The sequence below is a fragment of the Misgurnus anguillicaudatus genome, chromosome 10 (genome assembly GCF_027580225.2).
Source record: "Misgurnus anguillicaudatus chromosome 10, ASM2758022v2, whole genome shotgun sequence".
Classification (NCBI taxonomy): domain Eukaryota; kingdom Metazoa; phylum Chordata; class Actinopteri; order Cypriniformes; family Cobitidae; genus Misgurnus; species Misgurnus anguillicaudatus.
The window spans coordinates 20,172,862-20,317,040 of record NC_073346.2 but is presented as its reverse complement, the minus strand read 5'-3'; the positions used below and the strand labels follow the sequence as shown (position 1 = coordinate 20,317,040).

At 37.2% G+C, this 144,179-nt stretch overlaps 9 protein-coding genes across 17 annotated transcripts in view; 7 read left to right on the top strand and 2 right to left on the bottom strand.

The window, feature by feature from the left end:
* The window catches only part of cgna (cingulin a), a 26,277-nt gene extending 13,790 nt beyond the window's left edge, over positions 1-12,487 (top strand). The window contains exons 7-21 of the mRNA XM_073872085.1: positions 1-19; positions 1,472-1,684; positions 1,870-2,018; positions 3,673-3,793; positions 3,970-4,182; positions 4,278-4,499; positions 5,835-6,083; positions 6,174-6,344; positions 6,431-6,592; positions 6,762-6,851; positions 6,941-7,024; positions 7,165-7,283; positions 9,575-9,689; positions 9,772-9,929; positions 10,860-12,487. The exon at positions 1-19 is cut by the window's left edge and continues 114 nt beyond it. Coding sequence (XP_073728186.1) covers positions 1-19; positions 1,472-1,684; positions 1,870-2,018; positions 3,673-3,793; positions 3,970-4,182; positions 4,278-4,499; positions 5,835-6,083; positions 6,174-6,344; positions 6,431-6,592; positions 6,762-6,851; positions 6,941-7,024; positions 7,165-7,283; positions 9,575-9,689; positions 9,772-9,929; positions 10,860-11,001 — 2,227 coding nt within the window. The 3' untranslated portion in view covers positions 11,002-12,487. The remainder of the gene's footprint in view (positions 20-1,471; positions 1,685-1,869; positions 2,019-3,672; positions 3,794-3,969; positions 4,183-4,277; positions 4,500-5,834; positions 6,084-6,173; positions 6,345-6,430; positions 6,593-6,761; positions 6,852-6,940; positions 7,025-7,164; positions 7,284-9,574; positions 9,690-9,771; positions 9,930-10,859) is intronic.
* Positions 12,488-14,692: 2,205 nt separating this feature from the next.
* LOC129447639 (uncharacterized) lies at positions 14,693-36,168 on the top strand. Of its 4 annotated transcripts, none has more exons than XR_012371522.1 (9): positions 14,694-14,890; positions 25,117-25,437; positions 25,526-25,819; positions 26,057-26,119; positions 26,214-26,378; positions 27,542-27,604; positions 29,429-29,779; positions 32,383-33,089; positions 33,726-33,767. XR_012371522.1 is itself a non-coding variant. In XM_073872083.1 (8 exons), the coding sequence occupies exons 1-8, from the start codon at positions 14,818-14,820 to the stop codon at positions 19,088-19,090; spliced, it is 1,092 nt and encodes a 363-aa protein (XP_073728184.1). In that variant the 5' UTR covers positions 14,698-14,817; the 3' UTR covers positions 19,091-19,197. The 4 variants fall into 4 exon arrangements, 2 of the variants coding, with proteins under 2 accessions (XP_073728185.1, XP_073728184.1); XR_012371523.1 differs by lacking the exon at positions 14,694-14,890 and adding an exon at positions 23,329-23,454; XM_073872083.1 differs by lacking the exons at positions 25,117-25,437; positions 25,526-25,819; positions 26,057-26,119; ... (3 more) ...; positions 32,383-33,089; positions 33,726-33,767 and adding exons at positions 15,509-15,829; positions 15,927-16,220; positions 16,584-16,640; ... (2 more) ...; positions 17,199-17,255; positions 19,020-19,197 and having other exon boundaries at positions 14,698-14,890.
* A 3,151-nt stretch (positions 36,169-39,319) lies between these two features.
* tuft1a (tuftelin 1a) lies at positions 39,320-52,477 on the top strand. 2 transcript variants are annotated; one of them, XM_055210161.2, is made up of 12 exons: positions 39,320-39,531; positions 44,829-44,894; positions 46,286-46,387; positions 46,576-46,662; positions 46,770-46,835; positions 46,938-47,012; positions 47,832-47,942; positions 48,493-48,716; positions 48,824-48,929; positions 50,078-50,161; positions 50,786-50,880; positions 51,023-52,477. In XM_055210161.2, the coding sequence occupies exons 1-12, from the start codon at positions 39,475-39,477 to the stop codon at positions 51,093-51,095; spliced, it is 1,146 nt and encodes a 381-aa protein (XP_055066136.2). In that variant the 5' UTR covers positions 39,320-39,474; the 3' UTR covers positions 51,096-52,477. The 2 variants fall into 2 exon arrangements, with proteins under 2 accessions (XP_055066136.2, XP_055066137.1); XM_055210162.2 differs by lacking the exon at positions 39,320-39,531 and adding an exon at positions 42,755-42,778.
* A 338-nt stretch (positions 52,478-52,815) lies between these two features.
* Positions 52,816-57,725, bottom strand: c10h1orf43 (chromosome 10 C1orf43 homolog). Its single transcript, XM_055210163.2, has 7 exons — positions 57,511-57,725; positions 57,129-57,230; positions 56,172-56,280; positions 56,026-56,079; positions 55,669-55,835; positions 53,783-53,841; positions 52,816-53,693 (listed from the first exon to the last, which is right to left on the bottom strand). Exons 1-7 carry the CDS (start codon positions 57,571-57,573, stop codon positions 53,486-53,488), a joined length of 762 nt encoding a protein of 253 aa, XP_055066138.1. The 5' UTR covers positions 57,574-57,725; the 3' UTR covers positions 52,816-53,485.
* A 7,745-nt stretch (positions 57,726-65,470) lies between these two features.
* Positions 65,471-78,352, top strand: LOC129448389 (uncharacterized). Its single transcript, XM_073872082.1, has 7 exons — positions 65,471-65,730; positions 71,782-74,670; positions 74,783-74,969; positions 77,036-77,134; positions 77,243-77,453; positions 77,568-77,686; positions 77,792-78,352. Exons 2-7 carry the CDS (start codon positions 72,032-72,034, stop codon positions 77,945-77,947), a joined length of 3,411 nt encoding a protein of 1,136 aa, XP_073728183.1. The 5' UTR covers positions 65,471-65,730; positions 71,782-72,031; the 3' UTR covers positions 77,948-78,352.
* Positions 78,353-79,100: 748 nt separating this feature from the next.
* aqp10a (aquaporin 10a) lies at positions 79,101-83,179 on the top strand. Its single transcript, XM_055210534.2, has 6 exons — positions 79,101-79,369; positions 81,132-81,258; positions 81,348-81,485; positions 81,574-81,692; positions 81,822-82,039; positions 82,279-83,179. Exons 1-6 carry the CDS (start codon positions 79,274-79,276, stop codon positions 82,502-82,504), a joined length of 924 nt encoding a protein of 307 aa, XP_055066509.2. The 5' UTR covers positions 79,101-79,273; the 3' UTR covers positions 82,505-83,179.
* A 1,879-nt stretch (positions 83,180-85,058) lies between these two features.
* Positions 85,059-124,575, top strand: atp8b2 (ATPase phospholipid transporting 8B2). 5 transcript variants are annotated; one of them, XM_055210753.2, is made up of 30 exons: positions 85,059-85,241; positions 87,352-87,458; positions 87,540-87,607; positions 95,564-95,622; positions 95,756-95,869; positions 96,453-96,551; positions 96,711-96,772; positions 96,976-97,048; positions 97,301-97,371; positions 97,542-97,621; positions 98,470-98,628; positions 100,396-100,484; positions 102,116-102,312; positions 103,778-103,986; positions 104,712-104,743; positions 104,856-105,027; positions 105,234-105,422; positions 106,177-106,292; positions 107,823-107,987; positions 108,104-108,215; positions 109,725-109,830; positions 109,920-110,145; positions 110,358-110,541; positions 111,905-112,128; positions 116,391-116,474; positions 116,558-116,803; positions 118,197-118,335; positions 118,691-118,821; positions 120,368-120,877; positions 121,325-124,575. In XM_055210753.2, exons 3-30 carry the CDS (start codon positions 87,583-87,585, stop codon positions 121,391-121,393), a joined length of 3,942 nt encoding a protein of 1,313 aa, XP_055066728.2. In that variant the 5' UTR covers positions 85,059-85,241; positions 87,352-87,458; positions 87,540-87,582; the 3' UTR covers positions 121,394-124,575. The 5 variants fall into 5 exon arrangements, with proteins under 5 accessions (XP_055066728.2, XP_055066726.2, XP_055066725.2 ...); XM_055210751.2 differs by lacking the exon at positions 87,352-87,458; XM_055210750.2 differs by lacking the exon at positions 87,352-87,458 and having other exon boundaries at positions 95,543-95,622.
* A 1,613-nt stretch (positions 124,576-126,188) lies between these two features.
* Positions 126,189-131,816, top strand: il6r (interleukin 6 receptor). Its single transcript, XM_055211388.2, has 10 exons — positions 126,189-126,561; positions 127,338-127,988; positions 128,075-128,198; positions 129,944-130,113; positions 130,249-130,400; positions 130,517-130,703; positions 130,806-130,843; positions 130,945-130,990; positions 131,225-131,339; positions 131,494-131,816. Exons 1-10 carry the CDS (start codon positions 126,471-126,473, stop codon positions 131,765-131,767), a joined length of 1,848 nt encoding a protein of 615 aa, XP_055067363.2. The 5' UTR covers positions 126,189-126,470; the 3' UTR covers positions 131,768-131,816.
* An 8,343-nt stretch (positions 131,817-140,159) lies between these two features.
* LOC141367246 (uncharacterized) lies at positions 140,160-143,066 on the bottom strand. Its single transcript, XM_073872081.1, has one exon. The coding sequence runs from the start codon at positions 141,858-141,860 to the stop codon at positions 140,169-140,171; it is 1,692 nt and encodes a 563-aa protein (XP_073728182.1). The 5' UTR covers positions 141,861-143,066; the 3' UTR covers positions 140,160-140,168.
* Positions 143,067-144,179: the final 1,113 nt, after the last annotated feature.

Genomic DNA, 144,179 nt, shown 5'->3' with positions numbered 1-144,179 from the left:
GGCCGACACCATGCACATGGTGATTACACAAACACACGTTACAAACAGTAGTTTACACACTGTAAATGATACTCTGTCAGATGCAGTCATAGACTTATGGACAATTATGTCAGAAAGCAAGCTATGGAAACATGTCTGGGTGCTGTCAAAATACTTCAGAATAGATCATAATTTTAAAGTACTGTATGAACTGAAGAGTGAAATGATGTCACTACCCTGGTACCCGTGTCCTAACCAGGCTTTCTGCACAACATCTGAATGTCTAATAAAAGTCTGCATTTTCTCACTAATGCCAAGTTCAGACTGCACACTGCATCACTTTACCATAGGAAGAATTGCCGACAACTTTGTCCCGGTCCCCAAGCTACATCTCACAACCAAATGCACACAATAAGTGACAAGGAAACAACGCGAAGTCACGCGTGCAAGACCGGAGTTCTCACGTGAGACTGGGATTATTATTCAAAATGGTAGCCCGCAAAAAGCTTGCAATACAAAATGCATGTGCGCTTATTGGCAGCAACAAGAAGAAAAACCAGAAAAGAAGATTATGGAGAAGGAAATAGTTGGAGACTCCTCCCCGAACTTTCATCTGCCCTGTATGTTGCTCTCTCATTGGCTGTAGGTCATTGCCAATGCTATTTTCAGTCAGAAGACATTTCACACTGCATCATTTTGAAATTTTGAGAGGCGATTCTCTCAAATCGCGTCTATAATAGTTCACACTGTTTGATTGTCACTTGTGTGAACGAGCACCAATTTGTTTGTAATTTTGGGCATTTGTCTGCGGTTTCTCAAAACCTGTCGCCAAGCCCAAATCAGGGCTAAAATTGTGCAGTCTGAACTCGGCATAATAAAACTAAGAAAGCATTCGTTGTGTTTTCAGTTTTAGTGATGATTTCCCAGCAGTTCCTTTAAAGGGGACATACCATGAAAATTTTACTTTTTCCATGTTTAAGTGCTAATATTGGGTCCGCAGTGCATTTTACAACCTAAAAAATGTGAATAAGAACAACCCAGTAACTTAGTTTTGGTAAACCATTCTCCACAAGCATGTGAAAAAGTAGGTCATTGAAATTTGGCTTCCCTGGTGATGTCAGAGGGGGATAATACCGACTCTTAATCTGCACTATCCAACCACACCACTGCCATTTAGTGCAGAGATCAGCTCATTTTCATGTTAAAGGACACACACAAAACTATAATAAATTATCTATATGATATTTTGAGCTAAAACTTCACATATGTACTCTAAGGACATCAAAGATTTATTTAACATCTTAAAAAAGGCTTGTGAAATGTCCCCTTTAATGTTTTTCTATTTGGAACTTTTTATTCTGTACCATTCAGATTTTGTCAGCTACCACTATCATGTGATTCTTGTCCATATCCAAGCAAGTGTACCAGATGGACAAAACATTTGTGTTGCTTCTCGTCATTTCAGCTGTTTAGGATTTGTTTTTGTATGCAGGAATTGATGGCAACAAGAGCTGATTTGGCCGAAGCGGCAGCACTACGTCAGAGACATGAGGACCTTCTGAGACAGAAAGAGAGAGAGCTGACCGCTCTTAAGGGGGCTCTTAAAGATGAGGTCTCCACACATGACAAGGAAATAGAGACTCTCAGAGAACAATATAGACAAGATATGGAGCGACTACGAACCAGCATGGAGCAGGTTTCACAGGTAAACTGCTTGGTGTAGTTACCATGTTGCACACATGTGAGACTGTCTTATAATCTAATTATGGGAAAGTTTGATTTCAGTAATTTATTTCACTTTACTTTTCATTTTTGACACGACCTTACTCATTCAATATTAAATATTATCAAGGATATATATCAAGGAATTTTTCTGTTTCTGTGCCTCAGTCTCAAGCATCCATTGAAGCGGAGCGTCACCGGGTGAACTCCACAGTGAGGACTCTTCAGCAGCAGTTGGAGGAGTGTAGAGATGAAGGGAACCACTGGAGAGAGCAGTTTCAATCCGGTCGAGAAGAGCTGCGAAAAACCAAACAAGAGTAAGAAGCACTAGGTGTTCATTTAAAACCCATTGGATTTGATATCTTTTGTAATTTACAGATTATTCATTTACATCTTCTGTTAATGCAGTGCATTCATGTCTCTTCTTTTCCTTTGTGCATTTTCGTGCAGTGGACAACTTGTTCAACCAAAAGCAAAGTGAGAGACTCGGAGTAACTGAGAGAAAATTGTAGTGATGTGATTACACCATTAGTTTTTATAGTTCTGAATCTTAGTCTCTAAAAGATCACAAGATGATAATTTTAACTCTTTACCCGCCATTGATGAGTTATTTCGTCAATTAAAAGAAAACATTTGCATAAAAAACGTGTTTCTGATGAATTTTTATGTTAATCTTTAATACCGTGATTATCCACTAACCCAATTTATAAACAACTGAAGCCAAAACATTTACTAATTTTAAACTTTTGTGTATGTTTGATAATCATTCCGAATCTGATCTCTTACAAAATTCCTTCACAAAAATTCAATTGTTTCAGCTTTTTGCTAAAAAAATTCTATTTTAAAGAAAAATACCCGTATTTAAAGGTGTAGCGGAGGATTTTCTAGAATTTTAGAAAAGAACCGCCTTCTCCACTTTTTTAAAAAAATGCAATTGCACAACACTCCTGATTGACAACTAGGAGGACCAATAGTCTTGATGATCGACCCGGAAAAAAGAAAATAATCCACAATACCTTTAAGAGTTTATAAGCAGAGAAGAAAAATATAGATAGGATGAAAGTTTTTTCGTTTGTTTGTTTGTTGTTTGTTTGAAAGCCGAGGGTCTGTTCTTTCATTTGATATATTTGTATGATTATAAATTTTTAGAAGAAAATTTTCCTGGAAGGCATTTTTTTAACTTTTGTGAAAATCACAAACAAAATGCTGGCGGGCTACTTTTCAAAAATGGCGACAAACGAGTTTAAGAATTGATTTGAATTTTTATTTATTTATTTAAAATGATATCTTTTATTTTGTTCAATTTCCAAACAGTAAATACTAAATAGTGTTAGAAGATTTTTTTTCGCATTTATATATAACTAAATAAACAGTATCCTGAAAAATATTTTGAGCATCAATCTGACATTGTATATAAGATCACCAACACTAAATCATACTACATCAATAACAAATGAAATTCTGATTTCTGATTGAAATTAAATTTGTATACAAATGTTTAACATTTGAAGATGACACACATTTTTTAACAAAACATTTTTCTACTACTAACCTGTATCGGAAATGCTGCCATCAGTTGAGACTATTTTTGGTCTGATAATATATTCACACCAAATCAGTTGTTCACCAACACAGATTTAAATTATTAGTAAATGCAATGACAATTTCATGGCTGCTATACACAACCAAAGCTGCCCAACAAAGTCAAAGCACAGTAACTACGCATTTGTTCAAAATCGAGTCTTGGACTTTGTGACATCTGTCTTGTAACACATGTCTCCAAGTCTCCTGGTTCAATTTTGTCCCATTTTAGAAAAACAAGTGTGTTAAATTTGCAGTGTTTGACTGGCTTGTGTTTAAGTGGCTCAAGTTTCAATGTTCACGTACAGTAGTTACTATACTTATCCTTTGGAGGGCAGTATGAGTGCATACTGGTTAACAAGCACTTTTTGTGTCATGTGTTGTTGTTAGATTACTTCAGGCTCGTCTGGAGAAAGAGGAGTTTGAGGAGGAGCTCAAAGAGGTGCAGGAGAAAGTGACCACTATGAAACAGCAAATACCAGATCCCAAACACACCCAGACACTCAGCCAGGTTCACACCTTACTGTATTACTTAAGACATCTCAAAGACTTTGTTTTCATTCCAGTCTTCTGATATTGTTATATACAACATTTGATCCCCACCCGGGTGTGCGCACGCAAATACTCGTGCAAATAATACCAGTATACACTGATACCAATGAATGACTAATGCCAATGGTTTTTCAGGAAGTTGAGCGTTGCCGTGCCGACCTGCAGAAGGCCCAAGCAGAGATGGATAAACTTAAAGAAAACCTTGATAAGAAGACAATGGAAATTGTTTTACTAAAGAAGAGCAAACAGGAGCTGGAGGCAGAGCAGAAATATGAGATTGACAGGTTGAAGGACCAATCGCGCAGAAGCAAGGAGGAACTTACAAAAGCACATGAGAGAGCCAAACAGGTACAGTACATGAAATGATCATGCTATAAACATGAGGTTTATATTATAAACTACACCACCTATTTATCTTGGTGTATTTTTTTAACACCCATCAGCTAGCTGAACCTTCATTGATGGAGGCTCTGCGCAAAGAGTTGAGTGAAGCGCAAGAGGAGGTGGAGCGACTGCGCAGTCGGCTGCTCTCAGCTGAAGAAGAGCTGCAGTCAGAGAGCAAGAAACTTGGCTCTCTTCAATCCCAATCAATAAGTTTATCGCAGGAACGCAGAGATCTTGAGGAAGAAAACTCACGCATGAAGGAAAGGATTACACGCCTGGAGGTTAGAAAGCAGACATAACTGTGTAACTGTACCCCTTGTTGACTCTCTTAAATACAACAAACATCTTTTTCTCACGGTAACAGTGAGGATACGCATCATCAGTCTTTAAATACTCAAGGCTATTGTGTTATGTTTTGCTAGTTTTTTTATTGAAATGGTGTCCTACGTATTTGACTCTACTATATGACAGTACTAACCAAAATCCCATTTTATTACAGATGTTTTAAACCCATGCCACACAATTATTGAGTCATTGATTCATAAAAATAAGGTGTTGCTCACTGTTAGAGCATTGCATTACCTGCGCAAAAGGTTGTGGGTTCAATCCTAGAAACACACATACAGATAGTGTATACATTGTAATGCACAAATGTAGATCACTTTGGATAAAAGTGTCAGATATGTAAATGGGTGATTCTAAAACTGATTCTCACAAAATCCAGACTTAAATGTGTCCAGCATCAGATTTTTTTTAAAAGCCATTGAAGGCAATTTTTTGTACATATAAGATTAAGGTCTGAACTATTTTTAGAGGATTTAAAAAATATTTCCTATAGAATTATTTACATTTTTTAGATTATCATTATAAAAAATTATCATTACCGCAACATAATATTACATTACATATATGCATTTACAAACTTCATGTTTCGGTAATGAGAACTAAAAAGTTGTCTAGGTACTATATGACAAACAAAATGTACATTTTTATCTGAAGTGAAAAAAGAAGAACTGCTTACCTGGTAGCCATCTTGAGTGTCACAGTCAATTATGTCCCTTCCAACAAGTTTTTTTTATAAAGTTAGTTTCTTGAGGGCTTAAAAAATGATTGAAAATTGTTGCGGAGGATGAGAAAATATTTCTTGGACACATTTATATTCCTTATTATTGTCTCTACATTTACCAATGATCACCAAATACAACATGTTTCTTTACAGTAAATGTTTATAGTATAACATGCACTGAAGCTTTTTATTTTTTAGAATTTTTAATTATAAATATTTCCATATCAAAGAACCCAAATCCAGTCATGGACACATTGCGGTAATGAACATTTTCATTAAAAAGTTTGAAAAGTTTGTATGATGTCATTTGAAATCATGTGCAAAATAGTACATGAAGAGATGTTTGTAACTGTATGTTCTTATTTTGATACTCTTACTTTGCATTTACTTTTTTTATCAAAATGTTTCATGACACCTCATAAGTCTAATTTGAGAATCACCCAAATGTGTGTAAATCATTCATTAAAAACCATTTGTATTCAGAATTAATGCAACAATTTTCTGAAGAATAGATTTCTAAATTATTTTTTCTGTATATTTGTCCTTTTAGTCTCAGCTCCAGGAGCGCTTGTCTCAGAGTATGGAGGTTGAACAGGAGCAGCAGGAGGAGACCAGAAAACTGAGACAGCAACTTGAGGAGTTCAGACGTGAGAACGGCAGGCTGGGCCTGGAGAGGGATGAGCTGGCTCGCAACCTGGAGGAGAGAGAGAGGGACAGAGAGGGCATGCGCAAGGAGAACACACAGCTAGATGATCAGAGAAGACAGCAGGAAAGAGCGCTAGACAAACTCAACAAAGAGGTGTGTGAGTGTGTTTACGACAAATTGCTACAAACGTGACGGTAAGAAACATTTAAAGAAACGCTTTCTCTCTCTCTGTGTGTCTTTTAGATAGAGCGCTTGTCTGCGTCCTCCCGTGAGGAGGTGCGGCTCCTTCAGGCTCAGCTGGACGAGCAGAAAGAGAAGTGGAAGAAGGAGCAGCAGGACTCTCAGAAAAACACCAAAGAGAAACTCAGTGAGCTGGAGAAAGCTCAGAGCACTATTCACTCCCTACATGAGGAGGTGTGGCGCAGACCTCCTGCATACATCTTATTATAGGTTTTATACATCATTTACATGTATTTATATGCATATTTTTGTATATGTAGTTGGCTCGTCAAAAGAAGGAGTTGTTTGCGTGTTATGAGGAGAAAGACAATATAGTTTTGGATAAAGAGCTCCTCACCAACCGTGTCAAACATCTGGAAAGTGAGTTGGAGACGCAGCGCAGCACGCATACCGACCGCTCCCGAGAGATCCGCAGCATGGAGGTGCGCCTTTCATCCTCACATCTATTTTTTATTATTTTGTAACTGCAGCCACATATTGCACAAATGTAAATGTATTGATAAATTGCTTATTTTACATTTTGGTGAGAGTTGTTGGAAAGGAATGACACTTTCTCGGATTTCATTGTGTTGCATGCGTCTCTATGTGCAGGACAAAATCAAGCATCTGGAGCTGGAGCTGGACGAGGAGAGGAGCAATGGTGAGATGCTGACAGAAAGAATCACCAGGAGCCGTGACCAGGTACTGTATAAACACATTGTAGTCGTGAATCATGAGCGATAACAGCATCTGCTAAACGCTTTGGAGAGTAACACTTGTGCTCTGTGTAGATTGAACAGCTGCGTGCAGAGCTCATGCAAGAGCGAACCTCCAAACAAGACCTGGAACTGGACAAAAATGCTCTGGAGAGACAGGTACACCACATGACCACTGAACAATACAGCATTATAATTGAGGTTTTTTTATGGAGTGATGTTTGTTTTTTGTTCTTGGCTTTGTTTAACCGCACAATGCATTCAGATGTTTCACAAAGTTTGTTTCACATCACTTTCAGATCAAAGAGTACAAGTCTCGTGTAGCAGAGATGGAGGGCCAATCGCGCTCCTCTACTGGTGTGTCTCAGCTGGAGAGCAAAATCCAGGAACTTGAGGAACGATTGCGCACAGAAGAAAGGTAAAAAGGGCCCTAATGAAATGCAGTGTAATGAGTTAAAACCATGTGAAGTTGCACAATACCAACAATGCACTAAATGATCATTTTGAAAAGCACTTTTCTTGAAATGGAAGTTTCAGCATTGCTGCATACATACATATTTATAAAAAAGTTATTTAAGTTAAAAGTTATTCTACTGAACTTCATTAAAAAAGTTTTAACCAAGCAGTTGAGTACACACATATTTCAATAGGAAGGTGAAGTAATGCACCAATATCTAAAACAAAAACACATTTAACAAATTCAAGGGCAGTTTTACAGGCAGGGCTCAAGTCTAGTCCAAGTCTAAAATGCTTGTTTAAGCTGTCTTAACTGAGAACAGCTAGCACTGATCTTCAAATTTATCAGTGCCATTGTTTTATCTCAAGATGCACAGCAATAATGTTTTTTGTAAGGGATGTTTGTAAAACCAATAAAAATATAATATAACTAAGGCCAAGTCCTGACTTAACTGAACCACCACTAAACCCTGGTTTCACAGACAAGGCTTAAGGCTCGACTTCAACTAAAACACATGTTTAAGCTGTCTCAACTGAAAATAACTTGCATGTGCAGATCTTGAAATATGCCAGTACCATTGATGTTTCTTAAAATACACACCACACTGCAAAAAAATGACATTCTTACTATTTTTGTCTTGTTTTCAGTTAAAATATCTAAAAATTCTTAAATTAAGATGCTTTTTCTTTATGACCAAAATGACCCAAGAAAATAAGTGTAGTTTTTAGACAAAATGTATCAAATTCAAGCGATTTTGTGCAGAAAACAAGCAAAAAAATCTGCCAATGGGGTAAGCAAAAAATCTTGAAAATTTTTCTTAAACGCTAAATTCAAGAAAAATTTGCTTACCCCATTGGCAGATTTTGTTTTAGTTTTACGCACAAAATCACTTAAATTTGATATTTTTGGTCTAAAAACTAGACTTATTTTCTTGGGTCGTTTCGCTTATCAAGAAAAAGCATCTTAATTTAAGAAGTGTTAGATATTTTAACTGAAAACAAGACAAAATTCTAAGATTTTTTTTCTTGAAAATCATTTTTTGCAGTGTATTTTCTTTGGTAATTTTGTTCACCAGGAAAATGCATCTTGATTTAAGAATTTTTAGATATTTGTACTAAAAACAAAACAAAAATACTAAGTAAGAAAGTCAATTTTTGCAGTGCAGTAACATATTTTCAGGCATGTTTACACTGCAAAAAATGATCTTCAAGAAAAAAATATCTTAGTATTTTTGTCTTTTTTTAGTAAAAATATCTAAAAATTCTTAAATTAAGATGCTTTTTCTTGATGAGCAAAACGATTCAAGAAAACAAGACTAGTTTTTAGACCAAAAATATTACATTTAAGTGATTTTGTGCATAAAACAAGCAAAAAAAAAAAGCCTGCCAATGGGGTAAGCAAAAAATCTTGAACATGTTTCTTAAACACGAATTTTACTTGAATTTAAAGAAAAATTTGCTTACTCCATGAATTTTTTTTCTTAAAAATATTTTTTTGCAGTGTATTAGCTACACTGCAAAAAATTACTTTCTAACTTAGTATTTTTGTCTTGTTTTCAGTAGAAATATCAAAAAATTCTTAAATCAAGATGATTTTCTTGATGAGCAAAATGACCTAAGAAAATAAGTTTAGTTTTCAGACAAAAAAATATACAATTTAGGTGAATTTGCGCTTAAAACAAGCAAAAATATCTGCCAATGGGGTGACAAAATTTAGCTTGAATTAAGTGTTTAAGAAAAAAGAAATATTATTTCAAGATTATTTTTGCTTGTTTTAAGCACAAATTCACTTAAATTTGATATTTTTTTGTCTAAAAACTAGATTATTTTTTCTTAGGTCATTTTGCTCATCAAGAAAAAGTATCTTTAATTTAAAAAATTTTAGATATGTCTACTGAAAAAAAAATTGAGACATTCATTTTTTGCAGTGTAAGCCTTGTATCTGAAACCGGGCCCAAGAGTCTCATACCCCTGGTTTGACAGACGAGGCTTAAGCCTAGTCCTAGACTGACACGTGTTTGAGCTGACTCAGCTGAAAATAACTTGGACTGACAGATCTAAAAAATAAGCTAATTTCACTGGTTTGTCTCTAGATGCACACCAGTAACGTCTTTGTCTAAGGCATGTTTATTAAAGATGCTTAAACATCTTAATTTAACTAAGGCCTAGTTTTAGCTAAACCAGACCATAATGTACTGTACCTTAGGCAAAAGACATCCTTACGTCCATTCACATACGTATGCGTTTTTACAGGGAGAAAACCACAGTGCTGTCATCACAGCGACGTCTGGAGAGGAAATTAAAGGATCTGAACATCACCTTGGATGACGAGAGACAGCAGCACATAGAGCAGAGAGACCAGCTGACTGACATTCAAAGCTCATCTCTCTGTTAATCTGTGTAGTTGTAGTGAATCTGTGTTAAACGCATGCGTCCTTCTGCAGCTGACTCTACGGGTGAAGGCTCTGAAGAGGCAGGTGGATGAAGGAGAGGCAGAGGCGGAGCGGCTTGAAGGCTTGAGGAGGAAAGCCATCAGAGATATGGAGGAGCAGCTGGAACAGAGGGAGGCGTTGCAGTCTCGAGTGACGGCGCTGGAGAATGAGCTCAAGTATGTTTGTGCTACTTTGTGTTTGTCATGCTGTTGTTTTTCAGTTAGCCCTGCAGAGGGCAGTGTGTGGCTCTAGTTTAGACTCAAATGCAAATACTTAACTACCCATTACCATTCCTGCTCTAAAAATGCCATGTGACCATGAGCTACACTGATACAGGAAACTTAAGTCATGACTATTGAATCAATGGGCTATTGTGTGGGTTTTTTGTGTAGTGCCACTCTTTCCAGATAACCTTTGATACTTTACTCAGGGCAACAGTGTCCTGCTCATGCCTTTAATCTCTTAAGGTCTTTATCTTTTAAACCTCACACATGATGACTTTCCTCAGATCAGCTAAACACACACTGCCCACTAGTGGACATGTACTGCAGAATTTCGATATGTTGATCAAATAATGCCAAACCTTCTCTTGAATATCTGCAAATTTTAGCTGCCTATTAATGCAGGTGAGTGATACAACCTGACTTACAGTTGGCATTCCAGTTCATCCCAATTTCATTCAATGGAATTCAGGCTTTGTGTGTCTTAGTCAGGTTCTTCCACTCTGTAAATAATTTCTCTGTTGACCTTGTTTTGTGGCCAAGGGCATCGTCATTCTTTAACACAACAGGCCCCTCCCTGAACTGTTGTCACAGAGTTGGCGGCAAACAATTCTCCAGAATGTCATTACCACCTAATGGCATAAAAGAATTGTTTTCACTGAAAGCCAAACCCATTCATTAGAGCTTGTTCACATACCTTTGGCCATGTAGTGTATGTTAGTGTAGAAAAAAAATATTTTTTTTAGTAGGTTACAAGGTATTTAAATTTTAAAGGAAAGAAAGTGTATATAAACTGTATTTACTCCCCAAATTAATATGTGGTTTTGTATACAAATGTATTTGAAAGTGCAGTTCCTCTACCCAAATTTCAATCTTTCACCACAGGAGGAAGGTCCAGCAGGCCCGGCAGTCCGCTCTGAACTCTTCGGTGCTGAGCTCCGAGGATGAAGATGATGATGGATTATATGATCATTCCAGCATAACCTCCATCCTTACCGAGAGCAATCTAAAAACCAGTTCTTGCTGAAGAAACAAGAGAGAAGAATTTATGGAATGGGGCGTGAATGAGTTTGATGTTGATGTGTCCATAAAAGGAAATTGGATTAACATGCAACTCTTGGACACTGTGTAACTTCAGTCCTGCTTTCAAATCAATATTTAGCAGTGAGACTTTAAGTCTTAAACCACTATGCCACGGTACTGTACCCTGACACCAGACATTTACACTGTCAGCGAGATGATGTCAGACATTTAAAGCAATAGATGCACTTTTTGAGGCAACCTCTGTGATCGGCATTATAGTAAATGTGAGAATAAGGCACCCCTTTATTTTAGAAAAGCAGACTTCTGATGTTTATATGTGCAGCATAGATTTTATTCACAAAAAATAGTTAATAGTAGAAATAGTTAATAAGGTAATGGACAACAGTGCCATGAGACTATTAGAGGTTAAAAGTCATTAGGGATAGTAAGTGAAGTAAGAAGCTTCATTTTACATTATGTGAAAGAGTAATATAGTAGAAGCGAAGGACAAAAGATTGAATTTGATCAAAAGAGATGACTGCAGCAGTCTACTGTATGTGTTTTGCAGTCTGTACTCGTATAAAAGAACAAATCTGCCTCAATTGTGTTTTACACTGTGGTAAACGCAAAGCAGGGGGGGGTTAATATATGGTTAATATTCAACAACATGCGTCTTAAAGATCAAAACTTGTATTCTAGTTTTTCCAGTTTTGAGAGTTGTACAGTATCAATAAAGGTGTTGTAATCCTTTTTAATTCTTGCTTCTCAGAATAGACGTATATTTTATTATGTTTACATAGATTTAGGGCAGGTGTGGATCCAGGTATGAGTAAATCAGCACTACATTAATGCAACACTGAAATTCATTTAACAACAATTGTGTTTTTATTTTAAAAATTGTAATGTTAATTATGATTACCGATTATGAGCTTTTTATGTAGTGTTATAAACATTGCAGAGCCATTTAAAATCAACAGCACTATAACATTCTGTCTTTATTAAATAATGAAAGCATCCATTTAAGTATGTTTAGTGGATTTTTATCTTTAAAATAACAATGAAATTAAAAATTATTTCATTTTGTGTTCTCTGTGTACCATGATCAATTTGATCTGTTGTTTTCAATGCACAATATCAAAGTAGCAGTTTATATAAAATACAGTAGCTAGAATTCGATTATTCATGTTCTGAATCAAAGTCTGTCATTTCTTGATACCAAGCTGCCTTTTTCCTCATCTGTATTTATTACTTCAATACTTTTTCTATCCACACTACAGTTCTGATTAATGTGAATTGTACAATGACACTACAGTGCCTTGTAAAATGTTTTTATTTTTCCTTTAAAGTAATACAGAATGATTTATGTACATGTATTTTGTATTTATGTATTTTTCATAGTATTTGTCGCAAACCGTGATCAACTCAATGAAAGCCTTGTATTTGTCCAGAAGCACAAGCTTTTCTATCCACAATAAATTCAGTATTTAGTAGTTTTTCAGTGTGCTTATTTATTTACAGATCATATTCAGTGTGCTTCGATTTATAATGGAATTACTTGGAAGGTCGCCATGAAATGGAAGTAGCGATTGCCTCATTTTCCACGTGGTGATGTACACTCAGCTAAAGGATTATTAGGAACACTTGTTCAATTTCGCATTAATGCAATTATCTAATCAACCAATCACATGGCAGTTGCTTCAATGCATTTAGAGGTGTGGTCCTGGTCAAGACAATCTTCTGAACTCCAAACTGAATGTCAGAATGGGAAATTTGGTGATTTGAGCAATTTTAAGAGTGGCATGGTTGTTGGTGCCAGAAGGGCCGGTCTGAGTATTTCACAATCTGCTCAGTTACTGGGATTTTCACGCACAACCATTTCTAGGGTCTACAAAGAACGGTGTAAAAAAGTAAAAAACATCCAGTATGCGGCAGTCCTGTGGGCGAAAATGCCTTGTTGATGCTAGAGGTCAGAGGAGAATGGGCCGACTGAAATAACCACTCGTTACAACTGAGGTATGCAGCAAAGCATCTGTGAAGCCACAACACGCACAACCTTGAGGCGGATGGGCTACAACAGCAGAGGACCCCACCGGGTACCACTCATCTCCACTACAAATAGGAAAAAGAGGCTACAATTTGCACGAGCTCACCAAAGTTGGACAGTTGAAGACTGGAAAAATGTTGCCTGGTCTGATGAGTCTCGTTTTTTGTTGAAACATTCAGATGGTAAAGTCAGAATTTGGTGTAAACAGAATGAGAACCTGTATCCATCATGTCTTGTTAACACTGTGCAGGCTGGTGGTGGTGGTGGTGTAAGGGTGTGGGAGATTTTTTCTTGGCACACTCTATAGCCCATTAGTGCCAGTTGGGCATTGTTTAAATGCCACGGCCTACCTGAGTATTGTTTCTGACCATGTTCATCCCCATATGACCACCATGTACCCATCCTCTGATACTTTCAGCAGGATAATGCACCATTTCACAAAGCTCTAATCATTTCAAATTGGTTTCTTGAACATGACAATAAGTTCACTGTACTAAAATGGCCCCCACAGTCACCAGATCTCAACCCAATAGAGCATCTTTGGGATGTGGTGGAACGGGAGCTTAATGCCCTGGATGTGCATCCCACAAATCTCCATCAACTACAAGATGCTATCCTGTCAATATTGGCCAAAATTTCTAAAGAATGCTTTTAGTATCTTTTTAAATCAGTGCCACATAGAATTAAGGCAGTTCTGAAGGCGAAAGGGGGTCAAACACAGTATTAGTATGGTGTTCTTAATAATCCTTTAGGTGAGAGTATATCTGAGTGAAACAGCTTATGAAATGAAAAAAGGTAGGGCTGGATTTGAATTTGTCCATTGAGATCATTTGAGCGATCTTCTCCCGGACTCTGCCCACCTGCCATACTATATGACCGGAAGTATAGAGAGATCGTTTTGAGGAGGGGAGATTTGCGTTTTTGATTAAAGATTATGAGGGCACATGAAATTTGAAAAAAATAATGAAGCTCGGTAAGTAAACATTGTAAAAAAAATAAACATAACAGTTTTTCATTTTATTTTCATGATGACTTTCAAGCAACTTGAAAATGCAAGTGCTACATGAGGCCTGCAGTAACCTAATACTGATGTCTTTGCCTTTGTTAAGTTTAAACACTTTGACAAATTGATAACAATAATGTTTCAAATGAAATAAAAATATTGCATGTTGCAAAAACAGAATCTGTGTTCCATGATATCAAAGATGTTGAGATCTGTACTGCTTGTACTGAAAAATCCAGCTAAGACCAGCATAAGGTCTCACAGCTTGGTTTTAGCTAGTATTGCTGGTGTAGCAAGCTGATCTAGCTGTGTTTTGGTCACTTTTTAAGCTGGTCTACCTGGACTTAGCTGGTTAGGCTGGAAGACCAGCTGACCCACCAGCTTTGCCAGGCTGGGAGGTACTGCTACTGCCACCTTAAACCAGCTACCAGCTTATGCTGGTCTTTGCTGGATTTTTCAGTAGGGTATTGTTGCCATTAATGGCAAGTGAGTCAAGAGAGCCTACTTTGGTCGTTGGCTTCATCTTTAAATATAGTTGCGTTATTTAGTATGTGTGAAGAGTATTTCATGTTTGCAGAAGTAGTTGTGATGAATGACATCATTCCCAAAATATAACAGGGATGTTTTCTTTATTTCAGTTAGTTTCTCTAGATGTCACATTTCCTACTTTGGCATATCGTAAAACTGAAACCGCCTCTGTGGTTAAGAGTGAAAAGTCCTCTGCATGGTTATGCTTTCAGTTATTTTACAGCGGGCTTAGGTGTGCTGTCTGTATGATGGAGGTTTTACAGCAGTCATATTTACAACTTCTAAATATACTTTTATTCACTTTATTGGAACTCAAAGGTAAGTTTTTTTTGTATAGTGTATGTATGTACAGCTGCGGAATGAATTAAGAGATTTGTTATTTATAGATATGTGTTTACGTAAAATTATAATTTTTGTTTCATTCTGTCAACTACAGCCAGCATTTCTGCCAAATTCTTAATAAAGATATTGATTTTATTTACATTAATTTACTGAAAATTGAAATAAGGAAAACATGGTTAACAATTGCTGTTGGGTAATTTTGTCACTCCCGAGGTTTGCTTTTGTTGATATTCAACAGACACTGTACTGAAATGATCGCAATACATCTAGAAATGACGATTAAAGATTGGGTAACCACTTTAAGTGCTATATAGCATACCATATTGTGCTATGTAGAACCATAAGTGGTACTATAGTAGTGCACAAAGGTGTTATATAGTACTTTAAGTGGTTCCTCTATGATTACGGCGTTGTTTTTGTTTTAAATTATCCTTTTTATAGTGATGCTACACCCTATTTGGTAAAAAGGACATTAAGTTGCTTAACTTCATCATAATGATTATAGGAAACTGTTTTTTCTTGTCATGGCATGTCTCAGTTCTCTGATATTTTTATACTCAGAGTAGCATGTTTCTCTTTTTCATTTCCTTGTAGCTGAGACACAGACACCCTGCAAAAACTTTAATGCTGGCAGCATCAACTCTGCACAGGGTGACAATGTATCTATTTCTTGCCATACCACAACCCTTCACTCAAATACCTTTAGTGTAAAACTACGCAGAACCAACCCAGATGAAGTCATCATACAGTATCCAAATCCAGCATCACAGCTTCACAGATGGTCTGTAAGAACTGATGCTGGACATGTTATACTTGATCTTCAAAATATCACTTTACTCGATTCTGGTCAATACGAATGTGTGGTGAACAGGAGTTTAGGGTGTACCACAACTAAACTGTCACTGAGGGTCAAAGGTGAAGCTAAATTGTGTATATTTCTACCTATACAGTATTTAACATACACAGACATCTTCTTGTGTGGATTTAGCCACTTTAAGTTTTCTGGTTTCAGAGTGTAAAGTCCTGGACCCAGTTGAGACAACTGAAAAGTCTACAGTTACGCTACCCTGCTCTGAACATCTAAACGTTGTGTGGGAAGTTATTAATGGTGACCAATCAACAGATGTAATCGAATCTTCATGCAAGCACTCAGACAGCAGAAACGGTGCACCGAAGCCTCTGTGTGAGAGACTGAGAATGAAGAACGGATCTCTCATCATACGTGATGTGGTAAACACTGATGCACAATGGTATCGGTGCAGAGTGAATAAAATGCACTGCTATGACGTAAAGCTGCACGTTAAAGGTTTGTGTTTTAATGAAATCTTTCAGAACCAAAAACTCAGATTGGATTTAACTTAGTTAATAGATTAATGCATTTAAAAACAGGCTGTGCTGTAGTTTCATCGAAGCTATTGTGATAAATTAGGCAAGGTTATTGTTGCATTAATGCAAGATTAGATGATGTGAGAGGTTTATGCTAATGTCTGAATTATAATTAGCTTGTGTTGGTTGGACTGCCTGTTCTTACAATAGGAGCTGTTGATCTTGTATCTGAATGTGTGATTATGTGTTTAAATGTTAAGTTTCCTACATGAGCTGGTTAACATTGCTATGTTTTATTACAGCATAAATGTATTTTGAAGGCAGTCTTTAATTTTAATTTTAGGTCATGAGACATCTAATTCAACAACAACAAAATTTTTCACAGCAGTGCAAGTCACAGGTAAAAGCAGTCATATAATTGTATGTGTGCATGCACATGTTTGTTATATAAACAATAGTCGAAACAAATCTGATGTTTGTTTTTGTCTGCTTTATTGGTTCTCACAAATATATCAGCCTCCACTGTTAGTGTTGCTGGCCAGAGTGAAGGCAAAGGAAGCTCAACTGCAGCAGTGGTCTCTGTAGTATCTCTGTGTGTCATCATAACCTTGATCGTGTTTGGGATTCTGTATCTGAGAAAACGAAAACTGAGCAAAACCACTAGCCAAAGTAAGACTACAACTGATTGTAAATTACTGAGGAGAAAAAATGTTTGTTTTCTTTAATGGAACAACGTCTATACTGTACTGTATATACTTTAATCCTGTTGTGCTTTTTACTGTACCTCTTTTTGTTTTTTGCAGTTGAATTAAACCGGAATTCCTTATATTTTCTTCAGGATTCTGTATATTACTCTCAGATTTCAGATGGTGAGTAATAAATCTCTACAAAAAGAGAATACAGAAAGTATTATTTATTAAAATGAGGTCTTAGTCACTTTTGGTTTTCTGCTTGGCAGGGCCCCAATTCCCACTATATTATTTGTTGGACAATAATGCAGATGCGACGACTACCTGTAAGTTGCTGCAAAACAGCATTTATGCCAATATTTCTATTTACATACCTTAAATATGCGGGACAGATACAGTATGTTAGGACACTTCAAACTGGGCTGGACTAATTTATATATTTACAGTACTATGCACAACTCAAGGCCACCATGCCACCATTAGATTTGTCTTTGTAATCGTATAGTGACCATATCCACCTTATTTTTGAAGTAAATGTGTTCGCTGCCATCTTTGAGTAAGATTTCTGGTGAGCCACTAAGCATATGGTACAGTAGTCGTATTGCGAGGGACACCAGTGTGCCGTTTTGACACGCATTTTTAATATTTATTATAAAAACCTGGCATAATTTTTGCAGTTGCCATAATAGCTGGTAAAAACGCAGTAAATTTTTACAAAACATTTGTTTTAACCATAATACACACAGTGACGCACAAGAGCTGAATGTGTACATGCACCCATGTACTGTATTCACACATCCGTCAAGTACATCCGTTTTTCAGCAGGTTTCTTAGTCTTGTTGTTGTGGCTTTAACATTCATCACTCTAAGAAAGAATGTGTTGAATTTTAACACATTGTTTTGTGTTATCCTCTTTAACACATATTGTGTTATTTTAACACATGTTGATTTTGTGTTCAAATAAATAAAAGGGACAACACAAGATGTGTTAAAACAGCACAAAGTGTGTTGTTCCAAAAATAACACAGAGATGTGTTAAGTCCTTAACTAGACACAAGATGTGTTATTTTAACACATTCGTTTTAAAAGTGACGTAGCATCTGCCAGATGGTAGTGTGAAGAGACTGGGGGTGGTGTTAATGTCTTTAATAATATTAATAGCTCTTTTGATAGTTCTGGTTAGGTCAAACTCCAGTGATGAGCTGAACTCACTATCCATTGTAGGGCCTTCAGATGTTGTGCAACAGCCAAACCAGCTTGAGCAATAGAGGGAACCTGCAGGCTCTCTTAAATCAAAATGAAACCCTAATTCGTCGAGACTTCTTCAAAAGAGTTTAAAATGGGCTTAGTGCTTTTTAACATTTTGTGTACATATATTTCCTGTCTTTTCTGCTTGTATCTTAATAAAAAGAGAAAAATAAACATGGATAGTCATTAAAATTTCGTTATAACAACAAAAGTGGTGGTGACCTTTTATACAGTGCTTTAAAAAACATTTACAAATGCAGCGTATATATATCAGTTGCCCAAAGGCAATGCATGGCATTGTTACAACAACATTATATATATATATATTTATATATATATATATATATATATATATATATATATATATATATATATATATATATATATATATATATATATATATATTTATATATATATATATATTTATATATATATTTATATTTATATATATTTATATTTATATATATTTATATATATAAATATATATATACTGTATATATATTTTAACTGTGGATTGACTTATTTTTGCAATGAAGCCAATGTTGTTGTAACAATGCCATGCATTGCCTTTGGGCTACTGGGGGGCTTGGTAAAGGACAAAATACTTTAAAGTTGTGTTAATAATGCAAATAGCAATTCTTGCATTTTGAGTGTTAATATGAACCTAGTTCATTCATGTTGCAGCATAGATTTTTATGGTCATTTACAAACATTTTATTAAACATTTAAAACAGCAATGCTTAAAAATATGCACCCCTAGAAACAACTGCATCTTTGTACATTTACAAAAATCACATTTACATGGCTTTTAAAATGAACTGTTGAATCTTATCTCTCCACAGTTGTTGCTGAACAAACAGAAGCTACTGCATGTGGAAATGTTGACCAACCTGTAACAAAATGTAGTTGTTAATGTTTTCACTTGTTTTATTTTGACATTCAAATCTCGTTGTGTACTTTAACTTCTGACTTACTAATGCTGTGCAATCTTTCAAAAGCTGTAATAAAGAATAAAAAGTCTTCAGCCAGATCACTTGTAACGCCTCTAAAGTGGCATCTGATAACTAATTGTTTTCCTTTCAGCCGTGATGAAACCAGCTTTGGTCACTAACAAAAATACTTTCATGAAACAATATGCAAACATTTCTTTAAATGTTGATTCTGTTAAAAGTCAATGCTCAAAATCCACACCCTAAACACACACATACTGTAAGCCAGTACTAATCCTTCCCATTTTATTATTGCTTAATATCAATTGTCACATCAATTTACTTTTGAAGCTATTTTAAAAGTAAAGGTTAAAGGTTTATCAGTATGTATTGTCATTCGTCAGGGATTTTTTTTGAGTGATGTTACTATAAATACAATTAAGGTTACAGTTATTATGAATGACACGCAATATAACAAGATTTAATTGCTCATTGCTCAAGTTCATGAGTACATGTGACAATTTATGGAATTGAAATCATTTGATTATTAGCATGCAGAAAAGCAATCATTTACTTTAAATGTCATTCTCTTTGCTTAATTCTGGAATTCTTTTAAACACAATCTTATTTTCTCTCTCGCTTCTCTGAATTTTGTAGTCCCTCACAGCTACAGCTGAAGACCTTGACGTTACAACTACACTGTGTCTTTATCTGTTTGAACAGCTACATTTTTGCCCAGTCTCCTGAAGTAAATAGCACGAAGTGTAAAACTCGTGCAATACATACGCCAAATTCCACTTTGGTGTGCATATGATATGCAACTCCTTCCCATTCACTTAAACGGTGCATCTTTTTTGTCGTTTTATTTATTGGTTTCTCAATTTTTTTGCAATTTTTTTACCATTTTCGCTTGGGTTTAGGGTTAGAACAATTTTTGTTATATAAAAATGACATCCTAAACCAAACCCCAACTCTAACCCCAACTCCAAGCGACCAAGGCTTAAATATGGACAAAAACATGGAGAAACCTGTATATTAAATAACCTCATTAAGCAAATCTAAAATCTAACCCTAAACCCAAGCGAAAATGGTTTAAAAAACAGAAAAAAATTGAGAAACCAATAAATAAAAGACAAAAAAGATGCCCCGTTTAAGTGAATGGGAAGGACTTGCGTATCATATGCACGCCAAAGTGGAATTTGGCGTATGTATTGCACGAGTTTTACACTTCGTGCTATTTATACGCATCCTCAGGAGACTGGACATTTTTACATGTGCCCATGTAAGAGTTTTCTTGCTTTTTTCTATAATCTGGTGCTCCACGTCACTACAGGATGTGTAGACATACAGTAGGCTATTACAAAATTACAGTATTAAATTTTCCCCCTGAGCTATGGCTGTCCTAAAAATTTAATACCAGTATCTGGATTAGGTTGCAAGTAATGTAAGCATGACAAATCTGTAGTTTCAGTGTGTGCACAAGAAGTATAGATCAAATTCTATAGGCTATAGGATCTGAGATTCATATGAGAGTGACTAAGCCACACAAGTCAGATTTTATACTTTATATTTCACATTTATAACGTTTCGCAGACAGGAATTAGCTTAAAACAGGACTAGGCCTCAGTTTAATTAGGAAAAATAACTAGTTTTAACAAACATGCCTTACTAAAACATTATTTGTGTGCATTTTGAGGCAAAACAAAGGGCACTGATGGATTTTAAGATATGTCAGTGCAGGTTGTTTTTAGTTTGGACAGCTCTTTTTTTAGTCTAGGACTAATCTAATCACTCCTGGGAAACCATAATATTTTAAGCACCACTGTTTTGTGTTGCTACTTTTACAAACTCCATGGACTCTATCATACACCCGGCGCAATGCAGCATGACCAAGTGTGTTTTGCTAGTTTCAACCCTGCGCTATTATCATTTTCACGTTTAGCGCCACGTTGTTTAAATAGCAATGCATTTGTGTCCACTTTTGCGACCATGGGCATTCTGGTTTGAAAACGAGGTGTGTTCAGGCGCATTTGAGGCAACTAAAATAGACAACGCCATTGACCAACAAAAACCTGGTCTAAAGTCAATGGTGCAATATGTTTTTTGTTATTTAAAGAGCGCAGTAAATTATGCGTCTATAATTGATTGAATGTAAAAGATTATTATTGAGTCTCTTGGACATAAATGAGGACTAATTATGAGACGTTAGAAGGCGCAAAGAGAATCTTCACCTGTAGCCTGGTAAGTAAATAAATGCTTTGCTTTAAACAAAGGCATCTATTTTTAAAAGTTTTTTAACTTCTTTAACTCTGGGATTCCTGTACCGGGTCCAGAATTATCTTATTTTGACTTAATATAAAATATTCCTGTAATTTAATGGTCTGTCATGGACCCAGTACCACATATGAGATACTATTTGAAGCAACATGATCTTACTAAGTTCCGTGGGATAAATTTTTCCGTGGCCCTGCTACGAACTGTCTTTTTCCGTGGCATTCTCACGGATTGGTTACTCAACTGCTTTTTCCTATTTTCAAACCATTTTTGCTTCGGTTTAGGGTTAGATTTGGTGTTTGCGTTAGTATGTCCCTTTAACTATTGGTTTATACTATTTTTTCTGATTTATTCTTTTATATTTTCTAAACTTTAAACAATTGTCGCCTGGCGTTGGGGTTAGAGTTGGGTTTGGGTAGGGATGTCATTTCATGTAAATCTAACCCTAAACCGAAGCAAAAATTGTAAGAAAACAGTTGAGTAACCAATCCGTAAGAATGCCACGGAGAAAGACAGTCCATAGCAGGGCCATGGAAAAATGCGGAGTCGCTTAGAGTGTCTACTTTCTGCAGATATGCATCACTTTGAGATATGTTTTACTGTAAGAAAGTTATTTACACTTAATTTACACTATCACCCCCCAAAATTTTGTATATGATTTAATATTCACATATTTCATATTTTTCAAGTATGACAAACATGGACAAGTCTTATATCAAATAAAAGCTCTCATTCTCAGGAATAAGGCTACATCGTTACATTTGTTCTATTTTTATCACCTATCTAACAATCGTCGAATGAATAATGAGGTAAAAAATCGTCTTTTGTAAACATATGGAAAACTTGAGTGTGAACTGCCTCAGATAGCACAGATAGCCACAAATGCTACACCATCTTTTCTCTTAGGTCCTACTCTAAACAATGAGTCTATTCACAGCATTTTCTTTGGTTGTGTGCATAATTAATCCCTTGCTGTTTATTATATGTGCAAAACAAAAAATTTATATTTATATGAAAAATGTATTTTCACACCCTTCAGTAAAATGAGAATAACTTTTGAATGCTACATGATAAAGAGTTCATTCTTTTTTTTGTGTGTTTACTGTCTGCTGCTGGTAACAACCAGAACTGTCTGCAGTCTGCTAGAGTACACAGAACCAGAGTTATACACTTTCATAGACAGTGTTTACAACATGAAAAAAGACAATTTGGTGTTTCATCATATGAAAAACAACATAAATAACAATATTTGTCACAAACATTAAATACCTTCCGGTAGCGCCTAGACTCAGGAGAGAGTATTAGCGTAGTGTACGCACTTTTCTTAGTGACGTATGACAAATTCGGAGGGCGGGGGACAGAGCAGCAGCAGAGAAACCGCTATATGCTGCGTAAGCGCTCATCCTGAATGCGGATGACTCTAAGATGGCGGCGCTACCGGAAGGTATTTAATTACGTTAATAACATTTTAAATATGGATATTTCTACAACAACACCGCACGGATTACCCTCAGAAGACCTTTGTTTATCATCCTGGAGCCGTTTGGATTTAATTTGTGAAGGATGGACGCACTTTTTTTGGACTTGAAGGTCGTGGACTATTGCTGGACCCCGTAACATAACATTTAATCAACAGAAAGATCTAAAATATTTTCTAAAATATCCAAAAATGTGTTTGTCTGAAAAACGATGGACATATGCAACTTGGACAGCTTGGGGGTGAGTAAATAATGGGTTTAATATCGTTTTTGGCCAAACTATCCCTTTAATTTTGTAACTTCTTAAGCATTTAAAACTATTGGCTGTACCAGGAAATGGCAAATGTAGGCTTAATCAAATTATTTAATTTTCATTGTGCACCAAACAAAAGATGTCACATCAAGATGTTACATTTCCTATTTTTGCATACCTTAAAACTGAAACTGTCTCTGTGGTAAAAAGTGAAAAGTTCTCTCTGCATGGTTATGGTTTCAGTTATTTCATAGTTGGCTTAGATGTGCTATCTATGTGATGGGGATTTTACAGCATGTACAACTTCTAAATATACTTTTATTAGGTTTTTTGGAACTTAAAGGTAAGCTGTATGTATAGTTTATGTATGTATGTTCATTTACCCTACACGTAAATATTAGACAATGTTTTTTTAATACAAAGTATGAGTTTGTGGCATGGGTCTAATATGCTCAATATACTCAATATGATTAATATTACCATTTATAGCTTAATAAATAAAGATAATGATTTTAGTTGGAAATTCCTTTAAACCACATTTTTTGATGCTTGTAATAAATTGTTTTTCTAATTTGGATTAGTTTGCACAGCAAATTATTACAGACGGGTAAAATATAGGCTAACCAGGTACAATCTTTGTTTGACAGTTACTGAAAAACTACATGATTACGTTGATGAAAACTAATGCCTATAAACAAGGCTTTAGTCTAGAAATATACATGCGATCATTATAAAAATGTTGCTATATAATCTTCAGCTTTTAAAAAAATTTAAATAACAAAAAAAACCTCGAAATCAACTTTAATTATGTCAGTTAGACATAAAGACTTTCTTTGATTTTGCAGTGCATGTATGCAAAAAACGTTTACAAAATTATGTGATGTTTTTTGTTGACATAATATCGTAAAATATACAAAAATGGCCAAAAATATCTGTGCTGAAATATATTTAAAATATGTTTACAAATTATGTATTTGATATATTTTTTATATTTCGAAATATATTTTAAAAATAAACATATTAGCATTATATAAGCATTTATATTAACATTGCATAGAAAAAAGCTTTGTATCTTACAAACCTGTAAATATAACAGTTTGAAAAGGTTAAAATTAAATTTGTAAACTGCTCAACTGCAAAAATATACTTAGAATTTTATATTTTATCATATGCATTTATAAATTTTAAACTTATACTTTATACATTTTTTTGCCATATATGTTGTAAAAATTTATTTGTTGCCCATGAAATACATTTTGAAATGAATATATAAAGGTTAAAACTAAATTTTCTAATTCGAAAATATATTAAATTAACTTGTAATGTATTAAAGCAATAAACCCCAAGAAGCAGTGGGTTACCAGTGCATTTTATAACAGCTAAGTGGCGTTGTTAGGCACGACGCGAAGCTTAGAACGCGTTTCAACCAATCAGAATGAAGAACCAGAATAAGCCGTTTTATAATATGTATTTAGCATATATTTTAAACATATTTTTGGCCAAAGAAATTAATTTTGTATTTTTGCCATACACTAAAAATGCAGCATGAAGTTTAAACAACTTGGTTTTGCAAGTCAAGTTTTGGCTTGTGATAAGTTGACATAACATATAAAAACAAGTTTAAAATGTTTAACTTAATTTGTTAAGTTATGGTAACATACAAATATTTTGATTTGATATAATTTTTTTACAGTGTATGGGAATAAAAGTGGTTTGTAATCATAGAGAAAACACTTTATAAATGCAATAGCAGCAATGTAGAACCATACAGTATTTTAGAACCATGAGTGGTGGTGCTACAGTATAGTCATGCTACACCACTTCTGTTGTGCTGATATATCACATCCTCTATGAGCCAGTAAACAACTGTCTTTGCTTGATGCTACACCCCAAAAATGAACCCCTGGTTTCACATACAAGTTGTGAGTGTTTTTTCTTGTCATTGCATGTCTCAGTTCTCTGATATTTTTATACACAGATGTTTCTCTTCTTCATTTCCTTGTAGCTGAGACACAGACAACCTGCAAAAACTTTAATGCTGGCAGCATCAACTCTGCACAGGGTGACAATGTATCTATTTCTTGCCATACCACAACCCTTCACTCAAATACCTTTAGTGTAAAACTACGCAGAACCAACCCAGATGAAGTCGTCTTACAGTATCCAAATCCAGCATCACAGCTTCACAGATGGTCTGTAAGAACTGATGCTGGACATGTTATACTTGATCTTCAAAATATCACTTTACTCGATTCTGACCAATACCAATGTGAGGTGCACAGGGGTTTAGAGTGTACCACAACTAAACTGTCACTGAAGGTCAAAGGTGAAGCTACATCATGTGTATTTATACTGTATATAACATACACATCTTCTTGTGTGAATTTAACTACTAAAAGTTTTCCTGGTTTTAGAGTGTAAAGTCCTGGACCCAATTTGGACAACTGAAAAGTCTACAGTTATGCTACCCTGCACTGAACATTTAAACGTTGCGTGGGAAGTCATTCATGGTGACCAATCAACAGGTGTAACCCGGTATCGATGCAAGCACTCAGACAGCAGAAACGGAGCACCGAAACCTCTGTGTGAGAGAGTAAGAATGAAGAACGGATCTCTCATCATACGTGATGTGGTAAACACTGATGCACAATGGTTTCGGTGCAGAGTGAATAAAATGCACTGCTATGACGTAAAGCTGCATGTTAAAGGTTTGTGTTTTAATTAAATGCTTTTTTGTCAAGATGGGGTGCTGAGTGTACATTAATAAGAAATAAAATTTTTCTATTTTGATTTTTAGCAAATGGCTGCAATGAAACAAAGAGAAAAAATGTAAAGGGGTCTGAATAAATCCTGTACCCACTGTATGTGTTTGAATGTTAAGCTTATGTGAGCTGGTTAACGTATGTTTTATTACAGCATAAATGTATTTTTTATTTTAATTATAGATCCTGAGACATCTGATTTAACAACAGCACGGGAAACATTTTCAACAGCAGTGCAAGTCACAGGTAAGACAGTCTTCTAGTTATGTGTGCATGCACATGTTTGTCACATAAACATTAATCAATGTGAATCTGATGTTTTATGTGTCTGCTTTGTTAGTTCTCACAAATGCATCAGCCTCCACTGTTAGTGTTACTAGACATAGTGAGGGCGACTGGATCTCGACTGCACCAGTCTCTGTAGGATCTCTGTGTGTCATCATAACCTTGATCATGTTTGGGATTCTGTATCTGAAAAAAACAACAAGCGAAACAAGCAGCAAATGTAAGACTACAACTGATGCCATTTGTAAACTGCAGAGAAAATACTTGCAGAGGCGGACACTACTTAAGGGGATAGTTCACTTTAAAATTTTAATTCTGTCATCATTTACTCATCCTCATGTTGTTTTAAACCTGTATAAATTTAATTTTTCTGATGAACACAAAAGAAGATATTTTGAGAAATGATGGTAAACACACAGCAGTAAGTGACCATAGACTTACATAGTAGGAATAAAAAAAATGATGGAATTTAATGGGTACCATCAACTGTGTCCTTACCATCATTTATTAAAATATTTTCTTAGTCATTTATCACAATACTTCCAAAATATTTTTTCCTACTACGGAAGTCTATGGTCACTTACTGCTGTGTGTTTACCATCATTTCTCAAAATATCTTCTTTTGTGTTCATCAGAAAAAAGAAATTCATACAGGTTTAGAACAACATGAGGATGAGTAAATGATGACAGATTTTTCATTTTATAGTGAACTACCCCTTTAAAGGTATAGCGGAGAATTTTCTCAAATTTCAGAAAAGAACTGCCTTTTCCACTTTTTAAAAAAATGCAATTGCGCAACACTCCTGATTGACAAATAGGTGGACCAATATTCTTGATGATCCACCCAGAAAAAGAAAATCCTCCGCAATACCTTTAAGTATTTTTACTTTCTACATAAAAGTACATTTTCAAGTATTTGTATTTTTCTGTGTTTTTCTTTGGAAAACATACATTCCAGAGCATATTATCATAATTTTTACTCCACTACATTTCATAATTTCAAGTTTTTGGTTTATATTTAATTTTTAAGTACATTAAACATCTAGTTTTTTTTTACTTTTACTTAAGTAAAAAGTACTTTCATACGTTTACTCAAGAAAAGTAAAAGTACACAATTTTTATGTAATTAGGTATTAAATCAAATTTAATATGCAATATAAAAGGAGTACACGTATGATTCTATGCTTTAGAATGTAGTGAACATTTTTTTAGTAAAGTAAAGCATTTTTTTCCCCAAGACAAACACTCTGATGAAGCACAGATGCTTGGAAAATGTAACTAAAATACTCAAGTAGTGTCCGCCTCTGAATATTTGTTTATATATACTTTACGGTAATTCTATTGTGTTTTGATCCAAGTATTACCTCTTTCTGTTAATTGCAGCTGAATTAAGCCAGATCTCATATCTTCTCCAGGATTCTGTATATTTCTCTCAGATTTCAAATGGTGAGTAAAACCAATACAGCAAAAAATATATTTTTTAATATATTTCAAAATATACAAAAGAATGGCCAAAAATAATAACAGGTTTAAAAGGTTAAAATAAAAAACAAAGAAAGTATTATTATTAAAATGAGGTTTTAGACACTTTTGTTTTTTTTGCTGGCAGGGCTCCAATTCCCACTGAATCATTTGTTTAAAAATCCAGAAGCAATGACTTTCTGTAAGTTACTGCAAAACAACATTTATACCAATAGTTCTGTTTACATACAGTGCAGTAAATAAATGGGACAGGTACACTCTAAAAACAAACAGTGCTAAATAGCACTAAAAGTGGTTCACTGGCTCTTAATCATAGGGGAAACATTTTAAGTGCCATATAGCTGCTATATAGCACTTGTGTAGAGTCATATTTTGCTCTGACCATAAGCGGTTTATCACCCCGCTGTGGTTCTTAATAGGTGATATATTGGTGATATATAGCACTAAAAATGGTTCGATTACGAACTTTTGGTGTCGTTTAGCACCAATTTTTAGGTCACCTCAAGGGGGGTGGACTACTTTACATATTTACAGTACTGTAACTGGAACACGCCCACATTTTGAGGATTTAGCTTATTCACTGTATCCCCCAGAGTTAGATAAGTCCATACATACCTTTCTCATCTCCATGCGTGCTGTAACTCTGTCTGATGCAGCCCCCACTAGCTTAGCACAAAGACTGTGAATAGCTCCAGCTAGCATACTGCTCCCAATAAGTGACAAAATAATGCAAACATTTTCCTATTTATGTGTTGTGATTTGTATAGTCACACCGTGTACAAATGAGAGACACATCTTTTAACAGTATGCATACTGGGAACTATATTCTCTGAAGGTTAAGCACTGCTATTTGGAGTGATTTGCACAATTCTGACCGAACTCTCTGTTCCTCACCAGGGGGCTTCTCGGGTGCTGTGAGCAAATCACCCCGCCCAAGTAGCAGTGCTGCGCCTTGAGATTATAGTTCTCAATATATATACTGTTAAAAGATGTCTGTCTCATATGACCTTGTTATGTGTACACGCTGTGACTATACAAATTACAACACCTAAATAGGAAAATGTTCGCGTTATTTTGTCACTTATTGGGAGCAGTATGCTAGCTGGAGCCATTTACTTCCAGTTTTTGTGCTAAGCTAAGCTAACGGGGGCTGCGTCAGACAGAGTTACAGCACGCACGGAGATGAGAAAGGTATGTATGGACTTATCTAACTCTGGGGGATACGGTGAATAAGCTACATTCCCAAAATGTGGGCATGTTCCTTTAAGGCCACCATTAGATTTGTTTTTGCAATAGTATAGTGATCATATATAATTACTTCTTTGTCTTTTTTAAAATAAAACCAGAAAATACAGGAAATTTTTATGCAGTTTTTGAAAAAACTAAATAAAATTTAAGCTAAAATGTACTCCACTTTTTTTTAAATACGCTCATTTTCCAGCTCCCCTACCACTTTTAGCATAGCTTACCATAATCCATTGAAGCTGATTAGCCCATTAACATCGCGCTCAAAAATAACCAAAGAGTTTCGATATTTTTCCTATTTAAATCTTGACTCTGTAGTTAGATTGTGTATAAGACAGACGGAAAATTAAAAGTTGCAATTTTCTAGGTCGATATGGCTAGGAACTTTACTGTCATTACGGTGTAATAATCGGCGCAAAAAATATGCACCCTTTTCCTATATGAGACAAAACATTGGGATCTTTGTACATTTACAAAATAACATTTACATGTCTTTTATATACAGTAAAGTATAATTAATTGTTGAATCTTATCTCTCAACAGTTGGTGCTGAACAAACAGAAGTTACATACGTCCAGCAGCCTGTAACAAAATGTAGTTCATCCTAATACGTGTATCCACTTAATGTTGACATTCAACTGTTTGTGTACTGTAACTTCTAACTTACTAATTCTGTGCCATCTTTCAAAAGCTGTAATAAAGGACAAAAATCTGTCCTCAACTGATGTTCTAGTGCCACTCTTGGATGTTTGGAATGCTATCATGAATATATTATTTGACTTTATATGTGAAACTGATGTTTGATGTTGTGTTTTTATTCAAAATGTTTTGTGAGGGACTCTTTGCTGTCATTGTACAGATAATCTTCTGCAAGTATTACAGTATGTCACAAAAGTGAGTACACCCTTCACATTCCAGCAAATATTTTAGTATATCTTCTCAAGGGACAATACTATAGAAATTAATTTTGTCAATGCAGAGTCAATGTGTCTAAAGGCCTCTAAAGTGGTAAGATAATGCGTTGTTTATCTTTGAGCCATGATGAAACCAACTATGTAACTTTGGTACACTATCAAAAATACTTTCATAAAAACAATATGCAAACATTTCTTAAATGTTGATCCTGTCAAAAGTCAAGACTCAAAATTCACACCCACAACGCACACATACTGTAAGCCAGTACTAATCATATTTTATTATTGCTTAATATCAATTGTGAAACCAGTTTACTTATAGTTGGAACTATTTTAAAAAGACTTATGGTCCACTTCTCAGATTTTTGTAGTCCCACACAGCTACAGGACTTTGACACTACAACCTTTTTTAGGTTTTGCTCACACCTACAAAGTGGCAATTTCAACATGCTATAATATGTTATCTATATGGTATTTTGAGCTAAAACTTCACATACATACCTCAAGACTTTTTTAAGATGTCAAAGAAATCTTTGTGAAATGTCCCCTTTAAGCAACACTGTTTTGTTGCTACTTTAACTCCATATATTTGTCAATGTCGATAGCTTAATTTTCCATAATCTTTTGACATGACACGTGATGATGCACATATGTTCATATGACCCAGCCTTAATGCAATTGACAGGGTGGGGTCATGGTGGACTCGAATGCATTTTCAATAGAATTTTGCTACATCCATCGCACGCTTATGAAAATGCAATTCCAAGTGTCCAACCGGTAATTGTATTTAGAAAAAAATGAAATTTAAATGATCATTTTGCTGCAGTTTTTGCTTGACTATATGTAACAGATCTAATCAGTTCGGGTATGTTTCCAATTTTAATTTAGCAATTTCTAAAGCATTAAAGCTGTATTTAAAAAGGGCTGTACCAGGAAATGGCAAATGTCAATTAAATGAATCATTGATCATTAATCATAAATAATTTTAATTTTGCAGTAAACAAAAGACATCACATCAAGATGTCACATTTCCTACTTTTGCATTAAAACTGAAACTGCCTCTGTGGTAAAGAGTCCTCTGCATGGTTATTTCAGTTATTTCACAGTGGGCTTAGATGTGCTATCTGTGTGATGGAGGTTTTACAGCATTCATATCTACAACTTCTAAATATACTTTTATTAGCTGTATTGGAGCTTAAAGGTAAGCATTATGTATAGTGTATGTACTGTATGTATATTCATTTAACCTACATGTAAATATTAGATTATGTTCTTTCAATGTACAGTGTGAGTTTGTGGCATGGGTGTAATATACTCAATATGATTAACATTATCACTTACAAGATTATTTCAGTTGGAAAATGCCTAATTTGTTGGTGCTTGTAACAAATAGGTTTTCTAACTTGGATTAGTTTGCACAGCAATTTATTACAGATGGGTAAAATATAACCAGGTACAATCTTTGTTTGACAGTTAAAAAACTAAAAAACTACGTAATTACCTAACTACATGATGAAAACTAACTTTTGTATAGTTTTAGACTAAAAGCTTTTTTATGTCATCATTACAGAATTATTGGCACATAATATTCAGTATTTTAAAATTAAAATAACAAAAAATACAATAATACCTCAAAATCAAATTTCATGTCAGTTTAAAGATTTTGCAGTGCATAGCAACACAGTTTTGCAAAATATGTTTACCAAATTTTGTGATGTTTTTTGTTGACTGTTGTACAATTCAAACACATAAATATGGTGCTAAATACTGCAACCCATACGGCAAAAAAATATATATATTTTCAAAAATATTTTCAAATAAAAAATGGCCAAAAAATATCTGTGCTGTATATGTGATATATTTTATATATTTTTGGCCATATTTTGATATTTCGAAATTTATTTTAAAAATAAATATATTTTTAAGCATTTATATTAACATTGCATTGAAGGGAAAACTTTGAATGTTACAAACCTTTACACATAAAAGGTTAAAGTTAAATTAGTAAACTGCTCAATTGCAAAAATATACTTATAATTTTATATTTTTACTTATACATTTTGTAAAAACGTTTATATTTTGGCAAGAAAAAATATATTTTTTTGTCATATGGGTTGTAAAATTAAAAATGTATTTGTTGCCCCTAAATACATTTTGAAATTAATATATGAAGGTTAAAGCTAAATTTTCTAATTCTAAAATATATTTAATTAAGCATATAGCATACATTTAAAACATATTTTTGCCAGATTAATGTATTTTGTATTTTTGGCATATGGGAATAAAAGTTGTTCACTGGTTTGTAATCATAGAGGAAACACTTTATAAATGCACTATAGCAGCAATGCAGAACTATATTTTAGAACCATGAGTCGTGCTGCTATTCATGCTATACCACTTCTATTGTGCTGCTATACCACATCCTTTATGAGCCAGTAAACCACTGTCTTTTCTTGATGCTACACCCCCCAAATAAATTAACTCCGGGTTTCACATACAAGTGAGTGTTTTTTCTTGTCATTGCATGTCTCAGTTCTCTGATATTTTTATACACAGATGTTTCTCTTTTTCATTCCCTTGTAGCTGAGACACAGACACCCTGCAAAAACTTTAATGCTGGCAGCATCAACTCTGCACAGGGTGACAATGTATCTATTTCTTGCCATACCACAACCCTTCACTTAAATACCTTTAGTGTAAAACTACGCAGAACCAACCCAGATGAAGTCATCCTGCAGTATCCAAATCCAGCATCACAGCTTCACAGATGGTCTGTAAGAACTGATGCTGGACATGTTATACTTGATCTTCAAAATATCACTTTACTTGATTCTGGCCAATACGAATGTGTGGTGAACAGGAGTTTAGGGTGTACCACAACTAAACTGTCACTGAGGGTCAAAGAGTGAAGCTAAATTGAGTATATTTCTACCTATACAGTTTTTAACATATACAGACATCTTGTTGTGTAGATTTAGCCAGTTTAAGTTTTCTGGTTTCAGAGTGTAAAGTCCTAGACCCAGTTTGGACAACTGAAAAGTCTGCAGTTACACTACCCTGCTCTGAACATCTAAACGTTGTGTGGGAAGTTATTCATGGTGACCAATCAACAGAAGTAGAATATTCATGCAAGCACTCAGACAGCAGAAACGGTGCACCGAAGCCTCTGTGTGAGAGAGCAAGAATGAACGGATCTCTCATCATACGTGATGTGGTAAACACTGATGCACAATGGTATCGGTGCAGAGTGAATAAAATGCACTGCTATGAAGTAAAGCTGCACGTTAAAGGTTTGTGTTTTAATGAAATATTTCAAAATCAAAAACTTAGATTGTATTTAACCTATAGTTATTAGATTAATGCATTTGAAGACAGGCAGTGCTGTATTATTGTAAAATAGAAGTTCAACTTTAGTAACCTAATAAACCACTGTAAATACTGCATTGGAAATTATTTACTTACAGATGAAGTAGTGTAATAGAAAAACAATAGACCCATTGATAATGATATCCACACTACTTGTTCTGAGTAATTGACTCATTTAGTGTAAGTAGAGTGATCAAAATAACAGCAGTGTGAAGAACTTTTAATTAGAAAATAAGTTAATTCTGTGGAAAATCAGGCCTTTTCGACCTTTATTAAGAAAGAAGAAAAGCAAATGTTTTCTCATTGTTATAAAATATATTTGCTGCTGAATTTTATTGTTGCATTTATTTAATGAGCAATATTTGATGTGAGAGATTTACTGAGTTATAATTAGGTTGTGTTGGGTGGACTGCGTGTGCTTAGAATACGAGCTGTTGGTTTTGTATCTGCATGTGTGATTATGTGTTTGAATGTTAAGCTTATGTACCGGTAAGCATACAGCATACGGTTTTATTACAGCATACATGTATTTTGAAGAGAGTCTTTTATTTTAATTATAGGTCATGAGACATCTGATTCCACAACAGCAGTGCAAGTGACAGGTAAAAGCAGTCATCTAGTTATATGTGTGCATGCACATGTTTGTCACATAAACATTAATCAATGTGAATCTGATGTTTTTTTTGTGTCTGCTTTGTTTTCACAAATGCATCAGCCTCCAATGTTAGTGTTGCTGGCCAGAGTGAGGGCGACAGGAGCTCAACTGCAGTAGTCTCTGTAGTATCTCTGTGTGTCATTATACCTTGATCATGTTTGGGATTCTGTATCTGAAAAAACAAACGAGCGAAACAAGCAGCCAAAGTAAGATTACAACTGATGCCCTTTGTAAACTGCAGAGAAAATATTTGTTTATTTATATTTTAATTCTATTGTGTTTTGTTCAATAGTACTACCTCTTTCTCTTAATTGCAGCTGAATTAAGCCAGATCTCCTTATATTTTCTTCAGGATTCTGTATATTTCTCCTAGATTTCAGATGGTGAATAAAACCCGGCAAAAAAATATATTTTTAAATATATTTCAAAATATACAAAAGAATGGCCAAAAAATATATTTTTATTTCAAAATAAATATATTTTAAAGAATTTATAGTAACACCGCATAGGAAGAAAACCTTTGTATATTACAAACTTGTAAACATTACAGGTTTAAAAAGGTTAAAATTAAATTTAAACAATTATATTTTGGCAAAAATATATATATTTTTGTTGTATAGGTTGTAAAATTAGAAATGTATTTGTTGCTCCTGAAATACATCTTGAAATTTATGTTAATATATGAAGGTTTAAACTAAATATATTTTCAAAAATATATTTAATTAAGCTTTACTTGCTACAAAATGGATTTAGCATAATTTAAAACATATTTTTGGCCAACGGAAATATTTATTGCTGTATGGGAATCTCTATTTAGGCTATTTTTCATAGCCTCTAGCGAACCTAGAAAAAGATAACACAGAAGGTATTATTTATTAAAATGAGGTTTTAGACACTTTTGTTTTTTTGCTGGCAGGGCTCCAGTTCCCACTGAATCAGTTGTTGAAAAATCCAGAAACAATGACTATCTGTATATTACTGCAAAACAACATTTATACCAATAGTTCTGTTTACATACAGTAAATAAATGGGACAGGTACACTCTACAAACAAACGGTGCTTAATAGCACTAAAAGTGGTTCACTGGCTCTTAATCATGGGGGGGGGGGCATTTTGAGTGCCATATAGCCGCTATGTAGTACCTGTGTAAAACTATTTTGTGCTCTGTGGACCATAAGCGGTGCTATAGTGGTGCTATATCACCCCGTATGGTTCTTCATAAAGGTGATATAAAATGGTTACCCTATGATTACGACCTTTTAGTGTAATTTAGCACCAATACATTTTTTATAATGTATGTTAGGTCAGTGGTTTTCAAACTGGGGGCCGGGGCCCCCAGGGGGACCGCGAGATGGTGCCAGGGGGGCCCCAGTTTTATGACATTTTATGAAATACATTATTTTATCATGAATTCTGTGTAATTAAATCTAAAAAAAAATAAGGCTACTAACCAAAAGCACTACTTTTTTGTATAATTTAATGTTTTTTTTTATAAAAATTTTGAGTTTTATAACAGTTTTTTGTCACAAATTTCCTTTGGGGGGCCGCGAAGGAATGTACCTTACACAAGGGGGGCCGCATGCTGAAAAAGTTTGGGAACCACTGTGTTAGGTCACTTCAAACTACTTTACATATTTACAGTATGACAACTCAAGGCCATCATTAGTTTTGTTTTTGTAATAGTATAGTGACCATACATAATTACTTATTTGTCTTTTTTAGAATACAACCAGAAAAAAACAGGAAATTTGTATGCAGTATGCAACTGAATAAAATTTAAGCTAAAGTGTCAGCTAGTGTGAGCTTCCCCTACACTTAATAGCATTATGGAACCTGCATGCTCTTTTAAACCGAAATTTAATAAAACCCTACATTTCTATGTACTGTGCTTTTTAACATTTTGTGTACATTTTTACTGTATTTTCTGTTTGTGTCTTAATAAAATGAGAGAATATATATGGATGGTCATTAAAACTTTGCTAAAACTCAATATCTGTTTATGCATAATGTAAAAGAACAATACTTGCATTTTCAGTGTTAATATGTGCCTAAAAGTTTATTCATGTAGCAGCATAGAAGGTTTTAATTGTAATAAAAAAAAATACATTTGACATTTAAATACAGCAATGCTTAATAAAATATGCACCCTCTTCCATATGAGACAAAACAATTGGGATCTTTGCACATTTACAAAATAACATTTACATGTCTTATATACAGTATAGTATAATTAATTGTTGAATCTTATCTCTCAACAGTTGGTGCTGAACAAACAGAAGTTGCATACGTCCAGCAGCCTGTAACAAAATGTAATTCTTCTTAATATGTTTAATGTTGACATTCAAGTCTCTTTGTGTACTGTAACTTCTAACTTACTAATGCTGTGCCATCTTTCAAAAGCTGTAATAAAGGACAATCTGTCCTCAACTGATGTTCTAGTTCCACTCTTGGATGTTTGGAATGCTATCATGAATATATTATTTGACTTTATATGTGAAACTGATGTTTGATGTTGTGTTTTTATTCAAAATGTTTTGTGAGGGACTCTTTCCTGTCATTGTATGACAGATAATCTCCTGCAAGTATTACAGTATGTCACAAAAGTGAGTACACCCTTTACATTCCAGCAAATATTTTAGTATATCTTCTCAAGGGACAATACTATAGATATTACATTTGTCAATGTAAAGTAGTCAATGTGTCTAAAGGCCTCTAAAGTGGTAAGATAATTTTTGTAACTTTGGTACACTATCAAAAATACTTGAAACAATATGCAAACATTTCTTTAAATGTCAATCCTGTCAAAAGTCAAGACTTAAAATTCACACCCACAACGCACACATAGGGCCCTATTTTAACGATCTAAGGGCATTGTCTAAAGCGCACAGCGCAACGTCTAAATGGGCGTGTCCGAATCCACTTTTGCTATTTTAACGACGGGAAAAATGGTTTGTGCGCGAGCGCATGGTCGAAAAGGGTTGGTCCTATTGTAATGGGAGTATTTTGGGCATAACGTGCAGTAAACCAATGAGAGTCTCAGCTCTCATCCCCTTTAAAAGCAAGTTGCGCTGGCGCTATGTCTAATCTCTATTTAGATGACGAACTTTGTAAACTGAAAAACTAAGCGGAGGAAGAAGATCCCCAGTTTAAGATTAATGTTAAATAATTGTGTTGTTTTACACTTGTATTGAAATTGTTATTTTTTTATTAAAACCTTTAAAACCCGTTTTCTTTTAGTCATGGAAGTAAAAAGCAGGCTTGTAATTGCTTTAAATGTATGACTATCCAATATCATCAAAACATAATTTACAAGTATGCAAGATAAGGTTTGTACTCTATCTCCTGTTTGTTACAAATAAAGTATTTTTAAAGAAATTACAAACGGCTCTCCTCACGTTTCAGCACTTTGGACAGCGGTTTTTTTAGCAAAGAGTTTTTTTAAGCATTACTTACAAATGTTTCTCATCTCGCCATATCCACAGCTACATCATATACAATAAATCCGTCGGGTAGCATAAAAAAAAAAACATTTAAAAACAGACGCATTTGTTTAAAGCAAAGCATTTATTTACTTACCAGGCTGCAGGTGAAGCAGCTCTTTGCGCCTTCTAACGTCTCATAATCAGTCCTCATTTATAAATATGTCCAAGAGACTCAATAATAATCTCTTACATTCAATCCTTTATTCTTTCATTTTTAAAAGCGTCTTTGTGCTGCTGCGCATTCATGTACTTTGTGATAAGCAAACCCGCGTTGTCCTCCCGTTTATAGGCGCATATTACTAATGCGCTCTTTAAATAACAAAAAACATATTGCGCCATTGACTTTAGACTTTAGACCAGGTTTTTGTTGGTCAATGGCGTAGTCTATTTTAGTTGCCTCAAAATAGCAACGCGCCAACAATGCGCCTGAACACACCTCGTTTTTCAGACCAGAACGCCCATGGGCGCAAAGGGGGCGAAAAAATTTGCTATTTAAACAACGCGGCGCTAAACGTGAAAATTAGGGTGGAAACTAGCGAAAGACACTTGCGTCGCGCATTGCGCTGCATTGCGCCGGGTGTAAGATAGAGCCCATAGTGTAAGCCAGTACTAATCCTATTTTATTATTGCTTAATATCAATTGTCAACCCAATTTACTTATAGTTCAAGCTATTTTGAATAGGACTTATTGTCCACTTCTCAGAATTTTGTAGTCCCACACAGCTGGATGACCTTGACGCTACAAATACACTTTGTTTCTTTCTTAGAACAGCTAGATTTTTACCAATATGAGAGTCTTCTTGTCCCCCCCCCCCCACCCCAATAATCTGGTGCTTCATCTCACTGAAGAATGTGTACAAAAATGGTGCTAAATAGTACTAAAAGCTTGTAATAATAAGAGAACCATTTAAGTGCTACAGAGCACCTAGCACCTATGTAGAACCACGATTCCACTGGTTCAGACAAGTGCTACAATGGTGATGTTTAGCATTAAAATGGTTCTACTATGATTACGAGCCAGTGAACCACGATAAGTGCTTTTTAACACCATTTTTGTAGAGTGTACACTGTACAGTATTACAATACTTTTGTTACATTTCCCCCTGAGCTATGACTGTCCTAGAAGTACTAAATTTAATACCAGCATCTGGCCTGGGTTACAGTGGTGAAATCATGATAGATCTATATGGGTAACTATAGGCTTCAATGGGTGCACAAGAAGTATAGATTAAACTCTGTATACTGTAGGATTTCTGAGAAAGAATTTATTTAAGGCACACAAGTCCGTTTTGTCGATTTCCCTTTTTCTCATTACATCTATGGTATTTATAATAAAATATTGAATATAAACTAGTAATTTTACTTATTGTTTGACTATTAAACGTAAATTCTGTTTATTTTATTCCTTTAGGTTTTTACTATTACAGTACAAGGCTATTTGCTTAATTATACATTTCATTCTGTACTAAAAAAAGATTTTATTTTAGTAAAAAAAAAAAAAACTTCAAGAATCTACATGTTTAAGAGTGCACATTCGTTCTTTAAGATAGATACATTAAAATACGTGAACTTTCACATTTTAATAGTTTTGTGTTGCTAGTACTGCCACAAACGCTATATTTGTCAATTTCGATTGCTTAATTTTCCATAACCTCAGGTAAGTGGAATGAGATCATACAGTAAGGTGGATTTACGCAGCTCTGCCCCACGGACAGCTGCCGGTGCAGTGAGGTCACCCGACGCGTTTCAGTTTGACGCCTATAGGTGTGTATGCGACTTCACGTGGAGTTGCGCAGAGCGAGCAGCATTTTAGGACCTTATGACATTAAAGTGCCGCGATAGCGATTCGAAACCATACGGTGCAGTCTGGACTCGAATCGCTATCGCGGTACTTTGATGTCATAGGTCTATCAGTCATAAGTCGATCCGTCTGCGCAGCGCCGCATATAGTCGCACACACCTAATGAAACTTGTGAAAAGGAGGAGGGAAGTATCTGCCAAAACCGTTTAGCGCAAGGCTATATATATTCACACGATTCACACACACTGCAGATCACAACGCAAGTAGGTTCAAAACGAACAGACGGCTAATATCCGGGATATCAAACGTCTACTTTTATTTGTCTATTTATTCACTTTATCTTTTTGAGCTACGTTTTACGTTTCGTTAAAATGAGGCGAACCGGGAGTCTGTGCACAATTGAAGAAATGAGATGGGACGACAGAATGGTATGTACCCTCTTGTTTATTAACACTATTTATCTTTAGTAATTAAACCTTTTAGCAATTTAAACATTTTACGTACTGTATAGAGAACTGCGAGGTTGAATACATGTAAACATAAGACGTAAGTAATAGTTAATTAAATGTACATAAACATGAAGTTGTCCACATGTTGCCCACGTGTGTTGTATAGCCTATTATAGTCATTCCTACACTTAACTGCAATATTTTGCAATATTAACTATAGCTAGTAAATACTATACTAATATCTAAATGTAAGGTTTAAAAAACACTAGTATCCAGAATTTTTACTACAGGCTAATATAAAAAATATTTAGATAAAGAATATAGACTAAAGTATACTACATTTTTTGTCATGTGGGTGGGTTTCTTACTCATTTAACGAAAACTTTGTTCCATTATAATGTATTCATTTCTTTCTGGTAAAATATTAATGCTCTCTGGTTTCCTGAATCTCCTTTTCCTTTAAACATTCATTTTTATGCCAATACTAAGATGTTTTCTTCATTCATTTAAATAGTAAAAAAAAATTGTAAAGTCCAATTTGTCTAAATGTAAATATTGATCTTTATTGATTAATTATAGTATACAGAGGAACTGTACCTGTGCCTCCACGTTTTCATTAATGTATGCACAACAAGTGCTTAATCAGCTTTAATGCCAATGGCTTGATATTACTGTTTTAGTATTAACCTCTGCCAGCACATGGGATAGTATTAAGCCAGATCCCAGCTGTGTTTGCATCTGTTTCATTACTAGTCTCTTTTAGCTGCACTGACAGACATATTCCTGTCTTGTCATATTTATGTAGGCTAGCTTTGAGTTAGGTGATGATTAACTTGTTTTCGTTCTAGGCTCTCCCAATGTTGAGTATTACATGAAAATGCATTTAAATTACTGTAACTGAAATCAAAATATGAATTTAATGGCGCCATCAACGAAAGTCTCTCTTTACAGTGTTTGCTTTTCTGGCCATTAAAACTTCACTTACTGTATATATGGCAGTTAATTTTATTACAGGACAGTTATGAGGCTGTATGCTTTGCATATCTTAAACACAAACTGGACCAGAGGTTAAACAGAGTGAGATACAGTAGTGTTCATCAAGTGAGAGTTTGAACAATGTAATCTCAGAGGTCCCTGTTGTTCAAAGTGATATTATGAATCTCAAATGTTAGTGTGACACAGCACTGTATTGTGCGTGTTGCAGCTAATGTATTTTGCATGATGTTCATTTGCAAGTAAACAGGAAAATTTAATGTTATCTGAACAAAAAGCTGTTTAATGGACATCCTGCAGGAACCAGATCAAAGATCATGAGCTAAAATCAACCAGTGCTCATTTTTGTAAAACATTAACAGACATCTAATTTGCATATTTCTTTAGAAATTACGAAGAATTAGACATAGTCATTCATTCATTTTTAATGTTTACATGCAAGAGAAAAAACCCAACAAAATAAAATACAAAAATATCTCCTTAAATATGTAAAGTGCACGCCTACAAAAGTTATTTTGGTTGCTATATATTTCTGGCAAGTTTGGCTGGATAGTAATACAAGGCGTTTCCCTTAAAAAAAAAAATAAAAAAAATCCTTTGTTCAAGCAGCTGCGTCTGTAGTACTCTCTCGCTCTCATCCTTTCTTTCTCTCATCCATTTAATTCGTTTACCTCTATCAAACAATATAGCATTTACTTCTAAAATACACTGTAGGGCGAGGTTTCCTAAAGCAAATATTTATTTCCAAAGGTGTATTTATTCATCTTTTAAAATAACAATTTCCCTTGATCATAAAGATCAAATTCAGATTATGAAGCAGGTTGTTATGCATGATATGATTGTTATTTGTTGGTTCAGTCTGTTGTATTTGTCCTGGGGTGATATATAAACATATATAATAGAAAAATGCACACTATATAAAATGTGACTTGAAATTGTAGTCGCTTGTGTTTAGAGTAGCACTGCCTATTTTAGATTATTATAAAGTTTACAGTTTTAAATCAAAATTCTGATTGGACGAACCGCATTCAAAGCCATTGTGAGATAACTATAAACACACATCCTTGAGAGCGTGCATGCGTAGCCTATAGTTACAAAAACTATGACAGAAATGGTTAGTAAACACTATTCATAATAAGCGTAACTTTTTGACCATTAGTGTCTATCTAATAACTGTCTATTTTACTAATGTATCCCACACTTTTGCTTAAATTAACAAAATATGGCATCATTATCAATGTTGCATTTCATTCAGATTCAGTGGTTGTGTAATGCAGTCTGTAATGTATTCAGTCTTAGGTTTCCAGCAGCTATTCATTTTTTCTCGTGTGACCTTTGCATCTCACGCTTGTGTGATCTTTTGTTTGACTCTCAGTGAGAGGCACGGAAGTCTGTATCCAATAACACATTCCACTCGCAAACAATCTCCTTCTTTTACCAGTTTTCATCTCTTTTTTCACCTTTACTTTCTCTGTGTGCTGGTTCTCTCATGAAGAATCTCTCTCTCGGTCTCCATCTCTTTTTTCTCTGTATACCTTACACACACCTGTGCTCAGGTTTCAGTCTGACCTGATTTGATTTGTAGTGGAAAAACAAATGCCAAGGGCTCAATCTTTCACCATCTGTTCACCTGCTGTTTCATTTGTTTTCTTAATACTTGTACGTATGATTCTGTTTCCTTAGTACTGTACAAGCAATATGCAAATCAGATTCAGCTCTTACATAATTGGGCAAATTATTCCTGCGTAGCTGACTGTGTTTATTCAGCCTTTACTGTCCTACTTAAGGGACTGTATAGAAATAAGCTTTTATTAGCATTTTGATTATAGTTTAAACAGAATTTTTTTTTTTAAGACAGGTGCACCCACATTATAGTTGGTATGTGTGTGTGTTCACATGTGATGTTTATTATTTTTTTGTAATGAATAGCCCTGTTGTTTCGAGCCTCGAGCAGAATCCTTGCAAGCTTTTCTCCAAAGAGATTTTTTAATCCTCTCCCATTACAGGCACGATGATTGTTTTCGGCCGGGTGCGTGTCACCTTGCATATGTGTGAGTTGATGTACTCCATGTTTTGTTGCTCTGTTGGGGTGAGGCGTGGTGTTGCACTTTACTGTGCTTGGATCTAAACGCCGCTTTGCCTTCTATGGCAACACCCGATTGACGTGCAGTCCCATTCACGGCACGTTATTCACAGTATCAGACAGGGAACCAGGAAGAGTAGATTTACTCAGGTAAATATATCACAGGATTTTCGTGTCAAATCCTTTAAACTTTTAATTCGCAGTCATGATGACTCACCGGAATTCTGTAGAGCTTTATTTAGTACACATTCATTGACATTGTGTTGTTGACAGGGTGACCTGTGTATCGCCTGATCGTGTTGTTGTAATGTCTTGTAGATGCGATTGTGATAAATGAGTTGTTTTGATACGGTGAGATGAGGTGTGACTGTGTATTGTCTCGCAGTAGGTATTTTTACTTGACCGGGTTGCGTTTTCCAAACTTGCATCACTTGACTAATACTGTAATCTAGCTTCATTGCATGTAATAAAGCAAGTGCTTTACTAAGACTTTTGGCGTTGTCTAGACCAAACACAGAGATTATGCCATTGTGAGCACCGCAAAGGTCATAGGTTTGATTACCTGGAAACACGCATACTGATAAAATGTATACAGTAGCTCGGATTAAAGCGTCTGGCAAATTCGTCAATGCAATGTGTTATGTAACTGCTGGACTGTAGCTGTGGTCTGTACATACAGTATCATGTCTCCTGTACAGCTTACAGCATCTATACAAAAACATTGATATGCTTTTATGTAGTAGTTCACTAGACTGTAAAGCAATGTTATGGTCAATTTTTCCAAATGCAATGCGTTCAAAAGAAGATGAGTTTACAGTATGACTGGAATGTGTTTTGTGTCCATGTGTAATGCTCTCTATATTCTTTGTTATCTCACATTTCTTGATCTTGGTCTGCCTAGGTGGGTTGCATTCTGTTAATCACCCCCTGTTGTCTCACACGTATTAGGAAAATGTCCCCATATGCATTAGGGATGCACCGATATGGAAATTTTGGCCGATACGATAACCGATAACTCTTTATATTTGGGGGGCGATAGCCGATATATATATATATATATATATATATATATATATATATATATATATATATATATATATATATATATATATATATATATATAGGCAGTTAAATAGTCATATTATTTTCACAATGAAAAACTCCCAGACCGCGGACATGTTGTCTTTGAGCTAGACTAGCATACTCTTCTTAAGCCCGCAACATGTGTCATCTTCGTACTATGTCACAGAAAGCACCAATCAAAACTCCACATGGCCAGCAATGAGCAAGTGAAGTGAAGTGGTTCAACAAACCAAAATAATCCATCATTTAGCGGCTTTCATTTATCGGCCTAATTTAGCTATCAGACCGATAACCGATAATATTAAAAATAAGCAGTTATCGGCCGATAACGATATGTCGGCCGATATATCGTGCATCCCTAATATGCATGCATCTGTCCACTACATGCACGCAGACACACACTTTATATTACCCCTCCATCAAATACATTTAGTTTCAAAAGACTGGATTCTGGATGTATGCATCGCAGCCATCCTGTCCTCTGTGGTGGGTTTGAATAAGATTTGGATACCTTGTTATTTTGTATCCAACACAGTAGACTACCGGTAGCTTCTTTAATCTTAATTTGATAGTGTGTATGATATCTGAATGGTGCACATGAGTGAATGCGAGTTAAGCTGCTTTTTCTCTGCCTGCAGATGTACTGTAGTTTATGTTGTTGATGGTTGGCTAGGTTGTCATGGTGATATTCCGTTGGCCGGTGGTGTGCATTGTTCCATAGATTTGTGGCATTCCTGGTCTGTCTTTTCCACTATTTAAATTTACATTCAAATTCAAACTTTGGCAAGCCCAGGAGGCCCGGGAATGTTCCAGAAGCTAGGAAACAAAATCAAATCAAACTTTGTATATCTTTGAGGCCGGACAGTACTGTAAATACCTTTCACTTTCTTTTTACTTTCAAATTGAGTAACCACAGACCTTCATGCCAAACTTTATTGGCCTACTGGTGTCCACTCAGTCTCTCTCTCTCTCTCTCTCTTTCGAGCTCTTTCAGTGGGTATTACTCAATTTCTCCACCCCACATGTTCCCCTCATCCAGATGACTCCCACCATTTCGTTTTTTATAACGGTCTCTTTGTTGCATCCCTCACATTTGTTCTCCTCTTCTTTCATTCAGAACGGGCACAGGCGGCTCAGACTCACTCTCCACGACCAGAACCAACAGCAGCCTATCACGGAAAAGGTAAATATCTGTTTCTCTCTTTTAACGTGTCACATACACATTTAGTAAAATAAGGAAATCTATACCATGGTTGAGTATGCTATCAGGTAGTGACATTTTTGTATAGCTGTTGAAGAGGTGAAGAGACTTTTATTTATTTAAAAGTTGTGCAAAAGTTTTAGATGATATAATTTTAAAATGTATATGACTAGTTTGTATGTAGATCAGTGGACCTCAAACATACTGGTGATATGCATATTGCGTTCGGACTATATGTATTTTCTATGGATTTTGTTAACTGGTGACAAATGTGATGTTTATTTTAAATCTTTAACAGTTATGCATGAACTGTATGAGGATATACCAGAATGTTCCTGACTCAGTCTTGCATGCTTTCATAGTTTCTTGCTGTGTATAGTATTTACCGTATCCATAGAAATGGTTTGTTATGCCGCGTAAGACTGTGTAGGTGGTTGTGTGAAATCAGAAACCCCCTTTCTTTCACTTCTGGTCTTTTCTCTCTCTCTTTCTCTCATTCTCTCTCTCTCCCATTATCCACCAAAAGCTCTGTAAACAAGGAACAGGCATGTGGCTGTGTTCCAGGTTAAAGGGGCTCCTCCACAAGACATTTTAGTAGAACCAGAGGCTCATTGTTTCAGACTCCAGGACTTACATAACTTTCCATGTCCCTTTTCCCACATCTGCGTCCATTCCTGCTTTTAATGGGCTTCCGGATCTTGTGTGTCTCTTGAGATATTTATACTCAGCATTTAGAAAGGTCCTGTTTTCTACAGTGACGTACATATGAAATTAGTTTAATCATCGGTTATTTAGGGGCGGTTTCCCAGACGGGGTTTATCCTAGTCCCAGACTAAAATGCATATTTGAGCTGCCTTAATTTAAAAACACCTATCTTAAATATATAAATGTACCTGTTTTGTCTCAAGATGCACACCAGTTTTGTTTTTTGTAAGGTATGTTTGTAAAAAAACTACTAAAATGTCCTGGCTTAGTCCTGGATTAATCTAAACCCTGTCCGAGAACCCGCCCCTTAATGTTATTATATTTACTTACTATAAGTGCACTTTCTGCATTTGGATGTAATTGTTATTTTGACACAGAGAAGAAAATTGTTTTTGCGTCAACATGAAATTAAAAGATTAAGTAATACTTTACTGTAATGTTCTTGTTATACTTTAAGTATTAGTCAGTGTGTACTTACATAACAACCAACAATCTTGTGACTTGCATTATTAGTACTCAAATATTGGGTTAGACTGTGACATGTTCAAAGTTGTAAACACGCTTAAATACCTAAATGAGATGTTTTGTCAGTATGTAAAATAACTGCTGATACAAGTAGCAATGGCATATAAGTCAAAATATTTAACTACATAATTTTTTTATTTCAGCCAATTGGTAGAGCTTTTGCTTTGGTGCAGCCAACCAATGAAAGGCAGCCACAGAAGACCGAGCTGATCAAACCATCTGAGGGTCCGGTTGAAGTCATTAAGGTGGGTGATATTTACTGAGAGCTATAATGATTGCATATTAACCCCTTTACCATTAACAGAGTAGCACAACCGTTTGTTCAGCCCTATGCATATTTATTTGTGTTTATTCAGGTATCATCTGAATAAATGAACTTATTTATCTTTTTGTAATGTCTCTTATTTTATTTCTGTGTTGCTTTATGTTTTAGGTGTATCTCGACGAGCGAAAACAAGCCCAAGCCAGGCACCAACAAAGTGTAAAAATGCTCTCAGAAGAAGTTTCACAAATACAAGAGGTGAGAGCGAAACATTCACATCCCCTTACAGTCATTTTGCAACAGTTCTCTAAATTCCCATGGCTCTTACGAATGTTCGCATTAAGACGATTTTGTGTTGTGTGCAGGTGAGATATTGTCTGAAGAACCTCCGAGAGCAAATGGCAGCTAAAAGTCACAGGTCTGAACACAAGGTGAGACAAGCAAACACATTTATCTGCAGATGGGTGTGTGTTTATCTTTCTAAGCTTTATTTTATATAATGTTAACTCTCTCTTTCTCTCACACACCTTCAGCTGTTTTTGTCTGGTACTGGCTCCAGAGACGTTAAAAGTACTCACACAGTACTAACAAAGGCTCCAGAAAGACAGGTGAGAGATTTATGTGACCTGCCACTTTGCACACGCACACACAATATATCTTTGTCTATATATTTTTTGTATGATCATGGTCAAGAAAATCTGTAACATTTAGGTGATAGTTGGAGTTTTCGTATCATTTAGATAATTGCTGTTTGACACCCACAGAAACGAATGTTTACGTTCTTCTCTCGCTCGTAAAGATAAACACCCATATGTGTTTGTTATCCTCACACTAGTTCATAAATAATTACCCTGGAAACCAATCAATCCGGCTTCTGTAATTTTCCTGTTTTTTTATCGATGGTATTTGTTAAACTGGTTTTAATGCGTCTCACATTTTTCAAATTCCTCACTTTTGTAATTGGTGAAACTAAATTTAGTGTCTGCACATTCTTTATAGTATGGTATGAATCGGGTGGATCAGGCTCCCAACTGGATGTGTTAGTCCATGTTATTAAAGCTGGAATATGGGTGGCAAACTTAATACGTCAGTGTTTGACGGTTTAAGCACTCCCTATTGACGCATGCAAGTCCCTCCCTCTCTCTCTCTCTCTCATTTATATTGTCCTGTCCGCTTACTCAACTCTATTAATAACATCCGTGGGGGATGTGGGTGTGTTTTCATGAAAATAATAATCAAGGACATCATTTTTTTGGTGTGATGTCACTTTTGCTGTGAAACCATTTGCCTCTATTGCATAATCCAATATATTAGTTCTGCATGAATATAAACAGATTAAAAAACAGACAACGGTGATAGGATCTACTATTATTGGCCGTTAAAGTGTTGTCACTCACTATATATATTTTCTCTGTTTTTTTTCTCAGGACAGCATGGATGAACATGAACGAGAGAAGATGAGAGAGGCGAGTAAGCGTCTGTACGCTCAAATGCAGGATGCAGAAAAGCAACACCAGGAAGAAAGAGATAAACTTATGGTTCGTCACATACCACCCTGGTTTTCTGTATTTTCAGTTCTGTTTTAGTTACCAACCTATATCACCATTCTCTTACTTCACAAGAGACTTTAAAAGAGACTCTTGGAGATAATCTACTCTATAGAGAGGGTAGGGAGTTGTTGTAATGCAATGCCAGTCATTCTGGTTAGCCGGCTGGGATAGATCCAGGTCTGGAAAGAACAATGTGTCCAGGGGCGAGATTGCACATACCTTCATGATTACATACTGTTTCTATTTGCCCCTGCATGCTCTTTGTACGTCAAATGAAGTAAGTCAGTGTTAAGACATCTACAGTAGCTACTGTGATGTGAAATATTATACGGTATTATACAGTATGTATCTAAAAATGTATTGTGTAAGTGTAGTTATGTAGTAATGTATAATATTTTCTTAAAGGATTAGTTCACTCAAAAATTAAATATTTGGAGCAATTAACTAAGTAAAGTACCTGCTAAATACATTTAAATGTAAATGTGCCTTCACCTGATGCGTCTTTTAATTATCGTTCTCTATTTTCATGTTCTCCTAGGCGGAAGCTCGACAGTACAAGCAGCAGTTATCTGAGCAGACAGACTATCTGAATAAAGTTCAGAAGACTAAAGAGCAGCAGGATCAACAGATCGAAGACCTCCAACGTCTCATGAGCGGTATGGAGCAGGAGAGCTCCTCTCTTAGAGATCAGCTGATGACCAGAGAAGCTCAACTCATGCAGCTACGAGAACAGACAGAGGACAGCCAAATAGGAAGAGAGAGGTGGGGAACAAAACATATCTTTTCATTTTGGTCATGTTGTGTATTTTTTAATTTTGAAGTTATAAATAAAATACTTACCTACGGTATCTATCTAATCTATCTTATAGGTCAGAAGAGCTGGAAAAGGAAAACGCCATTCTGAAAGAGAAGATTCACCACTTGGATGACATGCTGAAGAGTCAACAGAGAAAACTTCGGCAAATGATTGAACAGGTACACACACACACACACACACACACCCACACACACACACACACACACACACGGTCATGGCTAGAAGGGATACAGCTACAGAAATAATTTCGGAATATCTCGCCGGATGATCGCTGTTTTCATTCTAATCCGACCCCCAAACCTAACCTTAAACCTAACATTTGATGGAATTTAGACTGTAGCTGTATCCCCTCTAGCCAGAATCGCTGCTTTTCATCCTAATTCTACACAGAGGTGGACACTACTTGAGTATTTTAGTTACATTTTCCAAGCGTCTGTGCTTTATCAGTGTTTGTCTTGGCAAAAAATTACTTACTTTACTAAAAAATGTTCACTACATTCTAAAGCATAAAATCATACTGTGTATTTCTTTTATATTGCATATTAAAATTGATTTAATACATAATTACATAAAACTTGTGTACTATTCCTTTTCTTGAGTAAAAGTAAATAAATGTACTGAATGTACTTAAATATTAAATATAAACCAACAACTTGAAATTAAGAAATGTAGTGGAGTAAAAATTATGATAATATGTTTTGGAATGTATGTTTTCCAAAGAAAAAGACTGATAATATACAAATACTTGAAAATTTACTTTTATGTAGAAAGTAAAGTACACTGAAAAAAATGATTTATTGAATTTAATAACATTTTTAAGGTAAGTGGTTGCAATCAATTTATTTAAGCTACATTAAAACAAAAGTTTTGTATTTTATTTTACTTTACTAATCTTTTTTGTTTAAATGTAGCTTAAATAAATTGATTGCAACCACTTACCTTAAAAAAATTGATTAAATTCAATGAATCATTTTTTTCAGTGTAGTGTCCACTTCTGATCCTTCCCCCCTTCACCTAACCCTAAACCCTAAGCCATTGCTGTATCCCCTCTAGGCAGAACCCACACACACACATTTTTACATTGTCAAATAAACATTATTTCGTATGATTTATAAGCTGTTTTCCTGATGGGGACCAAAAATATGTCCCCACAAGGTGAACAAATTACTGATATTAACATCTTACTACCGTAGGAATTTCCAGGACCACACACACACACACACACACACACACACACAAATGTGCACACATTCTTATTGAAATTTGCTTGCTCACACAAGATTTGTCTTCATTTGTGATTATTTAGCTTCAAAACTCTCGCATGGTGATCCAGGAGAGGGACAGAGTGATCAGAGAGCTGGAGGAAAAGGTGTCCATGCTGGAGGCAGAGGTCAGTGTACAGCGATGCTCTTCTCCATCATCGAAAATGCACAATTGTATCATGATCAATAAAAAATGTGCACAGATTTATTATGGTCATTAACAAAAAGTGCACAATTCTAACATCAATAAAAATGTTCACAGATTTATTTTGGTCAATAACATAAAATGGACAATTTCAACACAATCAATAAAAATGTGCACAGATTTATAATTATGGTCAATAACAAAAAGTGCACAATTTCAACATAATCAATAAAAATGTGCACAGATTTATTATGGTCATTAACAAAAAGTGCACAATTCTAACATCATCAATAAAAATGTGCACAAATCTATCATGAACAATAGATAATCTAATGTCTTATTTTTTGTATGCAATTGTGCATTGTTCATTGCGACTTGTGTTTTATAATAAGACTTATTTACATAATAGGAGGTATGTTTGTGCAGTAAAGAATGACGTGACATAATTTTAATACACATGATGTACTGTGTTTACTTTCTGGTCAAACCGGATTACTTCGGTGACAAAGACGCAGGTGTTAGATTGAAACACAACATGCAAACCTATTGATGCAATGATGAATTCTGATCCTGATTTATAGTGTCTAAATATACTACTCTGTTACAGAACAAACAAATGCGTGATCAGATGGATTACTACCTGGAGAATCAGAGGTCAAACTCATACCTGCCATCAGATAGCAACGCCCAGATTGTTTACAGGTAGGCCAATCACGCACACGCGTCTATTGTGCATGCAAATAATGCTGCAGATACTCTCTATGTAATAACTGCTTAATAAAGAAACACACATACTGTATAAGCACAAACAACCTAACCATCAGTTTATGTGTCTTCACTACAGCAAGCCGCTGAGACCTTCCACCCAGAACAACAAGAGTCTACCCTTCATCAAGGTCATTGAAATCAAATCGTGAAGGTTACCACGGTAACATTACAGCATTGCTGTGACAAAGCACCATTCTCCAGCAACCATTGGAGGTGAAGGGTCCACAAGCACCATTGCACAATGACACACGCCATCACCAAAGGACATTGGGATTGCTTAATGTTTTGCCTATTGACCATTGTTAAAATGCTTGCTGAGTGACATTGCATTTATGTGTGCAGGAATATTATTATTGCTGTAAAGCACTCAAACGCTGAAGTAACAGTTTGTTAGGTTTGATGAAGGACTGTTGAAGTAAATAAAAAATACATGAAGACAAGACCGTAAATGAAGAGTGGAGGAAGGTTAGATGGATGCTGATATATATTGGGGCGGGACCTCCAAAGACGATGTGGTCCCTCACTGACCATTAATGGACAGATTGTGCTCATTGGAGCTCTCTTTAATCTGCATTAGCTTAATGCAATAAAGTTCTTATTCTGTAGAAACGCAGGTGCAGATGTGTTCAAAGTTCAGAGGCAAAAGAAGGATAACAACATTTCCAATTAATTTTATGAAGGATTGTAAAGTACTGAGTCATTCTTAGGCAGGGTTTACGGGTCAAGCAAAGGATGATACAGGCCAAGCCCCCGTTTCACAAGCATGTAACATGGGCTATATTAATACAGAGCTGTCTGGGAACGTGAAGAGCCAGAAGCAACTTGTTTACTGTATGTCTTTAGCAATGTTGCTATGATACAGAGACAATACTAAAGTCATTTGGTTAGAGGAGGTTCATGTTTAATTAACGCTTCTCACTCCCTTTGATGCTATTTTATAATTGAAATATATATTTATACCTGGTCTACATACTTTTCCTAACCAAAGAAACTCGCCAACGATGACAAAACAAGTTTTTTGTGAATGTTACATAAGTTTGAAAGAATGTAACACGTACCCCCCACTGCATCATCTGTCCAGTTCAGGCCAATAGGGCAGAGTGTGTTGTTTAGTGAACCGCTGTGGTACTTGTTAGTTACTCAGTTAACCATCTGTGATATTCAATAAACTTGTTTATTGTACTTAAAAGTTAATCGAGAACTGATGTGACTGGTTAGAGCGCCTGCTCTCCTCAAATAAAACAGCAGCATTTATTAATACCGTGAATATTATTACTACAGATTATTATTTATAATTAAAGCAAATAATTTAATTTCTAACAGAGATGTTGAAATATGCATTTCATTGCTGTGTTATCCAAGTTCACGTTTGTAAATACGTTTTTGTATGTTTTTTTTCTTTGTGTGAACCTTATATATATTCTTGAGTTGATGATGGCAAATAACATCTTGTTGCTTAATATTTTTGTAGTGAAATGATTTTAAAGCTTAAATTAATATGTATTTTATTTAAATAAAGTAGTTTTCTCAACAGTGTTGTCAACTTGACTTCTTGTGGTAGTTGATAGTCTTCCCAGTCTTTGCTTACAACTAAGTTTATTATGAGTGCATTACACCGAGAAGTCTTTTCACACATGTAATATAACATATACAGCAAAACTCACACAATAATTATTTTCTATTCATCTATCACACTGTTTGCCTATTAAGTACGTTGCCCAAATGCTCCACTGCATATTATTATACACGTAAACAATCCTTTAAGTAAAATGCATAGAAAGGTGAAAATGACTGCATCTATGTTGAGTCTATTACAGGCATGGAAGTGCAGATAATAAGTGTGAAATATAAAACATCCAGACGTTCACATTTGATCAGATGGGCTTTATAATACAGTGATGTTCAACATACAATCATACTGTAGCTCTTAAAAGTTACACTTTAATCCGAACCGCCATATAAAATGCATGACTCCAATTGTTTTCCTTGTTTTATATACAAATTTATATGCACTAATCAAAGATTTAAAAAGTGCACTTAAAAAATAAGGACAACATTCAGAAAGTAATATTATAATATTGTGTTACCTTTCATTATCTGTGGGAATGACAACATTTGGACTGATTTTTGTAAGAATAGCGATGGTAACATATGACGACAATTTGATTCCATGTTACTCTCTGTACAGAATGAAACCGATTTCATTAGAAATGTTATCTCAGTCAAATCTTGATTAGAGCTCGGGTTACTGTCGTTGCTTATTTGACTATGATAACACACCATGACCTTTAGATTTTAATATTAAAAGGACATTTAATAGGAAACAGTAGTTATGCTTTAAAAAAATGCATCCAGTCTACAGGGAAGTGGTTACTTTGAAGCTTTCCCAAAACCTTGATTCACATTGAAAGCACAGAATGCCTTTTTGCATTTCTTATCCATCTCCCTCTGTGTCCACTTCTAGATCCACTTCCACTTTTCCAGTAAATGATTTTGGTTTAGTCTCTGTATTACTCAGTCACAGTTTTAGCACAAAAGGTCACAGTGTGCTCTCTAGAGTGTTGTAATTGTCTTTAAAGTTTTTGAGCTCCAGGAAATGCTTGGGCCTCTTGCTGCGCTGGCTGGTGGAGGGCAGGTATGTGACCTGAATAGTGGAGGCGTTAGAGGGTCCAGAGGAGCTGGTAAGATCTTTAGCCGCCGATTGGTGCTGCTGGTTAAGACTTGTGGTGCTGGAGTGGAGTTTTACACTGTGGAGAAAGAGGAAAAGACAGATTATGATACCATGTGTGATGAATAATAAATTGTGTGAGAAACAGAAAGATAAAGCTGAACTTACATATTGGCCAGTTCAGCCAGGTCCTCTTTATACTTTACAAACTCTGATTCACCAAACACCTATAAAAACACAAGCCTTTAGTATCGGATATACGCACTGGTATTAAGGTTATATGTCCTATAGCGCCCCCTGCTGCACACTGACATTCAACACCATTTACTACACAATATCAAACAACAGAGCAGGAGTTTCTCTTTCATTCTCAGTGGATGTTCGGAAAATAAATGGTAACTAAATAAATATTTCATCAGTAAAGCACAGCTTTTATGAATTTTGAAGTCTAAATTTGTTTTATTTTGTTGTGTTCATCTTTGAAGATTATCTTGTTGGACAAAACGTGTAAGTGTCATAAACTTAAAGCTAATTTTTGCGATACTTCAAAAGTCTATGGGAAAAAAACGAATGGGCTTTTTGAAGAGAACTCAGTGTCCTGCTAACTTCCGTGGTTGGCCTACACAAATACGTCATCCCTGCGGCACAGAGTCGTCATGCCCATTCAAAAGAATTTTGCATGCAACCTCAAAATCAAAGAAGCGTCCATTAATCTGTTACTTGTCTTTTACTCTGTTTAACATGCAAAATATTATTAATTCTGTGCTGCATCCTTGTCACTTTTCAGAGATTTTTCCCATTTTGATGGTGTTACATCAGTGGTTCTCAAACTTTTTCATCGTGCGGCCCCCTTTGTGTACGGTGCTTCCTTCGCGGCCCCCCCAAAGAAAATTTATGACAAAAAAAACTGTTCTAAAACTTCACATTGTAATTAAACAAAACATTAAATTATACAAAGTAGTGATGCCTTATTTTTTTTAGGTTTAATTTCACAGAATTCGTGATAAATTAATGTATTTTATAAAAATGTCATAAAACTGGGGCCCCTCTGGCACCATCTCGTGGCCCCCGGACCCCAGTTTGAGAACCACTGTGTTACATTACTTTATTCTGGGGTCAGGTACTGCACTCAGTGCAGTCGCAGATGTCATCAACGTCTGAGCGCGCTCACAAGCTCCTGTTGTTGTTGCTGCTGCATTTTGCTATCTGATGAATTAAAACGTGTAAGAAACGCTCACAACATTTCCAAACCCCAGTAATGTGTAGTTAACCTCATCTTTGTAGAAAATGTACGGTTTAAAATGTGACCGTCTCACTGTTAGTAGAGATTTCTAGATACATCTTGGTACAACGGAAAAGTTTGCAGGGGCGCAGAATCACACATGGTCACATATGAGGTAAAATTTAATCCAAAAATCCGTTCCTCTAATAATTTTATCTAAACTTTTTTTTATCATTATTGAACATTAAACTCAATCACGTGGCTATAGCTTATGTCATTTTCGTTGTTTAAATACTTTAAGGATTTAAAACTACATTAATTTTATAGGATGCCGTTGTTGTGCAAAATGCATTAATGACACAATTAAACAAGTTATTAAACAAAACGTAAATTAACAAAACATGCCGTTTCAGATGTAAATGTGATGCCAATATGTTATTATTCCGATTGAATAGTATTTAATATGAAAGTTAGTAAACACTTTTATTTTGAAGGTTTGGCATGAAGACGGGTGCTCAAATTATTAGTAATGTAGGTGCCATGGAAAAGACTGAAAGCTCTATAATATTTCATTTGATGTCTGTGTATGCACAAATTTCTGCGAGCTGGGCACACTGTGCCCCCTTAAAAAAATTGCTGCATGACACCCCTGCTGCGGCACTCTATAGAGTGCAAATGAAGCAAAGACGACAACATCAACATTAAGGACTTTAAAAGCAATAACCATTGAGATGAATGGGAATGCTAACAGATTTTCATGTATAATAGTTATCTGATTTAATTGAATGCCTGTGCTGAACTCGAACACACACAAACTTCATCTCAGGCTCACCCCGGTGCCGTGTCGAGCGCTGTCGTATCCCTCCAGTAATCGCTCTATGAGTGTGCTGTGATTTGACTTGAAAAGAGACTGAGAGTTCCTAAGCTCCATCAGCCAATTCCTGTAGCGTCGTCCAGTCAGAGCGCTGGCACTGTGACACAACTCATGGAATGGAATATCTGTATGTGGCACATATATAACCTATTAATATTAGAATAGACCTAAAAACACTGTGGACTCAAAATCTGTGGACTAACTGCAGAAAATACTTGCAAAGTCTGCAATATGTTAATTTCTCAAAATGTTTTTTCCATTATCCCTAGCCTGAAATACCTAAACTTGGGCTTTACAATGAAGGAAGGAGCTTACCTGAGTCTCTGATGGCATCTAATGCTTGCATTCTGAAGAGGTAGTTATAACAGCCTGTACATATAAAAAAATATAGTTTTTATTGTACAACTGTCCACAACTGTAATAGTCATAATAGGGGCTAGGAACTTATTTTTGTCTTTCACCATTCTGTCCTTGATGCTTCAGTCTGTCATCTTCCTTAGCAAGCAGACGTGGTTCAAAGCGAATGTCATTCACTTTTGACAAACGGGAGTCAATCTCTTCTTTCAGCTCCTGTAAAAGATGCATCTTTGTTTAAGTGCACTGCAGGTTTGTATGACAGAGCTAGCACGCATATGTATAATATCAGTTACCAGTTATATTCTGAACATGGTATTAGGGATGCATATCAATTAATCGCGACCAATCTATAGCAGAACAAAAGCTCCTGTCCACATCATACACGTGTGTGCACCGTGTACAACAACTCTGCATAGTCAAATGCACACACATGCATGTATATATTTAAGCAATGTTTACATGTGTATATACATTTGTATATTTATGTATAATTTATATTTTATATAAATATAAATACTTAATATATAAATATATTTTTTTCTTAAAATTATACATGCATGTGTGCATATTTATATATACATAATTATTATACACAGTTCACACACATATATGATGTAAACAAAAACGTTTATTTTGCTATAGATTAATCACGATTAATTGATATGCATCCCTACATGGTATAAATTAAATACACCTCACTTATACTAAAATATTTTTTACAAACTAGAGCATAAACTAACACAAATAAATCCAAAGTAATCTAATAGTTTTTATAAAGTATAAAAGAAATAAAACAAAGTAAACACAAGACTATAAACTTTAAAGTCTTGTGTTTACTTTGTTTTATAATTTCTTTTATACTTTATTCAATGTAATTGAAAATGTGTCTCACTAAAAAGCATTCTGCTTTTTAGTGAGACACATTTTTAACATTAATATTTGTGGAGCAAAGTGTAAAATACTATAATAACTACGTACAAGGATTTATAGGAAATTTTAACTTAGTAGGAATATTGTTATTATTATTTTCCCAGGAGATGGACAGTCGTGGTATACGTCACCTTTGGTGCGTTATGACCCAATGCGGCGTGTGGTCCTCTGCGAGACTTCATAGCAAATCTCATTATTTGTCTTTTAACAAAAATGAAGAGTAGCACAAACACCTGCACACGACAGAGACAGGCTTCAGGCAACACAATATAACACGCTAATAACACACTAACTGTAAGTCTTCCTTATGATATAAGAATAATTTTTACTGACTTCCTTACTCGGATTTTAGACAAAGCTACAAATCGAGACCCCTATTCATCTTCTCGATTATAAACTATTTCATATCTTGCAAAATTCAGTAGAGTAAAAAATATAGATTCGTATACAGTACAACCAAACACATCGAATTTATGAAAATGCTGAACAAACGCTAGCAAGTTTGATACTCACCAGGCTACCGTAGGTCATAACAAGCACAATATTTACACCCGAAAGCCTGTCTCCGTGTGCCATTGTCAAATATCAGTCGCTCAATGACTGCCCATGAAAGAAAAAACGCACATATAATCACAATTATTTAGTTTGATAGCACAAATATCAGGATGTACTGCTCGGTTTTGTTGACATGTCTCGATCACTTCGTCGCGTGTTTTAAATGTGAACTCTGTGTCTGTTAACTTTATCACTTTATCGCCCCCTTGTGGCTCGGCATATATTACATAATACCATATAATGCAGGCCGATGTCTGTTCATGGAGCTATGCACATATTACTGTATTTCAGGTAGTAGCACTCAACCAGTGAGCTGATTAGTTTTATAATCTGTGACATTATTAAAGCACCCATGAAATCAAAACTCTTTATGCTTTTAGTATGAATATGTTAGCCTGAAGGATAACTATAAACTAGTGCCTTAAGTGATTTATTTAAATGTCATGCTAAAGTCAATAAATTTAATGATAAATAATTTATAATGACAAAATATTTTATTATCTCCCATATTTAAATAAGCCATTCTTGATTTCTGTAAAAAAACTGTTAACACAGTGGCTCTGTCAAAACATTCAAACATTTTTATCAGCCCACAACATTAAACTAATAGCATAAGATTTTGACATGGCACATGTGTTCAGGAAACATTATTTTGACAAACCATGGTGGGTGATGAGCACTATAAAGTATGTACAACACAATGCTGTTCCAATATCACATGCCTGCATTTCAGTTGAAATATACGGTGGCCGTCAGGGGTCACTGCCTTGCAATGAAAGAAAACACATGCAAATGGAAAAAACACCAGCAAATCAAGAAAACATCTTCATCAGTTTGACAACACATGCGCTGCAGATATCGCAACACATCCAAATACAGAAACGCGTTGCAAATATCACAACACGAACAAAAACAGAAACGCGTTCCAAATCTCACAACACATCCAAATACAGAAACGCGTTGCAAATTCTTAAACACGACCAAAAACAGAAACGCGTTCCAAATCTCACAACACAACGGAAGTGTTTCAGGGGGGTCACAAAAAGTGATGCACCGGTCTGAGAAGTGTTTTCGGTTTACATTCAATTCGTCCGTGGAGCTTTTGTGAGTTTACATCGATCAAATGTAAGTTTTTCTTGTTTATTTTAATATCCTAATTGCATATTTTTTTAGCCTTTCTATTATTATTAGCCTATAGACTCAAATAACTTGACGAAATACATAATAAACTGTGAAACGTTGTGTTAGCTGGCTTAGTTACACAAATGTCACTAGATAGTGTTCTAGGAGGACAATAAATACCACATTCTTCATTAAAACAAGTAAAAATAACGTGTGTGTGTGTACACGTGTGTTTCTATGGGAGGTTTTTGTGCTAATAATAGCTTATTGAATGTCTAACCAAACGTCTTGTGTGTGTGTGTTTTATTTTCAGGCAGCAAACATACTGTTTATAACTATATACAATAGTGTTAATTCAAGTTGTTTTTCATATTTTATTTACACATTTATCAGTTTTATATCATCTCTTTTATTATGTCTCAAACTTGTTTATTTTATATTGTGTGCTATGTGATTTTACGAATAGTTAACATAATTATTCTGTATTTTGTCTTTTTATTCTTATAGGAAAGCTAGAGGACCTGTTTTAACATTGAGGGAATCCTGACCAGATGCATAGTGTGATATGGTAGCATGATTTAAATGAACTGCAAGAGCCTGTAGAGAGGGATAAAGTCTACTGAGAGGAACACAGTACAGAAAGGAGCCGGTTCCATTGTTAAAATGCCCACTTATACCAAACTGTTTCCACCTACATCCTCTGGCAATACATACAGAAGTGTAAGCTACAGGACGTAAAGATTGAGGAACCGTTTTATCCAGCAGCCCTCAGTGTTCAATATGTCAAAAACATTAATTGACCCCAATATCACTGTCATTATTTTAATCTCTACACAAACATTAGTTTAATACTGCAGGTTTTGATACACATAGTCATAGCCTAGTGGTTAGAGGGTTGGACTTGTAACCCGAAAGTTGCCAGTTCCAGTTTCCGTCTCTGCCGGCAGGTTGCGACTGTGATGTCCTTGAACAAGGCACATTAAACCCAATTGCTCCCCGGGCACTGAAGGAATAGCTGCCCACTGCTCCGTGTGTGTTCACCATTTACTGGGATGGGTTAAATGCAGAGGTCACATTTTTGAGTATGCGCTGCATACTTGGCAAGCATGTCACACTTACACTGCACAGACAACATTATATTGTATAACAGGTTTCTTTCTAGTTTATTATTTTAATGAAAACCACAGTTTAATGTAATGTGGCAATAAAAAGGAAGAATGTCATTGTACAGGTGAAAATAAAGGCTTTAAACTTCAAATGCATTTTTCATTTGCATATTTAAGAGAGAATATTTAAAATAATTTCTTTGATTCCTTTAAAAACACTCTTTCATTTTAGGGAAGAAAAGGAAACAGCAAGATTTATAATCTTAAAATGTAAGTAATTTGATAAAAATAGAAAATAACCTACCAAGGATGATAGAAAAGAAACAGTTTTGTTACTGTATTTGCATATAGCCATGGTATTTGTAGTAAACAAATAGGCAATCAATCAGCTTTACTGCAAGTTTTTTAACAGCATTGTCCTTTACGAGAAGTTCTAAGCAGAAACTAAAAAGAAGTATCAACATTGTAAGATGTTACAGTATTATTCATTCAAATAAAAGTCATACAGTACATGTCAAAGCGATAAGATTGATGTTCTGGTTGTAGTTAGCTTCACTACATTTAAGGTTTAGCTGGTTGAGGTGGCTAAATATGGAGCAGATTCCAGTAAGAAAATCAGGAGAGGAATCTTTGAACAAGATGTTTAATGTCAATCCAATTTATGCATCTTCATATGCAGCTGATATGATATGAAATGCAATGCAGTGGTCTACAAAGAATCAAGAGAAATAATTACAAATAATCACCATTCTCAGATTAACATTAACATTGTAAATCTGTATGACCAGATTATCACCTACCAGCATCCAAAACTGTCAGAAGTTGAGCTACAAAACATAAGCTGTTACTAATGAAAAATACAAATTATGGCCCTGATGCTTAACTTTAACTTAAAATTGTGTTACAATTAGAAAACGTGTTATTTGTTATATGTTATGTTGTTTTAAGCTAGTAAACAAATGTTTTTTTTAATGCAATTTAATTTTTATTTAGTTTGCAGTAGAAATCTTGCTCTGGAATAGATACAATGATAGACCAGTCTGACACAAGCCCCAAGCTCAAATTTAAAGCTACCTAACAAAACTCTGGTTAATTTTGGTGCGTTAGTTTGTAAAATGTGTAAAGGGGGGCGGTGGTGTTCCTCTCGGTGGACTTTGTCCCTCTCTGCAGGCTCTTGCGGTTCATTTCTATCATGCTACCATATCACACTGCATCTGCTCAGGATGCTCTCAATGTAATAGCAGGTCCTTTAGCTTTCCTAGAAGAATAAAAATACAAAATACAGAATAATTATGTTAACTATTCGTGGAATCACATGGCACACAATGTAGATTGAACAAGTTTCAGACATTAGTAGGGGAGATGATGTGGAACTGATGAATGTGTGGATAAAGTGTGAAAAACAACTTGAATTGGCACTGTTGTATGTGGTTGTGAACAGTGTGTTTGCTGCCTGAAAATAAAACACACGCACACACAAGACATTTGGTTAGACGTTCAATAAGCTATTATTAGCACAAAAACCTCCCATAGAAACACACGTGTACACACACACACACACACGTTATTTTTACTTGTTTTAATGAAGAATGTGGTATTTATTGTCCTCCTAGAACACTATCTAGTGACATTTGTGTAATAAGCCAGCTAACACAACGTTTCACAGTTTATTATGTATTTCGTCAAGTTATTTGAGTCTATAGGCTAATAATAATGGAAAGGCTAAAAAAATATGCAATTAGGATATTGAAATAAACAAGAAAAACTTACATTTGATCGATGTAAACTCACAAAAGCTCCACGGACGAATTGAATGTAAACCGAAAACACTTCTCAGACCGGTGCATCACTTTTTGTGACCCCCCTGAAACACTTCCGTTGTGTTGTGAGATTTGGAACGCGTTTCTGTTTTTGGTCGTGTTGTAAGAATTTGCAACGCGTTTCTGTATTTGGATGTGTTGTGAGATTTGGAACGCGTTTCTGTTTTTGTTCGTGTTGTGATATTTGCAACGCGTTTCTGTATTTGGATGTGTTGCGATATCTGCAGCGCATGTGTTGTCAAACTGATGAAGATGTTTTCTTGATTTGCTGGTGTTTTTTCTATTTGCATGTGTTTTCTTTCATTGCAAGGCAGTGACCCCTGACGGCCACCGTAGTAATATATTAAAATGAAATGCAAAATTACAAGCCCTTATTGCATAATTATTATTTATTTATGAAAAGAATGATTATTGTACCACTGCTTGGAAATGGCAGTATATTGGCCTATGTATATTCAGTGTCCATCTGAGCAATGTACCAAATTTGCTTGGTCATACTTTTCGTATTTCTCATGTTAGAAAACTTGTGAACCTGAAGAATTCATATGATAATTTTTATGATGAAAAATAAAAAAAGATTACCACTGGTGTCCTGCCTATAGACGGTTTCATTAAATGCACATGTTTTGTCGTGGTTAAGCATCTGGACCAAAGTTAACTTCCGGTTTGTATTTATTTATCGTTCTGGCTAAACTGATCTCTGAAACAAATACTTTGTTGAAAATAAAATCTTTTGGTTGACTAAAAACTAGGGGAGATGCCGAGCATGGATCACAACTGTGTGGAGAGGTTTGGCAATCAGACAAGAATTTAAAGACAAGCTAACATTGTATACATGAATTTTCCACAGTAACTTGTTATAAGAAATAAAAAGACCTTGTTGTTATTGATTCTATGTGGAAATCTACCAGAAGTCGAGTTTAGTCCACAAAAGCCAATAGTTTGTTGCTGCTGAAACGGTCTATAACACTGATATTACCAATAGGCCTAGACCAGTATTGTGTTGTAACCCATCTACATTTGCATCCATCCCACTATGTCTGTTGTTGCTCAGTGCCAAAACATCTTCTTGTAACCTTTTCCTCTCTGGGATTGTAGTTCTCACACGGCATCATGCACAAATGCATGCATTTCTTCAATGTTAAAACTGAGAAAATGAAGTGAACCCTCTCGCAGACAGTTGGCCCTTATTTGACCAACAGAATGAACAATGGCACCAATTATTTTAGAGAGAACAGAAGTGGGTGGCAGATACATCAAATGACAACAAGGATAAATTTATTTCCCTAATCAGGACTGATACTCCATCTCAATCATCGCTTTATCTCAACGTGTCTCCACATAGTATAATATATCATGTTAACTTCTGTGAATGCCTTTGGCGAAAAAAAAGAAAGAGAAAAAAACTACAAATTAAATCTGTATTTAGTACAGAAAACCGGCTGTGGTGGAAAATAGGAACGAGCGTACAGTACATGAGTATAACATCTGTCCTGTTTTAAATAAACCCCGCTGACTGTTTGCATATACTGTACTGCGTTTGTCAGATTTTCATGAAGAGTGTTGAGATATGATATCAGACATATCTATAGGGAGGATCCAAAGCTATCCGGCAGCCAAAAAGTTACATTCCTCCACACTGACAAAATGTTTCCAGGCCAGAAAAAGTGTTTGGCGCTAAACAGGTCGCCAAAGGACAGAAGATGCCGAAACGTCTAATTATACGCTGTGCCCACAAGCAGCTCAGCAATGTGACTTGTTTTGTTTTCTTTATCATTCCTTTACGGGTTTGATGTCAGTGTTACTCGCAGTCACATGCAATCAAAAATCTGGTCAGAAGAAACAGTTGCTGTGTTACATTTTTGTCAGTAAAACCACAAACCTGCTTCCTCTGCTGTTGGCATCCGCAGTGCAGTGATGCAAGACGGACTGTTGAGTGACAATGGTTTTTAAACAGGATTTATCTAGTTTGATTGTTCCTTTCAGTGACGTGCTAAATATGTATATATATATATACATATATAATGTACATATATGGTACAATACTGTATATATGCCACCATGTCACCAACACTAATTCTACAATTTTCTTTGAGCATCTGTTGTCATTCATTCATATTTTTGAGGCCAGGTCTGTCTTTACGTACGTTACATTTACAGCATGATTCCCGCCCATTTGCTCTCTCTCTCTCTCTCTCTCTCTCTCTCTCTCTCTCTCTCTCTCTCTCTCTTTCTTGTGCAGTTCTTATGCTGCACCATACATGTGCATTTGCATCTGCAGGAAGTTGAGCAGCTCAGCTCAACGTGTGCTACAGAAACACAATCAGGTAATTCAAAACATTTAACTTTCTTTAATAATTGTATATTGCAGTTTTAACCTGTGCATTTATGCATTTGGCAGACATTTATATCCAAAGTGACTTAAAGTGCATTCAATTCATTCATTTATATGTATGTGTGCTGGGGATCCAACCCATGACTTTTGCACTACTACCAGTTGAGCTACAGGAACACCATTTGTAATATATATTTAACCTTTAGGTGTATTTTGTCGCTTGTTTGGTTAAAGTACTTTTAGTGTTACTGTATACATGCATATACAGTTTCATCAATCCTCAGACACCATCTGTCTGCAAATGTCTTTGTTTTTCTAGGTCACGGTTCGCTGGATCCCACAATTATGTTGTTTCAGTCAGAAAGCTGGTTTTTTTTTCGAAAATAATGTTCTTTTTGTGTCTTGTTTTGTATACACACTTCGTGTAGTCATATCGGTTTCCATTGTTTAAAAGAATAAAGACTTTTAGTCTTTTATAGTAGTCTAGCCCAGTGGGGCCGCAAGATGGTGCCCAGTTTTTTGACATTTTATGAAATACATGAATTTATCATGAATTCTGTGTAATTAAACCTAAAAAATAAGGCTACTAACCAAAAGCACTACTTTTTTGTATAATTTAATGTTTTTTTTATTAAAATGTTAAGTTTTAGAACAGGTTTTTATCACAAATTTTCTTTGGAGGGCCGCGCAGGAATGCACTGTACACAAGGGGGGGCCGCACGCTGAAAAAGTTTGGGAACTGGTCTAGCCGCACTGGGTTTAGTGCTTATCAGTCTTATCAAAACCACCTTTTCCTTTGTTAATAATATTATATTACTTCATAATCATTTGTCTTGCGGTGAGTATCAATCTCATTGGTGATCACAGATGGGATAACTGCTCCTAACCACAACCACAATGTGTCAGATAGCTGAAAACAAGTAAATATGGATGGAGAAATGAAGTGTTCTGGCAGGCAGACAGATCAACCTCTCATTAAAACAATGTAAGCTATCAGGAGGCGTTAATGATGTCATGGTCAACGGGTGTGTTGTCGGAAAAGATGCACAGTGACCGAGTGCATAGCAAATTGCCAAAACAGTGCAGACATTTTAATTAGACACAAAGTACACACGACATGATTTGTTTTCAGTTTATTTAGGGGGTGGAGGCCAGGAAATATCAAAGGGAGACGTTCAGTCTAGCACACGTCTGTTTAAGTGATGTTTGCATGCTGACTGATTCAAATTCAGAGATTCAAACTCAATCACATATAAAGATCAAATATATTATTGTAAGTTAGGATCAGGTTCAGATCAGATTCTACATTCATTCCCTCTTGGTCTGTTCTGAAGGTCTGATCCACACTGTAGCCGCAAGCTCACGAGTCTCATCATTACCTACCTAGTATTTACCTTCTCTACCCACTAACACCTACTGAGTCACCAGGAAACCAAGAATGTTCTCATTAGATGCGAAGGGTGTGCGTGTTGACAGGTGTGTATATGTGTCTGACAGAGAGAAAGACAAAAAAGACAGAAATAGATAGAAAGCGAGCCGGACAGAAAGAGATGGGGGAGGAGAGAGAGGTAGGGAAATAAGAGAGGAAGGCCTAACAATCAAAGGGGGTGGAAACGGCGAGCATGTCGAACCAGTCAGGCGAGTTCTTCTTACAGTACAGATGTATTATAGAAAAATGACAGACAGTAGGGAGTGAGAGACAGAGAGAGAGAGAGAGCGAGAGAGAGAGAGAGAGAATGAAGGATGGAGGCACCTGTGCTCTTAAACATCTGAGGCAAAGCAGCAGTCCTCTGAGGTATGATGTTTCTGTTTGATTCAGAGCTAAACCTCAACATATGTGTTTAGGTAGTTGACGTGGTGGGTTAAGTGTATTGTTGTTGAAGTGTTTGTGTGTGTCTCGTGGGAGAACAGGTGTTTCTGTAAACTGACACTGACCTGTTGTCCTTGGAAATCTAGTAATGCCGCAATTATATGGTATTGGTAATCTTGCTTCTATATCTATGGCCTCAAATTTGTGAGCAAAAGCCTGGTTGTTTTTCGTATTTGTTTTTTTAATCAGTTTAGGTTTGTGTTGGCTCTTATGAAAGGTTTGGGTTAGTTAGCACCATCTATTCATTCCATATGATCTCGACTGTTTGTTTAAATCTTTTGATTTTTACACAATTCTGCAACTCCTGACCTATATATACTCAGTTAAAGATAACAAAGGCAGTCCTTGTACAACAACAGCACAAGGTGCGGCAAACAAATCTGGATTAGAGCATTTCAAAGCCTTGGTACACTCTTCTGTTTCTGGCTATAAAGAGTGCGATGTTGTGCGATGTGCATTGTGAATCTCATCGGCTGATTCGAAATTCTCAAATGACTTTAGCTGATGTATATTGCGAGTTTGATTGTGTGCACGCGCTTGCTTGATTGCATGCGAGTCTTATCAGATGCAAGTGAAGTTTTTGAATGAATTTCAATGTGCTGCTTTGAATGAATGTGGGTGTGTAGGAGAAACAGATTGGCTTCAGAGCAATTCCTTCAAGGTTATTTAACATATTTCAGATTTATGAGATAATTTCATTATTTATTTATTGCTCAGACCCAGCGATTTCTTTTCATGGCTCTTGCATTTTTATGTCAACATGTTTTGGGGCATCTATTTAAAGATCCTTTGCTATGCAGAAACTATTGTAATAATCAAAGCAAAACTGAAACTCTTTTGTTACTAACTTAATATATTAATGTATATATATATATATATATATATATATATATATATATATATATATATATATATATATATATATATATATATATATATATATATATATTAAGTGATATATTAATACAGGTAGTCTATTTACCTGTAGAGTAACAGGTGTTGACAGATCTTGATAATCTTTAATATTGACTGAGTAAAGTCATGTTAAAGATTGAAATTAATGTTAATTCAAAGAGTGAAATTAAACTTTGACACCCATATTCTCATAATGAGATTACACTGTCAGAAACATTTTTTTACCCAATTTGTCACTGGTGTTGTACCCTTTCAAAAAGTAAGCCTTTGCACCTGAGGAGTTACCTCAGGGGTACATATTAGTACCAAAGGGTGCTTACTAGTACCTTAAAGATACATATTAGTATTTCAAAAGTGCCTATTGGTACCTTACATATCTGTAATGGTACATATTAGGACCTTTTAAAAGGGTACTGCCCCAGTGATAGCTGGGGTACAAATTTAGACCATTTATTCTAACAGTGCATGAGACTTTAGCCTGGATTTTACAGACAGGGTCACATAAATATCTTGTAAAAAAGTATGTAATGCTCAATACTGTAGTCTAGGATTTGTATCTGTGGCATGTAAATCAATTCAAATCCTCTGTAGAAGACAGAACTGATTTGGGCCTTATGAGGATATAATTTGATATTGTTAGGATGTGCACACATATCTGCCCTCTGACTGTTACACATGTGGTGTCAGGATTGTAGTCTGGTGTGTTGGACCTGTTATCTGACTGCTTATCAGGTTTTGTACTAGAACTAAAGACCATGACGTATAACATAAAGAATGTTTTCAAAGTAAACATACAGAAACTCACATATAGACACACATTAAAAAGTCACGGTAACTAATTTTTACATTTTTGTGGTTTCTGGTTGTGACTACTTTTGGGAATGTTTGCGTAGTTTAGTGTTTCCATAACAAGGGTATGGATGCAGTACACATGGCTAAGATTTATGGACTCTCGTTGTAATAAATACTGAGTTTCAGTATGGTGAAATCCTGAGGCACTAGAATGCACTCAGCCAGGTGATTTGATTGTATACATACTTTATGAATGTATACTTTAAAGGTCTGGGCCAGGTTGTAACATAAAGTTACACTGGACAAGTAATGTTTAACTACTTAACAATTAAAGTAGGGGTCTGAAAGTCTGTGACCTCTATACAGTCTAAAAATAACTTATTTTCATCCCAGCGCTGGATCAAAAAGGATAAATCTACCCTATGCTGGTTTGTTTTAAACCATAATGCTGGATTGTTTTAACTAATTGCTGGGTCAAATATAAACATTTTTGTTCATCCCTTTTTTTTTGACCCAACAAAATGCTTTTAGTTACAATAATTGTATCTATCTAACTGAGTGTAGACTTAACATGAAACACCTGATGATTTATGATAATCCAGCATGACCAGAGAATCTAAAGAGCATCTTGTGTGCCTAAATGGAAGCAAAGATATCTTTTATATGTGACCCTGGACCACAAAACCAATAATAAAGGTCTTTTTTAAATAGAGATTTATACATAATCTGAAAGTTAAATAAGCTTTCCATTGATGCATGGTTTCACTGTAAAAAGTGTAAAGTTGGATCAACTTAAAAAATACCTCAATGCTTAAAAAATATGTTTTTCAACCAAAATGTTTCACCTAAAGTGAAACTTAAGTGTAACCAATATAAGTAATTTTTAAGCCGATTCAAATTTTCACTTTTTAGGATAGGATAGGACAATATTGGGCCAAGATACAATGTTTAAAAAATCTGGAATCTGGCCTTGTCATGAACTGCTCGCCCGGTAGCTCTATCACGACCGAGCGAGACGAAACGAACCCAATCACAGATGAGATTGGGGAACATGAAACAAGACTTTATTAAGAGGCAAACACAAAGCAAAAACACAGGAAAACAGTACTAGAAATAATACAGACTAGACAGGACTGACTCCTAACAAACAGAGCTGGACTCAACCCAAACACGGACTGGACACAAGCCGATCAACGCGATCTGGGGAGACCTAACAGACAACATGATCAAGGACATGACATATACATTTAAATACACAATGCACAAACACAGTATGCTAGACAACAAGGGAACAAATCAAGAGGGAACAGTGGAAACTAATCAAACATTGATGGGAGAGCTAACGAGGAGACGAGGGGAGTGGCGACACAAACGAGACACAGCAGAACACAGACCAAACAAAGGCCATGTGCTACAACACAAAACATGGGTACCGCCAGGATCCTGTCACATGACTAAACAACTATAACTATGACAGGAGGGCAGGATGATGACAGAACCCTCCCCTTACAGGGACGCCTCTGGGCGTTCCTCAAGGGGGTAAACAAGACAAATTACATGACAAGACTGACACTGGCATGACACAAAATATAACAGCATGACAGATTATATGAAAAACAATACTAGTAGACATCATGGGTAAACAATACAAAACTTCACAATAGGGAGGCACAGTATGCAAAGTTCTGGGTCAGAGGGGTGCAGGCGAGCATAGGAACAAGGGGTCCGGAAAGTCTTAACAGGGGCACATGACGGACTTGACAAGGACTAGAAATACTGACAGGAAACAAAGCTGCATCGACTGCTAAAACTGCAGCCGCTGCAATGGCAGTACAGATCTTGGCTGCGCTGGCTGAAGCTGGCTGTCGAGACTGTACTGGCGGCGCCGGCGAAATCCTCCCCACTCTCTCGTTCAGCTCTGGAGAAGACCCTCGACGGCTTGCCCTCCGGGCTCCAGGCCATACTTGGGTTGGCCAGTTGGCCTCACGGGCCGAACGATGGAGTTGGACCTACCAACCGCAGATCAGCTCCTGGTGACCTGCCCCTCGTCCGCTGCGTCCTGTAATGCCTTGTGCGTTCTGTCAGGTTTTATCAAGAACAAACCCAAATGAGTGAGACAACCAAAAACAGGTTTAATAAGAAACAGAGAAAACAAAACCCACGAGAGGGTAAAACAAGACAGTGATGATGACTGGACTAAACTAAAACAAAACAAGAACTTGACACGACAAATGAACATTAAACTTGAAATGGAACTCTAGACTAAGACTTTACAATAAAAAAGACAATATACTTGCCTTGTACTGTTTCTTGTTAAAGGGTTGTATCAAGTCTAGTTCATTGCCAAGTATACTGTCTTGTTTACCCCCTCGTGGGTTTTGTTTTCTTTGTTTATTAATAAACCTGTCTGCATTTGGGTTCGCTCTTGATCAAACCTGACAGTCCTGGGGGTGCAAGAAATCAAAATAATAACAAAATTGCTTTTAAAGTTGTCCAAAAAAGTCCTTACCAACTGTCTCCACACACAAAAAATAAAGTTTTGATATATTTACATCAGGAAATTTACAAAATATCTTCATGGAACATGGTTTTTAAATAATATCATAATAATTTTTGGCGAAAAAAATTATAATTTTGACCCATACAATATTTTGGCTATTGCTATAAATATACCCGTGTGACTAATGTTAAGGTTTTGTGATCCAGGGTCACATATACCAAGGACCCAGAAACACAAGATTCATTCTTGTGGCCTATAGAATCAAACACATTTCTTCTTTGTCGTGACATTTACATCTCAAATTCTCAACACTATCTGTTTATTTATGGGCCATTGTACTTGGTGAAGACTGCTATCCCATTAATTTTGTAACTACAGCAAACATAGCTTCACCACGTTTCAGTCATGACTGTTTCGTAAGTGACAATTTTAGCTATTTTTGGGTCTAGCTCAAAGTTGCTGATTAGCTCATGGTAAGCTAGCATTCTGAACAGTTGCACTTCTATGGCCCTCATAGGCCTAAATTATACCTAAAAAAAATAAAAAATACGATTTCTGAAAGATTCTTTGTCAGGTTTTATGGTAAGAACCTTTAACATCCCGAGCCTTCCTGTTGTACAAAATGATCTTTGTAGTGGAAAAGGTTGTCTAAAAAGAGATAAGAAAGAAATCTTTACTTTTCTCTAAAAAGTACTGTGGGGAACCAAAAATTTTTCTTGTATACCCTCTTAAAAATAAAGGTGCTTAAAATCTCTAAAGGTTCTTTATAGAACTGTTCAGACAAAAATGTTTTTTCTATGGCAGTGTTTCCCAACCAGGGGGTCGGGGTCCACAGGGGGGCCTCAGCAGATTTCCAAGGGGGCCTCAAGATGACTTAAAATGATAAAAATTTTGACAAAACAAGCATTAAAATAAACTAAAACAAGCAAAAATCAAGATGTTTCTTATTTTTTGGCCATTTTAGTAGCGAATACACATCTATCAAGACATTTCGAGCTCTAGTTAATTTTATTTGGAAAAATTGAGTGAGTGTGGGGCCTACAAATATTGTTTTGGGCAACCAGGGGGCCTTGAAGTGAAAAGGTTTGGGAACCACTGTTATGTGGCATCATAAAGCACCTTTATTTTTAAAAGTATATGGCATCACTGGGAAGAACTTGTAGCTTGTTTATTTTTATTTCTACCAAAAAACACTTTTAATTTTCCTAAATAAAAATATCAATTTTAACTTGTCCTTCTGTCACAAACTGGAAATGCTAACCTTTATATGTCACGTTAGCAATACAGTGCCCTCCATACATTTGAGGACTGTAAAGACAACATTGTATTGTAAGATGAATATGAGGCAAAAGTAAGGAATGTATTTGATTATGTTGAAACACGTACATGCTACCAACACAGAACAATAACCTTTCATCCTGACTTATGTGTGTTGTCACCAAATACAAGACTGCAGAAGCAATGGATCAAACTGACACTGCACATCCTCTGCTTTTCATTTGTGAACAATAAATGCATTAGGACACAGTTTATCACACAACACTCAGACTCGTATCAATATGATTACATTAGATAGAAGAAAAATTAAAATACAAACGTGTTATTTCGTTGAGTTGGTTGTATATGTGAAAAATAAAACGTGACATTGTCTAATATTCACCTTTAAATGTTTAGATATATCTTGACAGCAAACAAAGCAGTTTTGCAAACAATTTGTAAAGGATATCATATGAATATGTAAATGATAATTGTGTTGTGCATTCTTGCAGGATAGACCCAACCATTAGAAGTGCAACAAAGTCACCAGATCTCCTCCAGCACTGGATTACAAACACAGTTTCTTACAAGTGCTACCACTTCCTTACAAATGCTACCATTTAAACAAAAAGGAAGCTGATGATTTGGAAAGTGGAACAAAAACCTTTCTAAAAAAAAAGATGCTAAAAATCCTTTTAGCAACTGGCCTTCCATTCACACTGTAATGAATGTACTGTGTACCATTCAGAGACATTAAAAAGCATGAGTTTGTATCCTAGACCTACTTTTGGACGTCAGTTTTCTGAATCAGACGGCATAACAACAGATACACAGTTATCCAATGAAACTGCAGCACAGGGGCAAAGTCAGTTATCTGTTGGGTCTGCAGCCGCTAGATTCCAAATCCGCTCCGCTAACACACTTCACTACAGACCCATAAGACACATTAAGGAAGACAAAAGTCAGGAGGGAGGTGACAAAGGCAGTGAAGATGTGAAGAGATTTTATGACTCAAACAAAAGCAAAAGCTTAGACTGGAGAGGAGCAGGTGCAAGAAGAGGACATGGAAACGCAACTTGGACGTCCGGTGGGACCAGAGACTCCGGAAATAATTTTGTTAGGCGTGCTGAAAGTTTAGGCAAAAAGGAGAACAACAACAACGTAACTTCGGACACAGAAGCTAATCTACCTAATTCGATTTCATGGAGGAGTCACGATTACAATGTAACCGAACAAAGGGACAGAAAGGTTTACCCAAACTCTGTATCTACGCCTATGGGAACTAATCGTATCATACATAATATGGAACAAGCAGGCAGTGGCCAGTCACTCCCCGCTAGGATGAAACCAAGACTTAGCCAAGGTAGTATAGGAGAAGCTAGCAGTCTCTGGGCACAGCTGCCACACGATGAAACAAGTCTCGATCAGACAGACAACAAAGTAGGAGTCTGGGCCAGAGATCAAGGACGTAGCAATACCCAGGAAGTAACTGGAAATCAAACAATTTTGGAAAGAATTGAGAAACTCTTAGGGTCAAATTTTTTACACAGTAAGTCTGATGCAAACTCAAATGATCTGGTCATTGATAAACGCAACCCTACTCTTGATTCTGGTCATCTGAACTCTGACACCATGAATTCCCATTTCCGTCAAAGAAAATCAAACCCTACCTCCCCGTCTGGACCTCTGTCTCCCACTGACAACCAACAATGGAGACCTTCATACACTGTAGAAAAATCTGGAACATTCCCAAGATGGTTCTCTAAAAGCGAACAAACACCCTACAGTAAGATTCAAGAGCCATCTACGCCAGAGACCATAAATGAGCAAAAGGGTGATTCTTCTGGAGTGTTCTTCTCAAAGCCTAAATGGGGAATGGAAAAATCTTCTGATAAAACCATTCAATCATTGCTCTCTAAAAGCGAACAAACACCCTACAATAAGATGCAAGAGCCATCTACGCCAGAGATCAGAAATGACCAAAAGGACGATTCTTCTGGCGTATTCTTCTCGAAGCCTAAAAGGGATATCGAAAAATCTCCTGGTAAAAGCATTCAATCATTTCCACCTGCAGCCAGTGAAGAGCCAAGTAAAATGAACTCTCTCGAGTTCAAAAGTCAGTCCATAGAAAGAACCAGGAGTAAAGTTTTTGAAACTGCTCAACCCAGCGGTCAAAGAACAACTGCTCAGATGATATTACAGTCCACGTCTTCAGATGGTATCTCCAATCAAAGTGTCAAACAATTGGCAACCCCTTCAGCAGGTATCAAGAAAGAAATTGAAAAAGAAGAACCAACCCAACCCAAGCATCCACTAGCCTCAAGAGGAGCACCCCACGGTGAAATACATCAAGAGGATTCTTCTGCAGTAAAAACTGAAGAAAAGAGAGGAGATGAAGAAACCATCTCCAGTCCAACTTTAGACTCTGTGAAGAATACGATACACAAGTTTGAAGCCTTGGCTCAACAAAGCCAAAACGCACCACAAATTATACGTGCTAGAAGAGCCTTATCAGTACCAGAGCAGCCCAAACCTGTGGTTCATGTGAGGAAGAGTGATTCAGATATAAATCTAAATTTTAGAAAGATGATGGGAAACACGGAGAGGATAAAAACAAATTCCATTGAGGAGCCAGAAGGCAATTTAGATCGAAACAGAACCCATCATTCAAATCTCACCATCAATGTACAACCCACGTCCAAACAAAGGATGACATACAAAACGAGAATTGACCTTATTCCAACGTTCAGTCAGCTACATGAACCAAAGTCTGATCAGCATATCAGCACATGGGATAAAAGGTGGACTGTGCGCAACAGACACATAGACGAACCAGATCTTACCATCACTCCTGGAACCGGTCTGCAGAGGTCTAACACAGATTCTCAACTGTCAAAGGTCAATCGTTTATTAAAACAACAAAGCATTCATGTAAATATGGATGACAATAATGACGAATTTGATGATGATACACCAACTAACTCTCCAGATAGGGACCCTCTTACAGTAAACATGCAGAGGCAAAACAGCACCTTAAAACCTCAAACTGCAGCACGTACCTTAGAACGTTCAGATGGAGGTGCGTCCATCTCAGTTAAGTCTGCAGACAATGGCACTTATCCTAAAGTGGTCAATCCTTCTCAAAGTTCTGCTTCTACTGTTCCTGCCCCACCAATCTATTCCTCATTCAATACTTCTAATAATAACAACTATAAGAGACAATTGGAGGATGTGGGCCCAACTGGCACTAGCATGGCTAGGTGGAGCTCGGATGAGGAAGATTATGATGATGATGATGATGACTACGGGGGAACAGATTCAGAAGATTCTGACTCAGGAGAATCGTCTGTGACCATAACAAGCAACATGAGCCAATCGGATCGCAGAAGCTTCTCTCTAAGGTAATGTAAAGTATAATAACAAAAGTCAGGCTACTTAATTTATTAGTGTTTTATGATCTTATCTCCTTATACACTCCTTTCTTTCTGCCTTTTGCTCTTCTCCTCTGTACAGTCTACAGGAACTATGCATTTTTGGTGGGGTGGACTATAAACCATCAGATGATGAGGACTGGGCGCCCTCACGGTCTGCCTCTCTCTGCTCAGACATCTCAGCCTTTTCTTCTGTGACCCTTCTGAGCAACAATGAACTGGATCGCCTAATGGATGACGTTAAAAACTTAGGAGATGAAACCTTGCAGGTCAAAGAAGTATTATGAATCTTTTCTAAAGCATACAATCTGATGTAGAAATTAAAAACCGATGGTCTAAGGGGCTAATCACACCAAACACGCTTTTAACGCTTGGAAACGCAAAGCGCGACGCACTGCCTTTTTTAAAAAAGAGCAGTGCCACGCAGATTTTTATATTGCTAGGCAACCATCGAGTCAGCTGTCTTGTCAATCAAATATTGAAGCGTGAGCGCTCTTTTGCTGTTAACTGTCACATTAGCAGAAACTTTAAAAAGAGTACGCTTGCTCTGACCTTTTTTGAGGGTGACAGGTGCACAAACACGCAGGAGAGAGTGAGCGAGTGGAGTCCGGTTCTTCAAAGCAACGGTAAACTTCCCTCACCATAATGTAAGGCCCCCCTCTCCCCTCATTCGATTGGATAATGAAAAGATGTTAATGACATCGGTCTCAGCGCTCCTTCAAAAACGCATGCTGCGACTGGCGGCAAAAAACGCAAGGCGTTCGGCGTGCATAAACAGCGTGCAAACGCTCACTGCCCATAGAATATCATTCAAAGAAGGCGCATGCAACTGCCATAAACGCGTTTGGTGTGATTGGCCCCTAAGTAGGCATGTACACCAAAGCATCTAAACAAGGCTGAAAACGCCAGGCGGACACCGACTGTAGGCGCTTGCCAGCGTTTTCTCGGCTAAGCACTTTGGTTGCAATAATACTTCTGTTTTGTTTACCAGTCGTTGTACAATGCACCAGTTGGTTGTTGGAGGGGTCCTGCAATGTGATTGGACACCTGAGTGAAAAGTGACATTGACGAACTGAGTGTTTTTCCCAAAGTTAAACATTTTTCAACTCCAGGCGCTCAGCGCCGAACGCAAAAAAACAGCGCCCAGCATGGAAAAATGCCAGCTGCTGGCATTTCTTAAAAGCACGGCGCTTCCATTGGAAACAATAAAAAACATATGCCGGCCACTGACGTGTTTATGGATGAATTTGAACACTTCCATGTTTTCCCTATTTAAAGACTGTTAAATTAGTAGTTACATGACTAAATATGGTGGCACAAAATAAAATGTGGCAATTTTTTAAGCAGATAAAAAATGAGAACTATATTGTATGGCGGAAGAGCACTTAGTTTGCAGCACTTCGACCTCGGTGCGCAGTAACATCATCACTCTTGACTACTCGCTCAAACTTCTGTCAATATTATTGCGCCCAAGGTCGAAGTTTGGTGGCTTCTAAATTCATCCCTGTTTGGAACCTAAGGAATTAATGGGGCTAGGCTAAATGCTAACACATTCACGGCGTGCTGTACAAAGATTAACGGCGCATTCACACGGGGCGTAAGCGTTAACGCTTCCCATTCATTTTTAATGGGTGACGTCATGCGTTGCCGAACTGAATTGTGGATCCATCAGCACCGCATCAGTGCAGTTGCTCGCGGCAGAAGTTGAACATTTCTCATGCAAATAAGCTAGGCAGAGCTAGCCAATTACGTTTACGGAAGACCAGAGCATGTGTAGGGGCCACTGTGATTGGCTGTTGGCCAAGCCTTCCGTTAAGCGTTAACCTTACGCCCCGTGTGAATGCGCTGTAAGTGCACGCATTGAAGAAAGATAGGTATGCATTTATTCGTTGATGTAAGAACATAGTAAAATATTTAAAATGATGTGTGTTTTCCTTAAAATAGATCTAAAAATGCAATATGTAAATCTATCGCCATGTCTGTTTTAAACATAAACTTGCTGGTTCCCTTACACACTTCTCTTAAAAAGCAAAAACAGATTCCCAACCGACAGCTCAGCTAATAAATCATTATTAGTCTATAAGCCCACCGTCGCGAATTGGGGTATGGCAAAGAGATGGTTTTAACACTGATTGTTTATGCAATTTCTCATTAACTGCTTTTGATCTTATCTTTAACCAAACACGTCACAGATTGCAGCTTTAAACTGGAAATGCCATGGAAATGTTTGTTGTCAGCTGTATCTATGATTACAAATATGCGGGTGTTAATGAAAACCATTGTTGCTTTGTTGCGTCCTTTTGCTATTCTAATCTGTGCCTCTGACTTATAACAGAAGTATGAAGATGTGCAGGTGGTTGTATTGCACAAGGAGGTGGGGAGTGGCTTAGGATTTACCTTGGCAGGTGGAGTGGATCAAAATAAACCAGTCACGGTGAGAGTCTGAATGCCACAATACAGAAACATTTTGACACGAAACAAGGCATGAGTGATAGAAACGGATACAAACATTGGGTTTATACAAACCATTCTTGTCTCTCAGGTCCACAGAGTGATTCCTGGTGGTGTGGCAGCGCAGGAAGGCTCTATCTTCGAAGGTGCCTGGGTGCTGTCGATCAACGGCACGCCCCTGCAGAAATCTGCTCATTTGGAGGCTCTGAGGACACTGAGGAGGGCGAGGAGTCAGACCATGGCAGTGGTGGTTCTCCAGAACGTCTACCAAAATGAGACCATTCACACACCAGTAAACACAGGTCACTATACTTTTATATGATTATAATAATAGCCTAGTACAGACATTGCATTTAACTGTATACACATAAAGAGAGAGAGAGAAAGAGTTTATAATGTGTGTACGCCCTCTGTAGGCAGAAGAGTTCATGTCACTCTGAACAAAGCCAGCTATGATCTTGGCTTTAGTCTGGAAGGAGGGTTGGACTCCAGCTTAGGAGACAAACCCCTCACTGTACAAAAAATCTTCCAGGGTAAGAGCACCTTTTCTCTATTTCAATCAATATTGCTTAATCTATTTTTCAATCATTACAGCCCTACGAAATAGATTCACTGTCAGTGCATTGCATGTTTCCAGGGTGGACCAGTGAGTCAAGTGTTTCCTGGGGATGAGTTGTTGGAAGTGCAAGGTCAAAGTTTGATAGGCATGAGACGGATTGAAGCGGTGAACCTAATAAGAAGACTGCCACCTGGACCTGTGGAGGTCTTATTACACCGTCCTCACCAACCCCATTGAGGATCTTATCTTTCCTCCTCGCTTTTCAAATGCACTTTCTGATTCAGTCATTAGTTAAACACTGGTATATTTTCATACAAGAACTTTTGCTGTTACAGAACCTTTTTTTAATGCAATTTGTCTGTTCGGCATTGAGGAAGTAGTGTTGTAAAGAACCATGAATTAGCACTGCCTAAATTTAATGAAAAATAACAGACACTGAAGGCCAGTTTCTTCTAAATATTACTGTATTACTTGTTTATACACTCAAATTATGCAGCTATTGGTAATATTTTACAAGCAGTCTGTATCAGAGGTCATATATTGTTTTGCTACGAAGTGTGTATATGTGAATATGTTGTATGTACAGCACAGATCCGTCCTCAGCTATTATTTTTTTAAATATTAAAGCAAAGTTAGCAACTACTTTCTTGTTTGTTTTTTTAATGACATTTTATATCAGATATCATTCAAACAAATTAGCGTCGCACACCTGAAGTGAATGGATAGGTGCGTAGGATAAGAAGACAAAAAGTCTTGTAACATACACAAAAAGCAATTCCCGCACACTATCTGCTTGCTGAAAAATGTAATAATTGTTGCGTTGCAATTATTATTAACAATTATTAAAATCAGGCCTGAGGAAGATTTGTTGCAACCCTGCATTGGGTCAAAAAGGGACGACCCCATTCTGTTGGGTTGTAATTTAACCTATGCTGGGTTGTTTACACATTTTAATATAGTGTCCTCTTGTGTGATCATTTTTAAACTATGCAAAGAAAGATTGAGGTATTATAGAGGACTTGGGGATTTGATCCCCTGCTCATCCTGTAAGAATATACTGTAAAAGCCTCCTTGCTTGGCTATAATACAGTATTGTCAACAATCCCATTTGGTTATTTAATTTAATGTAAACGATGCAGGTCCTTGCTTTGGGAAAGACATTGTGGTGTGGAGATCTGGACTAGATAATTTGATGATCACCGAATACCGTATGTCATGTCAAGATGATATCCAATGTCAAAATGGTAATCTTTTATCAAGATTATCTTTTTGGAATTGCATGTTAATGCCCCTTTAAGATTATAGATCATTAATTAATCTTCCCTCTCTATCTCTGTGTCCTCCTTGATCAGTAATGATTTATAAGGGGGTTGTGGTCTAATAGTCCAGATCTGTGTATACTGTAGCTCAGATGTGGATGTTGACTGGTTGATGTGGGGGATGTTTGAAACACGTGAATGTATTAGAAAGAAGGTTTAAAGGTGAACAGAGCTAATAGACAGATAGTGAGGTCACAGTCGCTGCACGCCAGGAAAACGGCAGAAATCTAGGAAACCTGCAAACATGAGCCATTTAAAAAAAGTGATTAGGAAGATGAAGGTGAAAAATGAACTGACGCGACAGATTTTAGGAGAGCTTTTGGGCACTTTTGTCCTTCTGGTAAGTTTTTACATCGTTTGCACTTTTAAATGAACTTTGAGCATAGTTATTGATTCATAGAGCTTTAAAATTGTTGTTCCATTGATGTTTTTTATTTAGGACAATTTTAACCTGCTAGCTTATAAAACTATAAACATATAAACTTTATACTTGAGTTTTGACAATTATGCATAAAACAGACAAGGAACTTTCTGTTTGCTTTTGCAACAAGCTTTTGTTTCATTAATGTTCTGAAGTTTTAATAAGGCAATATTAATAAACAAAATCAATGTCAGAACATCTTATAATCACACAGTTTGTAACTCTTTCTTTATAAATACAGTATAATTGCAATAAATTAAAAAAATACTGATTCATTTATAGACATATATGGAGGGAAATTGGATAGCATATGTGTTACATTATTAGATTGCATAACTTGTGTGACGCAAGACTCTGTTTGCAATCGTGGAACAGTGTTTGTTCATGTAATTTAAACGAAGCAAGCATGTTATCTAAAGTACAGTCCACAAATAATTAGCAAGGTCTGTTCCCTATATTGTATACATGAACTATAAAATACATAATTAAAACTATATGAAGAGCTCAGATGCAAAACCCTCTAAATGTGTCTTAAAGGGATAGTTCACCCCAAAATTAAAATTTTGTCACCATTTACTCCTTCTTTTGTACTGGTATACATTTATTTTCTTCTTGCTGAACACAAAGGAAGACATTTCTAATTAAGCAGGAAGCAGGAGCACCATTGACTGCCATAGTAGGACATTAAAATACTATGGTAGTCAATGGTGCTCAGAAGTGTTTTGTTAGATACATTGCTTAAAGGTGCAGTGTGTAAATTTTAGCGGCATCTAGTGGTTAGGTTGCGAATTGCAACCAATGGCTTGGTCCACAGCTCACCCCTCGCTTTTGAAACACATAGAGAAGCTACGGTAGGCACCACCGGACAAACATGTCATCGTCGGAGACAACTTAGTAAGAAAAAATTGTCCTTTAAAGGCGGAGTGCACAATGTTTGAAAGCCAATGTTGATATTTGAAATCACCTAAACAAACACGCCCCTACCCCAATAGAATCTGGACCTTCTTTTAAAAGACCCGCCCCACACATACGCAACTCAATCTGCTGTAATGACTTTTCTGACCCCGACATGCACAGTGGGAATCGCCTGTGACGTGAACCGTGAAGGGGTCTATAGAATTTTCCAAAGCGTTTTTCAAATACTGTGCACTCCGCCTTTAAGGGCTTCTGTAGAAAAATGGCAGCACAAAATGGCGACTTCCATGTAAGGGGACCCTCGGTGTATGTAGAGAAAGGTCTCAATCTAAGGTAATAAACACATAACAGTTCATTATGTAAGGTCTTTATACACCCCTGATAATATAGTTTTGTATATTATTTTGCATTTCTGTCAAAAGATCCTTCTAAAAATTACACACTGCACCTTTAAAATATCTTTATCTGTGTTCAGCAAAATAAATACATTTAAACAGGTTTGTAAATGATGACATGTTTTTCATTTTTGGGTGAACTATCCCTTTAACACCCCTACTTTAATGGATTCTGCCACCAAACTGGTATTTCTGAATGAACTGAGGCCGGGATTAAGCAGATTAGAAGAGAAAGTATTTTATGAACATATAATACGTGCAGAGAGCAATTGGTTCTCATTTTTGATTCTCTAAAGGTGGCGTTTAGCAGCTTTTGCATCTGAGCTACTCATATTTACCATTAATATGTCATCTATTTTTCCCTGCTTTAGCTGTTTGGTTGTGCAGCAGCAGCCCAGGTGAAAACCAGCAGAGAAACTAAAGGACAGTATCTGTCTGCTAACCTGGCCTTCTCTGTAGGTGTCATGTCTGCCATGTATCTCAGCAGAGCAGTATCAGGTATAAAACAGTGATTGAGAAGTCATCTTCTGAATTTTTGTTTTGTTTTGACGTCTTTGTTTATTTTTCCCTTTCTCTTTTTCATTCAGGAGCTCATCTAAATCCAGCTGTGTCATTGAGTTTCTGTGTGTTGGGTGATCTACCCTGGTCAAAGTTGTTGCCCTATTCTCTGGCTCAACTGCTGGGGGCGTATTTTGCCTCTGGACTGGTCTATCTCATCTATTATGGTAAGAAAATACATAGAGTTATAGAGAAAGAGAGTGAGATACTGAATGATTTAAAGATTAAAGTTGTGTCTATTCTGGTTTCCCTCAGATGCCATCATGGAGTTCAGTGGTGGAGTCCTTACTGTATTTGGCCCCAATGAAACTGCGAGTATATTTGCCACTTACCCAACCGGTGTGGTGTCAATGCAGACCAACTTTCTGGATCAGGTCAGGGAACAAGCCGGTGCAGATTTGACGAGGCATTTACTGCTACATTATGCAATCACTATCATATTAATCAACAGATACTGTATGCATGCTGACTCTTTGTTTTTGCATGTCTGTTATAAAATGTAGGTGGTTGGCACAGCCATGCTGATGTTGTGTATACTACCTCTAAATGATAAGAGAAATGCTCCTGCTCCCGAAGCACTGCTTCCTCCCATTGTAGCAACAGTCGTGTTAGGTATATCCATATCGATGTCGGCTAATTGTGGAGCAGCCATAAATCCAGCTCGTGACCTTGGCCCTCGACTCTTCACTCTCACTGCAGGCTGGGGAATGGAAGTATTCACGTATGTCTGCTTACAAATTGTTATCTCTTAAAAAGGCGTCTTTATCTCTGCCCTTATTATTTCTATATCAGTACTTATCTTTCCTATTATAAAGAACTTTACTTTGCTCAGCTTTGTTGTTTGGCCAAAAATAACCTTACTTCAGTGAAACAAGTTACTGCAAAGTCTTTATGAGCACCGTGGGTGTTAATATAAAGACAATGCTATATTTAAACTCTGTCTTTTTGTAAACCACACAGATGCTACGATTATTTCTTCTGGATCCCATTAGTCGCCCCTATGGTTGGGGGTGTGGTGGGCTCAATCATATATCTGGTTTTCATTCAGTGGCATTTGCCTGACCTTGAGGATGAGGTGGAGTCTGAATGTAAGGAGATTAAAGATCAAACAAAGTTTGTGGAGCACAGTGACCTGCAACAATCGGGCAAAAAGGACGAGATATACCTTAAACTGTCAGACCTTTGAAGAGCACGAGAGGCTTTGAGATGTGAACGTAATGCGGCTCACAATATTGTATTTTACGAAGAAAAAAAACTACAGATGGGTGGACTTCAAAATGTTTAAGCCTTGTTTTGTATTACTTAGATAGGCCTATTACATTTTCTTCCCCATTCATTTTAAATTGAGGGAACTTTAAATGGTTGCTTTCATAGCTTTATTAATATTTAATGGAATATAGCTCATAAGTATATTAAATATGTTTTTTATGTCCCTTTTGAATATTTCATCTGATCTGTTATAGTTGAAGGGTGGCAGCTATAGTGGTTGGATAAAGAGTATTTTATAGTGTCTATAGCTTAATCTAAAAGCATTAAACATGACTGGTTTCCCAAACACAAATAAAAATCTCTTTTAAACTGGATTGTGTGTAAAGCATCTACATATTATTTCAGACTTAGAGAAAATCTGTATACAGCAACTATTTATTATGTACAAAGTATATGTTGTTTGTGCTATTTATAGGATTACAACCAATATGAGAAACAAACAGATTCATTGTATAATTGTATGTTAAACAGTAGATCATGTATGTTATATTTGACACCATATTGAGAGTAACTTTCTTTCTGTTAACATTCATGTGTTTGTGTTTGTACAATAACATTTACTAAAATAATAAAAACATTATCAAGAATTTAAGTTATTTGTAGTTTTGGTGATGTTTATACAATCACATTAAACCAATTGCTCTTGTTAAAATACAACATAATTCATGTTTTGTTGCATCGCAGGGCTAAAGAAGACCATTTGCTCATCTCCCGTGGTGTATGTGAGCAAATTCACAAACTAAGAGATTATGGGGCAAAGAGAAGAGGGGCATAAAGCACCTCTTAAGCAAACACCAATCAAGCTTTTGGGAATAGCTAATTATACATACTCCGAAAAAACAATATTTGTTCTTCTGTACATTCAGGGAAATGATTTCACCATACATTGTACACAATCCCACTAAACTGGTATTGCATAAGCAGTGGCATAGGTCATGGATTGATTTCCAGTGAACACAAATACTGATAAAAATGTATAGCACTGCAAGTTTCTTCTGCCAAATGAATACTGTAAATGTAAAATCATACTGCACCAGGTAACATCAATATTAAAGTCACAATGAAATTGAAATTTAAAACCTTTTGTTGAAATATTGTGTTTTGTTTTTTGTTTTACAAAAATACTTATTTCCGAGCTCCGTTGTTTAAAAAATACATGTGCCCTCATAAAAAACACAAATCTCCCCACCTCCTTGAAATTATCTTTCTTTTCTTCTGGTCATGGGGTATGGCAGGTGGACGGGGGCAGAAATGGCAGGTGGACGGGGCCCGGGAAAAGATTGCAGTGATTAGCAATCAGTGACATGACCCAACTTTCAACAATCCAATCAATTCTCGATGGACGAATTCCAAGTCCAGCCCTACCTTTTTCATTTCTGAAGCCGTTTTACTCATATATATGTCACATTGGGGAAAATAAGATCACTAGTTCTGTTTTGCGACTTTAATATGTTTAGCAGTTGTTTGGTTTGGTTTTATGAATTTATGCAAATTAGTTGCAGTACTCAAACCTAATTACAGTAACCTGCAAGATGTAACTGTAAGGTTTGTGAAGTTATACAGCTGTATCCTGTGTGCACTTGACAAATGCTTTTGCCCAGACATTAATGAAACAAAACTAGAGACAGACATTACTTACAATCATACATTGAGTACACTTTTAAATGTAACCGTAAAAATAAAAACAGTATTTAAACACTAAAATCCATTCTTTATTTTTCTGAGGTCTGAGAAAACTTTTAAACTGGCCTATAAATGAATAAACATGGAAATAAAGGTGTGAGAATGTTTAAATGTACATTAATACATATAGGGCATTTAAATAAATAAATAAATAAATATATGTAAAAATAAGTGAAAAAGTTATATATAAATAAACAATAAATCTCCTGTATAGCACTTTGGTGGAGTATTGCATTAGCAGAATAAAAGGTCACAGTTTCATACCCAGAAAAAACACATGCTGATCCATTATGCACTGCTGCTAGTCACTTAAAAAAGCATATGCCAAATGCATACAATGTAAATAAATAATATATACATAACAAAATGAATTCAACACTAAAGTTAATTTAAAAAATATTTTTGCCTGATCAAGTCACTTATTCCTTTATTTATTTTCATATTATTCCATTTTTAAAATCCCTTCAGGTTTTCTCCTCCATGTTGTTCAGACATGCTGAACTGATAAAAAAAATCCACACTTGTCTATGACCAGCAGAGGGCGCAAACGACAAACCAAAACAATGAGCACATGGTAAGGAACAAGTCAGGAAGCGCGACATTGTAAACAAAGTTACATTTTACTATATTTATTTAACAGAAAGCCCAATAAACAACACAGCTAGAGGCGTTTAGTTGAAACACGAGTAGCACTTTGTACTTTGAGCAAGAAAGACAAAAGCATGAAGCACAGGCAAACACCGCCCCCCACCTCCCTCATCCTATTACGAGTATCTGCTGACCTACAGTGCCGTGTTCGATGCATTTCACCTTTACAAGGATGCTTTGACGATGAAGGAACCGACATATCAGATACAGTATGTTGTTGCCTATAAACCTGACTGGATAGTACCCGTAAAGATGGAAGAAGCCCTCACAGATCACAAAGAAATGTCGGATATCCTCAGTGCATATAGCAGGACCTAATAAAGGTAACAGCAAGATTTGACATCAGTGAGGCTTTACATGCTATGCTGTCCATATTGATATATAAATGTAACGTCACTTTAAATGTCTTTCTTAGTTATTTAACATTATGGGCCAATATTACAACTTGTGTAAATAACACTTTAGAGATTTAATCTAGTTCAGTGGAAAACATTTTTAGAAAATGTAAGATGAAGCTCTTTGTTGGTAGTAAATGTTCTGATTAGGTCTAAGCAGTTGCAGTTTTTTGTTTTGACACTACTTTAAAGTAAAGTACTGCAGGTTTTTCATACACAAACTGTATATTTCTTTTTGCTGCTCGATATATGGGTTTTAAAGTATATGCAAGTCACTTTTTTACTTAATTGAGCCAAGGATTTAAGCAAGTTCTTGACATTCCTGAGAGTAAAAATCTGACTGGCAGCCAAGTAATGTGCTTTAATGTGCTTAGAGAATCAGCTATGTAATAATTTCCTAGGGAGAAAAACAACATAAGTGAATATACTGTATATGAGAGAGAGAGAGAGAGAGAGAGAGAGAGAGAGAGAGAGAGAGCAGTTGCTCTTCATTTATAGTCAGTAATATCATTATTGTGGTTCTAGCCTCATGTTATTTATTGCTTGACCTTTCGAGTTGTGAGCATGACATGATGTTACAGATAATAAACCAAATGTAAGATTGCACCTGACAATTTATTGTTGATTTAAGCTTATATACTGTATTACTTTCAGGTTTTTGTTTATAACTTTCTCATTCATTGGCCACAAACACATGTCCGTGGCGTTGGTAGCACAATACACCAGTAGTAAGCACTCATATGAGTGTACATGCACCCGCCATTGAAAGAATGTGCATTTTTATGTACTGTATGTATACAGTATGTTGCTGCATGATGCATACACTGTAAAAAATGTCTGTAGAAATTACAGTATTACTGGGTATTACTGGCAACTAGCTGCCAGTAACTTACTGTAGATTTTACATTTATGTTATTTACTGGCAACATTTTGTTCAAAGTTAAATGAACATGACATTTTTTTTACTTTATCTTCTAGAGTAAGTTACTGGCAACCAGCTGCAAAATTACAGCAAATTTTTTATAGTGTATGGCCCGATATACGGTAATAGACTGTAATCATGGCTGGCATGCATGTATGTCAGCTTGTCAGGCTTTGTCTGTAGACAGAAATATTGCATTTCGCATTCAGTATTGAAATGCCCCCGTTTCTTATATCTGTGCGTATTTAAAGCAACTGATCATCTTCAGCAATATTCTGAGGGCCACTATGAGACAGAAGAACGTATCTCAGAATCACACTTGGTCATTAATAAAACAATCAAGTCAGTGTTAGAAAGGTATTACTAATTTACATAGGATTTGAAAGAAAGTCATTGATTTTGTAAGCCAGTGTTACCTCCTGTTTCTCTTCTGATCTAATTATGAGATTAGGAGTTTGATTTTACTCATTGATTTCTCTTTGATTTCAATCTTTGACATGACCTTACTCAATCAGTATTAAAGATATCATCAAGGTTATTTCAGAATGTTCTTGTAGGATGATTTTATGTAGAAAACAGTAAATCACTTGAAAAGATTTTTCGCAAACTGCATCACAAATCTTAAACTTACAACTTAAGTGTATTCTATTATCTATTTTATGTATTTATTGTACTTATTAGCACTGCAGTATAAGTGCTGTTTAATAAAATAGTCTAAATCTAAGCAATTGAACTCCGCTGCTGTGTGTGCCCCCTCTATTTATTGTACCTCAGACATAGACGATAAAGGAAGACAGTGTGTGGCGTCTTCTTCAGAAAGAGATTTATTGGTAACCAGGCACACAGACATCTTTTTGGTGCTGCACCAGACTTAACCAGACCACATCTATCACTTAAGCCTATAAGGGTATAGTCTTAATAATTACTTTTCTGCCTTTAGCTTGCCCTTTAAATAATGGGCAAATGTAAGCACCTCAATTGTCTTATCTCAGTTGTTTAGCTTAAGGCTATCTGTTGTCATTAGATTAGCATAATTCATAAGTCCCAACTCATGATGCAGGCATATTGTAAAACTTACCAGCATACAACATACAATAAATTCTTTCCATGTTTCAGGCATCAAGTTTACGGCAGCAGGTTCATTACCAATGGCTTAGTTTTAGCTGACTGTCGTTGTTAAGGATTAAATGTCATTGAATTTCCTGAGTGAGCGTAAACTGTTGGTATGTGTCCCCTGTTTTACCCTTGAGATTCTGTTGACAGCGTTACTCTCTCACCATGTGTGTTTTCGCATGTGGTTGTAGATTTTCCCATGGGACGGAGCGGCAGAGATTCAGAGGTGTGGAAATGTTCAGAAAGAGACCTCCTCCAGGTAAACTTAGTTATTCTCCCTAAACAGAAACACACACATTTTATTGACATGCGCCCCGAATTGAATAATTATTCAATATAAAGGTCAGGGTTCCCATGGGTCCTTGAAATCCTTGAAAGTTTGAGCCCTGGGAAGTTTTTGAAAATATACATACATAGATACAGGTCATTGAAAGTGCTTGAATCTATTTTGTACAAGAAGTTTTTTGTAAAAAAAAATTAATATTCCCTGTGTAGTGTAGGATATTATCATAAAAATTCTAGACTGTTTAAGCACACATGCTAAACTGTTCACTTTAAATGCTTATATCTTCTGTATGTGAATGTTGATTCATATCAAAATGCTTTTTTTTGCATAGTTGTGTTTGACACATGAAAACGTCTCGGTTATGTATGTAACTGTTGTTCCCTGAGAAGGGAACGAGACGCTGCGGCTCCCTTGCCATACTTCCTGCGTCCCTGTAACGCCGTCTTGGCAATATTTCAGATAGCGATATACTTCCTGGCTCCTGCGTCACCCTGTCTTTGCCGTTAAGCCTCACCATTGGTTGAATTTGATATGCACATTCAGACGCACTTACCCCTGGAAGCGTCCCCAAAGTATCATCACAGCGACGCAGCACAAGTTCCCTCGAAAGGGAACTGTAACAATGTATCTTAAAAGGTAACACAATGTAACCTTGCTCTTACTTGAAATGTGTCCCCACATTTAGTCCTTGAATTTGAGGGTATTGGACCTGGAAAGTCCTTGAAAGGTTCTTGAATTTGAAGTTAACTAAGGTGTGGGAACCCTGAAAGCAAAGGTCTTATGTCTATTTTTGCATCCAACAGTGAGATTGCGAATTGAAATACACCTCAATTTTAAAACGCAATGTGAAGCTACAGTATGGTAGCTGCCACAGGACAAACATGTCGTCGTCTGAGCCAGTGTACAGTATGAAATCCGCTCTGAAGAACAGTTTTCCGATTAGAGCTACTGTAGAAACACGAAGGCGACTTCCATGTATGGGAACCCGCGGTGTATGTAGATAAAAACTGCTTATTCTGAGGTAATTAAAACAATACAATTTATTATGTGAGGTCTTCATACACCACTAATAATATAGTTCTTTATATCGTATTGCATTTCTGTCAAGAGATCATTTTAAAAGTTATACAATGCAACTTTAAAAATATCAAAACTTTTCTTTTACCTTTAATGTATGCATCAGCAAAACAGATGGATAATCTGTTGTGTTGTGTAATCATCGGCCTTCTTGATTTCACAAAATATTTCATGCTTGAAATGATATTAACGCATAATGACCTTCAAAACAGCCGTTGAATGTTTTATGTGGACTCTCCTTGTTTAGTTCTTAAGCCATTAATAGACTTTAAAATGACCTGCCTGACCTGATTTATTTATGACTTATTTTGTTATATATTTCGTTACATGTGGCACATATAAAATGAGTTATTACAGTTTTTTCGACCTTAAAAATCAACTGCACCTGCACGTGAGTTTGTTTATACCAGAGCACAGTGTTTAGCAGTCAGTACGTTTCTTCAGACACGAGATTCCCTCCCTCCTCTCCACACATTATGAGAGAGAGAGACATGACACGTGCACAGACATCCGACTAGTCCACATGTCGTCCGCAGTGCAAAACCTTTCTTGCCCCTCATTATGACTTTTCTACAAAAACGTCATGAGACTGCATGTCTGTCTGGAGCCTTTTGGTCTCTCAATCGTATTACTTGTATGGATATTTCATCTCTAATGTATCTGGGTTTCTTGTGTCTTCTACACCTTTCAGAGTTCTGCAGTGTAAGTTGCCCTGGCAACCTCTCATCATCTGATTTCTATTGGACATGTCCTTAGCCAATACAAAGCCTTTCTGGTTATGTCATATAAAAACAACAGCGTGCATCCAGTGGCGCCGCTCAGATGTTGTTAGTATAACGTTAATACTTTAATATGTCGCCAACCAGTCCTCACAAATATCAATGCGCTTTTAATGTTATTTTTGGCTTATACGTCAGCTAACCTTCGAAATGGCTGAAATACAAGAAGAATGCGGATAGACACGAAAGGAACAAACTTAGGTTGCTCTCGATAGATGTGGAATCAGGGAAATTTGTATTTTTAAAATACGAGGGAGAGTCCAGATGTGTTAGATACTGTAGGACTACCTCACCCGAAATGACCTCAACGAAGCAGCGGGAAATGAAATTGAAGATGCATTAAGTGCACACACTCGTGTCTGCAGCTGCCGCGCGCATTTCCTATTCGTTGCGGCTGTGCGCGCGGACCCCTGTAAACACAACACCGGTGGGACAAAATGACTATTCCGAAAGACATCCCGGAGAAGTGGTTCCCAGTCATTCTTCCTCTTAAACGGAAGAAAGAGGAATTATCCAGCTCGACAAAAATAAGAAACACCGCAGGTATTTTACTTTAGCGATATTTATACAATTTGTTACCACAAATTTGCTTATATCTATCTGAGTATTACTATAAAGTACTGTATGAGGGAACAATAAGAGTTCATTTAAACAGCTACATTGTAATGTCATATATAAATAAATTCGTCAATATAGGCCTGTAAACAACAAATAGGTTTTCCATCGGTTTTTAAACCTTCATCCTGTCATGTAAATAAAGATTTTATGCTCTTCATAAATGTGTTTTCTCATTCATTATTCACACTCATGATTGTTTCACAAAAGTCACTCAGTGCTGTAAATGTGTGCGTGCCTGTGAGCGCGCGCGCGCGCGTGCATGCGTGTTTGGTTCTCTACTGTTTCATGACCTTGTGATGATAATGATGATGATGACAATCTTCATCACCCTTTCCCCACACAAAATGTTTCACTCATTCATCATACAAAACTTAGTTGCATACTAGATTTAAAATCTTTATGTCCTGTGTTATGTATATGTTACACATATATATAAAAGGCAACTAATACTTTAGGGGGTTTGTTGTGTGAAAATGATTGCATAAATATTTTGCCTTGAATATAAAGGTCACATAATGTGTCATCCTAATATAATGGTCCTCATCTAGATTTTCATCCTGTAGGTCTTCTTAGCTGTTTATTTTACCATTTGTTACATGAGCACTCTGTTATCACCAGGGTGAATCACTTATCAGCGTGAGGTCATATTGCTGTATAATTGGCCCTGTCTAAATGTCATTTTTATGTTACAAACACAGCCTGTATTATATTCACATTCATGTTTTGTTTCAGCACGCTAGGTTTTATTTTTTATTGTTTTCATTAAGGAAATTTCTGTTATCAATGTTTTTGTAACATATATTAGTGAAAGTTGCTGGATGGTGATGTTAAGCTATTTTGGTTTGTAAAGTGAGACAAGCTTTAGTTTATGCAGCCATGCATTCCCTCCATACTGTAGGACATCTTCAGTTAAGTTTTGCTTCTCACTTTGTCATCGCTGCAATCTTCAGTTTGACTTCATGTGCTCGTTTTAAAGTCTGGGGGATTTCTCTGTGGTATCCTTGTATGTGTGGGCATTACAGTTTAAGGCCTATTTGATCTGATTTGCCTGTACACAATGACTTGAAAATGAGATTTCCCGTCTGTCTGTCTGTCTGGTTTATTTATGTCTCCCTTTCCTCATAACAAGATATCTAAAGTACAGTGTACGTTATATCATATATCCTCTTGTTTTCAAGCATTAGAAGGTAAGCTTACTCTGAAAATGTCCAGGATGACTCATCAATGATGGATACACTGTGTACAAGATATCAGTGTATCAGTGTCGTTTTAAATATAGAAAAATCCCACAATACCTTTCTCTCGTAGCTGTACTGTCGTCAGTTTTAGTGTCAGTAGTAATAGCTGCCAATCACTGCACTGGGTGTGAAGAATTATGCTATCATAAACCAATGCTTGAAGTTTATGGGCATTTTTTTCCACATATAACTCTGTGCTACTTTTTACAGATTTATTTTCAAAGATATTTCATTGCTTGTCTTGGACGTTTTTTTGAATATGGTCTGTCGTCTTGAAAGGGTAATCAAGGCGAATGCATTTGGTCGGTACAGCATATATATTAGAGCAGTAGAGAGGTGAGAGATGGATGGTTTTTTGTGCTAGTACACAGAGCTGAGTGAGGCGCTTGGATGTATCGCATGAAAGCACAAGCAAAAAGAAGAAAGAATTGAAGAGTAAAAGCAGATTGAATGAAAAGATAAAGGCAGGCGTATAAATGCTGCAGAGTGGGTGAGATACCAGATAAAGGTCATACTGTATGAAGGGCAGACTTTTTTATTTGTTAAACAAATTCTTTATGATTGCTCAGCACATAGCTAGTATGTTTTGTACTGTAAGTGTGCATGTTGCTTTGCTTTATGCCGAGCATTATAAACGAAGACATTAGTGAGGATTTGACCTCTGATACGGATGGAGCTTGTGTGCGATATTTGGCTCCTGCGGTACCACTGCTGTGTGTGCAAAACGGATGAAGCACTGTAGCAATTAGCTCACCCACTAAGAGGCTAATTTGAGCCTGTGACTTGTCACTTTCAGACATTAACCGAGACTAATAGTTTGAATGGTGGAAACAACAGGTACATCAATGGTGCCCCAGAGCTTTCTGACACTGTGGATAAATATACTGTCATTAAACATGAACGAAAGACTGCCTTTGGCAAAAAAATTGATTCTTGTCATTTACATCACAAGTAGTTGAATTTAGTGTTAACTTGAGGAGAATCAATATTCTGTCAACAACAATGAACCTACTCACGACTTTTGAAGTGTCTTCACGTGCCACTAGCTGACATAAGATATAATCTGTACTGCAACCATCCATTGCCAGTCTGTTTAAAAATGTCAGTAGTGCTGAATCACAGCAGTAAATGCTTGACAGATTTTTTAAAGACATCACATAAGCTGTGTTTCGCTCACTGCGGCTGTCCTTTGGAGTATTGGTAAGGGTGCAGTGTTAAAAAGTGCTAAATGGTCCGTTTTGCTGAGGTGCTCTGGGTTGGAACCAGAGCATCGGACAGGCAGAGCCATTATGTCATCGACAGCCAATAAGCAGGTGATGCTGTCCCGGATGCTGGCAACTACTGTGTGGTTTCCATCAGGATTGATGACAGCAGGAAAGAGTACAGAAGATAGCCTGGGGAAAGAAGAGAGAACAAAGTGACCTTGAGGGAGAGAAAAGAAAGGAAAGAGAATTAGTATATTAATGAGGTCGGACGCCTCAAGGTTATTTTCATTGTAAATGATGCTGCATCTCCTCACATTCCCTTAAACAAGTAGGTTTATAGGATAAAGTGCAGGATTATTAGAAACATCCTTTTTTTTGTGCATTCGTTCATGGATTAGCAATGTTAGACAGTGATGATTAAATGCAACATTGCATAGGTGTGTTCACCTCCTGCGATATTGACATGTGAATTCAGGTCCAAAAATAGCAATTTAAACCAATATAGGTCAACCACTGATCTGAATATTAGGGGGCGTGTTCTTATTGTCTCTATAGTAGGCGATTTGTCTTGTCATAGGAAGTACTGTGAAACATAACTGAAGGTGTATTTGTGTGTTGCAGTGTGTGTAAGCAGCAGTATGTGTCAACCAGTGTCTCTGGCCAGTATAGAGGAGAAACACGAGGTAGCTGTGCTGTGTTTTCACAGGAAACCACAGAGATGAGAGTCTCAGTCACAAAGGACAGGACAGAGCAGGTGTGAGCGCTTAGTGCAGAAGGAAATGGGCTTCAGGGTGATGGCTATGTATGTTTGCGTGCAGGGCTTTGACCTTTAATGATGCACTTACAGTAAATGGTGCATGACATTCATCAGACTTCTCTATCTCTCTTCCTCTCTCTCTATGTCTCTCGCTCTCTTTCTCTCTCTGAGGTTTTTGTAGGTTGGTTTTTTGGTTTGAATGTCCGTGCAAATTATAACGAGACAATAGTCTCACGTTCAAAGATTTTGTTGATGTAATGCATTGAACATTATAGCATTGGGATTGGATATGTACAGTATTTCTGCATACATGTTTGTGTTATTGTCTATGAAGAGAAGTAGGTCTCTTTGTTTTTATCTTTCTCTTGTGCAGTGAGTAATCAGGTCAGTCTTTTGATTTTTTTAGATGATTCTCATGAATATACATGTAATCAGCGAAATCACATGCAAGGAAACCTTAGTCTTTATATCTGGCTGCATGAGCTGCAGAGACGCACACGTGATCGTGTGTTTATCAGTGAGAAAAGGCCTAAGGTTATGTAGAAGATGCAGGAGAGATGGCAGATAAGAGTTCGAGTCTCTCTAGAGACCAGATTAGATTTATAACTGAATAGAATTAAGTGTCTTTAACTAAGATGCAGTGTGTCAGTCACCCATAAATTATATGGTCTGATGAAACCCACACACGCACATACAGCAGTCTGCTTCACAGAATGACCGACCATTAACCAGCAGAAATGAACTGTGCAGATGTATAAACCAGGCAAAGTGAATCCAGCAGAGCAATTTTTTCCGGTTTCTTTCAAAAAAGGATAGATAAAAACGTAAGATTAAAAGCTTTATTCAGATAGCAAATGGTGATTTTTTTGTGTCTTTGTTTTGCTTTTGTTTTTTTGTGTTCAGATGGAATGAGCTTTTTGTGAGCTTTGGAAACTGTTGCCATTGTAGAGTTTCGCTCTTGGCAGAAGTGAAAACAACAGGTTGTCTGTCAGCTTGTGCTTTTTTGAAACATTGAAATCAGCCACATCTTTCATCACCTTAGGTGTTATATGCTTAAGCAGCCACAGCCATTTAAACCCACCTGCTGATCATGTAGATTCTCATATACAGTTTGTGAACGTCTATGTATTTGTGACCCACCCACTGATCTGATAGTTAACATTTCTATATTTGTCATTTCCGTTGGTGTCATTTCCTATTACATTACAAATATACATTCAAAAGTAGGTCCCTTGTGAGTACTCGGACCTGAATACAACACATATGTGGCAGCCACATGCATCACAACATAATGTGTGGTTCGGTTTCTTGACTTTTTTATGTTTTGAATTTTGACTTTTATTATTTGCAATGTGAATTAGAGGTTTTTGCCAAAAAAGCTTGCATGTACTTAGAGGGTTTTGCAGCGAAAGACAGTCATGTGTTAAATGCCAATGAAAAAGTGACATTTGTGAAAACAAGGCATTTCAGTTACTGACTAAAAACCATTTTATTGCCATTAAAGTGAAAGTACTAAACATAAGAGCCTGATAAAAAAAATGCTAATTTACAAGAAAACGCACATATGGCCCAATCCCAATTCTATTTTATACCCCCTGCCCATACCCCTATGCCTACCCCTTCCCCTTGCCCCTTGAAACAGAGGGTCAAGGGGTAGGGCTGAAATTATTCCCCTAAGAAATGGGACAGCACTACTAGACTGTTACACATCATCATAAGTCGTTGCTAGATCATACGTCATAGATGCGTCTATGTAATAATACAATAAAATGTAATAATACAATAAAATGTAATAATACAATAAAATATGAAAAAAATATGTAGTGGAACTATCACAAAGTCAATAACATTAGCAAACTTTTTTACTAATCTTTTTTCTAAGAACACTACAGTATACATGAAAACAAAATTAAAGGTAACATAAAATAAGTGATTATATGTTATTAAAATACTTTTTTGGGCCATATATTGGAAATTTATCATACCCCTTCATCTGAAGTGTGGTCCCTGGCCCTTCCCCCTACCCCTCCAGCCAAAAGAGAATTGAGACACCCCTAGTACTTCACGTGAACGTGCAAAACAAAGGGGAAGGGGGAAGGTGTAGAATTGGTTTTGGGCCTTAGAGGGTTTTGCATCTGAACTCTTCCATGTGTTTCCTGGCTATTAAACCTGTGACTAATTGAAAATCTATTTCTCTCATCAAAATTAATGTCTTTCTGTTGGTTACATGTCAGTGTGTTTTGGTTGTGTCACAGAGGAGGAAAGGAGAGTCCGAGCCAACGACAGAGAGTACAATGAGAAGTTTCAGTACGCTGTAAGTGACACAAACACAACCTGTACAGTTTCAAGATGACTTTCATCTTTCTGCCCTGATCTTGTTCTCCCTCATCAATAAAACCTGGTGTCAGTGTCCATTATCATCTTCTGCCCCGCCTCTCTCCTCACAGAGCAACTGCATCATGACCTCGAAGTACAATGTCATCACCTTTCTACCTGTCAACCTCTTTGAGCAGTTCCAGGAAGTTGCCAACACCTACTTCCTGTTTCTCCTCATACTGCAGGTATAGACTCTGAATGTGTGCTTACTGTCAATTTATGTTTTATAGCCATCAGCACGTGAAGCATTACAAAGAGCGTAGTCATAGCTGTGTGTAATCGTGATTTAGTCACCACTCATAACAGGAACTACAGTGATGTCACCTCAAAATAAAGACTTACGGATAAAGATGAAGTTGAAATTACAAACAGAGATAAAAAAGATAGGAAAATTGGATGTTTGTGGAAAATCTGCCATTGTATGATCTGTATGCATCTATTAGAGCGGTAATTCTCAAACTGGGGGCCCGCAAGATGATGCCAGTTTTATGAAATTTTATAAAATACTATCATTTTTCATAATTTTTGTGTAATTAAACATAAAATAATGCTACTGACCTACAGCAATATGTTGTACATGTTTTGTTACATTCAGTTACAGTCAAAACATTTTCTTTAGGGGGCCACAGAGCGATGCACTACACATAAAGGGGGCCGCATGCCGAAAAAGTTTGAGAACCACTGTATTATAGGATTTCTTAAAAATGTCCCTTTATGTTTAAAAATGTGCTATAGAAATGACTAAATGTGCGTTTATCTGTGTCTTAGTTGATTCCACAGATCTCCTCATTATCCTGGTTCACCACCATTGTGCCTTTAGTGCTGGTGCTGAGCATCACTGCAGTCAAAGATGCCACTGATGACTATGTGAGTTTCACATACACATATTGTAACTTACTGTAAATCCCCAAAACCCCCTACATGCACAAATTTCACATACATTTATAACGACCACCTAACACGCCGCAAGTACCACATGAATCAACAGTCGCACGCTCACATCACTTACATCTCTCTGCATTACAGTTTCGTCACAAAAGTGACAACCAGGTGAATAACCGTCAGTCTCAGGTCCTCATCGGTGGCATGTGAGTCCTTTATTAGTAACATATGCTTCCTTATATTTGCTTTTGCTTCATATTGACAATAAAAAAATCTGCTGTATATGTGCTGTAACCCTGAATTACAATTTTAATGTGACCAGTATAGCTGTTTCTTTATTCTACAATCTTAATAATTTGCACAAAGCACTTATGAGTCTCTTTTATACTTTTTTTTTTATTGTTTTCAGTCTTCAGAAAGAGAAATGGATGAATGTCAGAGTCGGTGACATCATCAAGTTAGAGAACAATCAGTTTGTGGCGGTGAGTCTTTTTAACTGGTGCTTCATGACATCACTCTGCCCCCAATTCAAAGGGCTTTAAATAAAACAAACTCTTAATGCAATAAATACTAGACATGTCTGCATCAGCTCTGCACTCCCAGACACCTGACACTATTAGCAATTTATGGCCATGTCTGCTTACGTGATAATGTCTGATGGATTAAGTCCTAAATACTGTACCTATGATGCTGTAATGCCCTGTGTTATTGATCTGCCACTGTATGTGTTACAGGCTGATCTGCTCCTGTTGTCCAGCAGTGAACCTCACAGCCTGTGTTACATTGAGACTGCAGAGCTAGATGGGTACATTGGTTACTTATTTATGTAGACAGGAGTTTTCACGTCTGTAAGCTATATTTAAAAAATTTGAGACTCAAAGCTGTTATTAAATATTTTTGTCAATCGCAAACTCATATGTTTGTTTGTACTGTACAGTAGCTTTGTTTGTTCATTTATTTGTTTCTCTTCTTTAGCGAATCAAACATGAAGGTGCGTCAATCTCTGTCTGTTACCTCAGAGCTGGGAGATCCTAATAACCTGGCCCAGTTTGACGGTACGAACCTGTGTGTAAGCTAGTGAATGAACGAGTAAAGTGAGCGAGAGATTAGCAAACAATTATATGTAAAGAAACGGAAAGAAGAGTGAGGTAATAGATTGAGACTGCAAGTGGGGATAAAAGTGTATGTGGTGGACAGTTTCTCAGCAGCGGCTGCCACACAAACACACACCCCGACAGCATCGAACCTGTGTCAGCACAGACCACCTACGCTTCCTGTTTTTTAACACCAACAAAAAATTCCCAAACTCACAAAATGTACAGAAGCCGGACTGCGGCACGGTCGATCATAATCGATTGCACGCAGTTTGTGAACAGAAAAGTGTTTAATTCATAACGTTAAACATAACGTCTCGGTTACGTGTGTAACTCTCGTTCCCTGAAGGAAGGGAACGGAGACGGTACATCCCAATGACGTCGTAGTGACCGACTGAAAGGAAACTCCAGTAACACATATACAATTGTACTAACTTCAATATTTTATCATTTGTGGCATCTTTGTTTTAAGTTTCAAGTTTTATTTGTCATATCATGTGTACATGTGTCAGTGATGAAATGTACATTGAAATGCTTTGTGTGAGGCTCAGGCAGTCTACATCAGTATTTAACATAATACTAATATAAAGAACAAGAAAAAATATTTTAAGGATGACAGAAGTAAAACAAAATACCAATAAAATAATAATAATATGTAGTATTTACAATAAAAGAAAGAAATACAGTAAAATAAAAAATGGAAGGTGCTATATTATGGAATATATACTTTGTCTTAAAAGTGCAGATGCTTAAGGTTCACAAGCACAATAGTATCTGTTCTCTGCGTCTCACGCTGTGTGTATTTGCAGGAGAGGTGGTGTGTGAGCCCCCCAACAACAAGCTAGACCGTTTCTGTGGGACTCTGTATTGGAAAGACTGTAAATATGCCCTCAGCAACCAGAACATGCTGCTGCGCGGCTGCGTACTGCGCAACACCGAGAGCTGTTATGGCCTTGTTATATTCGCAGGTATGTGTGTTTAAGTGTACCCAGGTTTGGCCAAATTTTGTAAAGTGTCATTATGAGTGAAACATGTCAAAACCATGTTTAAATGACCCCTTCACATGTGGGGTAAATCATGTCTTGCTTTCAATCTGACTACTGTATAGCAACAGATTTCAGTACCATAATGAGAATGAGATGTCCTTACTAGTATAGTGAATCAAGTCTCTTTGTTTGCACCTACTTAACCATATTTTGGGACAAATTTGTACCCAAAAGTGAGGGGAACCTGACACAACCTGCTTTTGGGAAGTTCTCTATTTGTAAAAAAAGCTATGAAATTATAAAAAACACATTTTTATTAATGCAGAATGTTTTCTGTTAAGGTTAGAATCTGGATTAGGTTTCGGCCATATTTATTAGGGCTGCACTGAAATGAAAATTCTTGTCCGAAAAACAGGAAACCAAGGCCGAAAACCGAAACACCGAAAGAAATTATTATGCAATTATTAGTACCATTGCATTTATGACTATCACTGTGTACTACCTTTACTAGGGGTGTGACAGATCACAAAACTCACGGTTCGGATCACATTACAGTTTTTGAGGCACGGAGCGGATTATTATTTCGGATCAGCAAAAAAGTGGTGGGAAAATCTAATAACAAATAAAGAAATTATAAACATTTATAAAAAAGTACAAAGTTGCACATTAAGTAAGGTCTGAAATTAGCATTAGGTACAGAAATCAAATTAAATAATTCAAAACACTGTGTGCAAAATAAATTACATATAATAATTATTTTTTTAGAGCTACAGAAGTGATTTTCTCTTTGTCTTGGGTTGTTTGATTAACATTAATGACACAGACTTAAGTAAGTTAATTGAGGTTACTGTCTCTTTAAGATCAAATAAGCAAAGACTGGTTTCTGACTGTAATCTATCATACATTTAAGACATAAACAAATGTTTTTATTAGAAAAAGAATACTGTGGATATTATTTTGTTTGTATGTGCCCTGTCAATAACAGAAACATTTTATGTTCACTTGCTTTTTGAAACGCCTCTCTTCGTGTATGCACTATTGAGTGCACTTAAACACGCGCACACAGAGATGGAGGGCGAATTCCAAACGAGGCAGCATATACAAACGTCATTGCTTTATTCGTCAAATGTATTTTAATGGACTATGTATGAGACACAGTAGCGCGACTCTCTCTAAAGTTTACACATCAAGAGGTTTGATCTTTGTAGCTCATAGTGATGAGCACATCTAACTGGAGCTGGACCGGACACATTCAACCGCATGTGCGTCTGTGCGTACAGAAAGCTGCTTACTTTAGCGCCTTTTTGTGGTTAAATATGTCCACTCCGCAGACAAGTTGCTTCAGACAAGCACGTGCAGGTCGCGGTTTCTGTTTGTGTCATCACAACATTTCGGCCGTATTGTTTCGGTGATAAAAGTCATTCGGTGGCCGAATATTCGGTGCAATGGTGTATTAAAATGTATAGTATATATCAGGGGTGGGACTTCCTGGTCCTGGAGGGCCATTTAGCTCCAACCCTAATTAGACACACCTGGGGATGACTTGGAAATTACTTTCAGCTGTGTTATAGGGTCGGAGCTAAACTTTTAGCAAAGTGGTCCTACAGGACCAGGAATGTCCACCCCTGGTATATATAGTATAGTAGTGTATAGAAGTGTATGGAATTTAGGTAGCTAAGCACTGTAAACGTGTGTATGTGACAGTGTAATTCTTATTTTAACCTGTCATAACATGATGGTACTGCACAGGTCCTGACACCAAGCTGATGCAGAACAGCGGCCGCACAAAGTTCAAGAGAACCAGTATAGATCGACTGATGAACACACTGGTGCTGTGGGTGAGAAACACATACGCTTACAAACACACACACACACACACACACACACTATTTAACCACTAAGTTGAATGTGTGAATTTTTACACATTCAAAAACCATAGTTTTATAGATAGCCTATGTGCTTCTGTAAATAAACTGCAACATTTAAAGTATTCAGTTGCATAATTTTCCCTCTTCATTTTCAAGCCATCACACAGTTGACATTACCGTTCTTAATAATCACAAGTAAAAGAATTTGGACTCTATCGCTGTCTGAAATCACCTACTTCCATATTATATACCGTAGAAGGTGAAGAGCAGTAGGCGAGGCGAGAGTAGTATGTCAGGATTCATAGTAGGCAAAACAGTAGGCGAAAAGTACCAGCATTACATACTCAGGGTTCCCACGGGTTCTTAAAATCCTTTAAAGTTTGTGAATGTGGGGAAAAAATTCAAGGCCCTGGAAAGTTTTTGAAATATACATACATAGATACAGGTCATTGAAAGTGCTTGAATCTATTTTATGCAAGAAGTTTTCTAGAAAAAAATCCATATTATTCCCTGTGTAGTGTAGGATAATATCATAAAAAATCTAGACTTTTTAAGCACACGTGCTAAACTGTTCACTTTAAATGCTTATATCTTCTGTATGCGAATGTTGATTCGTACCAAAATGCTTTTTTGCATAATTATGTTTGACACATGAAAACATCTCGGGTTACGTATGTATCTGTTGTTCCCTGAAAAGGGAACGAGACGCTGCGTCTCCCTTGCCATACTTCCTGCGTCCCTGTAACGCCGTCTTTGGCAATATTTCAGATAACAATATACTTCCTGCACCCTGTATTTGTCGTTAAACTTAAGCCTCACTATTGGTTGAATTTGATATACACATTCAGATGCACTTACCCCTGAAGGCGTCCCAAAAGTGTCACCAAGCGACGCAGCACAAGTTCCCTCGAAAGGGAACTGTAACAATGTATCTTAAAAGGTAACACAATGTATCCTTGCTCTCACTCTAAATGTGTCCCCATTTAGTTTTGAGGGTTAGAATTTGAGGGTATTGGACTTGGAAAGTCCTTGAAAGGTCCTTGAATTTGAAGTAAGCTAAGGTGTGGGAACCCTGCATACTTCTTTGAGCAAGATATTAAAGAGTGAATTAGATGAACATGTCATGTGGTTTAATTGTGCTTGTTATAATGACATATGTCATTTGATGTATCAACATGGCGGATGTAGTACGTCCGAATTCATTCATACTACCAATATTCATACTATATAAAACATTCTGTTTTAGTGGTCGATGAGTAGATACTTAATCTACAGTAAATCAGTACGTACTGTCACAGACAGTATGCGATTTCTGATGCAGGGTATGTGTTTTATGATGCAGTTTGTTTTGACATTATGACATAATTTTCCTGCTGTAGACACGTGGCATTTCTGGCTCAATAGATTTGCATAAAAAGTTAATTGCTGCATTAGCAAATAGGATAGATTTAGCATGCTGTTTTAGTTCAGTGGGCTCCTGAACCAGCTGAGCAGCTTCTTTTGAGATGAATGTGAACAACACTAACATACAATATAAATATAGAAAATATAGAGCTCCTTGGTCTCTCTTTCTTATTTGTCCTTCATCTTTCTGTTCTTAGATTTTTGGCTTTCTTGTGTGTATGGGAGTGATCTTGGCCATAGGAAACGCAATATGGGAAAAGGAAGTGGGTGCTTTGTTTCAGAGTTTCCTACCCTGGGATCCTCCAGTAGACAACTGTATCTTCTCTGCCTTTCTCTCCTTCTGGTCTTATGTCATCATCCTCAACACAGTTGTGCCTATTTCCCTCTACGTCAGGTGAGAGAACAAGCAGAATTTAAAGAGAGAAATAAATGATGTGAATGCATTGCCCAAAAAACATAAAAATTAAATTTAGTGAAGTTTATTAAAAAAAAAAAAAAATTGGGGGGTCTGCATCAGTCTAGTGAGATAGCACGCTGAGACATCCTTAATGTTTTTTTTCTGTTTATCTGTTTATTTATTTTGCTTTGTTTTGTTGCTGTCATGTTTTCTCAGACTTTCAATAACAGGTAAGCAGATAGTCCCCCAAGCGCCACTGTCTCATCTTTTTCTCTAAAATAACAACAGCCCCTCATTATTTCACAATTGGTGCAACACCACTGAAGTGCTCAACATAACTTCCCTTTTTAAAACAGCTATCTAAATGGGCTTTACCTCTGGTGTGGTTTGGTTAATTCAGCATCTTTTTTACTTCTGACCTGTACATACTTATAAAGACAGTACCACAGAAATCTCTGGGCAGTATTGTGGCACATCACTTACCCATTCATATATTTATCTTAAAAAGTAGGGTGCTTAAAAGGTTCTTCACAGAGATGCCATTGAAGAACCAGTTTTGGCTCCTCAGAGAATCATTTAGTCAAGGGTTCTTTAAAAAACATTTTGTTTTTACCTTTTGTAGTCTTTCTTCTGTGGCATTGTGAAGCACCTTAACTTTTAAGAGTGTATATGAGCTCAAATTGAAACAAAAAAAGGTTTTTGAATTTAAATGGACAGTTCAACCATTTAAATTATGTGATAATCACTCTTAGGTTAAAACTGACATGAGGGGAGAAAATAATGATAACATTTAAAGATAGTTCTATTAAAGGGGAAATTTCACAAGACTTTTTTAAGATGTCAAATAAATCTTTGGTGTCCCCAGAATACGTATGTGAAGTTCTAGCTCAAAATATCATATAGATAAATGTGCAGTTTTGGTTGTGTCCTTTTAAATGCAAATGAGCTGATCTCTGCACTAATTGGCAGTGCTGTGGTTGGATAGTACAGATTAAGGGTCGTTATTGTTCCCTTCTGACATCACAAGGGGAACCAAATTTCAATGACCTATTTTTTCACATGCTTGCAGAGAATGGTTACTGGGTTGTTCTTTTCACATTTCTTAGGTTGATAGAAGCACTGGGGACTAAATTATAGCACTTAAACATGGAAAAAGTCATATTTTCATGATGTGTCCCCTCAGTAAAAACGGTGAATGTTTTAACCACTGTGCTTTCTTTTTTCTAATGCATTTTCAATGCATTAATATTATCTAAATGGCTTCTATTAATGGTGTGATAAGGCCGCTTATCTTTTTTAACTACAAACTGAAACCTTATCTATAGGACCTCTATGCTCGGGTGTTTGTTTTGGTGTTGGTGTGTACTGTAGGTCTGCAGATAATTTTGTATTAGCTCATATTTGCATTGTGACGATAATAACCTGCTGTCTGCTTCCCTCCCAACCTGTCTGAATCTTTTAGTGTGGAGGTGATTCGTTTGGGTCACAGTTATTTTATTAATTGGGACCGGCGGATGTTCTGTAGCCATAGTAACACAGCAGCGGAGGCCCGAACCACCACACTGAATGAAGAGCTGGGACAGGTGGAGTACATCTTCAGTGACAAGACAGGAACCCTCACTCAGAACATCATGACCTTTAACAAGTGCTCCATCAACGGCCATGCATATGGTAAGGCACACAAATACATGGCAATTAATGTGTATCAGGAAAAGCATCATAAATAATAAAAGTTTTCATATCATAATGAACGCATTACCACTATAAACTAAATGATGATTTCAAATGTTTATCTTTTTTATTTTTGATGATTATAACTGACAACTATGGAAAATCCAAAATTCAGTATATCAAGAAATTGTGAAATTGTGCCAAACTCTTAATAAACAGCTAATTAACTCGAAACACCTGCAAAGGCATTTAAATGGTCTCTCAGTCTAGTTCTGTAGGTTACAAAATTAATGGAGAAGACTGCTGACTTGAGAGTCGACCAAAAGACCAAAAGATGTTCACAGAGCGCTGTGTTCAAGCACATTAATAGAGAGGCGAAGGGAAGGAAAAGATGTGGTAGAAAAAGTGTACAAGCAATAGAGATAACAGCATCCTGGAGAGGTTGTGAAACAAAACCCATAAAAAATGTGGGGAGATTCACTACTGAATTTGGGATTTTCCTTAGTTGTCAGTTATAATCATCAAAATATAAAAGAAATAAACATTTAAAATATATAAGAGTGTGTGTAATATACAAGTTTCACTTTTTGAATGGAATTAGTGAAATAAATCAACTTTTTGATGATATCCTAATTATTATCTAATATATACATATAGATATCACAAAGACAGGGATGTTGCTTTGTATTTTGTTTTAAAAATTGACTGTTTGCTGCTCATTTCAGGTGAGGTGGACACTCTTGGTGCCCAGCAAAAGGTAAATTTAAGAACAAAACGTAGAGCGAATTAGTGAGGACAAAATCTTTGTTACATAAATTTGCTCCCAGTATTGATGTACAGAATACGCTAACAATGTATTAATCTTTTAGAGGACTCCAGAGCCCCTGGACTTCAGCTCGTGGAACCCCTTAGCCGACCGTGACTTCTGTTTTTATGACCAGTCTCTGCTGGAGGCTGTCATGATGGGGGAATCAGCAGTGCATGAATTTTTTCGTGTGCTGTCTCTCTGCCACACAGTCATGAGTGAGGAGAAGAGCGAGGGTAAGAACCTAAGGTGGCCTTTTAGTACTCACAAGCTTCTTCTTTCATTTAACACCTACTATGAGATGAAATAGTGTTTAAGTTAGGAAGTTGTTACCTTTAATATTGTTAGAGGGAAATGGTAAAACAATTATGCATTTTAAATTTGATTCAATTATTTTATTATCAGTCATTTTATGTACTCTCTCTCTTTCTTGTCTCTGAAGGAGAGCTGTTATATAAGGCTCAGTCTCCAGATGAGGGGGCATTGGTAACAGCTGCCCGTAACTTTGGCTTCGTGTTTCGCTCCCGAACGCCTGGTACGGTCACCACACAAGAGCTTGGCAAATCGGTGACGTACACGCTCCTTGCCATCCTGGACTTCAATAACATTCGCAAAAGAATGTCTGTCATAGGTATCACAAGCACGTACCCACCTACAGCTTCAGAAATCATTTGAATAATGTCTGTCAGAGGTACAATATGTAATTTATGTGGATAAAGCACAAACATAGCAATCGCTCTCACACATCTACTTACTACAGCTAAGTATGAATACTGATGCATTTGTGTAGCAAACTCTAAATGGCCGTAATGCCAGATGGCTTAATACAGAGAAACAGAAACAAGCAGTAAAATTCCTCTGGGGACTACGAACTGAATCTGAATTAGCACTTATGTTGTGTATGCCGCAAACCATCACATAACTCTAAATAATGCCCTTCATATCTGAGTAAGTGGTGATCACAGTGTGGTAGGCATTTCATTTGTGTTTGTATACAATAAATTACTGATGGTTGGGGGGTTGGTATATGCTGTTTCAGGGGACGTGAATAGTGTATAATGACATGTTTATTATGCTATAAACATGGTTTACTGGGACACAGGAAATGTCCCTGTAAACTGAACGTCTTAAAAACATACTTAATGGTACTTTTTCATAGATTAAAGACAGGTTTTTGTGATGGTTGGGGTTAGGGAGAATAGAATATTTATAACGTTTGTACAGTATAAAATGCATTGCATCTATGGAATTGTCCCCTTAAACCACATACAGTATACACACACTATGTGTGTTTGAGGGTTGGCTTAGGAAAAAGGACCGATAGTTTGTCTATAGAACGTCCCCTCAATAGAAGCCTAACGTGTGTGCTTGTGTGTGTGTTTCAGTGAAAAATCCAGAGGGCCATATACGTCTGTACTGTAAGGGTGCAGACACTGTGCTTTTTGAGAGGCTTCATCCCAGCAACCAGGAGCTGTTAAACATCACTTCAGACCATCTTAACGTAAGAGTCTTTGGGGCAGTTTCCCGGACAGGGATTAGCTTAAGCCTGGACTAGGACTTAGTTTAATTAGGAAATATAACTAGTTTGAACTAGCCTGGCTAACACCAGACCAGTCTCATAGTGAATGAGACGTGGTCTGGGAACCATATGCAAATTTTCTCGTATTTAAGGCGTGGTTCACGAATGCCCAGAGCCGTTTATTGGGCGCTACGAATGTCTATCAAATACATCTGTACGTAGCTCATAGCCAATCGTTTCAATTATAGCAGATGACGTATGTAGAGCGACATCAATTCAAACGTAAACGACTTTTATTGGTTTAAGCTATGCAACTAAACCGGTAGCTGTATATTGTATTGAAAAGCAACACATTTTAGTGGCACTATGACAACCACAGTAAAGGCATAATGATAATATGATATTAATAAATACCACTTACCATTTATAAGTTAATTGTACTTTGTCGACGATGATGTTTAGCAGGTTGGTCCTATAAAACTCTGTGCTTATCATGTCTTGCCATATCCAAACATCCTTCTTGGATATGAAGTTGTTTAACGCCAAAAGTTGCTCTTTTTTTAATAAACTTGCATTCAAAACTACTTAGAACACTATCTAAGGCTGCATTGAAAAGTAACTTCGCGTCTGTTGCTGTGTTATAACAAATAACAAAACTGCTTCTGTGTGTCGCATAGACATCGTCATCGTCTTGCTGCCCCCTCCCCGTTCTGTGATTGGTTCCCTATTTCAGGGCTATAGTTTCCATGCTAGACTTGCAGCGTGAATAAATGTGTGCGCAAGGCAGCATGGGGAAACCCAGGCTAAGTTTTAACAAACATGCCTTATTAAAAACATTACTTGTGTGCATTTTGAGTGGAAACTGGAAAAGGGTACTGATGTATTTTAAAATATGTCAGTGCAAGTTGTTTTCAGTTTTGACAGCACTAACATTTATTTTAGTCTAGGACTAGTCTAATCTCTGTCCGGGAAACCGCCCCTTTATGTTTTATTTTCGCTGGTTTCTTTTTATATGCATGAAGATTTTGGATCAGAAGATCAACATTTGGGAAAAGCATTCTTATTTTATAATTTTTCAGTATTAGCATTTTTGTTTTATTTCATTTTGAGCTGTTTGTCTTTTAATCTACAGTTAAAGTATTCACAAGGCAAAGTCTATAGTCTACCGCCTGCTTTATCAGTTTAACAATTTAAACAACAGAGCCCTCTTGTGGGTCTTTTGCTAAAAGGCACAGAGTCATTTACTTTCATGCATTGAACACACACTTAATCCAAAGCAATTCACAGTACATTTATGCTATATACCTCATCAGCATTTTTATCTTAAATGCATTGTAAGTTGCTTTGGATAAAAGCATCTCCTGAATGCATACCTCTGTATTGCAACATGCTCACCTAGCACTGATGTATTAGTCTTGTTTGTTTGCTCACAATAGTGTGGTAAAAGTAAAAATATCTTTATCAGAATGTTTCATAATCATTGTTTCATGTTGTTCTTTTGTGTTTATGTAGGAGTATGCAGGTGATGGGTTACGGACGCTTGCTGTGGCCTATCGGGATCTGTCTGAGAAGCAGTGGGAGGAGTGGGAGGAGCGCTATCGTTGTGCGGATAAGGCCACAGACTGCAGAGATGACCGGCTGGCTGGTGCCTATGAGGAGATTGAACAGGATATGATGGTGTGTGTGTGTGTGTGTGTGTGTGTGTGTGTGTGTGTGTGTGTGTGTGTGTATGCTGATTTTGTTTCATTAAATTTTTATAATAATGTTTACATGCAACCTGTTGCTGTTTATAGCTGCTTGGGGCCACAGCTATAGAAGATAAACTACAAGAGGGGGTTCCTAAGACAATTGCCATTCTCTCATTGGCTAACATCAAGATCTGGGTGCTAACTGGAGACAAGCAGGGTAAGAACTAGGTCTAGATCAGGTGGAAATGCCTTCTACACAGTGGGGCTGGTGCTTAATAAGTTTGGGGGGCACAAACAAACTTAAAATCAAACTTTTACTGTAGTAATGCAGGACTGTAAATAGCTGTTTATAAGGTGTTGAATATCATTACTGCATAGCTAAAATGCTGAAAATGTTACTGTTGAAGTCAACTGTTAAAGCATGAAATAAATGTACTATGAAACTGTATATGTGTGTATAATATGGGATTATTATCAGTAATGAACTAATCAAGGCAATCATTTAAACACACACACACCCGATCTGACACATGCACGCAAGCACACACACGTAAACACGCACGCACAGTAAAGTTGCCTAATCACAGTCTAGTAGTTTGTAATGAAGTTGACCAAGCCACGGAAAATACCAAATTATCTGAGCATCATGTCCACGCAAAGGCAACTCAAATGCGCTCTTTCATACAGACTTTGAAATAGCGAACAGGGAAAACAATAAATATTATGACTTACATATTGTATCATCCTGCTAATGTTAGCCATCTCCGTTTGCCATAAATCCTGGAAAAGCACACAGTGTAAACTCGACCATGATCATTTCCTGCTACTCAATTTGGTCCAAGCTCCTTAATCCTTTATTTATTTATTCTTCAACTGAAAATATCAGTAAATGGCCCTGTAAATGGTGATTTTGTAAGCATAAAATAATATTTTCCTTTAAATCAAGATATTTAATTTGCTTTCACTGATCAGACCTGTAGCCAGCAGTTACATGGCAATCTGCAATGCGGTTATGAGATTCTGAGAACGATCCAATCACATGAGGTCAAATACCTGATTCGCAAATTCCGAAACCAGCCAATTAGAGCTCAGGTCACATGTTTTTACCCTTTTTACTGACCTACATACACACTCATTTGGGGTGCGCCCCAGACACACAAACATGATACACACACAACAAATTCAGTTTAGATTTTTTTATTGTTTTAAATCAATGATAAAATAACTAACAGTAAAATAGTACAACTAAATGATTTTATTTTGTGTTAATTTGCAATATATATTTAACTTTTTGGCAGGGGCGTCAGACTAGGGGTAAAACCAGTAAAGATTACCAGGGCCCCAAAAGAAGAGAGGGCCCTTGAAAAGTCTAGAATATATTATGGGGGTGGGGCATGGGGGCCCATCAGGACTGCCTATACACATGGCTTGAAATATTGTGCAATGCCCCTCCTTTTTGGTAACATGTTAAAGTAGCTTTGTTCTCTGGCCAACTTTGGGGGCGGCGCCCCAGCGCCCCCTATTGACCAGCTGCCACTGTTTCTATATCAAAATGATTGCTTTAATAACTATAGATTTTATGCTTTATTCCACACATTTGTTTAAGAGATGATGAATGAGTAGTGACTTTGGGTTTAATCACATAACCAATGCAGATAATCCCCAGATTCTATTAGTTCATTTCACAATTGCAAGTTTATTATGTCTCTTTGTCCCTCTGTGACAGAGACTGCAGTGAATATTGGATATTCCTGTAAGATGTTAACAGATGCCATGACGGAGATCTTCATCGTTAATGGACACACTGTCCAAAGCGTGCGTGAAGAACTGAGGTACAGTGTTGACATCCATCCATTTATCATTCCTTGAAATATGAGGAGTGTCCTTTTCATCCTCTCATTGTTTTCTTTTCCCTTCACAGAAAAGCCAGAGAGCGGATGATTGAGTCAGCACGCACCAGGGACGGAGGGAAGGAAGCGGAGGCTCAGGGATGGGGTGGGGCTTGTGCAGTTGGCAATGGATGTGGAGGTGATGCTGCTAATTGGAGTCCTGATGAGAGTAAACGCCCCCCTCCTCAGGCCCCACCATCTTCCCTGCTGGAGTCGATCGGTGGAGAGTTTGCCCTCATCATCAGCGGACACAGCCTGGTGGGTGACACCTGCATCTTGGGCTGTAATAGGAGGAGCATGTGAGGGTTTTAAGGAGGAAATGAACTTTTAATGTTCGAAGTAAAATATTAAATAAACTTTTGGTACATTTTCAATGTAGTTCAGTTAAGTTGAGAAGAATAATCAGGCAAATAATTTCACTTTCAGTATGGACATAATGAAAAAATGTCTCTCTTTCTCTTTTTGGGCAGGCTCATGCGTTAGAAGCAGATATGGAGCGTGAGTTTTTGGATACGGCGTGCGCATGTAGGACAGTGATCTGCTGCAGGGTGACTCCTCTTCAGAAAGCTCTGGTGGTAGAGCTGGTTAAACGTCATAAGAAGGCAGTCACACTTGCCATTGGAGATGGAGCCAATGACGTCAGCATGATAAAGAGTTAGTGACATTTTTTTAACTAATTCAATTTAAGTGGGGATTTATTTTACGTTATCAAATTCACAGCGATTGGTTAAACCTACTGCTAAGGATTGCGCTCCCATTTTGTCGATGACGAATACAGAATTATTGTTAATACTTTTGCCAAATAGTTTTTTAAATTAAATTTCATACATCATACAGGACTCGATTGTGCCCCCCGATTACAAGGCCTGCAGAAGCCCAATTTTAAGATGTTCGTTTGTTCTGTTGTTGTTAAATGTGGTTGTGTCACTTCCCTCGGCTGAGTAAAAACTTTTCACCGTGGTTCTTACGGTGTCACAACCGTATTTCAAAAGTCTCCTGTGAACATGGATAACAACGAGATGTAAAGGATGTGGTTTATGTCTAAATCTCTTTGCACCATCCTGTTTTGTCCCTGCTCAACACTTAAACACCCATACACAGACACAAATAGGTATATGCCCTTTTTTCCCATACTCATGTTTAGTGGGTGTTAGCGGGTTTGTTCTTGTTTTGTTGCTGTGTAGAGGTCAAGTGTCAATCTCAGAAAGTTTCAAAATAAATAATGTTGTAAAAAGCAATTTAACCAGTTCACATGACTTTATGAAGTTGATAGAGACTGTTGTGTCCGTGCATTTAATCTATATGTGTACTGAATCTATGATCTTGACTATGATCTTGGCTCGTGAATGCTCATCCGAGGGGCGCAAATTCAAAATATGTTCAAAGTGTCATCTGTGTTGCACGTGTTTTCAAAATATGTTTGTTGCGTCATGTGAGCCATGTGCATCACGTGTTTTGTCAAAATAAGTGCCTGCTACACACGCATCAAACCCGTTTATGATAAAAGAGACGCCCACGTTCACAAAATACACGCAAGACACTCCCTTAACAATAAACTGATTATGCGAGTGTCTGGCACTTATTTTGACAAGACACATGATGCACATAGGTTCACTCGACACGCAAAACACATATTTTGAAATTGCAAACAACACACACAACGGTGACAAACTTAAAAAAAAGTCACCGGCCGCCACTGATCCTAGCATTTTCTGGAGCCAGTTGAGCCCTAGCAAGCAGTCATCTAAGTGAAAATTTTGCAACAGAACCAGGTTCATAGTTTCATAGGTTATGTATTGTTACACAAGACTCATATTGATTTGTTTGTTCTTACGCTGTGTTCTCAGATGTACAGGATCTATTGCGGGGCTATTTTATCTGATAACAAAGCTATTTGATCTGAATCCTGATCATTAAAAAAATCTTACTTAATCTTGGATTAATCAGATAACAGTGAGATTTTGATTATGTGTGTATGATGAGATTATGTCCAAATGGTGTTTCTCTCCTTTTATAGCGGCTCACATCGGCGTAGGCATTAGCGGTCAGGAGGGGATCCAAGCCGTGCTGGCATCAGATTACTCCTTTTCCCAGTTCTGCTTCCTGCAGCGACTCCTGCTGGTGCATGGACGCTGGTCTTACCTGCGCATGTGTCGATTTCTCTGTTACTTCTTCTACAAAAACTTTGCTTTCACTATGGTGCACTTCTGGTTTGGATTCTTCTGTGGATTTTCAGCACAGGTGAGTGTGGAAAGAAGGAGTGCAGTATTCAGGCCCTGGCTGGCTGTGCTTTAGATAAATAATAATAATAGTTTTTAAAAATGTACAAATGCATTTTTTATTTGAAACTGTTAACATACCTTAATGCAGTGTTTCCCAATCCTGGTCCTCGAGGCCCCCCTCCCAGAAAGTTTTAGATGTCTCCTTATTTAACACACCTGATTTAACTCATCAGCTTGTTAGGGAGACATGTTTACCATTTTGGAAGGAGGCTAAAAAATTGTTAACACGCACCGGCCCGGCGGCGGGCCCTAGGGGGCGTTTTTACGTGTTTTTGTACTTTGTTTAACATCAAATATTCAATCAACAATCATAAACTTTGCATTATTTGAAAGTTTAAACACTCCAAATTCATGTTCTGAGCTTATTTTTGCAATCAATACACTGGTGTGGAAAAGATTAAATGAAATGCAGACGGAATGCATATAAAAAAATTTGTGGGTACTCACATGGCTTGCCATATGGTTCTGACAATTTCTGACAATTCCCAAAAACTTCAACGTACATTGCAAGGTAAGGGTCCACTCTTCAAAAAGCATCCCACGTTTTAATCCAAAACAATGAAAAATAGTGAGAAATCCAGCAATATCCTCCTTTGTTTACATCCGCGCGTCCGCTAAGTATGATCGATCATGTTTATTTTCTATCAAATATAATTTTTATCAGTGAAAATCCATCTCTTCCTGCTTCGTTAGACTGTTCAGATAAATATCCCGCCCTATTTTTCTGTTTTGTCCAATCAGAAAAGGTTTGACAACTCAAAATCTCATGCGATCAATGATTTGCCTAGATAGATGTCTTTCAGCTTGCCATAGGCTTTTGACTGGATTACACCAAAACAAAGCCAGCCAATGCATAGTGAGCAAAGCTTTGATTGACAGAGGAAGTAACCAATCATGAAACGATTACAAGGATTCAACTTACGTCAGTAAAGTGTACTTCTGCGCAAATCTACAGAAGCGCATGGAGAGAAATGCCCACGCCCCCTCCGTGCGCGTTTGTTTGTTTGGGTAGCATAGCAGCCGGCTAAGCTCTCCGGAGCCGCTGAGAAACCTCTTCAAATGTTAGATATAACATCTCCATTGTGGATCGTGGACTGCAGATGACTTTTTTGTGTTGAAAGTGTTTTGGAGAAGTTGATAAAGAGCATGATCGCGGATCAACAATGCAAGACTGGATGTAAACAAAGCGCGTCGTCGAGGAGAGATGGACCGGATTATGAGCTCAGCTGCGCTCGCTTGGATAAAGTAAGTGGATTCTTTAGTTGATTTACGTTACATTTCTTGTTTCATGTTAGCTGTTTTGATTATAAAGTAACACTGGAGATGACTAATATACGAGTTTTACATGGTTTCGTTTTTGTATGACATGTTATATAAATGCATCATATTTATAGCTATATGAATCAAATGCACAGAATATACAAACTAAAAACTAGAAAATAAGATATGTGGTGGAAAATATGAGTATTACCAGCTGAGAAATATAGGTTATTTGGCAAACATAAGACATTTGTAATTATAAATAAATATATTCATGTAATGTGTGTGTGTTTGTGTATATGTATTATGTTCATGTATATTACATCATAGTTTCTCATACAAATAGTTGTATGTCTCTAACTTTTGACTCAAACTAAAATCCTCTCTTGCTTTGTGTGTGATGTGATGTAAAACAGGACTTCAGCTGACACAGGAATACTGGAACCTGGAGTGCATTTATGAGCGACCATATTCAAAATAGCAAGTATTTTGTTATAATGTGCAAATGTTTTTTTCTGAAATAGTTTTTTCTATGTTCTTTGGTGGGCAGAGAAGTTCTGAATTGATATACATAATGTAATATGTAGTCCTGACTCATTTTCTTTTTATAATCCTGTCATATTGTTATCATGTGTATATTTGGAGTTTCCAAGTGCACTTGTTCTGAAAGGACGCCTGGACTTTTTTTGAAATAAAAGCTCACAGAAACAACATTTTTTGGAGTATCATTCTCAAATTTGAATCACAGCATGGTCAGACATTCAGTTCACCTATATGGTGTCCCCAGGTGTCTCACATGACCATTTCATACCTTTTTTGCTAAGTGAATGTTATTTAAAGAAAAACGGAAGTCATTTAATGTATATTTTACCTTGTTTTACTCTGTTTCTTTACTACTCTGAGTTGTTATGACTATTAGGCAACAATATGTCAAGTGTCTAGTTTCAAACAAGACCAGAATTATGAATATAGACCATAGGGTTTAAGAGCTGCAGATGTTTTAGTTTGGAGTTGTCGTTTTTCAGAAAATGCTCAAAAATATAAGTGCTAGCTAACAGGTTAAGAAATCTGGTGTGCATGTATTTTTAACTGACTACATTGCGGTTCTGTTCAAATGTTGTGAAGAGAAGGATCTCTTGACAGAAATGCAAAATAATATACAAAACTATATTATCAGTGGTGTATAAAGACCTTTCATAATGAAACGTTACGTGTTTATTACCTTAGAATGAGATGTTTTTATCTACATAAGTCGCCATTTTGTGCCGCCATGTTTCTACAGAAACCCTTAATGGACAAACCTTTTTTTACTAAGTTGTCTCAGATGACATGTTTGTCTGGTGGTGGCTACCCTTAGCCTGGTCCAACCAGACTCTCGTACATTCATTTCATTTGTACAAAGAGTCTGGCCACCCTCCATTGCAAAGCGTTACTTCCGTTAAGGAGGGTCCTCTGTTGAAGTTTAAAACTATTTGATCTGCCCAGAGTCACTCAGGATCTGCCATAAGCGATCGCTAACGTGTGGTCGTGACGTATATCATGCGCCGAAACCGGACGGAAACAACAAGTACGAATAATCAGACCAACAAAACTTAGCAAACCTGGTTTTTGCTCCGGCTTTAACTTCTGTATATTCAGTAGCTTTGCAACAACGGACCGAATAGCTTTTCTCATGTCTTTCTCCGCTGCCATTACTGAACTACAACTCAAACTGACACACGACCTCAACGTCATCGTTCTTAGCCACCCCCCTCTGTTTGCCGATTGGACCTGCAGATTTTTGCAGGAGAAAACGAAACTCTACACAGCAGTCCCAGACGTAGTACTGAAGCGAAATGAAAATTAAGCGGAAGCACGTAGGAGGGCGGAGCCAGGCTAGGCTACCGTAACTTCTCTATGTGATTAAAAAACACGGGGTAAACAGTGGACTGAGCCATTGGTTGCAATTCACCAGCACCTCACCACTAGATGCCGCTAAAATTTACACACTGCAACTTTAATTGGCATCTTTATTTCAAGCGACCCGACCGACCGCGACCTGAATATCATTAAAAATATTTTTGAATGACTCATAACCCAGAGTGGCCACAGGCACCCGCTCATTTTGGATCAACCCACGCATCACTGATAGATACCGATAGTTTTGCTTTTCACTTCTTGTTTCAAATTATAATGTCTCGAAGGGGCGGTTTCCTGGGCAGGGTTTAGATTAATCCAGGACTAGGCTTTAGTTATATTAGCACATTTAAGTACTTTTTACAAACAAACCTTACAAAAAAAACCCAATACTGGTGTGCATCTTGAGACAAAATAATGGCACTGATATATGTTAAGACATGTCAGGACAAGCAGCTCAAACATGCATTTTAGTCTGGGACCAGGATAAGCCCTGTCCGGGAAACCGCCCCGAAATCCTAGAAGTGCAGAGTACAAGCCGAATTCTGTTGTCATTGTCACCTGATTTAAAATAATCACACAGCATGAGTTCTGATTAGTTTTTCACCTTTTTGATTTCAAGGATATAATCTGCCATGACGATACCTATTATAGGCTGATAAATTGGTGCATCTCTAAATATCTTATTGTAAGGTTTTACTAAAATGTGTTTAAAAAGTCTTTCCAAAAAGCCTCATGTTTTCAAGTCACCCCACACCTTGTTATACATTCTTTAGATTATTTGCATTGAAGCAAAAATGAATCTCCACCTCATAAGACAAAAGGAATTTAGTAAAATGAAATTTGATTTGATTCATTAAAATATTGATATTAAGTTTGCAGCTAAGTGCCACTAGGCTGGGCTAGCAGATTGAACGTTTCTATAAAGTGCTAAATTGGTAAAAATCTCACTAGGTCAAGACTGCCACTGTTTAACAAGTGATTGATACCCCTTGATAGGTTTTACATGTAAGTGTATGAGACAATGTCATAACATTTTTTGTTCACTGTTGTTGTTCTGCTTAGACTGTTTACGACCAATATTTCATCACTCTCTACAATATCGTGTACACATCCCTGCCCGTGTTGGCAATGGGCATTTTTGATCAGGTAAGCACCTGTATTCATTTAATAAGTAAATATTGAATGATTTACCTTTACTCTTTAAACCACCTCAACTTTTTCTCACTCAGGATGTTCCTGAGCAGAGGAGCTTAGAGTATCCAAAGCTGTACGAGCCCGGCCAGCTGAACCTGCTGTTTAATAAACGAGAGTTTTTCATCTGCATTGCACAAGGAATCTACACCTCTGTGGTTCTGTTCTTCATTCCGTATGGAGTTCTGTTTCATGCCACGCAGAGCAACGGCGTCCCACTCGCAGACTATCAAACCTTTGCAGTAACTACTGCCACAGCCCTCGTCATTGTTGTCAGCGTCCAGGTAAGTCCACGTGGACGCCCAATAGACTTTGTTCCAAGATTTAATATTTAATATTTGCTATTTACACTCACTGGACACTTTATTAGGTACACCTGTCCAACTGCTTGTTAATGCAAATTTCTAATCAGCCTATCACATGGCAGCAACTCAATGCATTTAGGCATGTAGACATGGTCAAGGCGATCTGCTGCAGTTCAAACCGAGTCTCAGAATGGGGAAGAAAGGTGATTTAAGTGACTTTGAAAGTGGCATGGTTGGTGGTGTCAGACGGGCTGGTCTGAGTATTTTAGAAATTGCTGATCTACTGGGATTTTCACACACATCCATCTTAAGGCTTTACAGAGAATGGTCCGAAAACGAGAAAAGGTCAGAGAAGATAGAAAGATAGGTTTGAACTGATAGAAAGGCAAAAGTAACTCAAATAACCACTCATTACAACCGAGATATACAGAAGAGCATCTCTGAACACACAACACGTCGAACCTTGAGGCGGATGGGCTACAGCAGCAGAAGACCACACCGGGTGCCACTCTGACAGTTAAGAACAGGAAACAAAGGCTACAATTCACACAGGCTCACCAAAATTGGACAATAGAAGATTGGAAAAATGTTGCCTGGTCTGATGAGTCTTGATTTCTGCTGCGACATTCAGATGGTAGTCAGAATTTGGCATCAACAACATGAAAGCATGGATCCATCCTGCCTTGTATTAACGGTTCAGGCACTCTTTGGGCCCATTAGTACCAATTGAGCATTGTGTATTGTTTCTGACCAGGTTCATCCCTTTATGACCACAGTGTACCCATCTTCTGATGGCTACTTCCAGCAGGATAACGCGCCAGGTCATAAAACGCAAATCATCTCAGACTGGTTTCTTGAACATGAAAATGAGTTCACTGTACTAAAATGGCCTTCACAGTCACCAGATCTCAACCCAATAGAGCATCTTTGGGATGTGGTGGAACGGGAGCTTTGTGCCCTGGATGTGCAGCTGACAAATCTGCAGCAACTGTGGGATGTTATCATGGTAATATGGACCAAAATCTCTGAGGAATGTTTCCAGTACCTTGTTGAATCTGTGCCACGAAGGATTAAGGCAGTTCTAAAGGCAAAAGGGGGTCCAACCCGGTACTAGTAAGGTGTACCTAATAAAGTGGCCGGTGAGTGTAGTTGCAAATGGTATTGGGGGAGGAAAACCTTTTATTCTTTAATTGGCTAAAAAAATATGCTCCATCCCCCCTAAAAAGATTGTACATTTACAATGTGTACTTATGTAAAAATGTTCTATGTTTAGGAGTACTATAGCATTTAGATAGTTGACACAGTTGGACTTTGGTCCACGAAACTGTTTAGTTGCTCTGAGTTTTGAATAACTGAATGCTTTTATTAATAGATTGCTCTGGACACTGGTTATTGGACAGCTATCAATCACTTCTTTATATGGGGGTCTTTGGGTACCTACTTCACTATCCTCTTTGCTATGCACTCCAGCATCCTGTTCAGGATTTTCCCTAAACAGTTCCAATTTCTTGGTGAGTCAGAATCTCCAATAAACACACAAACACAAGCCCACCTTGAATAACATCTACAGTACATGTGTCACAAATATAAATTGATTAGCTATTCCTTCTTACATCTGGGAATCATAAGGTTAATTTTACATACAAAAATTGGGTATATCTCTCATTGACCTGGATTTTATGGATTGATGGACAACAGTAGGTTGTATAATGAATTCTGGAGAAAAAAAAGTATTAAAAATATAGTAGTATGCTAGACACATAGTCTTTTAAAATGAATTATGGAGACTGTCATGTGGTGTTTATTTTATTTTGGTAATTTGTCTGAGCGTGTACTGTTTTGTGTTAATGTGAATTGTGACCACAGGCAGTGCCCATAACACATTAAGCCAGCCTGTGGTGTGGTTGACCATTGTTTTGGCAACAGTCGTTTGCATTGCTCCAGTCCTTGCCTTCCGCTTCCTCAAACTGGACTTAAAACCTCAGCTGTCAGATACGGTAAGTAATGTCTGTGCGACTTACAGTATGTCTTTGTGACCTTTGTTTGTCTGTCTTAAAGGGGTAGTTCACCCGAACATTCAATTCTGTCATCATTTTCTCTTAATCCTCTTTTTGTCCTAAACCTGTATGAGTTTCTTTTATCTGAAAAAGAAGATATTTTGATAAGTGATGGTAAGCAAACAGCTATAACCAATTACTTCCATAGTAGGGAAAACAAATACGGTGGAATTTAATGGGAACCATCAACTTTGTGCTTACCATCTTTTATCAAAATATCTTCTTTATTATTTATCAAAATACTTCCATAATGTTTGTTTTCCTACTATGGAAGTCAATTGTTACAATCAGCTGTGTGCCTACTATCATATATTGAGAATGACAAAATGATGACAGGATTTTCATTTTTGGGTGAACTATCCCTTTAATGCTCAGGCAATTTTTTTTATTGTTAATGCATTATTCCACATATCATGTCGAATGAAACATTATCAATATTTTACACTGTAAATATGTTACATACACAACAATCTAAAAAGCTTATAGTCCCTGAAGGTTCTGTGCAAGACAATTGTGTAAATGCTTTGTGGGTCTTTCTGAAAAGGGGAAATTAAACCATAAGTTTGTACGTGAAGACACTATTTAAGTATTTTTACTTTCTACATAAAAGTAAATTTTCAAGTATTCGTATTTTATCCGTGTTTTTCTTTGGGAAACATACATTCCAAAGCATATTATCATAATTTTTACTCCACTACATTTCATAATTTCAAGTTTTTGGTTTATATTTAATATGTAAGTACATTAAAAATTTACTATTTTTTTTATTTTACTTAAGTAAAATTACTTTTCTAAAAGTACACAATATTTATGTAATTAGGTATTAAATCAATTTTTATATACAATATAAAAGGAATACACAGTATGATTCTATGCTTAAGAATGTAGTGAACATTTTTTAGTAAAGTAAATTTTTTCCCAAGACAAACACTCTGATAAAGCACAGATGCTTGGAAAATTAACTTAAAATACTCAAGTAGTGTCCGCCCTTTGAAGAAAATACAATACTGTACAAAAGTCTTAGACAACCACCACCAGCTTTGTTGTTTTAATGATAGACCATTTTTATTTTTCAGTTTCTTTATTAAGATACAAGCAGAAAAAACACAAAATTATGTACACATAAAAAGGCTTGTTCAGGGAAAGTAAGTGTTTAGTGTGACCTCCCTTGGCACTAAGTTTTTAACTTTTAAGGAGACTAAAGTCCTGAGGTCAATAGATTAGAATTGGAAATTTGGTTCCTGCTATTGCTCAAATGTAAGGGGAGGTCACACATAATACTTCAAACTTTTAACTGATAACAATAACAAGATACGGTCATGAAAATGCTACAGATTAAGTCATGGTTGATTGAAGAGGTGTCCTGTAAAATGAACTTTCAAGTTCATAGCGAAGGTTCGATTTGATTCACGTCAGTATGTTTAACACATTGTTTTCCCCCACTCACTCATCCTCGTCTCTTTATTGCTCTTTCGTTCTCTTGCAGGTGCGCTACACTCAACTTGTGCAGCAGAAAAAGCGGAAGCCCTGTGGCCGCACGGGTCGTGGAGTGGGTGGGGCCGGACCAGCTGGTGGCAGCGCTCTCGGGCGTCTGGGGAGAGGTGGCTCTCGGCGCTCTGGATATGCATTCGCCCACCAGGAAGGTTTCGGCGAGCTGATCACGTCAGGAAAGAACATGCGCCTGAGCTCGCTGCCTCTCGCCTCATTCGCCTCTCGCCATAGCAGCGGTTGGATTGACACTCTTCGCAAGAAAAAACACGCGAACAACACAGGTTCACATATTACACTGACCGCTGCAGACGACAACACAGCTTCTGCTCATGGCCCACCGCATTCTACATCTTCCTCTACGATTGGCCCTCAAGACACAACGCAGGCCGAGGCAGGGCAAGGGTGTAATGAACCTGTCCTTAATAACAACCCTGATGATATTGCTCTTTGCATGGTTAGATGTGGAGAAAAAGAGGCTGGAGGATGTAGTGATGTAACGGCGCAGGTAAATATGTTGCACATAAACACTTAAGCTTTAAGCAGTGACTGAATACAGATCTGAAGTGAAATGTAGATGACCGTTATAGAATATGACTAAGAGACTATTTTAGTAGTTTTCACAAAAACAGATTTCCCCTAAAGACCAAAGACAGGAAACAGCAGAATATTAAAACTCTTTCATTTCTCATTTTTTGGACATAGTAGTGGTCCCTACTGTCACTGGTTCCCCAATATATACTGTACCCTATTGCTATATGGGTTATTAACACTGTTTTATTAAACAACCATGTGAGAACTTGTGTATTGTAACCATGGCTAATCTTTCCTCTTATTATATTATTTTTATTTATTTTATATATTATATTATATTATTATAATCATAGTGAATTTAAATGGGAACATTGCAGGTTTATTGGTCCTGTAACTGAAACCAATTATTTTTCTTCCTTAGGAATCAATGTTTGCGTGCAGGGGTCCTGGATCTTCTTCCATTGCAAAGGAAACCTTGAATGGCGAGTGAGGAAAAGTGACTGACGGGAGGATAAACCATTCGGGAATCACTGATGTGAATCCTCGCACCTTCTGGTGTTTATTTGGCTGTGTTTTTGAGGACATGGCCAGTGAAGACAGAGCACCTGACGTATAGTCTGGGAGTAAAGACATGCTTAAATTCACATGAAAACACAGATCAGTATGCAAACTGTGCATCCAGACAGTGCAAAGAGTGTTATCTGTTATCACATTCCCTGTACTGTATACGACATGTCTTGTCAGTAAGGGCCACTTAGTAATTTGATTTGTTTATGGCTGAAAGAGAGTTTTCCATTCTAGCAAAGCTTTCAAAACATCAAACTATGTTAAAGCTTTTTCTGCCTTAACTTTGATTCTAAAAAGCCATATCAGTTTTAACTTTGATTAGTTATAAGAGTTTTATGGCTGTTTTACACCGCATGTGCCAGCAGATAGTACGGGAAGCTGCAGTGTGACTATAGAAGCAGAACTGATGCAACCCAGTGGTGTAGTGGTGCCCGGAGAAGTGGGTATACTCTTAATTTACTATGGGGCGGTTTCCCGGACAGGGATTAGAAACTAAAATAAATGTAAGAGCTGTTCAAACTGAAAACAACTTGCACTGACATATCTTAAAATACATGTGTGCCCTTTATTTTGCCTCTAAGTGCACACAAGTAATGTGTTTAGTAAGGCATGTTTGTTAAAACTAGTTATATTTCCGAATTAAACTAAGGCCTAGTCCTGGCTAAAGCTAATCCCTGTCCGGAAAACCTACAGTTGAATGCCCTGTGTTATAAAAAGTGACATGTAAGACTGGTTTTGCATATTTAGTTCACTACAAAATTGATCTTTCAGCATACTGGTCATTTTGAAATTATTATTATTATTGTTTATCAATGTTTAAAATTTAAAAGTGGGTATACCCTATGCCCTCTAATAAAGAAGTGGATACTCCATATACCCTGCACTTAACCACTGCCACTAACACTGAAAGCGTCTATGCTGCATAATGCTGCGTTTACACCAAACGCGGTAGAGGCGTGAAGCGCGAGTGATTTCAATGTTAAGTCAATGTTAAGATGCGTTGACGCGCGTCTGGAGGTCTCGCGGTGCGGATGAGGCGTTTGCTGCGTTTCCTCCCTATTCGACGGTCTAGTTTGCACGAATTGAGCGCCTGGCGCGGTACGCGCAAATGGTGCTTTTTGTGCATTTTGCCCGGAGTCACTCATTCAACATGAAGGAATGCTTGATATTGTCCGTGAGCAGTCACCCGGAGCTATAAGACACACGTTCTTATTTCTATAGAGACAGGAATAATAAGGACCTCGCTTGGAAGAGTGTCAGTGAGGACATTGGGCAACCTGGTGAGTTGTAATACACATTTCACTTTTGAGTCACGTGACATTTATCAACCTGCGCCGTTTAAATTCCCCCTATAGTAAGGTTACCAAATACAAACAGGTAACTCTCTCGATAAATGCACAATCAACATCAGTCATCTTGCAAACAGACAACCGCATAGCACTTGCCCCTCCCACAAGAAGCGGAGTTTGCCTCTGACGCGCATCAAATGCTTGCTTTTTCCACGCGTGTAGAGCGGAGTAGACGCGCGAATGAATGCATTCAAACTGTTCAAGCGGCAAACTAGGTGCGGTAGACGCGATTTTGACGCCTGAAACGCGGTTGGTGTAAACGCAGCATAACAGCTGTGGCTCTATATATGGAAAATAAAGCTTTATAGTATAGTATATAAGTTATAATTATAATATTACTTAGAAATAAGTAATTATGTACTACCTAGTTTAAAAAAAGCCAAGGCTAATAAAAATATGTAGTTTTGAAAAATATTACAATGTTACTTACCAACTTCATCAAAAGAGGAAGCTGCTACATCTCACGCTCTGGTATTTGTTACTGAATGCTTTTAAAAATATATATATTTTTATTCACTTCTGCTGCTGTTGTGTGCAGTGTGAAAGCTCGAACTTGTCAATATGAGCACCATAAAAATATACTTTGCTTGCTTACACGTGCGGTATAAAACAGGCCTTAAAATAAATGGGTAATAGTATCATCTTTATAGCCACATCAAGTTCTTATCCTCATTAGGGTGGTTTCCCAGACAGGGTTTAGGTTAAGGACTAGGCCTTAGTTACATTAGCACAAATTGTTTTTACAAACATAACTTACAAAAAAACAATACTGGTGTGCATCTTGAGACAAAACAATGGCACTGATGTATTTTAATATATGTCAGGGCAAGATGGTTGCTCAAAACTTGCATTTTAGTCTGGGACTGTGATAAGATTATGTTTGTAAACATGACCAGTCATCTCTCCTTTTCAGTCTGTTTCATATATATAGTGCTTGTTTATTATCATCAAGAAGTGTGCTTTGAGAGATAAGAACTGGTTTACCACCTATAACTTACAATAACTTACAATTTGATATTCTGTTCCCACTGTTGAGAATAGCACTATGATTTTGTGTTGAAGAAAACACTATAGTTCTCGGTGAGAACGTGACTTTACTGTGTTAGATGAAACCCTTCCTTCCTCATCTGTTTCTTTGCACCATATTGGTGCTTCCACCCCGAATGTCTGTCTAGACTCAAAAAAGCTGATTGACTGTAAGTCCAACTCTTCCTATCTCCTAAACTCTGATCTGCTGGAGTCAAGCTACCGTTTGAGAGTTGTGGATTGATTCAGTGGACTGTGAGTGAATGTTTGGAAAAAACTTTTCACTGAAGTGTTACCAAATGGTAACTGGTCTAAATGTGGCCTTCACCGGTGTTCGAATTTAATAGGCTAGTAAGAAAGTAGTGGTGTGTGTTTTTTTATTGTTTATGAGAGAGACTAATAGTCAACAGTATTACAAATACTTAATGAGCTTCTTGGTACTTATCATGCACCTGGTGTAACTTACAGTCGATTTAATCTTAATGATTAACAAAGATAACAGCTATATGCCTTTAAAGATAAACGTTACAGTGTTTAAATGTGTACGTCCTTACCATTCATGGCATAACATTCTTTCATGTATTATCTGTCTGTCACAACAAAAGATTTAAAAATCTTTTGGGGGTATATTTTTTCAGTTTCTGTGAAGGAATTTAATGAAGCTGCTTTCATGAATGGGCCTAATCGAAAAGTATTCAATTACTTCTAGTAAAAAATCTAGTGAAAAACAGATCATGTTTGTGTATTTAATTGTGTGAGTGTGATATAAATAATATTTAAAGAACCAATTCATAAATTGAATGACTTCAAAATAAATACTTGAAGGGATAGTTCACCCAAAAATTAAAATACTTTAATCATTTACTCACCCTTATGTTGTTCTAAAACTTTCACTCAAAAAAAATATGGACCTTTCTTTGGACCTTGTCTAATTGACTTAAATGAAACAAGTTAATACAACACATTTTTTTCTTTTTTGTTGTCTCAAATTATTTTTATCATGTTCAATCTGCTTAAATAAAAAAATTACATTAACTCAATAATTTTATGTTTGGACCACATGAATGATTTTTGTTGCTATTACTCACTGAGCCGTGAATCTGTATTTCACAGCATGCTTTGCATGCAACTGCCTTTGGAGAGTATTTTTTAAAATTAATTGTTATTTTATGCATTTTTAGGTAAAGACTTTATAGTGTTTGATAGTCATTTATCTTATTGATTTAGAAGAGTTTGTGTTATATTTTTACGAATTGTTTGGTTACCATCGTGCAGAAGAGTGGCACTTGTGGATGTGACGTACTTCTTTTAAAGAGCACTATCTGTGTTAATACCTGTTTGAAGATCAATCTCTTCTCACATGTTCATCCAATGTGTCATTAGCATGCTAACGTGTGCTTATGCTAATTAGTATTATATAGAAACGGACAGTTGGTTTAACTAGACTTTTTTTGCTTGAATGAACTTGTTTTCTCTTTGTTGAGCAGACCAGAATTAATTGCGTGGAAAAGTTTCCCTTAACTGAATTAAGTTTATTAAACAAGATATTTTTATGACCAATGAAAACATATTTATTAAGTTGGTGCAACAAAAGATTATTTGTTTAAATTAACTTATTGTATTCTTGTTGTACAAACCTAAACTAATTTCGTGGAAAAGTTTTTCTTAATTCAATTATGTTGAATGAACAAACTATTTTTTTGAGTGAACCACTGTTCTAAACAAGCGCACAGTTTTCAGTACCCATTGACTTCCACAGTATTTTAATTCAATGGGTGCAGTCAACTGTGTGGTTACATTTATCAAAAATCTTTTGTGTTTAAAAGAAAAAATAAACTCATACAGGTTGATAACATTAGGGTGAGTAAATGATAGAATTTTCATTTTTTTGGGTGAACTTCGCCTTTAAGAAATACCAAGTGATAAAGAAGTGGTTATTTTACATGTAAAAACTGATTTAAAATATATATATATATTACTATATTAAAAATATTTACCTATTCTGACAAATTGTGTCAAGTCACTTGACTTGATATTTATTTACATTTACTTTAAAGCAATTTATCACATTTAGGACTACATATTTTTTTATAAATCACACAAAATAGTTTTTTCCATTTATATTTAATTTAAAAAAAAAATCAGAAGCAAATATTGTGGACTAAACTTTGATGACTAGCAGATTTTAAGACCTTGGGTCATCTCTTCTTCCCTATAATGTAGTTTTTATAAAGTTGACCGCAAACAGAAATACTTTGTTTCACGCTCTTTGCCTTGTCAAATAGGAACTTGTTTGTCTTTGTGGTTCAAGGGTTTCGCAAGAGCGGATTTGTTAAAGTAACAGATAGTTTAATATGCAGAGTGAGAGGGGAAGGGGCTGTACTCGTCTCTTACATACGTATACAAGGTCCCGAACTGAAAATGTTTATGTTAGACCAAAGAGAATTGAAATGAAGCGTTATTGGATGATTCGTATTAGTGTTTCTTTCATTAGACTGTCTAAATGCTGACCGCGGAAAATGTAAACGTACAACACGTTAAACCTAATGCGTTGACATTATGTTTCGTCATACTCTAAGTATTTTTGTGGCTCTTTAATTTTGGAAGTGAAAGTTTTCATTTATAATGTGGTGCCCATCAACGTTCACGTTACTCCTGTGTTTATCTGCGGTGAAAGTTCACTGTCACCATGAAAGTGAGCTGTGTCCTCGCAAAGGTAATTCATCATTTAAATTTTACAAACAATGTGGCGTTTTGTTGAATTTGTGTCGTGGATGTAGCGTTTATTTAAACATTAGCATATAGTTTATATTTGAGATTCGTATACGCGCTGCTTTATTTTCTTTAGTTTCGTTAGTTTATTTAATGTGTGTCAATCATGTGTTAATCTCTTATGTGGTCAATGTGTTAATGGTGGATGTGGTAATTTTGATAAACATTATCTTGGTATTTTAGTTTATTCTATCTCAGGATCTGTAAAACTGTTTAGCCTACCATAAGAAATAAACGCGGTTGAATTTAAGGAGAACTTGCAGAAAATCAAAGCTATAAATAAACATTAACGGATGAATGTTCTTGTTAATAGTTTAATATAACCAAACTCATTTACAAAGTGCCACGAATCAATTTGAAGAAAGAAATATTTGGCACTTTATGTCTTATATTTCTTTATGCTAATTTCTTTAAGTATATTCAGATACTTTTTTTACCTTAAAAGTGGACAAAATCCACTGACGTGCCATCATTTCAGTCAGACTTAAAAAGTAATAGCCAGAAAGAAAGAGTGTTTGTGGTGATGAATCTGGGGAGTTCAGCCCAGTAAAAGGAACTGAAATTAAAAGCAGTTTTTTGTTGCATAATTTTGTCCCATATTTAACTAACCCATTGAACTATGAAATATATATACCCAGACATGTGATATATTATGTGTCACCTTGCCTGTGAAACCCTAGGTGGATAAAAATAGTCTTTGTGTAAAATTGTCTTTTTCAGAGCCTCCTCCTGGAGTTCTGGTATTGAAGTTGGGAAGCAACGTTGTGCTTGGCTGCAGAGGTGATGTCACTGTAAATGATGTCCCATTAGTTTCAGCCACTGTGCATAAAAAACTCAGAAACAGATCAGAGGGTGTAACCGTCGGCTTAACAACCCAAAAAGATGCGGTGTATGTTGACGTTAATAGTATAAATCAGAGCTATATCAAAGGAACTGCTCCAGCTGGTACAACATACAAACAGATTGATTCAGGTATACAAACCAAAGCTAAAAAAGACATGATGGTTACTGCTAAACCCTCTATAACTACAAGAGAGGATCGACCCACGTTGAGTCGTGTCTTGCGTGATGTTGATCAACCCGCCCATTCAGAGAAGGTGGAAGGAGCTAGACAGGAGGAAGGGGACAATGGTGTTACCATGGGGATAGATTTCTTTTCGGAGGAAGATGAATATGACGACTACGCGTATGAAGAAGAAGGGTCCAGGGTGACCAGAGGGATCAAAACGCGAGCACACTGGACTCTGAATGGTCGGCAAGTGCGAAGGGGAGGGATTTTAAGACTGCCATATCTCAGCTTGGCCAATTCTGGAAATTACAGCTGCTACAAAGGAGAGAGACTTATCTCAACTATCAACATCAGTGTGGGAGGTGAGGACTTTCCCAAACAAATGCTCCGATGTATTGTTTAAGGACATACGCAGAATTGCGCACATTCTTGCATGTTTTTATTACAGTGTCCCCTGAGAGACCCACCGTCTCTTGCTACAGGAAGTTCCCCACTAGCAAGGTCCGCTGTGATTGGACATCCAAGCAACCAGTAACCCCACGGCCACTCTGTTATCTACTTCTTAGAAAAGGGTGAGTGTGTGTAGAGTAAATAAACCAAGATAACTAGTTCATTTAAAATCAGTCATTTATAAAACTGTACAAAAAAGAGAGGGTGGCACAGTGGCTCAGTGGGTAGCACTGTTACCTCACAGCAAGAAGGTCCCTGGTTCGAGCTAGGTCAGGTGGTTTTTCTGTGTGGAGAAAAATAAAAAAAACAATTTGAAAGATATTTAAAGGGGGAACAAGCAAACAGTAGCCCATACACTCTAAAAACAGTGCTAAACGTGGTTCATTGGCCACTTTGAGGTGGTCTCCAGTACAGGGGTTAGACTAATCCTAGACTAAAATAAATATAAGAGCTGTCCAAACTGAAAACAGCTTGCACTGACATATCTTAAAATACATTAGTGGCCTTTGTTTTGCCTCAAAATGCACACAAGTAATGTTTTTAGTAAGGCATGTTTAAACTAGTTATATTTCATAATTAAACTAAGGTCTAGTCCTGGTTTAAGCTAATCCCTGTCTGTGAAACCACCCCTTTATGTGCTATAGACTAGAGCAGTGGTTTTCAAACTGTGGGTCGCACATTGGGATAAGTTGTCACTCAAAATCACTTTGCTGTTGTGGTAAATGACACACACACACACACACACACACACACACACACACCAAAAGTGGTTCTTTGCTCGTAATCATAGAAGAACCATTTTTAGTGCCATATAGCACCGGGGAAGCACCTGTAAAGCACCTGTGTAGAACCATATAGGGGCCATATGGCACCACATATGGTTCTACATAGCACTATATGGTTCTACACAGGTGCTTTACTGGTGCTTTACCGGTGCTATATGGCACTAAAAATGGTTCTTCTATGATTACGAGCAAAGAACCACTTTTGGTGCTGTGTAGCACCGTTTGTTTTTGGAGTGTATGTATGGTTCTACATAGGTGCTATTTAGCACTTAAAGTGGTTCCTCTATGATTGCAAGCCAATGAACCATTATGAGTGCTATTTACCACCATTTCTTTTGAAGTGTATGACTTATGCATTTTATTCTGCATCTTATAATGGCATGAGATCCTTGTCTAAAAGTGAAGTTTACAAAAACTCAAAATGTCTCATTAATTATCATGCTGGCTGTGAATAATCAGATGTCATTAGTTTTAGTGAGTCTCTTGACCAAACGTTGTCTTCAAACTAGACAACTGACACCATTTTAAGATCCCACAAAGCTATGGCTCCAGAAAACCTCAGTGCATGATCTTGTGGTGTTTTGTCTTTTTTGAGCTTGACACAGTAAAAGTTCATAAACTTAAAGTTTAAATCTATTGCTGGGCAAAGATTAATTGCGATCGATTGCATACAAAATAAAGATATGGGTGTACTGTGTGTAATTATTATGTATATTTAAACACACACACGTACATATAAAAAGGATATATAAATACAATGTATATGATTCATTTCAGAACATTTTATTTATATATCCATTTTATATAATATATAAAAATATCAATAAATATATATACACATGTAAATGTTTCTTGAATACATACATGAATGTGTGTGTATTTATATGTACATAATAATTACACACAGCACACACTTAGATATTATGCTAAAATGCACTTTTATTTTGTATGCGATTAATCGCGATTTATCTTTGCCCAGCACTATGTATATCCATCAAAAAATAACATCATATTGGTTTTGGATTTAAAAAACATTTACAAAATAATAATGCTCTCTCTCTCTCTCTCTCTCTCCCCAAAGGATTCTCAAATAATGTCACTCATATCAATTGTTCATTCTCTCGATCGCGATGTTGGTGTGCTTTTCCTATGGAGGAAGGGGACGACGCGCTATATTTGGCAAAACTGTGTGTGACAAACACAGCGGGCAATGCCATCAGCCCTCAAATCAACTTTAGGTTACAAAATATAAGTGAGTGCTTCTGTTCCTTTATCCTAGTGGCTATGTGATATTTAAAAAGTAAAGTTGTCACGGCTGTCTTAACATCAAGTTCATTTTATAAGATACATTACAACACATTTGTAGAATAATACATTTTCTCTGTAGTTAAGCCAGACCCTCCGATCAATGTAGAAGTGAGAGCAGTTACAGGCCATAACCATAAACTTAAAGTGTCCTGGTGGTATCCCAGTACTTGGAAACATGGCTTCTACAACCTGCAATTCCAGCTGAGATACCGACCACAACCCGCAGAAAATGTAATATGATGCTTATAGATGAATCAATATATCTCTCCCCCTCAATTGTTTCTATACACAGATATATCTTGGGTTTGGCTTTGAGTTTGTTATTTTTTTCTATGTGCTCTCTCTAGTACCAGTTTATAGATGGGATAATAGGTGAATTATGGGAAAGACGACTGTCTCGGACGATTTCTGATGCTCTGCCTAACACTCCGTATGAGATTCAGCTTCGGGCCAAAGATGAGTTTGTTGGCATGTGGAGTGATTGGACTCAGACAGTCATTGGATTCACCTGGTCAAACAACGAAATACGCATAGGTTCGTACGTACACATTCTATAAAGAAATCTCTCATTTACACCAAATATATAAAATAATTCTTTTTTACATTTGAATATCTGTTTGTTGTGTTTCTTTGTAGTTCCTGAAAATAGTCCAACTTTTGACAACAATAGCTTGGTATGTCCAATCATTCTAATGCATTAATACATTGCAAATCCACACAACATACATCCACACACACATAGTAACCAACACACCTCATGCCTACTTTTTTGCAGGAGATGTTTTCTGAAGGTTCAGGGGAATCTGAAGGTCCTGATGTTGGTGAGTCGGTGGATATGACCCTTAAGTGAACATGGCATAAACATCATTGTTCTAAATTAGGGGTTGTTGCCCACACATCTGTTAATTCAATGATGAACTGAGATAAGAAATAATGTGGTACTTTACTAGATAAAACACAGGAAATTATTAATAGCACAGTTTCATAATGTGCTGTAATTGAAATGTTCCTCTCCAAATGTCAGTGCACTTTCTTAAGCGTTTACTTTCTTTCAGGTTCAGTGAACATAGATGAAGCTGTTGATAGCGCTGCAGTATGGATGTATGTGTTATGGATTTGTGGGATGTGTTGTTTTGTAGCCCTCGTGATACTTACAGTTTATTTCTTCAGGTAAAACTTTTCGCTGTTACATCTTTATTATGCATTTAGTGATTTGTGCATTTTTTCACCCTTACTCATGTTACAAACCTGCTATTTGGGGAATATAGTGTAAAATGATGATTTAAAAGACATGTTTTCTATCAATCATATTTCTTTTCTTCAGGTATAAGCTGCGATTTGTGTCTAAAGTAGGGAAAGAGAATTTGGCTTGTTCTTCCCAACCTCATTCCTCTCCCCCTCTTACTCCTACCACACTTTCTGAGTGGCTTCCAGAGGAGGAAATGTCTCTGATGGTTCCTATCAACCACAAACAGCAACAACCAAGTTTCCTTCCTGATCAGCAAGAGGGAAAGGAGGGTATTTACCTGCATAACAGAGACTACTTCCTGACGCCGGTGACCGAGGGTGTGCCATTGACAATAAGCTCTTCTTCATAAAAAAGTCATGGAGAAAAAATCAACATTTGCTGTAGTAAATACACTGTAATTCATTGAGGACTTTTGTTTGCTTAATCACACACTCTGCTGTTAATTGTAATGTGACCCTGACTGTAAAATCTAGGCATCAAATGTTTTGACATACTCAGTCAATATTAAAGATATCAGTGTTGTATTTTCAGATAATGTTCTTTACGTTATGAAGGATGATTAGATTTTATGTAAAAAACTTTGGCTGGGTTTATAGCGGCAGGGTCACAATATTTGTTTTATTGTATAGAGACCAAACAATTCACTGTCATAAGCCAAACTGAAATGTTATAAATGTATATAAACTATTTCTACGTAATGCTTCACATCAATTGATTTCTGCAGTATGTATAGCTAAAGCACTTTTTATTAGTTGCTCTAAAAAATGTTATAATATAATAGTGCTTATGTGCTTACACCGCTTATTTGCTGGTCAAATACAGAACTTTTAATTGTAATTTTCTTTTGTGCTACAGTGGTTACATTTTCTCAAATTTTCATCAGTGTTTTCCACAAACTAAAGTTTTTTTTTGCCTTGGGTTGCCAAGTGCCTTGGTTATATTGTTAAACACGCTAGTAGAATATTGGCGGCTAATATTCTTTCAAATTGTGAGTGATAAAGACTAAAATTATGCAAGGGTCGTCTGGAGCACCTAGGGTCAGGTGGAACCGGGGATTGAACCACCAACCTTCCGATTTGTAGACAACTTACATGAACCACTGAGCCACTGCCGCCCCACCACTGCCTTCATGAGGACGGATAAAAGAAATATCCGTCCTCGTGAAAAAGCAGAAACACACTATCAAGCACTGTCAAGAGCATGCCACAACAGCAGGTGGCGATATAACTCAAATCGTAAAGCCACGTTGGCCAATCAGAAGCCTAATAAAAGTGACATCCCAAGGCAAAAACCCCGGTTTTACTGTCTACACGACAGCACTGCAACTGGCGTTTCTTAAAATACTCACCCTGACAGGGGTTTTAAAAAGTCTTTAGTTTCAGTGCCCTGATACTGCGTTTTCGTGTGGACGAACGGCCAAACCGCATAAAAAAAGTCACGGTTATAAAAAATACCCGTGTCCGTGTGGACAAGGCCTTTGTCTACAAAACTCTTTTCACACTGATGGGGTTCAATCTGTAGGTGCTTACTAATGTTTCCACTTTGCGAAGCTGCTGACATGTGAAAGGCTTCTCTCCTGTGTGACTTTGTAGGTGTCCATTGTGAGTGAAACTCTTCCAACAGGGCAGGTGAAAAAGTTTTTGGCTCCTGTTATAACATCAGTATTTTCTGAGAAAATCACAATGACAAGTGCCATCACAATTTGGCCCTTGTCAAAGGCGCTCAGATCCATTACATTTTTCCTGTTTCTATCACATCAATTTTGAGGACAAGTAGTTGATGTGTTAGAAGCAGGATCTGAGCGACTTTGTCTACGGCCAAATTGTGATGGCTTGATGACTGGATCAGAGCATCTTCAAAGCTGCAGCTGTTGTGGGGTGTTACTGGTCTGCAGTGGTCAGTACTTAAAAGTGGTCCAAGGAAGGAAAAGCGTTGAACATGTGACAGCCAAGGCTCATTGATGCACATGGGGAGCGAAGGCTGGGCCGTGTGCTTCAATCTAACCAATGAGCTACTGTAGCTGAAATTACTGAAAAAGTGAATACTGGTTCTGATAGAAAGGTCTAGTGGAGTCCATGTCTCGATGGGTCAGGGTTGTTTTGGTGTAAAAGGGGGACCTACACAATATTAGGCAAGTGGTCATAATGTTATGGTTACTTTTGTATATTTCTAAGGTTGGTAAATTTTAGATACTGTTGGCTAGTTTAATCTATATCAATGTGATATATTCTCTAAAATAAAATCTGGCTCCATGTTTATTTTTAAGTCTGATAAGTCTCAGCTGTTGTGTCCCACTGACTCCCCCTGTAGGCTAAACCGTCTCATTTCAGTTTGCTTCGTGGACTTCAGAGGCTGCAGCCTTCAATTACCTAGTCTTGCCTTTAAAGTCTGCAGCCTTAGAAGGATCCAGAGCCTGAATTTGGATGCACCCTTTGAATTCAGATGTACTAGGCCAGGTGTCTACAACGTTTTTGTGAGCAAGGGCTACCACAATGTATAAAACTACTTTTTGAAATAGTCTACTCAAAACTTTTTTTGTTTTACTTGTTTATTTTATTTCACTTGTTAATATGTTTTAGTATTGTTTAAAATGTTAACATAAACCAAGCCAAGCTAATATACAAATAAATATTACAATTGAGACTATTAATAGAATGTGCTTTGGAGGGCACCTCACAGACTCTGTTGGAGACCCCTGTACTAGGCCCTGTCCCAAATGGCACAGTCCGGACTTTTGGACTTCATCAGAGTCCACCCTTTGATGACATTATGTAGTGCAGACCTTAGGGACCCTTGACACGTGTCCACGAGGGAGCACCGGAGTTGTATTTTGGGACAGACTTGAGCATCATGCCGGAAATAGGAAGATATGTTGCCCATTAATGTGAACTGCTCCCATCCGTCATCTAATTGCTCTTTTGCAAGGACTACTAGGTTGGTAAAGTGCGTATGTTACCGGCCTCAGACCTAGGGGATATCTGAGCTGGCAGCAAAGGACACACAGGCAGTGAAGCACTGTGTATCTGTGAAATAATAAAGAGACAGACAAAATAAGTGTCGTTCCCTTGGTGTATCTGTTTACTTCTCAGATCATCAAACTTTAGTAACTGTAAACATTTTTTTGAGTTACATACAAAAATAACTTCATCTGCACATTAACTAATATATGACTCACACATGTACACAACCTATTTGGATACATACACACCTGAATCCCCTAACCTGTTTCACATAAAGGCAATATATGATTTATACATATTATGTATAAAGAAGAGTGTGTACAGAAAATAATAATAAAGATTCACATAAATGTCACTTTTGTTACTCACATAACTAGAAAGATGACAACTGTGTCACTTAACACACAGAATGCATAAACTAATAATACATTTAAAACCCTAAAGCCATTTTACATACACCAGTTTACACTCATTGACTCATATCACTTCTTAAGCACGTGCACAAAAGCACTCAAAATGGCGGATGGATTGTTAATGCAACAGATATACTTAACTACTCAATTAAAACACAAAAATATCAGTCAACCTTGAATTGCCAATGCACTCAAACATCACAACAATGCTGTATAACTTAATACTTTTGAATGCATTTACTAAACAATAAATCGTTTGCATTTGTGACCCTCTAGATAATTAAATTCGTATAAAACACCTTAGAACATGAAAGATACTCAAAACACTTCCCAAATACGTTCTTAAACCTTCATATCATCATATAAACAATCAGAGAAATGTTTAAAGTGCATATTATTTTACCTGTGAAATAATAAAGAGACAGACAAAATAAGTGTCGTTCCCTTGGTGTATCTGTTTACTTCTGAGATCACACCCGGGGAAAAGCTAGTCTCTATAGTGTGCTTCACAGGAGCGCTCAAGCGCCACCCGCTGGTGTGGCGGTGAACTGATTCTGAACTATTGGTGTTCACATTAAAAAAAATAGAGGGGGTGTCAAATTTCAATTAATTATTGTATAAACATTTATTAACCCTTTACACTCTCCCCTGCTTTTAGAGATGCCTCCGGGCATCCAGAACTAACCCAACAGAATAGCAGAAAGTTGTTGTATTTCTCAGAAGAAGAGAAAAAAAAAGAGTAAAGAGCTATCAGTCTGATGAAAGGACAGGTAAGTATTTGGATGTCAACAATGCTGCCTCATTTGTCCTTAAGTCTAATATGCCCACACAGGTGGTGAAGGATAGTGGCAAGCGTCAGATATGACAGGGTAAGCATGAATAGGGTACAGTACACAGGTATGCATTGCATTCACTCCTGGTCTCCAAGGTTGGTATGTGGGTTGTCCCATCTGATTATATGTGAACATCTCCTTTGGCTTTACTGCACGTGCAGATCTCCGCAAAGTGATGTCTTCCCCACTGGTTGGCTGTGCAACCGGATCCACCCCCAGGTCTGTATCCTCATGACTGCTTCCAGCTAGACAGTCATCTAATTGTTCTTGAGGTTCCTGAGATGGCAACAGGTCACCCAGTGCTTGTACTGGTTCTGGTGTCACAACCCGAGGTGGTTGCTGATATGTTTGAGGGTTATCTGGCTCAGCTCTATAATGTTCTGGGTGGAACTCTGGTGCTGCTACTCGCAGAGCACTACCTGGCTCATAATGTGACTGTTTAAGGGTGCATTTTCCACTTTCATATACCGGGACTGGTCTGGGATTACAAGCATATTCTTCCTCGTCCTCTGAATCACTGGAGTCATGTTCTAAGGTATCAGACCTGTGATGTCGGCTGTTCTGGTGGTTTTGCCTCTGCCTTTGTTGTTTCCGTGTCCGATTGTCCTTTTCACTATGTTCAATGGGCAGCTCATTCACAGGCAATAGAAGATTACGGTGCAAGACACGTAGAGTGCGATCACCGGTTTCGGCCTGAATTCGATACACAGGACCAACTCCCATCCTCTCAACAACACGGTGAACCTTGTTCTCCCAGTAAGGACGGAGTTTGCCGGGCCCGCCTCTCTCTGACAGGTTGCGTACAAGCACACGATCACCGGGCTGAAGCACAATTCCTCTGACACCACGATCATAATATTTTTTTCCTTTTGCAGAGCTCTTTTTACTATGTTCAGAGGCGATCTTGTATGCCTCCTGCATCCGGGAAGCCCACTTCTGCGCATATTCCTGACGTGTTTCAGGCTGTGGCTCAGGATCCAGGTTAAAAATCAAATCAATGGGCAACTGTGGGGCCCTTCCAAAGAGGAGAAAGAATGGTGAATACCCTGTGGCTTCATGCCTCGAACAATTGTATGCATGCACTATGTGTGGTAAGTGGTCTTTCCATTCAGATTTCTTTTCCTCTGACAGTGTTCGTAGCATTTGAAGAAGTGTTCTATTCAAGCGCTCAACAGGGTTCCCCTGTGGATGATAGGGGGTCGTTCGAGAATGGGTAATGCCAGCCAGTTGCTGAAGCCGCTGGAATAAGTTATTTTCAAATTCGCGGCCCTGATCATGGTGAAGCTTTTGTGGATACCCAAAGCGTGGTATAAAGTCAAAGAAAATCTTTTCAGCTGCGGTTTTTCCAGATTTGTTCCGAGTTGGATAGGCCTGGGCGAAACGAGTAAAGTGATCTACCAGAACCAAGATATACTCGTAGCCACCCTTACTCGGTTCAAGATGCAGGTAATCAACAGACAGTAGCTCAAATGGTACACTCGTTGTAATAGAGCCCATTGGTGCCTTTTCTGGAACAGCCGGCCGCTTTTGTTTAATACATGGGCACTGGTGGATGACATACTGTTCTATATCACGCTGCATGAAAGGCCAATAAAATCTTTGCCTCGCCAGGTGAGTAACTTTGTCAGCCCCGACATGCCCCATGTCATCATGAAGGTGTTTGAGCACAAGAGACTTTAGAGAGTCAGGGAGAACCAGCTGTCTGTGTTGTTCAGTCTGTCTGTATAAAATTCCCTGGTCAAGTCGAAGTTTGCTCCATTCGTGTATGAGCCGTCGTGTGGTGGGTCCCATTTGTCGCTTGTCTTTGTCATTGGGGTTCCATCCTTTCTCTTTCAACGCAATTACGTCACAGATGGAAGCATCTCCTTTTTGGGCAGCTCGAATGTCTTTTGGAGGGAACAAGGTTGTGCTGGCCGGATGCATGGTGTCATCACTGGAGCTCAGCTGAAGGGCTGCAACCCATGGTACTTCTCTTTCACTCTGAGCTTTATCTCCTTGCCATATGGCAGACACAACATCTGGAGGTAAAACCTCAGAGTACTCTTTGATGTGGTCCTGAAGCTTCACTGGGAACCGTGATAAAGTGTCGGCATCAGTGTTTGTCTTGCCTGGTCTATATTTTATGGTGAAGTGAAAGTCGGCCAATTCACCCACCCAACGATGCCCAACAGCACTCAACTTGGCAGTACTCAAGATATAGGTAAGGGGATTATTATCTGTAAATACAGTGAACGTAGGGGCGTAGTAAAGGTAATCTCGAAATTTATCGCAAATAGCCCACTTTAAGGCAAGGAACTCAAGCTTGTTGGAATGAAGGTGGTAATTCTTCTCAGCAGGTGTGAGTGTCCTTGAGCCATAGGCGATAACACGTAGTTTACCCCCTTGTTCCTGATAGAGTACAGCCCCCAGACCTTCATTGGATGCGTCGGTGTGAAGGACAAAAGGTAAATTAAAGTCTGGGTATGCCAAGATAGGAAAAGTGGTCAACATGTCGACAAGGCGAGCAACCACAGCACGGTGTTCAGAGGTCCACTGGACTGGTGTCTTGGATGGCAGCTGACCCTTTTTTATACTTTGCTTAGTTGTTTGAGTTTTGACAGGTTTCTCTCTAGACTCATCAGGACTCTCTTGAAGCTTGAAAAGTGGTCGGGCTATTCTGGAAAAATCCTGAATAAAGGACCGATAGTAGCCCAAAAATCCCAAAAGAGCTCTGACTTCTCCAACATTCTTTGGTTCCCGCTCCTTCCATTGCAGCACTGCTTCAAAGTCTTTGGGATCGACTTGAATGCCTTCACTTGAAACTAGACGCCCAACATACCTCACTTGTCGTTTAAATAATTCACACTTCTTTGGTCGTAATTTCACACCATGCTGCCGTAAGCGGCAAAAGACTCTCTTCAAATCTTTAACATGGTCCTGAAAGGATTTGGAAAAGCAGAGAACATCGTCTAAGTAGGGAAAACAACATTCATCCCTCAGACCACTCAACACACCTTCCATACACCTTTGGAAAGCCGCCGGTGCATTGCAAAGGCCAAAAGGAAGACGGATCCACTCATACAATCCCCAAGGCGTACTGAAAGCTGTTAGGGGTCTGGAGTTCTCCTCAACAAAGCCCTGGTGATATGCACTGCCTTGGTCAAGTATGGAAAACCAAGAGTAACCTCCCAGGCTATCCAATAGATCCTGAATACGAGGAAGGGGGTGACGGTCAGGGATAGTTTTGTTGTTTAATCCACGAAAATCAACACAAAGGCGTAGGCTCATATCTTTTTTCCTTACGCAGACCACAGGAGAGGAATAAGGTGAGACAGACTTCCTAATCCATCCATGATCTAGAAGCTTTTGAACATGTTCCTTAACTTCTCTATACAAGGGCCGTGGGACTGCGTTATAGGACTTTTGAACCGGTGTATCATCTTTTAAGAAGATTTTGAGTTGTAAGTCAGAAATACAACCAATATCAGTGTCATCTTTGGCAAAGACATCTGACTGGTCAAACAACATACATTTCGCAATCTCCTGCTCTTCCTCAGCTAGATGAGACAAGTCAACAGGAGGGTGCCATTTGTCTTTGGTCTCGTGTGTAGTTTTAGGCCTTCCTTCATTTCTCGAAGTCTGTTCATGAGTACACAATTGAGCTGTACACAAGTGGGCTGTATTCTGATGTTTTGGCTCACAGTTTATGGAGGAAGGTGGGATTGGTTTAAGATCAAGTATATCTTCAAGAGTACCCAGAATGGTTTTCTTTGCAAGATAGATGTCATGTTTTGTCGAGTTCTGAATCGGGATTTTGATGCGCTTGGATGAGCCAACAGGGACATCGACTAAAGCTGGGAACAATTCTAGACCCTCCAAGAAAAGATTCTCAGGGCTAGGCTGAAACATAATCGTACCTCCACTGTGCCATCCTCGAATTCTGCACTGGACTTCACGGATCTTGCCTGCAGGGATATTTACACCTTTGTTGCCAAGGCGTACATTATACTGTGGCATCTCTGTGGGTCTAATGGTCTGGAGAGTGAAGACTAATGCTTCAACGGTGTTGTCACTGACACTTAAAGCTTCTTTCAATATTGCAGTTACATCAACAACATCGTTCTGATCAATGTTTGCTTTAATCATCTCCGCAATTACATTACTACCTAAAAGAGGGTAGTTGCAGTCACGACTGATAAGCAGTGGCACTCTGATTGTCAGGCGCCCATGATGCTGGCTGCATATCTGAAGATCAATCTCTGCCCATCCATCAAGGGGAACCTGAGTATTATTAGCAGCAGAAATTTCAAGGGAATTATCAAATAACGATCCAAGTGGCTGTATTTTTACACAGGGTAGTGCTTGTTCAATCCACGATTTGCTCACCATGGTCACTTGTGCCCCTGAATCAAGCAGCATCTGAAGAGGTACCCCATTGATAGAACATGAGACCATGCATCGCTTACCAATGAGTTGAGCTACTCTTTTCTTTGGGTCTGACTGATACTGTAAGTTTGACTGTGAGTGTTTAGGTGTTTTGACCTTTTCTCGGGGCTCATCACCGCTTAGGATCGCTGGCTGCCCCTCTCCAGCGACCTCTTCCCGTTTCCCGACAACCTTCGTTGGAGACAGCCAATAGCGCGATGTCCTGCCTGGCCGCAAACAAAGCAGTGAACACAGTTTGTATTGTTGTTTTGTACACAGTCATTGCATTTACCTCTGGTCTCAGATAACGGTGGTTGTGTGCGATCAGTAGGTGAGTGGCAGTCTTTCTGCTTCACAGCCTCAGTGGGGGTAGACATCTGGGCTAGATGCTTGGTTAGAGAAGAAACTTGAGCAGTTAATTCTTTGATAGCATCACGGTTTGCTTGTAACTCAGCGTCAACTTTTGTTTGGGTGTTCAGTTCACTTTGGAAATGCTGAGCTGCGCTTACAATAACTGGTCTGTTTTTACCTACTGAACCCAGTCTTTTCAATCGCCCTTCTTCCTCAGCTGTTGATTTTGTTATTTGTTCCAAGAGCAAGTCATCACTAACCTGCATGTCTGAGAGAAAAGGTTTAAGATCACGCCTGACATGGCCGTTTCTCTCATTTAACCCCTGATAAAGAGTGTGCATGAAAGTGCCCTGAACGAGCTCTTTGTTATAGCTAAAACCTACACCAGGTTGTTGTGACTCAAAAAGAACACGCTGCTTTAGACCCATTATTCGGTAAAGAAACTGTTGTGGGCTTTCTTTGTCATTTTGTCTAGCACTAGTTAGTTCTTGAAAAAGTTCAGTTACATTTTTGTCTCTAATGTGAGAGCGCAGAAATCTTTTCAACCCTTCAATAGTGAGGTCATCCTTATTTACCAACATCTCTCTGAATGTACCAGGTTTTGTTATCTTAAGGACAGCTCTGATAATCTCAGACTCACTAAAACCCTCCTGCAACCCTTCATCCATTTGCTTACAGAGACAATTAAAAGACATGTCACAGCCTGCATCACAAATTTGACCACCATGTAACCTAAACTCTCTACGTGGTAACAAAGCTGAAACATCAGACAATCTTACAACATGGTCAGAAATGTTAGATGAGTTCATCCTACCCAAAGGAGGAGTACCAATGTGGTTGGGCATACCAGGCGTTGATGAGGTGACTTCTCTGGTAAGTGCATAGGTGTCTCTGCCCTGAAATGATGAGTGTATGCCAGTCTCTCTGTTCATGTGTAGCGATTGTGTGCGAGTGTCTCTGTCCATGTGTAACGATTGAGTGCGAGTGTCTCTGTCCATGTGTAACGATTGAGTGCGAGTGTCTCTGTCCACGTGTAACGATTGAGTGCGAGTGTCTCTGTCCACGTGTAACGATTGAGTGCGAGTGTCTCTGTCCGCGTGTAACGATTGTGTGCGAACTTCTCCATTGTCGTCAGTTGGAGTGTGACCCTCGTGCTGTGTTGGTGAATCTTCCATCAGGACAGGTGCCACATTACCAGCTTCGGCGTCTCTGGCTCCTGGAGCTGATAGCACGTCATTAAGTAGGTCAGAAAGTAGGAGGAGTTGAGTCATGCCCTCATCTTCTGTAGCTTTTAACTCCTCACTTCTGATATAGTCGACAATTAGGTCGTAAAGTTCGGGTTCACTTAGATCTGCTACATCATAAGTTTCACGGCCATCATCTATCGAACTTGCAACAGTCTGCAGCTGGCTAAAACTCAATTCTGAAAGCTTCTTTTGGATCTTGAAGAGCAACACTCGCCGTGGGCTTACAGTAGTCATGCTGATGTTTCACCTGTGGCAGCTGTTCTCTGGATGACACTTTGCGAAGTAGTCTTCCCTGAAACACTGGGCACAGAATTCCAACGTTCCTATGACAACCGTTCCAGACGAGATGTGCAAATCCCTCGACGAGCCCCCAATTGTTACCGGCCTCAGACCTAGGGGATATCTGAGCTGGCAGCAAAGGACACACAGGCAGTGAAGCACTGTGTATCTGTGAAATAATAAAGAGACAGACAAAATAAGTGTCGTTCCCTTGGTGTATCTGTTTACTTCTGAGATCATCAAACTTTAGTAACTGTAAACATTTTTTTTGAGTTACATACAAAAATAACTTCATCTGCACATTAACTAATATATGACTCACACATGTACACAACTTATTTGGATACATACACACCTGAATTCCCTAACCTGTTTCACATAAAGGCAATATATGATTTATACATATAATGTATAAAGAAGAGTGTGTACAGAAAATAATAATTAATAAAGATTCACATAAAGGTCACTTTTGTTACTCACATAACTAGAAAGATGACAACTGTGTCACTTAACACACAGAATGCATAAACTAATAATACATTTAAAACCCTAAAGCCATTTTACATACACCAGTTTACACTCATTGACTCATATCACTTCTTAAGCACGTGCACAAAAGCACTCAAAATGGCGGATGGATTGTTAATGCAACAGATATACTTAACTACTCAATTAAAACACAAAAATATCAGTCAACCTTGAATTACCAATGCACTCAAACATCACAACAATGCTGTATAACTTAATACTTTTGAATGCATTTACTAAACAATAAATCGTTTGCATTTGTGACCCTCTAGATAATTAAATTCGTATAAAACACATTAGAACATGAAAGATACTCAAAACACTTCCCAAATACGTTCTTAAACCTTCATATCATCATATAAACAATCAGAGAAATGTTTAAAGTGCATATTATTTTACCTGTGAAATAATAAAGAGACAGACAAAATAAGTGTCGTTCCCTTGGTGTATCTGTTTACTTCTGAGATCACACCCGGGGAAAAGCTAGTCTCTATAGTGTGCTTCACAGGAGCGCTCAAGCGCCACCCGCTGGTGTGGCGGTGAACTGATTCTGAACTATTGGTGTTCACATTAAAAAAAAATAGAGGGGGTGTCAAATTTCAATTAATTATTGTATAAACATTTATTAACCCTTTACACGTAGAACCTGCAGCAGTGTGGGTTTCACCAAAGACCACATCAAGGGTGCAAAGGGGGCGCTGATGAGCACACTTTGGGGCATAAAAATGACCAATGGGACACCCAACAGACTCTTAGACCAAGAGAGCATGCGCAATTTAAGGCCACAAGACCGAAAGTCCACATGAAGTGCCCCATTTGGGACAGGGCCCTACTCGCCTTGCCTATTGTTTTTATATAGCTATAGTATGGAAGTAGGAGGTTTCAGATGCAGCCAAGTGAGATCAGACAGCTTGTTATGCTTTCGAAAGGCTCTCACGACAGTGATGTCACTCACCAATCTGTCAGTGCAGCGCTGCATACAGTTAAAAGCAAGGGGGCCTCCTAGTGGTACGGGGCTATATGCAAGTTGCATTGCATATAGGAAGGATCGGCTCTGATTCAGAACTTGAAAACAGAACCACTCTATGCATTTAACCACACTGTTGTGGTTACTCTTTGCCTACATCACATGTTTTTGGATTTGTATTAAAGAATAACGTGAGATTAAAACACTCAAGTTATTTGAGGTTTCATTGGCATAAATAATAGCTGTTGTTACATTTGAAAACAGCAGAGAATTACGTTGAAATGTAGCAATTTGTTTATTGGTTGCAGTGAATTTGCATTTTTAAAAGTGAAAGTAACAAGAATCTTCTTTTTTTCTTTTTACAATTGGAACATTTGTTGCAAAATTGCTTATAAACCCAGTTTCTCTGATGAGGATATATCCTGTCCTTTGTGCTGCGGTGTGTTTGTTGAACCAGTTGTGTTGTCTTGTAGTCACAGTGTGTGTAAAACCTGTCTGGTGAACTTCTGGATAATTAGGACTGATGATGAGTTTCACGAGTGTCCTGTTTGCAGAACAAGATCATTTAAATCTGACCCTCTATGCAACATTGTGCTGAATAATCTGTGTGAGGTTTTCCTAAGGGATAAAAGACAGAAAGATTTGGATAAATTGTAGTTCTGCAGTTTGCACAATGAGAAACTCAAATTAAACTTTTCTGTCTGGAAGACAAACAGTATGTGTGTCTTGTATGTCCTCCTTTACATTATATACAGTGTTTACATTTACATTATGGTTAC

Coding starts and splice junctions, on each gene's coding strand:
- tuft1a (XM_055210161.2), top strand. CDS start 39,475: ATGAGGCGAACCGGGAGTCTGTGCACAATTGAAGAAATGAGATGGGAC. Junction 44,895..46,285: donor AGCAGCCTATCACGGAAAAG/GTAAATATCTGT, acceptor TTTTTATTTCAG/CCAATTGGTAGAGCTTTTGC. Junction 46,836..46,937: donor GTCACAGGTCTGAACACAAG/GTGAGACAAGCA, acceptor ACACACCTTCAG/CTGTTTTTGTCTGGTACTGG.
- LOC141367246 (XM_073872081.1), bottom strand. CDS start 141,860: ATGACTACTGTAAGCCCACGGCGAGTGTTGCTCTTCAAGATCCAAAAG.
- atp8b2 (XM_055210748.2), top strand. CDS start 89,928: ATGACTATTCCGAAAGACATCCCGGAGAAGTGGTTCCCAGTCATTCTT. Junction 96,773..96,975: donor CAGGTCCTCATCGGTGGCAT/GTGAGTCCTTTA, acceptor TATTGTTTTCAG/TCTTCAGAAAGAGAAATGGA. Junction 97,622..98,469: donor TAACCTGGCCCAGTTTGACG/GTACGAACCTGT, acceptor GTGTATTTGCAG/GAGAGGTGGTGTGTGAGCCC.
- aqp10a (XM_055210534.2), top strand. CDS start 79,274: ATGAGCCATTTAAAAAAAGTGATTAGGAAGATGAAGGTGAAAAATGAA. Junction 81,259..81,347: donor TCTCAGCAGAGCAGTATCAG/GTATAAAACAGT, acceptor TTTTTCATTCAG/GAGCTCATCTAAATCCAGCT. Junction 81,693..81,821: donor AGACCAACTTTCTGGATCAG/GTCAGGGAACAA, acceptor TATAAAATGTAG/GTGGTTGGCACAGCCATGCT.
- LOC129448389 (XM_073872082.1), top strand. CDS start 72,032: ATGAGTTTGTATCCTAGACCTACTTTTGGACGTCAGTTTTCTGAATCA. Junction 74,671..74,782: donor CGCAGAAGCTTCTCTCTAAG/GTAATGTAAAGT, acceptor TCCTCTGTACAG/TCTACAGGAACTATGCATTT. Junction 74,970..77,035: donor TAGGAGATGAAACCTTGCAG/GTCAAAGAAGTA, acceptor GACTTATAACAG/AAGTATGAAGATGTGCAGGT.
- il6r (XM_055211388.2), top strand. CDS start 126,471: ATGTGGTGCCCATCAACGTTCACGTTACTCCTGTGTTTATCTGCGGTG. Junction 128,199..129,943: donor TATCTACTTCTTAGAAAAGG/GTGAGTGTGTGT, acceptor TCTCCCCAAAGG/ATTCTCAAATAATGTCACTC. Junction 130,844..130,944: donor CTTTTGACAACAATAGCTTG/GTATGTCCAATC, acceptor ACTTTTTTGCAG/GAGATGTTTTCTGAAGGTTC.
- c10h1orf43 (XM_055210163.2), bottom strand. CDS start 57,573: ATGGCACACGGAGACAGGCTTTCGGGTGTAAATATTGTGCTTGTTATG. Junction 56,281..57,128: donor TGGGTCATAACGCACCAAAG/GTGACGTATACC, acceptor CATCTTTTACAG/GAGCTGAAAGAAGAGATTGA. Junction 53,694..53,782: donor CTGGCTGAACTGGCCAATAT/GTAAGTTCAGCT, acceptor CTTTCTCCACAG/TGTAAAACTCCACTCCAGCA.
- LOC129447639 (XM_073872083.1), top strand. CDS start 14,818: ATGATGGAGGTTTTACAGCAGTCATATTTACAACTTCTAAATATACTT. Junction 14,891..15,508: donor CACTTTATTGGAACTCAAAG/GTAAGTTTTTTT, acceptor ATTTCCTTGTAG/CTGAGACACAGACACCCTGC. Junction 16,910..17,043: donor GAGCAAAACCACTAGCCAAA/GTAAGACTACAA, acceptor TGTTTTTTGCAG/TTGAATTAAACCGGAATTCC.